The 139578-nt window shown below is 44.7% G+C and overlaps 2 protein-coding genes and 3 long non-coding RNA genes across 17 annotated transcripts; 3 read left to right on the top strand and 2 right to left on the bottom strand.

Annotated features, from left to right (window-relative positions):
* Positions 1-18194: 18194 nt before the first annotated feature.
* On the bottom strand, positions 18195-31771 carry LOC310714419. Of its 5 annotated transcripts, XR_014529732.1 has the most exons (6): positions 31139-31174; positions 30722-30892; positions 25244-25713; positions 23637-23745; positions 21829-22026; positions 18195-18817 (listed from the first exon to the last, which is right to left on the bottom strand). It is a non-coding gene; the product is annotated as an uncharacterized lncRNA (long non-coding RNA). The 5 variants fall into 5 exon arrangements; XR_014529731.1 differs by lacking the exons at positions 18195-18817; positions 25244-25713; positions 30722-30892; positions 31139-31174 and adding an exon at positions 31681-31771 and having other exon boundaries at positions 21421-22026; XR_014529733.1 differs by lacking the exons at positions 18195-18817; positions 25244-25713; positions 30722-30892; positions 31139-31174 and adding an exon at positions 24583-24638 and having other exon boundaries at positions 21421-22026.
* LOC310714385 lies at positions 31301-41566 on the top strand. 9 transcript variants are annotated; one of them, XR_014529665.1, is made up of 7 exons: positions 31301-31315; positions 33551-33607; positions 33695-33968; positions 35264-35428; positions 39939-40001; positions 40684-40870; positions 41427-41566. It is a non-coding gene; the product is annotated as an uncharacterized lncRNA (long non-coding RNA). The 9 variants fall into 9 exon arrangements; XR_014529663.1 differs by lacking the exon at positions 33695-33968 and having other exon boundaries at positions 35279-35428; XR_014529664.1 differs by lacking the exon at positions 33695-33968.
* LOC310714402 lies at positions 41391-42654 on the bottom strand. Its single transcript, XR_014529705.1, has 2 exons — positions 42240-42654; positions 41391-41797 (listed from the first exon to the last, which is right to left on the bottom strand). It is a non-coding gene; the product is annotated as an uncharacterized lncRNA (long non-coding RNA).
* An 892-nt stretch (positions 42655-43546) lies between these two features.
* Positions 43547-48618, top strand: LOC310714365 (dynein axonemal heavy chain 3-like). Its single transcript, XM_083519796.1, has 3 exons — positions 43547-43727; positions 44469-44555; positions 45244-48618. Exons 1-3 carry the CDS (start codon positions 43704-43706, stop codon positions 45523-45525), a joined length of 393 nt encoding a protein of 130 aa, XP_083375922.1. The 5' UTR covers positions 43547-43703; the 3' UTR covers positions 45526-48618.
* A 1105-nt stretch (positions 48619-49723) lies between these two features.
* Positions 49724-130155, top strand: BASP1 (brain abundant membrane attached signal protein 1). The gene is made up of 2 exons (XM_083519707.1): positions 49724-50097; positions 128309-130155. Exon 2 carries the CDS (start codon positions 128318-128320, stop codon positions 129053-129055), a length of 738 nt encoding a protein of 245 aa, XP_083375833.1. The 5' UTR covers positions 49724-50097; positions 128309-128317; the 3' UTR covers positions 129056-130155.
* The last annotated feature ends 9423 nt before the right edge of the window (positions 130156-139578 follow it).

Below are 139578 nucleotides of genomic sequence, written 5' to 3'. Positions count from 1 at the left end.
TCTGACTTTCCGCAATTCACTCAAAAATGGTGCCAAACAGTTGCAAATGCAAACGGTTGAAAACCCCTGAGAGGTTTGGCTGTCAAAACAGAACGTTTTTTATCACAGGACAAGAAATCAGCCCTCGACAACTTAACCGGCAGATTTTTTTTTTTTTTAAATCATTAAGCCCCCGGGTCACAATTTCATAAAAAATATGACTTTCGGCAATTCCCTCAAAAATGGTGCCAAACGGTTGCAAATGCTCCCCTGAGAGGTTTGGCGGTCGAAACAGAAGGCTTTTTATCACAGTACAAGAAATCAGTCCTCGACAACTTAACCAGGCAGATTTTTTTTTAAAAAAAAACATCCCTAAGCCCCGGGGTCACAATTTCAGCAAAAATCTGACGTTCTTTAATTCATTCAAAAACGGTGCCAAACGGTCGCAAATCCTGCCCTGAAAGGTTTGGCGGTAGAAACAGAAGGCTTTTTGTCACAGGACAAGAAATCAGTCCTCGGCAACTTAACCGGTAGAAAAAGTTTTTTTTGAAAAAATGCCTAAGCCCCGGGGACACAATTTCAGCTAAAATCTGACGTTCTCCAATTCATTCAAAAATGGTGCCAAAAGGTTGCAAATGCTCCCCTGAGAGGTTTGGCGGTTGAAACAGAAGGCTTTTTATCACAGGACAAGTAATAAGCCCTCAATGACTTACATGGCGGAGAAAGATTTTTTTGAAAAAATCCCTAAATCCGGGGTCAGAATTTCAGCAAAAATCTGACTTTCGGCAATTCACTCAAAAATGGTGCCAAACGGTTGCAAATGCTCCCCTGTGAGTATTGGCGGTCGAGACAGAAGGCTTTTTATCACAGGACAAGAAATAAGCCCTCGACAACTTAACCTGCAGAAAATTTTTTTTTTGAAAAAATCCCTAACCCCCAAGGTCACAATTTCATCCAAAATCTAACTTTCGGCCATTCACTCAAAAATGGTGCCAACCGGTTGCAAATGCTCCTGTGAAAGATTTGGGCATGGAAACAGAACGCTTTTTATCACAGGAAAAGAGATCAGCCCTCGACAACCTAACCGGCAGAGAAAGATTTTTTTGAAAAAATCCCTAAGCCCTGGGGTCACAATTTCTGCTAAAATCTGATGTTCTCCAATTCATTGAAAAATGGTGCCAACCGGTTGCAAATGTTCCCTGAAATGTTTGGCAAAAAAGTCAAATTTCTTAGCCATTTTGTAAACGAAAGCTCAACCACTACCCCCCCCCCAAGGCTCAGCAACTTCTCTCTCCCGAGTTTTGCAATATGGCAACCCTCATCATGCAGCTGTCTAGCATACATGTATTGTTCGTTTTGACTGTATTGTCAATATCCCACAGCTCTATCAAAGTTCTTCCGCCTGTTTTTGGTTAATGTCTTCTCTCCTGAGAGTGGGGGCTGCTGTGAGTGGGTCTGCAATCAGATCCGTCCACAGAAAGAAACAGGGAAGTCAGTTGCAGACCGAGAGCAGCCTGGATCTCTTATCCCTGGAAGAGTTTGCTGTATGGAGGCACCTGGTTTGAAGTCGGTACCTACAGAACTGTGGGGAGCCGCCTGTTTAGATTTCAAATTCCTTTCCCTATTAAAGGTGGAACTATTTAGACCTGTCACTTTTGAACCGGCTGTCTTTTCCCTTGATATTTTTCCAACAAACATTTCTTTTATGAAAAGTCACTTCTCCTGGAGTATGTACAAAAAGCAGGTCCTCGTGTAGTTCTGCTATGTATATCTAGGCCTGCAGCCAAATTAGGATGATGAAAGGGGTACCCCAAGGCTGCAAGGTGAGGTGAAAATAGTATGTGTATTGTAGAAATGCTTTTTTTAGCATAGTCCGCGGTGGGGGTGGGGCGGAAGAAACCAAAACCTTGGCAAGGGAGCTGTGGCCTTGTTGTATCAAGGAGATGATCTGTCACCCGGGAGAACCAAATATTTTGCCAGAATGTCATATTTGAAAAGGCGAGTGTTAAGAATCCGTTGGTGAAGTTCTCTTCAGGCTGGGACATGTCATGTTTTGAATGCATAGTATCTCTTCCCAATTGGAGGATCTGAACTGAGGTGCCGTGGCTGCAGGGTGGATAAAAATCAATGATTTTTTATTTTTTTTTTTAAAAAACAAATCATTTTTTTAAAAATTTAAATGGGATTTTTAAAATAAAATGCTTCTGGAAGAAAAAATCTTTCTACCGATAGTTTTCTATTTAAGTTACATTATAGTTCAAAGGCTATTCATCAGGAAATAAGGATTTGTTTTAAGTTTTTCATGTGTGCTAAAACTCAGTCTATGGTTTTTGTTTTTTTTGTTTTAAAAACAGTTTAACCACATCAGTTAACAAACATGGATACACATGCTATAATGTTATTGTTTTAGTTAAATAAATTGTTTAAATTGTTATTAAGGAAATGATTGTTTTTCTCCTTCTAATAAAGTACAGCAGAAAGTTGTCCAAATATAAAGTTAACTTTTTAAGCCTCACAATAATTTCATAATTATCTGTCTATGTGTTTATAATAGTATAACCAAATTGTTAATTTTTGACGGAATTGTAAAAGCTACTCTGAAAATTTTTTCTTCCAAAAGTGAAACCTTCATCTGGTTGAAAATATTAAGATTATACCAGCAAGAACAAGTCTTTCTGTGAAAAAAAAAAGATTTAAATCAAGCCTTACTGACTAGTGATTTAAATCGTGATATGGGGGGATACGGTAGCTCTGTTTGGTATTTTGTTGTTGTTTAGTCATTTAGTCGTGTCCGACTCTTCGTGACCCCATGGACCAGAGCACGCCAGGCACTCCTGTCTTCCACTGCCTCCCACAGTTTGGTCAGACTCATGCTGGTAGCTTCAAGAACACTATCCAACCATCTCGTCCTCTGTCTTCCCCTTCTCCTTGTGCCCTCCATCTTTCCCAACATCAGGGTCTTTTCCAGGGAGTCTTCTCTTCTCATGAGGTGGCCAAAGTATTGGAGTCTCAGCTTCAGGATCTGTCCTTCCAGTGAGCACTCAGGGCTGATTTCCTTCAGAATGGATAGATTTGATTTTCTTCAAGTCTATGGGACTCTCAAGAGTCTCCTCCAGCGCCATAATTCAAAAGCACCAATTCTTCGGCAATCAGCCTTCTTTATGGTCCAACTCTCACTTTCATACATCACTACTGGGAAAACCATAGCTTTAACTATACGGACCTTTGTCAGCAAGGTGATGTCTCTGCTTTTTGGTATAAGTTGTTTATTTTAAAGTTATTGTGACTTTTACCTTGGATCAGATTGTTACTATTAATGCTTGGTGTTTTATTATGTTTTTATGTGCTGGAAGCCACTCAGAGTGGCTGGAGCAACCCAGCCACATGGGCAGGGTATGAAATGAATGAATGAATGAATAAATGAATAAATAAATAAATATCATCATCATCTACCCACTTTTTTTTTATAAAATTTTTATTGGTTTTTCAAGATTTTTAAAACAAACAAACATATAAAAAGACATACAAACACGTATAATTTCATAACATTTTTTCATAAACCTCTTTCCCGGGACTCCCCCTTTCTGCATCCCAATGTCCATAATTTTTTAGCAACTTCTAAATATTTTTTTCCAACCTCTTTCATCTTAATCTTTCCTTTAGTCTAATCTTATATCGCTGTAACCCTTTCTTTCTGAAAACCTCGACATTCTAACATTCATCAAGTTTATAGTGGTCCTTAAGGTAGATTTTAAATTTCTTCCATTCTTCTTCCGCCGTCTCTTTTCCCTGATCACGGATTCTGCCAGTCATCTCCGCCAGTGTCATATAGTCCATCACTTTCATCTGCCATTCTTCCAGAGTGGGTAGATCTTGTGTCTTCCAGTACTTTGCGATGAGTATTCTTGCTGCTGTTGTAGCATACATAAAGAAAGTTCTATCCTTCTTTGACACCAATTGGCCGACGATGCCCAAGAGAAAGGCCTCTGGTTTTTTAGGGAAAGTACATTTAAGTACCTTTTTCATTTCATTATAAATCATCTCCCAGAAAGCCTTAATCTTCGGGCATGTCCACCAAAGGTGATAGAAAGTACCTTCGGTCTCTTTACATTTCCAACACTTATTATCAGGCAAATGGTAGATTTTTGCTAGCTTGACTGGGGTCATGTACCACCTGTAAATCATTTTCATAATGTTTTCCTTTAAGGCATTACATGCCGTAAATTTAATACCGGTGTTCCACAACCATTCCCAGTCAGCAAACATAATGTTATGACCAATGTCCTGTGCCCACTTAATCATAGCTGATTTAACTGTTTCATCTTGTGTATTCCATCTCAGCAGCAAGTTATACATTCTTGATAAATTCTTAGTATTGGGTTCTAGCAATTCAGTCTCTAATTTTGATTTTTCCACCTGGAAGCCAATTTTCCTATCCTGTTTGAAAATCTCCATTATTCGGTAATATTGAAACCAGTCTGGTACTTTAGGTTTCAATTTCTCATGACTTTGTAATTTCAGTTTATCTCCCTCCTGTTCCAAAATTTCCCAATACTTCGGCCATCCGACCTCCATATTGAGTTTCTTCACTGCCTTAGCCTCCACAGGAGACACCCATCTAGGGGTTTTATTTTCCAACAGATCTTTGTATCTTATCCAGACATTGAACAGTGCTTTTCTAACAATATGGTTTTTAAAGGCCCTATGCAGCTTGATTTTATCATACCATAAATATGCGTGCCAACCAAATGCATTATTAAAACCTTCCAAATCCAAAATGTCTGTGTTCTCGAGGAGCATCCACTCTTTCAGCCAGCAAAACGCTGCTGCTTCATAGTACAATCTTAAGTCCGGCAGGGCAAATCCCCCTCTTTCCTTGGCATCTGTCAACTTTGTGGGTGATGAGAACATCTAGTTATAATAATCTGAACTTGCAGTCTTCTCTTGACTGCCCTGTGATTGGCTTTGTGTGGGCACATGACAACTTCCTTGCTCTCCTGCCTTATGTGTCTGTCTTGCCCTGTTTTAACTTGCTTCCCCCCTCCTATCTTCCTCGCAGTCCTGTCTGGATGAATTTAACTGGCTCCATGACCTTGTCCCCCATTTGTCTCTGAGCGAGGATCAAAACAAATGCACCCTTAGACTTTATTGACCCCGGATTTATCCATTCAGGCATGCAAACTTCGCTCTCGTCTGGCAGCCAAGCAAGCATGTAACCCAAGCACTAATGGTAATGTGTTTATTTGATGGCACAGCAGATCTCAAGTTATGGCTGTTAGTGTTCTTTTAATTGTGTTTCTTCCTTTGCTTACTATCCTGTTACTGGGCATTGAGAACAAATAATCCAGCCCATTTTGCTGGCTCTGCAAGCTCGCAAAGCATCTTTTTGAACTTAATCCCCATTTCAAAATGAGGACACAACTCGAAACTATTTGAATAACCTTTTCTTTTCCTTTTAGGTCATGTGCTTCCGTAAAATAAATATGTTGTATGATATTAAACAGTCAGAAATAAAGTGTGGAAAGCTTGTAACGAAAAACAAAAACAAAAACACATTCATTACAGTGCTTAATCCTTAGCACTTTTAGAAATAATAAAGCACTTCAAAAGCACATCAAAGTGCAAGTAGATAAATAGGTACCACTCTGGCAAGAAGGTAAACGGTTTTTCCATGCGCTGCTATGGTTTCGCCAGAAGCGGCTTAGTCATGCTGGCCACATGACCTGGAAAAACTGTCTGTGGACAAATGTCAGCTCTCTCGGCCAGTAAAGCGAGATGAGGGCCGCAACCCCAGAGTCGTTCGCGACTGGATTTAACTGTCAGGGGTCCTTTACCTTTACAGTGGTACTTCGGGTTACATACGCTTCAGGTTACATACGCTTCAGGTTACAGACTCCGCTAACCCAGAAACAGTGCTTCAGGTTAAGAACTTTGCTTCAGGATGAGAACAGGAATCGTGCTCTGGCGACGTGGCAGCAGCAGGAGGCCCCATTAGCTAAAGTGGTGCTTCAGGTTAAGACCAGTTTCAGGTTAAGAACGGACCTCTGGAATGAATTAAGTACTTAACCCGAGGTACCACTGTATTTACCTTTCTTAACCTGAAGTTTGGCACCAAGATTTCCTTCCTGCTCAAAACATATCTATAAAGCTGAGCACCCACCCAAAATATTATTTCCTTTGTGACTAGGGTTTGCAGTCTGTTTCATGCGCTGTACATAGCGGTTTGCCGCTGGCGGCGTTCGAGCGGCGTACGGATGGTGGCGAGATACTCCCCTCAAATACAGCTGCGGTGGCGCAATGGCTGCTTGCGCCGCCGTGCCCGGGGGCGGCAAAACAAGCACCCCGTGGGGTGCCTTCTTGTCACCCCCCTCAGACATGGTACCCGGGGGTGAACCGCCCCACCGCCCCTTCCTCTGCCACTGAAGGGTTAATGGTGAGCTCCAGTACCCCCCCCCTTTTAAAAAGAAAAATAGCACTGAATAAGATACATTTCACTCTGATTGGGAAGCCTGTGACCAAGTCAACTCTAGCCCACCAGGTTCTTCCAATCTTCCTGCTGTAAAACCTTTTGTTGTAGTGTTGAGAATGTAGAGAAGTTATTTTTTTTTTTGGAAATGATATATAATGAATTGAAAAAAACGTTTAAAATGATGTTTGTAAAAAACAACACCAGAAGCATTTTTGTTAGGGATTGTAGGACAAGACCTGCCAAGAAAAATAAAGAACTTGTTTATGTATGCTACAACAGCGGCAAGAGTCTTGTTAGCACAAGGACGAAAGAACAGTGGCAAGAAAAATTGATGAGCTATGCGGAATTGGCCAAACTGACATACAAACTGTGTGATAAGGACAATTGTGACTTCAAGGAAGAATGGGAACTTTTTACAAATTACCTAAAAAGACAACAAAATGATCTGGACTCCTTGGCAGGTTTTGAATAAACATCCACAAATTTATTAGTTGAACACATGATAGATAAGGCAAGGATATGTACAATTTTATAACATGCAGAGAATATGTTCAAAGAAACCAGAGAGGGGAGCTGAGGGAAGTCCTGGGTGTGGGGGAGAGGGAGGGATGGGGGGAAAGGGAAAAAATAATGTAATTGATTATTTGGACTGATAATTTGTTATGCTAAAATGGTTTAATATTTTTTTTTAAAAAAAAACTTTTTGTTGTTGCTGTTGATGTGGTTGTTTGATGGGTGCCCTGCTTGTGTCAGTAGGGGTCTAGCTATGATTGCAGGTGATGTGCGAGTCATGATGAGATTATTACCTGTATTGGCCTCACAGGGGAAATGGGATTGGCGCCAAACATAAAGATCAGAGCAGGATCGGGTTATGTGTGACAATCTGTTCTTGCCCGCTTGGGATAAGCGTAATGTCCGTGTTGGAGGCAGGGATCCTCATCTCAGCTATAGCCCTGAAATGACAACAGAATCCTAAAATAACAAAGGCTGGTGTCCTTCAAAGGCTGGCAGACACATCCCCAACTTCAATTTATGACCACATAGACTGCTTTGTTGGGAGAATGGCTGAGGTACATCACTTGCTCTTTTGCTTTCTGGTGAATGGCTACCCTTCAGGACTGGGGCTAAGGTGGATGGCGCTGTAGTCTTAACCACTGAGCCTCTTGGGCTTGTGAAAAGGTTGGCGGTTTGAATCCCCATGATGGAGTGAGCTCCCGTTGTTCTGTCCCAGCTCCTGCTAACCTAGCAGTTCAAAAGCACACCAGTGCAAGTAGATAAATAGGCACTGCTGCGGTGGGAAGACAAACGGCATTTCTGTGAGCTCTGGTTTCTATCATGGTGTGCTGTTGCACCAGAAGTGGTTTAGTCATGCTGGCCACATGACCTGGAAAGCTGTCTGTGGAAAAACAGCAGCTCCCTCACCCTGAAAGCAAGATGAGCGCTGCAACCCCGTAATCTCCTTTGACTGAACTTAAATGACCAGGGGTCCTTTACCTAATAGGATCGTTGGGTTGGCAGTGAATATCACACTCATTCTCTCATTCTGGTATACAACCACTTAATCCTGCCTTTAGAATGTAGTATGTAGGGACCTGTGGCATGTGTGGATATTTATGGTCTCTTCCACAAATGGGTGGTAAGTGGGATATCCCAGGTATTGTAGCACATAAGCCGAACCCCTTGTACATTTGGCTTCAAAGGGTGTGTGGATCTGCTTGTGTTTGCTGCCCAACTCACCCAATTGTAAATGGAAGGATTAATTGTAATCTCTTCCTGTTATGTACTGAAGTTCTCACCCTGGGCCAGCAGGGGGATACTGTAGATAGTTATGCAAATAAGGGATCAAAAGTGACCTTTAGTGATTGGATAGTTTTAGAAAGTTGTTACAGTTACGTTGTACTGGACTCTATATAAGCAGGCTGACTGAACCCTTCAGTTCTGTTCTGTTCTGGCCTCTGAATAAACAAGAGCTGTTTGAAGAATCGCTGTGTCGTCTGATATGTTCACCCACAACTTAATACTTCCCAAACCTCCATCTCTTTCCTTCCTCCTGTGTTTCTTGAGCAGCACAGCTCGGCAACACCAATGCAAAATGCTTCTGAAGCTGCAGAGATACCAGACAGCTTGTGATAAGACATGAACTTCTGCTATTCAGAGTAAAGAATCTGACTGAGCGAATGCAAACCCTATGATGTGCCTGAAGGAGATCTTTTGACCCTAAGCAATACAATTACAGTGGTACCTTGGGTTAAGAACTTAATTTGTTCTGGATGTCTGTTCTTAACCTGAAACTCTTCTTAACCTGAAGCACCACTTTAGCTAATGGGGCCTCCTGCGGTTGCCACGCCGCCGGAGCACGACTTCTGTTCTCATCCTGAAGCAAAGTTCTTAACCCGAGGTAGTATTTCTGGGTTAGAGGAGTCTGTAACCTGAAGCGTATGTAACCCGAGGTACCACTGTAAATGGAAAAGGGACACGGGTGGTGCTGTGGTCTAAACCACAGAGCCTCTTGGGTTTGCTGATCAGAAGGTCGGCATTTTGAATCCCCACGACGGGGTGAGCTCCCGTTGCTCTGTCCCAGCTCCTGCCAACCTAGCAGTTCGATAGCACACCAGTGCAAGTAGATAAATAGGTACCGCTGTGGCAGGAAGGTTAACAGTGTTTCCGTGCGCTCTGGTTTCCGTCACAGTGTTCTGTTGCACCAGAAGCAGTTTAGACCTGCTGGCCACATGACCCAGAAAGCTGTCTGTGGACAAACACTGGCTCCCTCGACCTGAAAGCGAGATGAGTACCACAATGCCATAGTCGCCTTTGCATGAATTAACTGTTCAGAGGTCCTTTACCTTTTACCTTAAAAAGGTAAAGGTACCCCCTGACTGTTAGGTCCAGTCACGGACGACTCTGGGGTTGCGTGCTCATCTCGCTCTATAGGCCAAGGGAGCCGGCATTTGTCTGCAGACAGCTTCTGGGTCATGTTGCCCGCATGACTAAGCCGCTTCTGGCGAACCAGAGCAGCGCATGGAAATGCTGTTTACCTTCCCGCCAGAGCGGTACCTATTTATCTACTTGCACTTTGACGTGCTTTCGAACTGCTGGCAGGAGCTGGGATCGAACAATAGGAGCTTACCCCGTTGTGGGGGATTCAAACTGCCGACCTTCTGATCGGCAAGCCGTAGGCTCAGTGGTTTAGACCACAGCACCACCTGTGTCCCTACCTAGTTATAAATGAGCCTATGTGCATGTGAAAGACCCTCTTCCAATTGCTTCGACTCCTGTCCCCAAAAGTCCTGTATTGATAACCATTCTGCTGTTATAAGACATTTTTAAAAATCAAATGCTCTTCAGCATAATTGGGGGGGAGGTTGTGAATGGAACCCACAAGCAGGCCTGTTGACTTGATCTCTTTCCCTGCTATTGAAATGTGAAATAGCTCCCACAACTGGAGCATTTCTCCAATATGGAAAATGTTAACCAAGTAAACAAACTTGAAAACTTGGCAAAACTGAAGTTTGTGGCAACCTTGTAAATTCCAAGCTGCTTTTTTTGATGTCAGGAGTTTGGAGGGCAAAAAGGAATTTGTTTTTGTTTTAAAACTCATTTAATCAAGTATTAATCAATATTTGGGACAAGTTTTCTTCTTTAACCATTGGGTTGTTGCCTGGCCCGGGTCTATGGGATGTAATGGGCTTTGGATATGCCTTTAAGTAAACACTTCATTTCTGTTTTTGAAAGCCTGGTGTGTGTTAATTTCATTGCATGTTTTCCTGTGGGAGAAGCATTTCAATGCATTGAGTAACTTTAGAGTCCCTGGAATGTGCATACATATTAAGTGGGTATCACTGTTTGCATCCTAGCAGGAAAATGAAGAGATAAAAATCAATTCTAATGAATTCTAATTAACCCAGTGAACTCTCCGTAGGGGTTGAAGTATGAAGAAAGAGCCTCAAGGCAGCTGTAAATAGAGCAATAGGTCACGGAAAGCTCATCTACTGAAATCCAGTGAATTAGTTATATTAGCCCAGCAAAAGGATTCTGATTTTGAAAACAAGATGTTCATTACCACTCTTCTTTAGGAAATAGGGAAATAGATGGCTTCACACACAGAGAAACACAGACTTTTCTATCTTATATCCAGGTTCAACCTTAATTATAGTTGGATCAATATGTAAGAAGCAACTTTGAGATGACCTTGGCAGCCCCATTCTTCAGATAAAGTTTGCACTAAACAAAATCCAACGAAGTCGGACGCTGTGGCGATTTTAATCAGAAAAGCAGTCAGTGGGAGTGCTGGACCCTTTCTCCCCCCAATACTCTCCTGTTCCCATTCTTTCTCCCTAGCCTATTTTCACCTACTAAAGACTCTGAGAGCTGGGGGACAGGGAGGGAGCAAGAAAGAAATTGGGAGGATATTGCAGGAAAAGGAACCAAAGGGGGTTTAGCAAAGCTTTCCGCTTGAAATCTCTCCCAACTGCTACTTCGCAGCAGCAAAGCCACATTTGAAAACAAAGATCTGCTACTCTCACATCTCCTTTTGACACTTCTTAGTTCTTCTTTGACGATCATTAGTAGCCGAGTAAGATTGTCTTCCCTAAACATGGTTTGAACAATGAGTCTGTAAGTGACTGTGGAGGCCAATTCTGGATCCACACATCCTTCCACAGTGGGGACATTGGTCCTGGGTGGGCGTTGATCACGGCGTGGATTTGCCAAACGTGCCTTCCTCTTAGCACGTTTCTCCCTTGCATCCTGAGTTCGAGTGTCTTCAAAGTCCATGACACCTTTGGTAAACGATGTTCTTCTACTGGAGTGCTAGCAGGCCCGTGTTTCCCCGTTGTTGGTGTTTATACTACTTTTTTTTTAGATTTGCCTTGAGACAGTCTTTAAACCTCTTTTGCTGAACACCAGCATTACGATTTCCATTTTTAAGTTCAAAATAGAGTAGTTGCTTTGGATGATGATAATCAGGCATCCGCACAAGCCCAGTCCAACAAAGCTGATGTTGAAGAATCATTGCTTCAACACTGGTGATTTTTGCTTCATCCAGTACACTGATATTAGTTCTCCTGTCTTCCCAAGTGATGTGTAAGATTTTTTCAGAGACACTGTTGATGGAATCTTTCGAGAAGTTGGAGATGGCGTTTGTAAGTGTTCCATGTTTCACAAGCATACAATAAGGTTGGTAGTACAATAGCTTTGTAAACAAGCATTTTGGTTTCCCTGCGAATATCCCAGTCCTCAAACACTCTGCACTTCAATCGGGAGAAAGCCGCACTTGCAGAGCTCAGGCGATGCTGGATGTTGGCATCACTGGTGACTTAATAGTGCAACTGTACATGTTTGCTCAGAAGTAATCCCTCCTCCAATTCTTTGTGCCTTATTTCCGTGTGTGTGTGTGTGTGTGTGTGTGTGTGTGTGTGTGTAACTATACCATTCACTATTCCATTATTATATCCATCAAAAATTATTTACACTATTGAGTTTATCTTAATGCTGCCAACGTTTTCAAGTGTAAACAGTCTCCCCCCAACATATACTGAATAAACATTTTGCAATCTTCTTTAAATGTTGTTCTTGTTCTCTTATTCTATATGTTAGGTCCTCAAGCTGCGCATATTCCATCAGTTTAAGTTGCCATTCTTCTTAGTTGGGACCTCGCTCGCTTTCCATTTTTGGGCTAACGAAACACGGACAAAGTAGTGGCATACATAAATAACCTTTTTTGACACCTGGGAATTTCCATCTGAATTATCTCCAACAAAAAGGACTCTGGTGGGTTTTTTTTTTGGTTTTTTTAAAGTGCTTTAAAACTTTTTTTTCAATTCATTATAAATTATTTCCCAATACTCTTTTACCCTTCTACAAGTACAAATTGTGCCTTATTTCCTAGGAAGTATGCTTAGGATTATAGTTCCAATTTTCAGAAAACTCTGTCCAATGAGGGTAGCTGTTTACAGCAACATAAAGACATTGCGTTCGTTCAACTACATATATGACAAATGGATCCTAACTTGCAGGATTTTTCTAAGTAATAGAATAACGAAACAGGAGGGGTGTGTGAATGCAAGCATAACTTCTGTTTTTATGAGCAGGTAAAGATAAAAGCTGCCCTGAATTCATTACACTCTGTAAAGTCTTTCATCTCTTCAGGTACACTTTTTCTTTTAGCTCCTTTTTAAAAATCGGATTTTTAAAGGTTTGTTTAATCACAAACTGACAGGATTCTGCTCTGTATCAGTGTAAACATAGCAACATGAACTCCAGAACCGATCTAGCAATGTTTTAACAAGGGAAGATAAGGGTATTGCCTGTAACATTCAGTTGCATTCTTCATCAGTTGGATTGAAAAGATTGCTCGGTCTTAAATTATCACTCCCTCACACCTTACTTCCTGCTGAAAGCATGATTTGCTAATCCCGTAACATTCCTGGATTTAGGGTGTGTAAATGCCAGGCTCCTTATAGACTATTTCCACTAGTAGGAATTTGGGCTCTAAAGTTTCTTTGCTCAATTACAAATAGAACACGTCTTCTGCAACAGTTCTGTTTTGATTTGAATCCTGCATAATGCTTGTGAGTTGGTTCCACTGTATCATTTGGGAACTGCAGTGAAGGTTCATTCTTTGAACACCTGTATCCAATTCTATTATATGGGCGGAAAGAGGCACTATTTTTGAACATGAGCTAGATGACAAAAATATGCCAACAATTCACAACCGTGACGCCTCAAGTTCTGAGGAATCGCATGATAAAAAGTAACGACTTACAGTCGTACCTTGGTTCTTAAACGGAATCCGTTCCGGGAGTCTGTTCAACTTCTGAAAATGTTCAAAAACCATGGCGCAGCTTCCGATTGGCTGCAGGAGCTTCCTGCAGCCAATCGGAAGCTGTGGAAGCAGCATCGGATGTTTGGCTTCCAAAAAACGTTCGCAAACCGGAACACTCACTTCCGAGTTTGCGGCGTTCAGGAGCCAAAATGTTCGAGTCACAATGTACGACTGTACTCCTTATGTGACTATCCCAGATTCATTGAACTGTATACCTTCATTTTACTGGGCAAATCTATGCTTCTAGTGAGGTTTTTAGCTATACTTTTCAAGTTTATACATTTCATTAGTTTCAGTGGCGTAGCATTGGTTGTCAGCACCCGGGGCAAGGCAAGTAATTTGCGCCCCCTAACCCGTGGATTTGCGCCCCCTAACCCGAACCCCCAGATGTTGCGCCCGGTGCGGCCGGCCCCCCCTGCACCCCCATGCTACGCCACTGATTAGTTTTACAACCAATTTAACATTTCAAAGTTTGACCTCCTGCCCCCTTTTTCTGCGGTTCCTTAAATTTAATTTTTAATATCTTCTGCATATCCAAATTCATTTAATTTGCTCATTTAATTATCTACTTTAAATATATACTCTTATGAAACTGCAGGTTATTACCACAATCCTCCCATTGTTTTTATCTGTTTGAAATTTATCTGTAAATATTCAATAAACCGTTTCCATTCTTTTATAAAAAGTTCGTTATCGTGATTTCTTATTCTTCTGGTAAGTTCGCCATTTCTGCATCTTCCATAAGTTTTTATATCCGTTCTTTCTTTGCTGGGAAGAGAGCTTTTTTTCAGCCAGAATTGGCCAGAACTGAGTTGTTACCTTTTAGGTGGGTGCCACTGCCATCCTAAGAGAACAAGAGAGGCTTTCCTAGTGAGTTCCAGCACCTCTTTTTCTAGAAAAATAGCACTTGTTGTAAACCAAATTACTTGTCATTGGGCCACGCTGGTCTTTTTCTAAGTTTCCATAGTGGGAACATTTACCGTATTTTTTGCACCATAACACTCACTTTTTTCCTCCTAGAAAGTAAGGGGAAATGTCTGTGCGTGTTATGGAGGGTATGCCTACGGGTGGCATGCCTACGGATTTTCCTCCTCTAAAAACTATGTGCGTGTTATGGTTGGGTGCGTGTTATAGAGCGAAAAATACGGTATATGGCAAAACCGTAACAACCAAAAAACAAACACAACTGCCACCATTCTGGTTTCTCAAATGTGCTGTTTCACAAACACACGAAATTGTACAGGCATCCTGACGAATTGTTCTCTGAGCATTTCCTTTGGGTATACAAGGAATGCTGACTATTCTTGAAGCTGGGAGTTGTACAAAAGATCCTTCGCGGTTGCACCGTCAGCTGAAATGTTTGAACTGAGCAGCTGCTTATCTTGTGAATGGAATTTCCTGTTAGTACACTTTTCGGCCCCGGTCTTCAGAAAAAAAGAACGGCAAATGTCAAGAAGCCTTGCCAATGGATCTTGCCCAAATATCTTCGTGACGAGGGATATTTCACTTTCTTAAAACTGTATATTCTTCTGTCTGAATAGGGGAACCATTTCAGATTGAGGGGTGGGGGCGGGTATAAGAAAAAGATTTCAGATAGAGGGGGAAAACGCCAAACAAGCTTTGGAAGCCTAATCTTGGATATATTCCCAATGAAATTTGCAAAAACCCCAAAATGCTACATTGAAGAGCATTCACAGCTGCTGCTTCTTTATACTTTACATACTATAACTGTAGTAAAGTTATTAACAAATATTATCCATTTTGCTTTAATTTTAGAAAGGATTTCTGTCTTTGGCATGCATAAATCCCCACTCAGCCATGAAGCTCACTGACTTTTGGTCAGTCATTCACTCTCAGCCTAACTTACCTCACTGACTGGCCACAGCTCTCCAAGATTCCAGGGTTTTATCCCAGTAAGATTTTCTCCTGGAGATTTTCTACATGGAAAGCAGATGATCTGCCTCCGAACTACAAACTTTCCACTGAATTTAGAGCAACTAGTTTAAAACACAGCTATGTTTTTCTTTTTCTCAATTTCAATCAAATCTGGTTTAGGGGAAAACACATTAAGATGCAGTATTTCCTAAGAAGCAACAGGATAGATATGGATTGTGGCTAATATTGTGTGCACACTGGTTCTCAAACCAGCAGTATGGGTATTGGATGCAGAGTAAACAGGAGTGTGTAATTCAGCTTAAGATGGGATGAACCATTCTTGGACAGCTTCGTAGTGTCAGCAGACCTTGCAGCTTGTGTGAATCAGATTGGATCAAAGGCTTTATTCATGCAGGAACTATTTACGGGGTGGGTGGAGATGAGAGAAAATAGAAGACATCTTGTCTGTAGAGAAGAACAAACCAAATGGCTACACTTGATCTTAGCCAAAAGGCCGAGAAGCTACAAACATAGATAAACGCTTATTACGCCTTATCCGTGGTCTATACGAAAACACCAGGGTGAGGGTAAGATGCGATCGGTCAGGCCATCTAACTAAAGAAATTCAAATGCACTATGGGGTTAAACAAGGATGTGTCCTCGCGCCAACGCTATTTAATTTCTATATCAACTCTCTAGCAGTAAATATGGAGAAAGAAAATGCCCACCCTCCCAAACTGGCAGGCATTCCCATCCCGGTGCTTCTGTATGCGGACGACGCAGTCCTACTCTCCTTTTCCTGCGTTGGCCTGAGGAAGCTTTTGAGATCACTTGCTGACTATTGTCAAGCGGAACAACTATCAATAAATTACAGCAAATCTAAAATTATGGTGTTTTCAAAAAAAAGAAGGAAACACAAATGGAAAATTAATGGTCAACCTATTGACCAGGTAGCAACTTTCAAATACCTGGGAATAACTTTTCAGGAAAGGGTCTCGTGGCACCAACAGATGAAAAACGCCATTGCCAACGCAGGAAGGGCCAATAAAGCCCTTACAAGATTTTTTCACGGGAAAGGGGGTAAATACGTTCCGGCGGCCTCCCAGGTTTTTGCTGCAAAAATACTCCCACAACTCACTTATGGATCCCAGGTTTGCAGTTTTAAAAATTTTGCGCCTATGGAGGCATTTCAAACAAAATTCTATCGGTGTTTATTGGGGATCCCCCCCTGTGTATCTAATATTGCTGTCCGCTTAGAAGTTGGACAACCACCCGTTAATGCGCGGCTGTGGATTCTAAAGATACACTACTGGTTAAAACTTATTTTTCCCCCGGCCGGTTTGGCTCCTTTAACACTCTTAGACACCTTTCATTCCACCTGGAAAGCTTCCCTGTTTGAAAAGATAAGAAGCTTGGGATTCTCCCCGCAGATCTTGATAGCGGCAGGATATGAGAGAGCCAGAAGTCAAGTGCTCCAACGCATTAGGGACATAGAGCTGCAATGTCATATGGGCAAAATGGATAAACATGCCATAATTAGAGACTTTGGGAGAGGGTTCTCACCCGCAAATTATTTGGCTGATTTACAAATACCTAAGTACAGACACTCCTTTACCCTGGCCAGATTTAACGTTCTGCCCTCTGCCCTGCTGCTAGGCAGATATGAGGGCAAACCATATGAGTCACGTGTTTGCCCATGTGGCTCATCGGAAGTGGAAACAAGTCTGCATGTATTGCTGCACTGTAGTTACTACAAGGATCTACGTTTGACCTTTATTGCCCCAGTTCTACAAAAGCTTAAAAATGAACCAGAACTCCAACGTATGAGAGCCTTGGTAGAAGATAAGGTTCCTGAAATTACGATCAATGTGGCCAAATTTTGTGTAGCCGCTATTAGGCGCAGGAAACAAGAGCTTTCCAATGTCAATATGCAGGCGAAGGCAAATACTTAATTTTATTTATGCTGTCTAATTTTAAATTGCAGTTATGTATCGAAATTGTCCTTTGTTTTTTCCGGTGTTATGCTTCGCTGACTAGCTGTACGAGTTAATCTGGTCTGTGACCGTTTAATAAAATTTGATTTGATTTTGAAACCAAATGGCTCAGCTTTTAAGGGTGGGGTTACAAGAAACATTGATACACAAACAGTGCCCTCTCATGGTTTAAGTAACACATGCCTTAACTACGAACTCAAGAAAAGGAAATGTAGTTTTCTCCAACACATAGGCATGCAGTCTAATCCATATGTTTGTGTTCTGAGCAGAGCATAATCTATTGGCTGCAGACTGGGAAGGTTTGCTCCAGATTGTGGAATGAGCTGAAATCTTTCCCCAGCCTGCTGAGGATGCTATAACCTTCCAAAATGAGAGTCCGCGTGCATGCATATGTATATGTTTACTTATAATACAAAAAATGGTCTTGATCGTATCACTTGCTTTAGACTTCTCCATGGAATCCTTAATGAGTGGCATGCCCAACCTTTACCTTATATAGGCACGAAGTGTAGCTATTATAGGCCCCTTACTTTCTTAGAAATGGACAGCTGGTGATACATATCATGACATTCATTGCAAGACAGAAGTCCCTTTTTTAATATGCCCATTTGCAAAAAACAAACAAACTTCTGTATCTAAAAATATCAGATGAAATCAAATCTCTCTTAGTCAAAGGGGTAAAATTTCAAAGCAAGACAAAAGAATCAAGGAGTGACTGCATTTCAAGAATCCTCCATGTAAGAATTTGTTGTCATCTGTCACTCTGCAACAGTGTCTGTTTCCAGAAGCTGGCATCTCAGCTGCCATGCCACGCCTTGAAAACCACTCCACCCATAGGAATCTGAGTGTTGCATCGGGAGAGCTTCAGATAGCAGTTGCATTACTGCACTGATTGTGCAAATGTCTCCTATGGAGCACTCAAGTTTCCCCCCCCCCCCAGTGGCTGTTATTTATTGGTGCGTTAAAGGAAAGCACTGACATTTCATAATGGCCCTTAATACAGTTTGATTGCATCTTACGCAAGGGTTATGCTTTGGGGGTGGTGCACATACACAACCTGCCCCCTTGGAACTACCCTGCGCAAGCAAACCTTTCTTCCAGAGCAGGCATGCTAAGAGGGCCTTAATCCTTCCCACCAAACAAGCTGAGCGCTTTTAAGCTCTCCTCCTTGCTTTTGGCCAAGTCCTGCTCAGTGTGTGGCTCTGGGGGCGCTCTCGCAAAACCTTGAAGGGGCGGTCTGAGTCCCGTAAGATCTCACAAGAGCACTCCAGAGCCTAGGAAGCGAGCCAGAGAGCTTCAAAGCTCTTTCCACGCCAGGAAAGCCCAGCACAAAGGAGCAGTTGATTTGGGCAATTTCAACAGCTTTCAGACACGCATGGTTGAAATCGGGTCATAGAATGGCATCCAACGTAGGATTTCTAGAATTCCAAAAGGGTCCAATCCACAGCAGCTGTGTCATAGCCACTGGTGCAGGTGGAAGACAATAGCTTGCTCACCAGTCCTCTGTCTCTTGGCTACTCCTAGGTGAGCAGCTGTCGAGGCAGTTGCTGCAACGGAGAGGTCTCACCCTGGACTTCGGCTTATGTATCTCCACTATCTGAGCTGTGCGCAAGCAGGCGCAGACTACATCTGAGTGTAACCTCTTCCTGCTCCTCCCTCTTCAATCCTCTTCTTGACCTGGGAGACAGAAGCAGGGGGCAGGAGGGGGAGGTGTGGAAGTCCTTGACCCAACACAGCCTGCCGTATCCCTCCCTCCTCCACCACCTGTTCTTCACTTTCTGAATGGCCGCCAAGACTGTACAACACCGGTCCTGAAAGACCTACATTGGCTCCCAGTACGTTTCCGAGCACAATTCAAAGTGTTGGCGTTGACCTTTAAAATCCTAAATGACCTTGGCCCGGTATACCTGAAGGAGCGTCTCCACCCCCATCGTTCAGCCCGGACACTGAGGTCCAGCTCTGAGGGCCTTCTGGCGGTTCCCTCACTGCAAGAAGTGAGGTTACAGGGAACCAGGCAGAGGGCCTTCTCGGTAGTGGCACCCACCCTGTTGAACGCCCTCCCGGCATATGTCAAGGAAATAAACACCTATCTGACTTTTAGAAGACATCTGAAGGCAGCGCTGTTTAGAGGAGTTTTTAATGTTTGATTGGCGGTGTATAAATGATGATGATGATGATGATGATGATTTTCTATCCTGCATCATCTCCTGCCTCTGACTGTCATCTCCTGGCTGTTACAGGCTCCCCCAGATCACTGCTCCTTTCTTCTAAGTCAGTCTTGCAACTCTACTTCTGCCCAGCCACCACTGCTCAGTGTCCAAACAGCCCCCAATATCCCTCTGTTGGAGGCAATATTCCACTTGCTGGAATTTTAATTGAGGAGTATACTCATGATCCCCTCGAGGGCTTCCTATAGGCACCCGCTTGGCCACTGGGAGAGCAGGATACAAGAGCAGGTGTGTTTTAGGTCCGATCTTGCCAGGCTCTTTTTATAGACTTAGGTTTAAAAGTGTCAGACTCCAAACAGTATAGAATGTCAGTTGTAATTCCCTTTGCCGCTTAACTACAGGTGAATGATGACTCGGTAATGCTTGGAGACACTAATCGGGAAGCAGCCGAAAAGCCAAGGTATTTTAAAATTCACTGCATGGATATCTGGTCATTTCTTAGATTTGGATTATCTCTATATCGGGGTGCCTGGGCAGTGAAAGATTTCACTTGCAAAAACTGCATTCTGCATTTTTGGAAATGTGTGTCAAGTTGAAAGGGCCAACTGGCAAATCTGGCAGCCGTAGAAGAAAGCTCTTTTGTATTCACAACTAGGAAGAGGAGAAATGAATGCAAGTTATGTTGAAATGGGAATTCTAGCATTGGCTTCGTCCTCATATGAGAAGCACAGTCTGAATCTGCTTCAGTGAGCTGAGTGTTCCACCTTGTGGTCAAGTCATTGAACTAGAAGTGATTCAGGAAAAACTGGCAGAAAAGATCAGTGTGCAATAAATTGAAGCTTATTTTCCTTCCCATGGTTTTCCAGTATCCAGTGAGCCTGGGAGGTTCATAACATGAGCCTGGATTTGAACCCTGCTATACTCAAAGCGAGTCCAAAATTCCATGCATTGGATCAAAGTGGCTCTTTGCAGAAGCCAAGAAAATGATGCAGCACAGTATTTTTCAAAGTATGGGCTAGGGATGACCACTAGGCATTGATGCCACAGGTCTATCTTCTGGTTGCACTGAAGACTTTCAGATAGGCCAGTGCCAGTAACAACTTCCCACATGTTGGCTAGAGCAAGAGAGTGGGTCAGAGCAAGGGTCCATTTGGGTGGTGAAAACACCACGCTTCATGGTAGGCCATAAAACGAGCCCTCGGTGCCCTGACCCACGGGTCACGTTTTTACCAAAAAATCTGACGTCCGATTCACTTGAAAATGGTGCCCAACCCCTGCAAATTGCCTGCTGCAAAGTCGTCCGATTCACTTGAAAAGGGTGCCAACACCTGCAAATTGCCCACTGCAAAGTTTGGCGGTACAAACAGCGCATTCCACAGTAGGTGGAAGGCAATACGGGGGAAAATTGTGCTGTTGCTGTGACTTCATAGCTAGAAAACACTCTTTTTGCCTCTTACGTGACAACTCAGCAGAGTTTGTTTGCACATTGGGAGAAACATATTGATGGTAGAGCCGTTTAAGAATGTAACCATTTTGGAACCAATGGTTCTGCCATCTTGGCCTCACCACCAAGAAGGGTCTATCTCTTGTAAGCTTGTCCTAAGACATGGACGGTCATGTAATATCTCTCATTTATGTCTCGTAGCCAAGGAGTAATTATCACTTTGTTAGCATGGCATCTAGTATAGCCTGCTTCTTTACATTTCCAACACTTACTAGATCCTGTTCTATACATTTTTGCTAATTTAACCAGATACCACCAATGCATCATTTTCATATAATTCTCTTTTAGTAGGGTTGTATGCAACAATTCATAAAATATTGCATGTCAATAAAAAGGTCATAAATGCAACAATGTGAAGAAAATATGTATTTTTTAAAAAAAATAATTATAATATAATGATGAGAGTTCATATTCAACAAAACTGGAAAGTCATAGGAACTCTCTGATAGCCTTAGAGTAACTGAAAGAGAACTGAAACTGACGGAGCCTTCCATCCCTGCCTCTGACTGCAGTTTTTCCACATAGGAATTTGTTTTCACAGAAAATCCATTCCTGGCCTTCCCTACAGTTTGCTTTACTTTTTCTTTACTTTTTCAATGTAATTTGAAAGTGGTGTGTGGGATGGTGAGTTGCTGCTATTGTTACGCAGACTCTATCATGTGCCAGCCCTCCAGTACCTAAGCCAAATCCAACCTACACCTGGAATCAAGAGTTGGCGGGGCCAACCATGGTCCGCACCACAGTGAATAGGAAAAGACCAAGGAGCCACAGAGTGGACATGGTCATCTATTTAAAAAAGAAGAGCAGATGAAGATTGCTCTTAGACAGACTTGATCAGTGAGCTCCACCTGACAAACCACTTATTGGGCATGCATCTTGATTTGCTTGCTTATGCAGAAGTTAGATTATATCTGGACTTTAAGGAGCAAGCTGGATGACAGAGCACTTTAATCCACTTTTACTGCACCATCCTAAATCTCCAGTGTACACTGCAATCCCTCCCACAAAATACTAACAAGGAAGTGGCCGCTTCCACTTGGATCAGGCTTTCTTTCTGGCTTTTCTTTCACACTCTCCATGACCAGCTTGACAGGTCCTGGTGGATCCTGTAGGGATTTGACAAAGGAGGTATTTGCCAGGTTCAGGGTATGGAGAGCCGAAAGGGGAGCGTCCAGGGCTGGCATTGCCTCGGCAAGGTCTCCCTCAAACTCCTCCTGTAATCATATCAAATATACCACATAGTCAGGATGAACAGTCCAGTGAAACAATAACTTTCCAAGAACCACCCTTTCCTTTCTTATTCCAGGTGCTGTCACTGGATGTGCCTTGACTGGAATTGATTGAGGGCCCTCTCAGTGGCAGTTCCCCACCTGTCAAATGCACTCCCTGGTGCAATGGGAACGTGGTCACCCAGTAAGTTTTAGAACTCAGTGGGGATTTGATAACCCTGGTCTCCTCTGGCCTAACACTCTAACTCATTCTCATCTTCTCCCTTTCTTTGCTTGCTTGTGTTGATGGGGAGAGGGAGAGGGGTAGAGGGAGTTACTTTTTGTCTTTGGAAGATAAATGCATCAATATTCTTCCTAGATGACTTACATATGTTTGCCAAGGAGGTATACGGAGCCTAGCCTTCTACAGAATTCCTTAGGCAATGGATTGATCACAGCCACTGGTATGACAAGAAGGACACCTCAAGGCTTGCTATTGTTGATGTTCTGTTCCTTTCAGCAAAGGGGCCTCCGGGAGGTGGAAGGAATGATGCTACCTGCATGATGTCAGATTAAATGCAATAGGACAGCCTTTCTCAACTTTGGGTCCCCAATGTTGTTGGACTACAACTCCCACCATCCCTAACTAGAAGGGCCAGGTCAGGGATGGTGAGAGTTGTAGACCTACAACATCTGGGGACCCAAGGTTGAGAAGGGCTGCAAAAGGGCACCATCCTTCCCTCTAATGTTAGGATTTTAGCTAAGAAAGAGCCATGGAGAAAGAAGAAAATCTAAAGGCAATGGGGGAAATGTACAAACACAAAAGCTGGTGCCATAAGAACTGGATTTGCTCATTACCCAGGGAATACTTATAATTAATTAGGGTGGGGAGGTGGAAAACATGGAGGAAGGAGGGGGTCACCCTGACTGGAAACCTTACCAAGAGCACTCCTATTAGAAGGTGAGGGTGCCCAACATCTTTCCTCCTCTAATTTTGGACTCAGATAGTTGCATGTCAATCAGTCTGAAAGAAATAGGGATCAACCTACAAATGGTAGCTCTGTGAGGGATCTCCTAACAACTTTCAGCACCTTTAACAAACTACAGTTCCCAGGATTCTTTGGGAGAGGAAGCCAGGGCAATTTAAAGTGGCATAATAGTACCTTAAATGTATGGTGTAGACGTGACCTTGCCACCTTCACCAGCAGTTTCAACTGTCTGCCTGGGGTCACCAGAAGGAATGCCAAAGCTGCACTGAGACTTACTCTGCCTTCCTTTGTGTCTCACGGGGCATTTCACAAGGCACCTGGCCATTGTTTCCATCAGTGCCTTTGATGATCAAATTTTAGATTTGAGATTTGAGACCACTATTCTGAGGCCACTATTCTGAGCAAGAGAGCACATGTTGTGGTATTTATATGTGCAGAAGCTGCCCCAGGAGTTTAAACATAACACATAACTTTCTTTGGTACGATAAAACATACAGTGCTTGTTTTCTGGGGGGGGGGGATGTTTAGGGGTACTCTCATTTTGACTCAAGGAAATCACCATTTTATAGTTGAAATTGGGGGAAATAAATACAGTAAATGGACAAAAGTACAAAGAACATGCACTACCTCATGCTAGATTCCAACTCCTACTTCACACATTAAATGCTTGTTCAGTCTGAGACTCAGGAAATGAGGCTGCCATCAGGGGTAGCAACAGAATTGAGGATTCACCGTGCTAGAGAAGAAAATAAAATGTTTAAAATTTTTAGTTTCTTCTGTTTGATTCACAAAATGTTTAGGGGTGTGAGTACCTCTGCGTTCCCCCCAGAAAAAAGTACTGAAAATACACACACACACACACACACACACACACACACACACGAGAAACTGGCAGACTTACGAGATTTTACCTACTTATTCAGAGGCACATAGCTGTATAAAACGCAGAGTAAAACTCGCTCTCTCACTCTCTGCACTTGATAAGAGACCTAACTGAAAAGAACTGCCTGCTATGGTGACATCTTAGGATTCCAGACCACATCATCTCTTTCCATAATGCATTTCCCTCAACCACATCTAGCCACTATCTACCACTGCCACTGCTCTTGCTATAGAATCCTGTACTGTTGTGTGTTTGTTATCTGAAGTGACACTTGATTTAGGATCAGGAGGTTGATAAAAAACCTCCATGGTTAGCAAAATAGGAATCTGTTGTTGGTCCATTTAACTTAGCGCTGTCTGCACTGACTGGTAGAAGCTCTCCAGGGTTTCAGGTGTTGGAGATGCCAGGGACTAAAGTGTAAAGCCACGTGCTCTGCCATTGAATTATGACTGGGGATGGGGGAGAAATAATGAGCAGTATCCAATTAAACCATTGTCTCAGTACAAAGATTTCTGCTTGTGCAATGGAATTCCCCCTAAATATGTTCCTCCAACCCTTTGGAGCAGATTTGGGGAGGGTTTGGGATAGATGCCTGGAGGGAGGACTTGTGCAAAAGGAAATCCTTTGCACTTTCCCAATCTTAACAAGGAAGTTCGCCGGCCAGGCTACGTATGCAAAATGAGCACTCACACTTTTCATTGTGGGTGCCCTTTGCGGGATCATGCATGGTGCTACAGTTCCCAGGGGCTTACTGGCAAACAGGGTCTGGCTTGCCTTTCAGTGTTAATTTTTAGGGGTTTATGCCCAACCTCAGTACAGTGGTGCCTCGCAAGACGAAAAGAATCCGTTCTGTGAGTCTCTTCGTCTAGCGTTTTTTTCGTCTTGCAAAGAAAGCCCATTGATGGATTAGCGGATTAGCGCTATTAGCGGCTTTTAGCGGCTTATCGGTTTAGCGGATAAGCGGCTTAGCGGCTTAGAAAAAGGGGGGAAAGGAAAAAAAACCCGCAGGAACTCGCAAGACATTTTCGTCTTGCAAAGCAAGCCCATAGGAGATTCATTTTGCGAAGCACCTCCAAAACGGAAAACTCTTTCGTCTAGCGAGTTTTCCGTCTTGCGAGGCATTCGTCTTGCGGGGCACCACTGTAATCAAGTTTCTTGCTGGGAGGTGGGGCCTGCCCCATTTTTATAAATAGGGGGTGGAGCCAACAATAGCCAGAGTGGCACAGAGTGGTGATTACTTGGGGCCCCATTTCCTTTTCACGTTTCCTTCTTCCCTATCATACTTCCTGCCATGGAGCCAAGCTGCCTTGACAGCTCTTTGTTATTAATTCCCCCCCTTCCTGTTGCTTACTGCTGGCGAGGCCTGTTAGGCCTTCCATTTTTCGGGGGCCTGTGGCCTAGCAAAGCCTATTGAGGCCTCCCTTTGTTCCCTGCCAGCCGCTGGATTGCAGTGGGGGGATCTGCGGCCTACTGAGGCCTAGTGAAGCCTCCAATTGTTCCCTTGCAGATTCTGGACTGCAGCGAGAGGGCTGCGGCCTAGTGAGGCCTTCCTTTGTGCCCTTGCAGCCCCTGGACTGCAACGGGGGGCCTGCGGCCTACTGAGGCCTAGTATAGCCTCCAATTGTTCCCTGGCAGATGCTGGATTGCAGTGAGAGGGCTGTGGCCTAGTGAAGCCTCCCTTTGTTCCAGGGCAGCCGCTGTTGGGGTGCTATTCCCAGTGCATGGTATTTGCCCAATTTTTTGCTGGGCCCTCTGTGGGACCGGGGGTTGGTCTGGATGACCTCTGGGGTTCCCCTTGCACATTGGATTTGTCTACCTGCCCTTTATGTTGGTTTCTGCTCTCTTCACTGTGCAGCGAAGTGCATGTCATAAGACAATGTTTACATTCCACAGTCAGAGTACTGTTGGGTTTTCCCACGGGAATGGGAGACTGGATGTGACGTACACTGGTTTCCTGTTTTTCACTAGTTCTCTCGGTGTTCTTTGTTCCGAGAAGGACGGTTGCTTCTCTGCTCCCGCAGAGGCAAGATGCATGTTTGTAATCTCTCACCATTGAAATGAAAATAAAGCAAAGTTAAGCATGTGGCACATACTGCTCATCCTTCCGCTGAGTAAAGGACTCTGCAAATACAACATTTTTGGTTCCGGGCCCAGAAAGACGCAATCAAACTGAAGGATGGACGACTCCAGAAGCCGAGTCGGAATGCCGGCAGAGGAACAGAGAAACGGATCGGCGTTATTTGCTCTGCGCTTCGAGTTTGATTGATGAGAAGGTATGTGCTCATGCTCCGGGCAGCCTGCCAGCTTCTAGTTTATGGTTTTATGGCTGGACTTTGAACTTTTAAAGCCATTTTGCCGCGATACAGGCAAAGGCTCTAAGGCACAAGCTCACAGGCTTGGGAGGTTTGAAAACCCGAAAGTACTTTTACAAGTGCTTTTGGAAGCAGCTGTACACAGACGCAGCTTGTTTAAAGCAGCAATGATGGCTAATGCAAAGCTGGCTGATGCTTTTGGGATTCCTAAGCTCAATAAGAAAAACTATACGGACTGGGTACTCTATGCAGAGGCTGTTCTGCAGAAAGAAGGTCTGTTTAATGTTATTACTGACAACCCCCCAGCTCCAATTACAGATGAATGGGCTACTAAGGATTCCAAAGCAAGGGGAACACTTACATTGATAGTATCCCCAGAAGAGCTCTGTCTGTTGCGTGGAAAGACCACAGCCAGAGAAATTTGGGACACTTTAAGAGAAGCTCACTTGAGGACAGAGGCTGGTTCCTCAATGTACTACTATGCCAAGCTGCATGGTATGGCTCTTGCTGAAGGTGGAGATGTGCGTACACATCTGATGGAAATGCAAAATCTAAGACATGAGCTGCAACAGAGAGGACTCAACTTTCCAGAGGCTGTGTATTCCTTCATGATACTACATTCTTTGGGTCCAAGTTGGAAGTCCGTTGCCACTCAGATTGCTGTTCAGCCAACTGCTCAGCTCACAGTAGCATATGTTACTGCCGTGATCCAGAATGAAGCAGATCGCCGGGGTGCTAGCTGCATAGGTAAGGAGGAGTCTTCACAGACGTCATCCCAGAGTGCAGTGGAACCACCAGAGGGCGCCAAAGCTTTGAAGGCAGTGAAATGCTACTCGTGTGGACGTCTAGGCCATATGAAGAGGGAATGCAAATATCCCAGGGCCAAGACAGAGCAGCGCAGTGGAAGCTCATCGCGTGGAAAAGGCCAAAGCAAAGGCAAAGGTCCAGTGTCCAGGACAACGAAGCACAAGGCAGTGGTCTCACGCTTCACTCCAAACGTCACAAAGGTCCAGAAGACGTCTAGATCTTTCTTTGTTGTTGATTCAGCAGCTACCCACCACATGTGCAACGATAAGCGACTGTTCGTGTCTTTTACACCGCAGGAAGGTGCGATTCACCAGGCGGATGACCACACGATCCCCAGTCAAGGCTACGGAACTGTTGTTCTTCACAGTTTGGACTTATCGATACAAGATATGCTTTATGTACCAGATGCCACACACAATCTACTCAGTGTTATGCAGCTGAATGAACGGAACATTGACGTTTCATTCAAGAACAAGAAATGCACCATCACAAAGAAAGACGATTATGTATTGCATGCTGAATGCGTTGATCGTTTGTTTGTTTTGTATTATGATGATGTTGTGCAGAATGAAACTTGTTGCATTGCAGGTACTAACAAAAGTTTGCATGCAGGATGTATTCACGATTTTCACAGGAAATTTGGTCATTTGCATTTTGAGGCAGTATCTAAAATGCCTGCCTTGGTTGAAGGTATGACTATTAAACCCTGCAGGTACCACATGAAGTGCAAGGCATGCACAGCAAACAAGGTGAAAATGGCTGCGAAAGGTAAGGTGTCTAGTAGGCAAGCTACAGAACCATACCAGGTTGTTCATGCTGATTTAGTTGGTCCACTATCACCCTCTTTGGGTGGAAATTGATGCATTTTCCAGGTATATTTATGTGTACAATCTCAAGCAGAAATCAGAGGCTTTTCCAAGGTTCAAGGAATTCTGTGCTTGGTTGGAAAATGTGCATGATAAGAAGATAAAGACTCTTTTCACTGATCGCGGGGGAGAATTCACTTCTCAGCAGTTTGAAGCTTTTCTGACTGAGAAAGGAATTCAACACGATATGTGCAGTCCTCGCTCGCCATGGCAGAATGGACTTTGCGAAAGGGCAAATCAGACATTGCTTCAAGGATTAAAAACCTTGCTGCATGATGCCAATCTTCCAGAGAGTTATTGGGCCGAATCTCTCTCGTGTTTTGTTTACAGTTACAATCGCAGGTTATCTTCAACGAATGGTTGTACCCCCTATGAGAAGATGTTTGGCAAGAAACCGTACATCAAACACATGAAAATTTTTGGTTCTGACATGTGGGTTCACACACCACAAAGCTCCAAGTTAGGCAAGCGTGGATTGCATGGTATCTTTCTAGGTTATCAGAAAGGTTCTTACAGAATAATGATGACTGACTCTAAGACAATTAAGCTCACAAGGTTGAGCACAATGCCAAGTGGGGGGAGAATGTGGGAATTTTCCAATGTTATCCTGATGACAGTGATGAGACTGAGGATAAGCAACAGCAAAAGCAGCCGCAACAACCCACACCCACTGATGAAGGTTTTGATTCTGAGTCTGAAACTGAATCGGATAATTCAGAGGATTTCAAGAGTGCGAAAGCCTCTATGCGACCCTCTGAAAGCTCTGATCAGGAATTGGAAGAACCATTGTTCACCATAGGCCACTTTTCTCCTAAGAAGGAAGAGGAAAGTGTTGAGGACTTAAGGATAATTCGCAGGTCACAAAGAGCCACAAAAGGCAGACCTCCAAAGAGATTTGCTGATGAATTTGCTAAGACAGCAGTAGCAGCTGTTAAAAGCTCCAAGAAGGTATTTGAACCTTCAAGTTTCCAAGAAATCCAGGATTTGGATTCTAAGGAAGCTGAGCCATGGTTAAATGCCATGAAGGCTGAGCTTGATTCCTTAGAAAGAAACAAAACATGGGAGCTAGTTCCAGTAGTTCCAGGAATGAAACTGCTTGGAAGCAAATGGGTCTTCAAAGCGAAGACGGATCGAAATGGCAAGATAGTCAGACACAAAGCCAGATTGGTAGCCAGAGGTTTTGCACAGGTACCAGGTGAAGACTATCACGAGACCTACTCACCCACAGTGAGATATGAGAGCATTAGGCTTATGCTCAAGCTAGCTGCAGAGGAGAATCTACACATTAGTCACCACGATGTGAATACAGCATTTTTGTACGGATCTCTAGCTGAATCACTTTATATGTTTCCACCTGATGGCGTACAGGTAAAACAGGGATTTGTTTATGCTCTAAAGAAGTCCCTTTATGGTCTCAAACAAAGTGCACGGTGTTGGCACACAAAACTCACTGAAGTATTGTTTTCTCTAGGTTTTCAGCAAGGGAAAGCTGATCCATGTGTATTTGTCAAAGAGGAGGGGCAAAAGAAGCTGTATTGTTTGTTTTATGTTGATGATATTTTATTCTTTTGGAAAGATGTCACAATGTACAATAACGCCCTAGCTCAACTGAAAGAGCACTTTGACATGAAAGATCTTGGTGAGGTAAACAACTACCTATCTCTGGAAATAGAGAGAGATCAAAGTGGTAACATTCTAGTACACCAGTCACGGAAAATTGCTGATGTGTTAAGCAAACTGAACCTGATGGATGCTAACCCTGTAGACACACCGATGACAACAGGCTATCAGGTAGATGACACTGAAGAAGCATTTTCTGACACTACACTGTACAGAAGTGTGCTAGGCAAGCTAAACTTCATTGCCAGATGTTCAAAACCTGACATTGCTGTTAGCTGTAATTTGCTAAGCAGACAAGTTAACAATCCTACTGTTAAGGATTGGAAAGCTCTAAAACGCATAGCACACTATTTGAAAGGCACTATGCATTACAGACTGAGATTTAACAATCAGAAGTCTGGTGGTCTTGAGATTTTTGCAGATGCAAGTTTTGGAAGTGACACTACAGACAGGAAAAGTACGTCTGGAGTTTGCTACATGTACAATCAGGGTCTATTTGATTGGTCATGCAAGAAGCAAACAACAATTAGCTTAAGTACTTGTGAAGCTGAACTGAATACACTGTCTTATTCACTTAAGGATTGTGAATGGTTGTTACAATTGTGCAAAGACATGAAAATTCCTGTCAAATGTCCAATCCAGGTTTACCAGGACAACAAAGCATGCTTAGCTTTGCTGAATTTGGAAGGTTGTAAGCAAAGCACGAAGCACTTGCAATTGAAGTTGCAACATGCTAGGGAACATATTCAGAAGGGACTTGTAACGGTGTCCTATATGCCAGGTAATGAAATTCCTGCTGATGTATTGTCCAAGATTGTATCAAGGGATCAACACTGTACCTATGTACAGAAGTTGGGTTTGTACTGATATTGTACGAACACGCTGCCCAGTGATGTTCACAGAAAGGGGGAGGATGTTGGTTTCTGCTCTCTTCACTGTGCAGCGAAGTGCATGTCACAAGACAATGTTTACATTCCACAGTCAGAGTACTGTTGGGTTTTCCCACGGGAATGGGAGACTGGATGTGACGTACACTGGTTTCCTGTTTTTCACTGGTTCTCTCGGTGTTCTTTGTTCCGAGGAGGACAGTTGCTTCTCTGCTCCCGCAGAGGCAAGATGCATGTTTGTAATCTCTCACCATTGAAATGAAAATAAAGCAAAGTTAAGCATGTGGTACATACTGCTCATCCTTCCGCTGAGTAAAGGACTCTGCAAATACAACACTTTATAGCCCTGTGCATTGGCTTGCTAGCATTCATGTCATTTCATTCTCTCTTGTTTCTTGGCCTGCTCTAGTCTTGAAGCCTGGGCCTTGCCCTGTGGCAGACACGTGTAAATTTATGAGAGCCCGCCCTGAGGAGCCTGGCCAGTTCCTTGTTCATGCATCTGGCCACCCTTTAGAAGAAGAAGAAGAAGAAGAGTTTGGATTTGATATCCCGCTTTATCACTACCCTAAGGAGTCTCAAAGTGGCTAACATTCTCCCTTTCCCTTCCTCCCCCACAACAAACACTCTGTGAGGTGAGTGGGGCTGAGAGACTTCAAAGAAGTGTGACCTGCCCAACGTCACCCAGCAGCTGCATGTGGAGGAGCGGAGACGTGAACCCAGTTCCCCAGATGACGAGTCCACCGCTCTTAACCACTACACCACACTGGCTAGTTCACAGGAGTGCTGCGTAAAGAGAGGTCATGTGGTGAAGCACCTCGAAATTGAAGTTGGTAGGCCTGTTCTTTTCAGACCTGATGGCGTGCATCTTTCCAGCCCTGTGAGTGAGCTCTTGTTGTGTGACATCAGGCATGGCCTGATGGAGTGGTTGGAGGTAAGTTGAATGGTTTTCCAGATGTAGGTGGTCTTGGTGGCAAGACTGTGAGTTCGTGGTCTCAGGTGGCGGTTATGGCCTTGGGTGGAATCCTTTAGTCTTTTCTTCCCTACAGTGGTACCTCAGGTTAAGTACTTAATTAGTTCCTGAGCTCCGTACATAACCTGAAACTGTTCTTAACCTGAAGCACCACTTTCGCTAATGGGGCCTCCTGTGCCGCCGTAGCACGATTTCTGTTCTCATCCTGAAGCAAAGTTCTTAAGCTGAAGCACTATTTCTGGGTTAGCGGAGTCTGTAACCTGAAGCGTATGTAACCTGAGGTACCACTGTATATGGTGGGGGCAGGGCATGAAGTGGTGACTCACCCCATTGCAGCGGCGATTCAAGGGTCCCCCTCTTAAAGGGGTTATATATATGGGTGTCACTGACCCTACACTGAAAGGTCATCAGTGAACTACCCTGCGTGCGGGGATTTGGGCTTGGCTGCCTGCTACACATATGTCTCGCAGAGCGCCCCCATATCCCATTTACTCTGATGAGCCCCAGTCCCCCCCCGGCTGGGGTGCTGGGGGGGTACACGCCCAAGACCTAAGCCAAAGTCTTCCTACATTTGGAAGTTTAATAAAGTTGTGGCCTAATTTTATTTCTTCCTTATGATCCCTGGGGGCTGTGGTTGTCGCCGCCTGGTCATGCAGTGCATATGCTACATTGGCTCTGGCCTGGGGGAACGCTCTGTCTCATGAGACCAGGACCCTGCAGGACCTGATTTCTTTCCGCAGGGCCTGTAAGACAGAGTTGTTCCGCCTGGCCTTTGGCTTGGAATCATCTTGATCCCCTCCCCCTCTTCCCCCCCCCTCTCTCCTCCTGTGATGGAACTCCTATTTGGGGACTTCCCTGGTTTTTTTCTGGCCCATGTAGGACCAGTCTGGATAGTTAGCCTTGGTGAACACTTGACGTTTTCATTCCCAAAAAAGTTTTCATTTGAGTTTCTACTGAAATGAGGCTGCAATTTAATGTTGTATTTTAATCTTGTTTTTTAAGTTGTATTTTAATCAATTGTTTTTATACCTGGTTTTAGCCGCCGTGAGCCCGGTCTTGGCCTGGGAGGGCGGGATATAAATAAAATTTATTATTATATTATTATTATTACTTAGGTAATCAGTGCGCAAAATGCATATATTTCTGAAAATAACATGCAGAAATGAATTATATTGGGGAAAATGGCTTGCAAAAATGGATATATTAGGCAAATACATACAAAAGTGTGTATGTTAGGGAAAATTAGCACTCAAACGCTAATGAATTTTTTTTTTTGGCCGGGGGGGGGTATTGCAAACCGGTGTGGAAATCAGCAGAACTGAACATAAAATTGGGAAAATGAGAAACCGAAATTAGTGGATTTGCTCATGCCTAGTGATGTCTGCAACTCTTCACCATGGCAAAATGGGAGAAGAGAACCTAGGGGTGGGGCATGTTGGAAAGAAAGGTCAGGTTTCATTTAACTTTTTTGCTCCTTTTCAAAGGATTGGCAAAATGATGGCTGCGAAAAACCTCCTCCTGACTCCTTCAAAATCTTACTACGTCTTCAACCTGCACAGTTTCTCCCGGGTCATGAAAGGAATGTTGCTCTGCCCACAAACCCATTTGCAGGTGTGAAAGCTACACTTGATTTTATTTCATCAAATAGGGGCACCATCATCACCATAAAATTTAGCTTCTTGGGATTGTGGCTGCGAAGGAAAAGCCTGAGCTGGAATAGAAGAACAAGCTGATTGTAGAAAGTGCAGCAAACAAGAAACGGCTGGAGGAAATTGAAGACGTAATCCTGGAAGTTCTTTCCAAGTCAGAAGGAAATATCTAAGAAGATGAAACAGCTATTAAAATCATCTCTTCCTCCAAAGGGTTGTCTGAAGAAATCTCTGAAAAGCAAGAAATTACCACTATTACTGAAATGGAAATAGATACCACCTGAATTGGGGTACAAGCCAGTGGCCATTCATTTAGCAATAGTCGTCTTCTGCATGTCTGATCTGGCTGACATGGAACCAATGTATCAATATTCCCTGATATGGTTTATTAACTGCTATGTCCAGTCTCTTGCCAATAGCAGGAAAAGTGACGTTTTGGAAGAAAGGATTGACTTAATAATTGAACATTTAACAATCACCAACTACAACAACTGCCGATCCCCGTTTGAGAAGGTCAAGCTTCTTTTCTCCTTCCTTCTGACTATAGGGATCGTGAAAGGGAGAGATGAGATTGATGGTGAGGTCTGGCGTTTCCTACTGACAGGTGAGGTTGCACTCAAGAACCGGGATGCGAATCCTGCCCCAGAGTGGTTGTCTGACAAATCATGGGCTGAAATTGTGCATTCCTCAGGGCTGAAAAACTTGCATGGGCTGTTGCATCATGTGGAGTCCAATGATGTGGAGTGGAAAACGATTTATGGTTCTGCCAAACCTCATGAAGAAGAGTTTCCTGGTGAATGGAATCTAGTCACAGGTCTGGACCGCATGGTCATCCTCCAATGCCTGAGACAAGATAAAACCATCCCAGCCACCCAACTCTTCATCGCAGACAACATGGTGAAGATAAGTATCAAACCCCCGACCTCTGATTTTTGTTCTGTTGCCAGGTGCTGATCCCATGGCATGTTGGTTTCTTAAATACCCAACATGATATCCTTCTTTTATGATACTGCCTTTCCTGTTGAACAAGGCTATAATCTGCATCTTTCACTACCCACACCCTGAGCAGCAGCTCAAACTCTGACCCAGAGGAGGAGTGCACAGCCAGATTTTTTAAAAAAAATGGCAGTGCAAGCAGATGAGGAGGAGGAGTATGGATTTGATATCCCGCTTTATTACTACCCTAAGGAGTCTTAAAGCAGCAAACAATCTCCTTTCCCTTCCTCCCCCACAACAAACACTGTGAGGTGAGTGAGGCTGAGCGACTTCAGAGAAGTGTGACTAGCCTAAGGTCACCCAGCAGTTGCATGTGGAGGAGCGGGGAAGCGAACCCGGTTCACCAGATCACGAGTCCACTGCTCTTAACCACTACACCACACTGGCTCTCAATGAGGTGCTGGACCCAGACCTGGGTTCCCCATTCTAAACTCGAGCCAGAGATTCCATGTCCAGTGGCAGTAATGCTTCTCAATGCCAGTTGCTGGAAACCACATAAGGCAACAGTGCTGCTGTGTTCAAAACTTACGTACTTGCAAGTTGCCCACAGGCATCTGGTTGAGCATTATGAGAGCAGGATTCGTGACTAGATGGGCCATTGGTTCTTATTATGCTCTTATGAGACTCCCAAACTGGGATCCCCAGAGGCAGCATCTCTGGGGTCAGATTCATCTGTAGGTCCAACCTTCCCTTCTGCCCCAGGGCCTGTTTTACAGCACACAAAATGCAGCCAAGGAAACTCAGCAGAGAAAGACCACAGTCCATGGTACCCTTTTCATGGAGAGGTTCACAGGTTCAGTTGCTGGCCATCTCCAAGTAAGGCTAGGAGAGAAATCTGCCTTAAGCCATGGAGAGCTGTTGCCAGTCCGTGTTACCCTAACTGGGCTAGATGAACCCATGTTCTGACTCTGTATAAAGTAGCTTCCTACTGACATTCTTTAATTTATCTGTATGTTGTGTGCAGAAGTCTTTGCAACAGCAGCTTGCCTGAAAGTCCTCAAAAAAGCACTTTAATAATAATAATTTTCTTTGTACCCCACCCATTTGACTGTGTGGCACCATAAGCAGTTTCCAACATATATAAAAACATAATAAAACATTGCCTATTAAAAAGCTTCTCTTTACACGGCTGCCTTCAGATGTCTTCTAAAGGTGACAGTTACTTTAAATGAGAAGATTCGGTTTGGGTTTCTTGAATAGCGTTCCTGGCACTAAAACCCTGCACATTTATTAAAACAATTTGTATTTAAATATTTGACCCTAGGCTTGATGATTTCAGCATGGAAAGCATCCGGACTACTTCACTTGGCCAGGGCCAAGGAACAATTGCAGCAAAGATGATTAATCAGGCTATCGTGGATGGGACTAAGGTTGTGCTGCAGAACTGCCATCTCTCAACCAGCTGGATGTCTGCTTCAGGGAAAAAAGGGTGAAGAGGTCATAGTACCTGAGAGTACTCATGACAAGTTCAGGCAAGAATTCAGTATCTATTAATCAGTCTACATGAATGCTGTACAAATCCTGTTTCCTGGGCTCCAGACATCTTATGCTGATCAGGAAAGGGGTGCAATGAAAGTTCTGGTCCCCTGGGGCTCTGGGGTCACGGAGAAAGTGGCAGCAGGCTTTTTTTTTTTAAAGGCAATATTAGGTAAATATATCTTCCCAGTGTGGTCATGTCAGATAATATCACAGTGAACAACAGGGTCATGCAGGTAAGGTCAGGCTCCTTAGCATGGGCCTCAATTTAGCAGTTTCAAGTTCAGGGCCAAGGTCAAATATACATGTTAGTATATAAAGCCCTTAACAGCTTGTCCCTAGTTTACTTGTGAGATTTCCTTATCCTATATATGCCCATGCAACTGCTTGGCTCTGTGGAACTGGCACTGTTACAAGTGCCACATAATACTTGATCCGCATTTGTAAGAAAATGATATTTTCAGTTGGAACTCCCAAGCAGGTACAGTGGTGCCCCACAAGACGAATGCGGGGAAAACTCGCTAGACGAAAGAGTTTTCCGTTTTGGAGGTGCTTCGCAAAACGAATCTCCTATGGGCTTGCTTCGCAAGACGATAATGTCTTGCGAGTTCCTGCGGGGTTTTTTTCCTTCCCCCCTTTTTCTAAGCCGCTAAGCCGCTTATCAGCTGATCCGATAAGCTTATAAGCCGCTAATAGCACTAATCCGCTAATCCGTCAATGGGCTTGCTTCGCAAGACAAAAAAACCGCTAGACGAAGAGAATCACAGAACGGATTCTTTTCGTCTTGCGAGGCACCACTGTACCTTCATCCTACTCTTTTTGGTGCCTGCTAAAAACATCCATAAATGTAGAATCTTGACATACATTTTAATTTGCTCCCTGCCCATCGTTGATCTTATTTATTTTTCAATGTTTTCAATAGTTGTTTCCTTTTTTTAGATGATTTTATGGTTTTACTCTTTTTGTAAGCTGCTTTGAGCTTTGCTTGCAATCAAGTGGTGTATAGATCATAAGAAATAAATAAAAATAAAAATACACCCAGATTTAGGCAAGCCCTATCAGGACCATGGACAGGTCCTGTGACCTCCAGTGGCTGCAGTTTTCTCTTGATTGTAGTTAATGGGTGGATGTTGTCCCAGCAAAGAGGTTGAGGTTGGCAAACCCTGTCCTGCAATTAGCCCTGCCTTTGCAGAGGAGCTGGCTGTGTTCTTTAAAGGGCTATTGTCCAGTTCCATAAATGCTAACATCTACACGGCTGAAAGATGAAATGCTACAGGGGACTCACCCTAAGGGTTTGAGTCACAAATCCCACCTCAGCCCACTCACAAAGCACCATCACAAACCCCACCTCAGCCCACTCACAAAGGGCCATCACAAACCCCACCTCAGTCCACTCACAAAGCACCATCACAAACCCCACCAAAGCCCTCTCACAAAACGCCCTCTCAAACCCAATAGTACATTGGGATTTGTGACAAAACTCCATCATCCCTAGTAATGCAAGGCCAGCTAACATCTGGCTGCTTATTAAAAGTGTCCCACTGTAGGTTCCAATTCCCCCCTGAGCCCACTGTATGAGGGCTCCGGTCACCTTGTGAGCAGAGTCATATTTAGTCTTCTGTTTTAAACAGATAGTATCTCTGCATGCTCTATAAACACCTTACCATTTCATTCAAATGCGTTGTTTCTATTCCTAGGTGAATCTAACTATGGTAGGAGATTACTCGACAACAAGGACAGGCTTCTCCAGCTCTCTGTTCTTTCCAATTGCATTTTGTAAAGCTGCAGAAGTCCTGGAAAATGATCAGCTTTCCCCAGAGGGGGAATATTTTGTAAAAAGTCCATTCTTTTGGGAGGAGTGGGTTTGTTGTTCAAGGCCTCCCAATCACCTTGACTGCACAACCGGGATTTGCTGGGATGTGGCTGAATCCCACCCAATACTGGTCTGGAAGTCCTCTTTGCTTTGCTCCCAGTTTTCTTTCTTGCGTTGAGCCCAACTCTTTGCTTTGTCATTTCATTCAACTTCGCTTCTGGCTTTCCCCAGTTCCTACCTTGGCTTTCATTTTCAGGTCAGGGTCATGGCTTTGAGCCCCTGCATTGCAGGATGTTGAACTAGATGACCCTCTATTCCATTCTAGCTCTTTGATTCTGTTAACTTCATAATCCGTCCATTCCTGTGTAAGGTCTTCCTTGCCCTCTGCCTTCCCCTCGCTGCCCCAGATATTAATCTTCTGGTGGTTTTTGGCCCCATCTGCACCATACATATAAAGCAATGTCATACCTATTTACACAGTCATGAATTCCCCCTCCAAAATCCTGGGAACTGGAGTTTATTAAGGGTGCTGAGAGGTTAGTTCCTCTTCCTAGGGAACTCTGGAGCTTGCAGCTCTGTGAAGGGAACACAGCTATTAGATTTTGGGCATATATTGATGGATCACAAAGTTTATTTGAGTCTGCTACTTTTATTATTTCCCCCCCCCCCTGTTTTGTTTTATGTTGCTGTTTGATTAGTCAGGACACACACACACACAAAATCACAATCACACTCTTTTGTTTATTTTCTATGGGACAGACAGCCACAGCAGCATTGAAAGCAGTAGGATATGTGAGGCACAACGTCAAAGGGGAAAGCTATTATTATAATCAGCTGGACAGGAAGAAATGACTGGATTGGATATAGAAGAAAGAAGAGGATGAGTCAAATATGAAACATGGACTGCATGTCTGAATAATTGTTCCACCCCTGAGCTTTTGCCGTAACCAGATAGTAATATTGGCTCGGCTAATTAGGCTACACAATACCTCACTGCACCAGCTCACTTGCCTTATGGATATGCTTTGCAGTATTCAAGCTTTTAGTTCCTTTAAGGCCAGAACTCAAAAGATGGAGATTCAAAGGGGGACAACATATGTCTCATGCAGTGAATGGGCTGGACACATTTTAGAGGATGTGTGCAATGACTGACATTCTGGGGAAGAGTAACTCAGGCCTCTTACAATGATGTTTCCACAAATACCACACAAGAAACAATTCGCCTTAACAGAAATCAAAGAACAGGACTCTGCATTTCTGCCTTGTGGAATTCTCTGAAGGGATAAAGGAGCACCTAAGTTGCGCTTTCAAGACATCTGCAAGAAAAAGGTTTCTTACTTGAGCCAGACCCTGTTGACACAAGTGCTACCAAGAGCACAAAACACTTGGAGAAGTGTTCATAAGCTGCTGTTCCCCACATCACCCTATTCAAATGAAACAGCTCAGGCTGACCTGTGTTATTCCTATGGCAGCCCGAGACACCACTGTCCTGATAACCTTAGGTGGGTTATCCCATGCTTTGTCTGGAGTTTGTCTGCCCCATTGTAAGACTCAGCTGCCAGCTCAATTGGCTGCTGTGCGTGGAATGGGATTGAAGATTCACCGTTTTGTTTTTGCTTTTTGCTTCAGGCAGCAAAATGTGTTGGTCTGGCTCTGCATATTGACTGATAGCAAACTGTTCCTATTGGTAATAATGTCACTTTTGCTGCATTTGAAAGCCATTTACCCTTTTCCAACTTTCAGGCAGACGACTTATTCATGGGGCCAGTTCAGCCTTGTTTGGAATTTCTTCGCCATCATTGCAGGGTCATGGCTAAGACATCCCCCATCCATCTCACTCTTTCCATGATGACACTGTATATTGCTTTGCTTGATAAGGATCCTGTGAGCTTCAACTTCCCGCTCTCCCACCTCCACCTTGTTGCACCCTAAGAATGAGGGAGCAACTGCATTAGTTCTCCCAACTCATTTGTGCCCTAGAAAGTTATGGAAATGTCATGGAGGAAGCCCATGTTGAGCTGTGTCCAGCTTAAAGTGCAGAGCACACTGGTATGTGTATGCAAAGGAATGAACTGGGGAAACGTAAAACTGTAGTAAAGCACATGTGCTGCTGTTCTGGAATTTTTTTTCTGAAATTATTCTAGTTCACCCAGAATTCAGGAAGACTGGGATGTAGGAATGCTCTGGCTAAGCAATAGGTGGCAAAATACAATTTCTAATCAGGCAGATCCAATCCTCCCCTTTGCTTTACATCTTGCAGTACTTTCATTTTAACTTGTGGTTTTCTTCATTGCCATAACACCTAGATAAACCCCTTTTGCCATTCTTTAAATAGTGAATCAGTCGCGAGAGGTATTATTTGAAATAAAAATATCATTCTAGGCAAAACATTCATTTTTATCACTGAAATTTTGCCTAGCAATGACAATTTTAACTTTTCCCATCTTGGCATAATAATTCAAGACAGGGGTGCCAGCTTACATCACAATCCAATGTTAAGTTTATATTGGGGTTATCTGGTGCACAGAGGGCATTTCAGCAAATGAGCTGCAAATAGGTAAGTTGTTAGGTGAACAGCCTAGGCGGGAAAGTGTTCTGGGATTTAAAAGCTGTCTAAAAACAATATTCACCTGCTTTTCTTTTTTCATAGATTACAATGTTGATTTTCTGGATAATTCTCTTGGTGTCAATTTCTGGCACCAAACATGCTGAGGTAACAAAAAAATGTGACTAGCATAGGGCTTGCCGATACGAAGATCGGCAGTTTGAATCCCCATGACGGGGTGAGCTCCCGTTGCTTGGTCCCTGCTCCTGCCAACCTAGCAGTTCAAAAGCATGTCTAAGTGCAAGTAGATAAATAGGTACCATTCCGGTGGGAAGGTAAACGGCATTTCTGTATGCTGCTCTGGTTTGCCAGAAGCGGCTTAGTCATGCTGGCCACGTGCCCAGAAGCTGGACGCCGGCTCCCTCAACCAGTAAAGTGAGTTGAGCACCACAACCCCAGAGTCGTCCGCGACTGGACCTAACAGTCAGGGGTCCCTACGGAGGTAAAACATTTGCATTTATTGCTAAAAATGTCTAACCCCCCCTTTCACTGGCAGAGGAAGAGGAGTGCAGAGGGAGCACACCACCCCTGGCAGCATGATCCTGGCAGGGTGCCATTGCAGCTGCCCCCGCGCTGGGCACCCCGCCCCCACAGGCAGCGCTTCCCGCCCCCAGGACGCACGCCCTGCCCCGCCTTCTCTCTGCCCCCCGGTGCCGGAGCATGAAGCTCCACCATTGCCCCTTTTGTGGGTGGGGTCACAAGAGAGTGAGTGTGATGCAGTTAGCGTGTTAGGCCAGGGAAGACCAGGGCTATCAAATCCCTACTGAGAATATATTTGATGTCATTACAGGAGGAGTGTGAGAGCGACCTGGTGGAGGGAATGCCCGCCCTGGAAGGTCCGTTTTAGGCTCTCCATACCCTGAAACTGACAAATACCTCATTTGTCAACTGCATAAACGATCCACCAGGACCTGTCAAGTTGGGCATGGAAAACGTGAAAAAAAAGCCAGAAAGAAAACCTGATTCAACTGGAAGCGGTAATTTATTTTTTTAATCCTCTATTGGGAGGGGTTGTCATGTGTTTCTTTGTTGATACTGAGCATTTTCATCATATCACTTTATATTATATATTCAGACATTCAACCAGTAGACTTTAGTCCATTAGGGCAAGTGGGGAACTGCCCTAAAAAGCTAAGCCTCTGTTAGCCAGCCCCCATCTGCTCCTGTTCCTCCTTAGACCCAGTGTTGCTGTTATGGAACTCAGCAGCAAGGAGGGTGAGGACAAAGCCAGAATTAGTTCACTCTGCCTGTCATTGGCTCTAATTCCCTACTACTGTTGACTCTCCTGTACTCTGCCCTACAAGTCCAATGGGCACCAGCCCCTCCCCCTGCATTCAATGCAGTAAAATGAACCATAGATGCAAGTGTCGTTTTATGACCTTATCCATTTCCTTTGGCTTAAGAATCACCTGGATGCTCCCAAAACTATTACAGGGGAAAGAACAGCAAGGTTGAAAATCTTCCAGATTTTTAAAATGAGATATTTATATTTTGACAACATTTTAATATATATGTATTTATTTGAAATTTCAGGTAGTTCCAAAATGGTTGTAAGGGACCTGAAATTCCTCGACTCCTTGAAGACTTCTGACAAAGAGAATTTCCTCCCAGCTGTAATGAAGAGAAGGAGAGAGAAGTTGTGGACTTTCAGCCAGGTGGACTTTCAGCCATCTTTCATAGAGCCAGCTGTATCAACTGCCTGCAAAGGAATGTGCAAAGGAGTTGGATCCATGGAAGCGTACGACCGGGTAGCAAAGGTGGTGGCCCCAAAACATCAAGAACTCTGGAAAGAGGAAGGGTTGCTCACTCTGCTGATGCAGAAGCTCAATACAGACAGAGACAAACTAAAGAAAGTAATTGACCGCCTCCGGGACCTGAATGATGAACTTGAATCACTTAATAACCTGTCAGGGAACTGCCATCAGAGGCACGGGAGAAGGAGAGGGTCTCTGATTCTGCAGGGGAAGGTCCAAGCGCCAGAGGGAGACTCAGCCGGGAAGAAGGGGAAGAGAATGAGTGTAACACCAGGGATCCAGGAGAGCAACGGGACAGGGAGGTGCAGGGGCTCCAGGACTCTTCGTTGGAAGTTAGCGAGGAGAGCCCAAGCACCCCGCTGCCCACGCCCACCCTGCGCAGGAGACTCCCGCGCAGTGAGAGGCGGAAACGATTGGGCGTCAAACAACTCTTATGTTGGCAACGCTTTAAGAAACGCCCACAGACAGATTCTATGAGTGACTAAGGGCAGCCACGCTAAGATGGGCTGCGCAGTCCGGAGGGTTTAACCAGGCAATCCGATGCTCAAACGGAGCAGGATTACGCACGAGTAACTCCCAACCACTACATAACCGGAAGAAAGAACTTGAAAACAGCATTGAGGAATGCTCTCAGAAGCTGGACAGGGCTGAAAAGATGAGCTTAGGAGGAAAGGAGGATAGGGGCACGGAAGCAGCAAGCTATAAGGTGTCTGACTCCACTTACGTAAGGACTTTGGAGAACGCCATCCAGTTTGGAACCCTAGTCTTGCTTGAAAATATGGGCGAAGAAGAGTTGGGTGCCCTCTCAGAGCCAGTGCTGCTAACGGCAACTTTCAAACAGCAGGGTGGAGAGTACAGGAGACTGAGAGAGAACGTTCTTGAGTACTCAAGCAATTTCAAGTTTTTACTCAATGGATTTCAAGTGGAATACTGCTTGGAGGAGTCTGACCACGTCACCAAGGAGCCCATGTCTCTGGTTATGTTGAAACAGGTAGATTTTATGGAAATTTGTACAGTAGTGCCTCGCAAGACGAAATTAATTCGTTCTAACAAAGTCCAAACAAAGCCAAATTTGGTACAACAAGAGTTTATTAAGTGCTCTTTAAAGTCACACATGCTGTAAAGAACATTTCAAAATTCAAACCCAGATTTTTTTAAAAAAACAGCAGAGTGGCCCAATGGTCACAGAAAATCATAAAAATGCAGGGGGGAAAAACAAGCTTCCAGATTCTTGCAAACCCCTCCCCAACTGTTCCCCCAGCCACCCAGCACACAGAAATTCAAATCCAGAAATTTTTTTAAAAAACAGCAGAATGGCCCAATGGTCACAGAAAATCATAAAAATGCAGAAAAAAAACAAGCTTCCAGATCCTTGCAAACCCCTCCCCAACTGTTCCCCCAGCCACCCAACACACAGAAATTCAAATCCAGAATTTTTTTAAAAAACAGCAGAGTGGCCCAATGGTCACAGAAAATCATAAAAATGCAGGAAAAAAACACACAAGCTTCCAGATTCTTGCAAACCCCTTCCCAACACCAAGTCCTTGAATTCCAAACACCCCAACCCAAAATCCAAAACCCCCCAAAAAAGTTTTAAAAGCTTAACTTACCAAATGGCTGCAAAAGAAGTTTTGGAAAAGCTTCAAAAATCACCAAAGTCTTTAAAAACCTCAAAAAAGGTTACTATGTACACTGCGTTCTATGAGTTGCTCCTCGAAGTCAAGTCGCAACTGTATCAAAGGTGTTAAGAAAAAGGAAACAAACTTGCCAGACGTTTTCGTCTTGCGAAGCAAGCCCATAGGGAAATTCATCTTGCGAAGCAGCTCAAAAACGGAAAACCCTTTCGTCTAGCGAGTTTTCCGTCTTGCGAGGCATTCGTCTTGCGGGGCACCACTGTATCTGTTTTCATTATCTGCTGTATCCATTTCAAGCTCAGTATTATGAACAGAGACTGAGAGAGAACGTTCTTGAGTACTCAAGCAATTTCAAGTTTTTACTCAATGGATTTCTAGTGGAATACTACTTGGAGGAGTCTGACCACGTCACCAAGGAGCCCATGTCTCTGGTTATGTTGAAACAGGTAGATTTTATGGAAATTTGTATCTGTTTTCATTTTCTGCTGTATCCGTAGTTATATCTGCTGTTTATTATTAACTGCTGTATCCACAGTTGCTTTTTAACTAAAGAGCCACAATTAAGAGGGGATGTTCACACATGATGTTGCGGGGAGGGGTTTCAACCCCTTGCCCCCCCCCCCACTTCTGATCCGCCCATAGCTGTCAACTTTTCCCCTTTCTTGCGAAGAATCCTATTCGGAATAAGGGAATTTCCTTCAAAAAAAGGAAAACATTGACAGCTGCCTCCCCAGGGTTGCTATTTACCCCAGAGTTAAAAGTAATATTGGGCTAAAAATGCCCTCCTTTTGTGGTGTCATAAGTGAGTGAGTGTGATGCAGCTGAGTGTTAGGCCAGGGGAGACCGGGGTTCAAATCTAAAACTCACTGAGTGACCCTGTTCCCATTGCACGAGGGAGTGCATTTGACAGGTGGAGAACTGCCACTGAGAGGGACCTCAATCAAAACAGGTAGATTTTAAGGAAATTTGTATATGTTCCCAGCACCCTTAACAAACTACAGTTCCTGATTAGTTAGAAAGCAAAATCACTGGCAGATTCTGGTACCTAGTTGCCCACTAAAATGTTGGTGCATTTTTGTTTCCCCCCCCTGAATTTGAATATGATTATGAAATGTGGTGAACTGAAGAATGGGACAGTAAGGAATTAATATGTAGATTATGCCCTCTCCCTTGGTTGTCCTCCTTAGGTTGCAGTTTCTGATGCCAAGGAGCAGCTAGTGGGTGCAGATGAAAACGAAGCCAATGAAGCGGCCGCTATTGCCCAGGGTATTCAGGTAATTGTGCTGTGCAGCCTGGTGCTCCCTCCCCATTCTCTACTATGCCAACTTACCTGAGAGTAAGCCGCCTTGAACCCAAGAAGACTGAAAAAAGAGGCACACACAGGGCTGCACTGTCAGCACATGATGTGCCCTTCCACAGTTGCTCTTTAACTAAAGAGCCGCAATTAAGAGGGGATGTTCACACATGATGTTGCTTAGAGGGGTTTCAACCCCTTGCCCCCCCCCCCACTTCTGATCCGCCCATAGCTGTCAACTTTTCCCTTTTCTTGCGAAGAATCCTATTCGGAATAAGGGAATATCCCTCAAAAAAAGGGAAATGTTGACAGCTGCCTTCCCAGGGTTGCTATTTACCCCAGAGTTAAAAGTAATATTGGGCTAAAAATGCCCTCCTTTTGTGGGGTCACAAGTGAGTGAGTGTGATGCAGTTGAGTGTTAGGCCAGGGGAGACCGGGGTTCAATTCCACACTGAGTTCTAAAACTCACTGGGTGACCATGTTCCCATTGCAGCAGGGAGTGCATTTGGCAGGTGGGGAACTGCCACCGAGAGGGCCCTCAATCAATTCCAGTCAAGGCACATCCAGTGGCAACAGCTGGAATAAGAAAGGAAAGGGTGGTTCTTGGAAAGTTATTGTTTCACTGGACTGTTCATCCTGACTATGTGGTATATTTGATATGATTACAGGAGGAGTGCGAGGGAGACCTTGCCGAGGCAATGCCAGCCCTGGACTCTCCCCTTCCGGCTCTCCACACCCTGAACCTGGCAAATACCTCCTTTTTCAAACCCATGCCGGATCCGAATGGACCTGTCACGCTGGCCATGGAGAGCGTGAAAGAAGGGGTCAGGGCCGTTGAAGAGCATGACCGTGCCGCAAATGTGGTGGCACCCAAACATGAACAACTGAGAGAAGCTGAAGGGTTGCTCCCTCTGCGAATGAATGAAACTACACATTCTGGGGAAGAATAACTCAGACCTCTTACAATGATGTTTCCACAAATACCACACAAGAAACAGTTCAGCCTTCACAGAGATCAAAGAACAGGACTCTGCATTTCTGCCTTGTAGAATTCTCTGAAGTAATAAAGGAGCACCTAAGTTGTGCTTTCAAGACATCTGCAAGAAAAGGGTTTCTTACTTGGAGCAGACTCTGTTGACACAAGTGCTACCAAGAGCACGAAACACATGCAGAAGTGTTCATAAGCTGCTGTTCCCTGCATCACCCTTTTCAAATGAAACAGCTCAGGCTGACCTGTGTTATTCCTATGGTAGCCCGAGACACCACTGTCCTGATAACCTTAGGTGGGTTATCCTATGCTTTGTCTGGAGTTCTGCTTATGAGGTTAGCTATGGGCCGGTACCATCTCCTGACATGGAACAGTATGCTCTTATTAGCAGGCCTAATTTTGACTCAAATGCAAATCTAGATTAGACCTTCAGCTATAAAACAGGGGAATCTGTGGTCTTCCAGTTGCTGTTAGACTCTTAACTCCTATAATCCCTGACCATGACCTATGCTGTTTGGTCCTGATGGGGGTTGGAGTCCAACAACATCTTTTAAACAACATGGGGGATAGAATTGAGTCCTGCGTAACCCCTCATTGAAGGTTCCAAGGGGATGAAAAGCACTCCCCAAGTAACACCCTCTGGGAGCTACCATCCAAGTAGGACTGGAACCACTGCAAAGTAGTGCCACCCACACTTAGTTCTGAGAGTCACTCCAGAAGGATAACATGGTTGATGGTATCAAAAGCCACTGAGAGGTCGAGAAGAATTGACAGGGATAGGTTTCCCTTGTGTCTCTCTCGACAGAGGTCGTCATACAGGACGACCAAAGCAATTTCTGTGCCAAAACCGGGCCTATACCGATTGAAATGGATCCAGAAAATCAGTTTCTTCCCAAAGCACCTGGATCTGGTCTGCAACCACTTGCTCCAGAACCTTGCTCAGGAAAGGTAAGTGGTATAGGATTGCAGCCATAGACCACACTCCTCAAAGCACTCTGGATAAATGGGGTAGCGTAGTCTACAGTCCAGGAAACATGCCAAAATGCCTCCAGCTTTCCAAGGGGGAAATACTGCTTTTTCAGTGGAAATGTAGTAGCTAAGGCCGCAGAAAAATCTTTTCACAAATATATTTAGAAGGCTAATGCATAAATGTGTTAGCTATTCATGCTTAGGACACTTCTGCATTGATTTTTACAAGGTAGTTAACTGTACATTGGTGTCAAGGAGAAACAAATAAATGACATTTAGCACTGATTTACAATAATTTGAATACTGGAGTTAACGGTTTTATCAATTCATACCAGTCACTTAGTCGTACATAAATATATTACAGGTCTTTTATAGCCTGTGCAGGGACAGCTTAATAGAAAGGCACAAACCACATTCTAGTGGATTTGCATTTCTTAATCCTCATGCAGGCTTTGTCTCTTGTTTCCATAGCAATGAGTAGATCTATATTCCAATCACGCTGTCTGCTGGGCTTGCTGTCTCCATCAGGAAAACGGAGCCAGTTACTTTGTACGTGTGCGTTTTGGGGAATGATGTGGCATGGCCAACTCTAAAATAAAGAGTCGGATTCATTGGATATTTGAATGGGGATATATCAATGGAGCAACTTTGCTTGTGTGCATTTCTTCAGAACGCCGACTCATAATTTCAGAAGAAATTAGATACCACACTAGGTGAACATTGCTTTATTGGCATAGCTCTCGGCAGACGGAATTTGTCTAGCATGCTTACTACAAATGAGAAATTAATAGTTTTTTCTATTGCTCTCTCCAAGAAAACAGAGCTGCATTCTCCAGTGCATTTTTTCTTCTCGATCGTACAAGCTACTTCCGTATGTTCTAATATGGTTGGTGGTGATTTATATGTAAATAATTTTAACAGGCTTGTTGCTTCTGCAGCCATGCAGCTCTGTACACTGAAACAATGAATTCTACATATCATTTTTTCCCCTTTACCAGAAGTCTTGGGAAGGAGGTCCAATAGTCTGTATTTTTGATCACCTGTTAAGCTTTCTACACTAATTCCGTTTACCAAAGCTTAAGTAAATACTGGATGAGCATTCCTGACAAGCTTTATGGTATAGAACAGAAGTCTTTGAATTTGAAAGGACCCATTTACCATTCTGATGTAGCTGTGCTATGCAGTGTTTTGTCTCCTTCCTCAGTGCCTTATATTTTTTATACTGGATCCATGAAAGTTGGATCCAGTATAATATATACTCGATCCATGAAAGTTGCAAACTTTCATCCTACCCCACTGGCAGAAGCCACTGGAGTAATTTCCACTGACTTCAGAAGAAATTATGCTAGGGTGTGTTGGGCACATCACTGATGCTGCAAACCTTACCTGGGACTAAGTCTCATTGAACACAATAGGACTTTCTTCTAGTAAAACATGAATAGGCTGCTAAGCACACTGACTAGGGAGTACACCCCATTGAACTAAATGGAACTTGCTTCTGAGCAAACATGCTGAGCAAACAAAGCACTTTTGAGCCTCTCATATTGTTGCTGTGGATATGTGTGAAAATCAGTGCAGGAGAGAGGGGGAAATGCCATTTAAAATTCAATATACATTCTAGGCAACTTTACATTCACATTACAGATGAAGGAAATGCAAGTGTTTTTGGTGCCATGCATGAAACGATGCTTTGGTGTAATATATATCAGCAATGAAACAGGTGCCTTAGACAAAATTCTTAGTACAAATTACTTTTATCAACGTCAAGTTAATTAAATTCATTTGTATAGAATTCCTGCTCTTCAATTTGCAGGCACAATTTTGTATTGTACTTTTCATAACGAACCAAAAGCAACAATACATTACCATATATGCGTATTTTCTAAAAATATTTTGAAAAAGAAGATTTTGGCTTGTATCTTTATGTTGCAATTGTTTGAAGTTGTTTAGCCAGTGTCATGTGGCAATAGATCTGCTTATTCTAAGCAGTTTTTCAGATTGGCATATACTTTGTGGACAGCTTCACTTTCATTTCTGAATATTCTTCAATAAAATATGCAAAGTTTAATGCCCCATTATTTTAACTTTTTTAAAAAATCATTAAAAGTATGTCCTGCTATACAGCCATTTAAGTAGCAGAGGGCGCTACAGAACTACAAATACAAACCCCACGCCAATTAAAAAAAATATATCTGTTTAGCAGCATGCTAAACGCACGCACTGCTTGCTCTGTGATAGAAAAAAACCACAAAATCGTTGCCTTCACGTTGCTCACTGAAGGAGGGGGCGGTCGCCAGCTTGCAGAATATTTGGAGACAATTTGTAGCTAGTTTAATAAGCGGTTGCTTATATCTCAGACAGTTCATACACATCTTTCGTGCATGGCGAAGTATCCTGCCTTCCCTTACAACACGTCCATACTCCAGTTCCTAAGCATCCTTTTCCCACACTCTTTCGAGAAGAGTTGCCTCCATGCTTTCGAGATTAAAACGAAGCCCTCTCCTTCTCTCCGTTGTCTCACAACCGTCCCATCACCAGAGGAAGGTTTTCCTCGATGTCCCAAGCAGGTGGCACTTTTAAATGCAAGAATTCCGGCCCTCCTGCAACCCAACGCAGCACGCCGCGCACCCCTGCGCGGAAGCCTCCCCGGGGTGGTCCTCTCCTCATCCCTTCGCCATCCGCGTTTGCCATCCCTTGGCCACAAGCTGCCGTTCCTTCGAGGAAGCCCAGAGCGCGCAGAAGAAGCCCATTCTGCTGGCGCGCGTCTCTCCCATTCCCCATCCAGCCGCGCGGTGCCAGAATGCCAACAACGACGACCGCTTGCGCTCCGCCCCGTGCGTAAAAACCACAATAATATTAGTAATATATAAAGAGGCAGGGGAAGCGAAGTAAAAAGCACCTCTGAAGGCTTGCAAGATCTCTTAGGAAAGGAGTCAGAATCCACCAGCAGAGAGATCTGCCCTTGCTGTTCCTCCCCACCGCGGGATCCATCCTTTCACGTGGGGGTTGGAAGCTCGGTGGGCATGTTTACGCGCCTTCCAAAACAAGACTCCGTCTTGAAACGCGCAAAGCGGATATTTAAAACCTTGGCTCGGGACAGCCCCCTAAGGGCGAAAGGAGGCATCTCTTGAAGCTGATGAGCTTTGGGTGAAATAATTGGGGGGGGGGGGTGGAGAAGGGGAAAAAAAGGTAAGGAGGGAGGGGTGGGTGCGCGCGCGCGCGCGCGCGCGCGGAGGGGGTGAGGAGAGAGAGAGGAACCAAACCCGGTGCGCGTGTCTGTGCGCGCGTGCGTGCGTGTGCATGTGTGGCTTTTGAACTGCCCACAGACTGTCACCGAGAGAAGCGGGAGGGAGGGGGAGAAATGCAGCGGCAGCAGTAGCGGCGGCGCCGGCGTTACTCCAAGCAGCCACAGCTCCAGCCACTACACTCCCAGCCAGCGAGCGAGGGAGATCTCCGGCGAGACTCAGCGGGCGCCAGGGCGAGCCGGGACCCCGCTCTCTCTCTCTCTCTTTGTGACCCCAGCCTCGCAGCCGCGCCAAAGGGGACAGAGGAGCAAAGGAACGAGGTAAGCACCATCCGAGAGGCTGGAGACAATTTGGATTTTCTTGTTTCCCCCCTCTGTGTTTTTTACGCGGCAGCCAGCTGGTCGATCCGGTTCTTATTGCTGTTGAAACAAACGCCCCCGCCTCCAAAAATGAAAACCGCTTGTTCTCTCGAAATTTTTAATGTGTGTGTGTGTGTGTGTGTATTGGGAGATTTTCTGATCTCTATATATATATTTAAAAGAGGGAGAAGCAAGATCTAGGTAGCCCACATGCCTGGGCGATGGGTTTCTATGAAAGGGAGAAATTTAAGTCAGTGCCTATGTCTTGAAATCTTTGCATGGAGACGTCCACGGGCATGATGGAGAAAGGGATGGATGTGGGGAATCGGGATGGAGGGTTTGGGGTTGTTTTTCTCTTTAATTTTTTTTAAGCCACTTTTTTGGGAGGGGATGTTACAGATTTCTTTCCCCATCTTTTTAATATATATATATCTATATGTACAGTATAAATAAATAAATAAATAAATAAATAAAGACTGCATAGCATGGATATCTCGAAGAAGGCATATTGGGGAGGGGGCGTACATCCATGTTAAGATCATGCAGGGGAGGGGGAGAGGAAGGAGGGGGGAAGAGCGTAAATGGCATGAGAGCCTCAGCTTGGGCTTGAAAGGATGGTTTTTCGCAGTTATATTACCTGTGGAGCACTTTGGAGAAAACTCCTAAACGATTTGTGCGTGTGTATTTTGGCTAAACGTGTTTCCCCTCCTCCTTCTTTTAAAAAAATCACCCCTTCAATCTTCTCTTAGCAGAGGGCGGGCGAGGTGTAAAGTGGACGCCTGCCAATTTTTTATTTTTTATTTTAAAACCATCCTGGGGTGTTACACTGTGTGATTGCTCTTTCTTAAGCGATCCTGAAGAAAAGAGCTTCTGGTTTTATTATTGGTCACCAGTGTGGGGTGAAAAAGAAAGACAGACGAGGAGGGGGCGGGGTGGGGGGGATATGATAGCAGTGGCCACAAACATTTTAATCTCCCACCCTGCTTAAATGCAAAGCCTGCAAGACCAGAAGCGTTTGTGTGTCTTGGCTTGGGGAATTTTTTTGCTTAATGCAAAGATCCACATCATCTCTATGGAGTTTAGGAATACTGCATGGATCCCCGTGGCTTCGTCCTCTCCGCCATGAATATGCATAGCAAGCCCCCTCCTGGCATCCTCTCCCCACCCCCAAGCGAATGTGGTTTCTTGTAAATCAGAGATCCTGCAGTTTCTCTCCCTTCTCCACCCCTCTGCTGCGTTAGCCACCGAATCATGGCACATGAAAACGAGCGCATCTTAGTGGCTCCCGGAGATGAGGCTCCCGGGTACCACGCTTTCTTTTTTTGGGGATGCCTTTTAAAGTAGCCGTCCCCGAGGCCAGCGCATTCACACGTCGTCTACGACACCGGGTCTGTGTTGGGTGCGAAAACCTCCCAGCTGGGCTCCTCTTTTGGCGATACTGCAGGGAAAATGAATGAAACTCTCTTGTAATTACCTATTCCTTTGTCTTCGCCTCGCGCATGCGTAGCAGAGCAGGGTGGGGAAGACGGACGAGGCAAGTCTCTCTCCATCGTTAGTCAGGCACTTATCAGAATTGGCAGAACAAAGGCAGGCATCTTGAGATAAGGATCTCTCCAGACCTGTAGGACAGCATTGGAGGGAATCCTTTTTTTTTGCCAGCAGATCCATCTTGCATAAGCACCTTGTTAAATGCTCCAGTGGATTTAAAGGGGCAGAGGGAGAGGGAGATTGTAGACTCAGCATCAATTTTACAAACCCATGTGAATGAAATTCTGCTTAATATTAAGCGGTGGTGATCTCTGTTCACTGTTAAGATTGTGCATCAGTCCAGCCATACTATCACAACTCCCTTTTTCCAATGTAGCAGTGAAAAAAATGCTTCTAATCTAGATGAATGGGGGGGGGGAGAGTAAAGAAATGGCCATGCTGGGGTGTAGGCTCTGGAAAATCTTCACTGTCTAGTATCTTGCAAAATGGCCTTCAAAGAACTGTGCTGAGGAATAGGGGCAACCATTTCAATGTGTTTCTCCACACCCTCTCTCTTATCTGCTAGGCTGGCCATCTTTTCTGCAAACATTTTGGGGGTATCAAATGAACTGCACTAATGAGGCTGATCCATTAGAAGAGGACAATTAGGCAACTTCCGTGTACCTAGTTCAATTAAAGTCCGTGTTTAATGATACTGTGAAGAATCTGTCGCTATAGGAAGCACCCCGGCTGACACTGTCTGCCAAATTCCTCCACCTAGAGGGAGACACTCTCCTCCTCTCTGGCATTTTTTCCTATACAGTACTGTTTTCTTCATTTAGTGCTCTTCTTTCCAACCTTCTCTCCATTCATTTCAAGAAATGGGATTTACCAAGATGTACTGTACGGTGGATACAGATGCCCATTCCCCCCCACATCTGCAATTGAAGTGTGGCAAAACCCTCCACAGGCAGCACTTTGGCAGGATAATATGGATGAATTAGTTTAGTAGTGAGCCCACACTCAGATTTTGGTTCCTGGTGGAAACCTTGGCATCATACTCAAATTCTTCCATTTATAAGAGCTGGGGGAAGGATTTGCTTAGACACAGCAGTTTGGGAGGTACAAACATCTACGCACAATGTGGGAATTGAGACGACAAGTTTACCATGCTCCTATGTGTGTTAACATTGTCTTGTTCACATGGGAGGCTGATGCAAATGACCAGGCTCAACCTTGGCTAGTTAGTCTAGAAGGAAACCACAGTGATGGACTGGTTGGATTTGCAGCTTTACCCAGGCACAGATCTAATCAAGAATTTGCCAATACAGAGGAACTGTCACATCTGAATTGCTACTTCTAGGCCCAACTATATATATATATATATATATATATATATATATATATATATGTATGTATGTATTAGAACTGTCATCCGGCCAAACAATCCGGATTTTGAGATATCTTGGAATGCTGATTGGGTAATGTCTGTCCACAGGCCTCAGAGTCAGTCCATCAACAGTTTATTGCCTTGCCCACAGGACATTAAAAAAACACACCAAGTGACAGAATATATCTGAGAACCACAGTCTCGAGAGTGGAGGAAGAGGGGAGGGGACTTTGCTAAAGGCTGGCACAAGATTCCCAGATTTATTAGAGTGCAAACAGTAGCATGGTATATTTTAGCAACAGCTGTAGTAGTATACACATACACACATACACACACACACACACACACACACACACCTCACTGCAGGTTAATCAGTTACCTAAACAAAAAGACATCAGTAAAAATGCACACAGCCCAAATCCTCAAAGCAAAAGGATTTGTGCTTTTGGAATGCCTAGTGTATCGACCCAATAACTGATCAATAGTTGGTCAGACATATAGAATGTGGGTAGGATTATTTCCCTTTGTTTTGCTGAACGGCACAGCTGGTTTGGAGAAGAAAACAGAAAGTGAAGTTTTAAATGGAGAGGAGGAGCATGAATCGAAGGAAAGAAGTCACCACTACCACTTGTTTTTTTTGTCACCTGTTAGTGGCTGCATATTAATGGTGAAAGCTGCTTTCCCCAGTCAAGTAAAACTGCTGACAGGAAGCCAGCAGCTCCCCACATGTTAACTTGTCAAAACAGCTGATTGGGTAACTCAGGAAATTTGTTAGTGAAATAACTGTTAGGGAAGCACATCACACAACACTGCTCTGCAAAAAAACAGATCTGCCAGTCCCCTTGCTGCATGCTGTTTACAAATACTGCCCAAACTTGTGGAATCTTCTGCTTGCAATATTGTTCATAGCCTTTCTTGCTCCCCTCCCCCCATGTATCAAAAGAGAGTAGAAGATGAGAAATATTTCAGTTTTTGTTAAAAGCATAGTTCCAAAACTGCACCATGCCCATGTGTTTTGTGAAATCATGGCCCTCTGCAAAAATGGCAGCGTTAGTAACTGCAACCGGAAGCTACAAATAAAATTTGTATTTTCTAAAGTGTCCTGTATTCATCTGTCTTTCTTGCAATCCCTTGTTGCAGCTGACATTTTGATCTGCTGACCAAGCCATTTGTGTCATCAGTTGCACTTCTAAAAACATCTTTTCCACAGAAAACAGAAGTAGGTTTGTTTTATTAATAAGCAATTGGTGAAACCCACAATGTAAAATGGATTCCTCCTCTCACATCATAAATTCTCTTTACCTCTTTAACAATGTTACTTTTGAGTAAGTGGTTGGTGCTCGCATCCTTAACATAGCAACCAGAAGTATATCTCACTGAAATCAGTGGAACCTGCTTTCACATAATATGTAGGATTGGGTGCAAGTTGACTGATGAAGTTCTATGGTCATTTTTAACAGTTAAGAGCCAGTACTAAACAAGATCTCCTGAGGAACAATTATTGATAAGTGTCATCTGGAGAAGTAACATGGCCCGATCCCATGACTGCTTTGAAGTAAGTCCCTCTGAGTTCAAATGAGCTTACTTCCAAGTAAATGTCAGTAGGTCACACTTCCAAGTAATCTTGGACATAAACCCACATAAATCAACGAGATTTGCTTCCAAGTCAGCTTGCTTGGGTATTGGGCTGCTAATTGCCTTATTCTAGTAGACCCTTAATTCTACAGGTGCGCTTTTGATGTGCAAAATTTCCACTTGTGAGAGCACACTTCCAAGTAAACTTGGACATAAACCCACATAAATCAATGAGATTTGCTTCCAAATCCACTTGCTTGGGTATTGGGCTGCTAATTGCCTTATTCTAGGTAAAGGTAAAGGTACCCCTGCCCGTACGGGCCAGTCGTGTCCGACTCTAGGGTTGTGCGCCCATCTCACTTAAGAGGCCGGGGGCCAGCGCTGTCCGGAGACACTTCCGGGTCACGTGGCCAGCGTGACGAAGCTGCTCTGGCGAGCCAGACCAGCGCAGCGCACGGAAACGCCGTTTACCTTCCCGCTATAAAGCGGTACCTATTTATCTACTTGCACTTAGGGGTGCTTTTGAACTGCTAGGTGGGCAGGAATTGCCTTATTCTAGTAGACCCTTAATTCTACAGATGTGATTTTGATGTGCAAAATTTCACCGAGCGAGAGCATAGGGCTTTCACTTCTTTGTTTTGAAAAGATTCCTAGCCCACATGGTTTCAAAGAAAAGTGTGTCCAAACAATGTCACCTGAAAGATCAGAAACTAAATGTAGGGAAGGGTTAGAACTTCTGGTTCTCCTAAATCTCTGATTTCCTCGTTCCTTTTGCCACCCACACAGCCATGTCTGCACTTCTTGTTGGAATGTTGTGGGTAGCAGGAGAGGATATATTGATTAAATATTATCCTTCCTAACTCACGCTAGTGAGTTTATTCACACAGCAGAGTACATTCCCCTCTTTACACAGCAGGAAGCTAGTTGCAGATTCGTTAGAATCTCTTAAGTTCTACTATTCCTGGTAAGACCCCTTTGATTCCCTCCTAAAAGAATAAAAACACAACAGTCTTCTTTTAAAAGTAATAAGTTTACTCACATTCAGTTCACAGTTGGAGCCCTAAAGGCAGGCTTTAGCTTAGAGTTACAGAAGAGGATTTTAGTTCATCCCATATGGGAATTCATCCCACATGCTGCTGTGTAGTCCAAGAGAAGAAAAGGCATCAAAAAAGGAAAGTGGCTGCATGACTGGACCTTTTGTGGGGTGTGGAAGGGTCACGCCCACCTTACCTGATCACATGAAAAGGAAGGATGCTCCAGACCAGGTGTAACAGGAAGTTCAACTGGCTGGACCGACATTCCCCTGCATGTCCACTCTAGGCAAACAGGAAATGTTGTATTTGACTGCTTTTGTTACATCCCACACTTCTTCCTTGTCCTTTGCCCTCCCATTCCCGAAAGAACATTTGACATTCTGAGACTATGTTCTGTTTTGCAACCAGGATATAGGATGCACATCTCGCAAGTGCATGTAAAGACAGAGAACATTTGCTTAGCATGCAGAAGCCCCCAGCTTCAAGCTCTGGTATCCCCAGGTAGGGCTGGGAAGGATCCCAGTCTGAAACCTCGCCAAACTGAACTAGATGGACCAATGGCCTTTACATAGCAGCTTCCTATGTTAGTGGAAACATCTGTATAATTTACTAGGAAGGCAGGCTTTGGGTTTCTTAGCATGGGGGGAGGATTGCTAGAAATGAATGAGCTTCCAAGGCACCAGCAGGAACAGAAAGAAGAGGAATCTGAGGCCATCGACTAGAGCAGGGCCAGGATTTTTGGCCCAGCTTTTTTCAGCAATTTAGAATGGGAATGAAAAGAAAGCACTCACAAACCAGAGGTGGTGCAGGAGACTTTATCTAGTGTGTGTGTGGTGGTGGTGGTGGTGGGGAAGGGCTTGGTTTGCCTTACATAAATGAGGTGGTGGTTTGTTTGTTTTTAAAAATTGGGGGTGTAAATCACCTGGCTGCCCATCGTCTCTGCAAGGCGTGCCAGGATCTTCTGGTCCTGTTTTCTGCTGGAGGCAGGCCGATATGCCAAGGGGAACTCCTGGTCACCACTAGCAGAGGAACGATGGCAGAATGGGGAGGTTCTTAGGTGCTTCATGCTTGCTCTGGGACTTGTTCAAAAACAGGATTTAATTAAGGAAATCCAGCCGTTCCTTCGCCCATGAAAACTTGGAGGTATTTTCTGTTGTTCCCCAGAAATGAGAGGAAGTATATTCTCCCTTTTCAGGGGTTGCAGTTGAGGGGAGGATAAATGATCCTCCTAAAATGGAGCAGTGAAATTTGTCTTGGTGGTACAAGGAACAGCCCCTGGTAGGAAGCTAGGAAGAGGTTGGAGCAGAGGTCAAGTGTGGATGTGTTGGCTACTGAAAATAAGGAAGCAAGCAGTGGCAAGGAGAGAAGCTGAGGGAAGAGTTGTAAAGAGAAGGCCCGAGAACTTCAGAGTAGACAAAATGGAGAAGGCACACGAAGTCTCTTGCTAGCAGTGCTACAGCCAAGTGTAGACGTTGGGAAGAGGGGGAAAGGATACAGACAGGTGTGGGGAACATTTCACCTTATACATGTTGCTGAGATACAACTCCCATCATCCATGGCTGTTGGCCATGCTTGGTGGGGCCAATGAGAGTTGCAGTTCATCAGCATCTAGAGGACCAAAGGTTGCCAGGTGTGGATGCTGCTGGGGGTGGCTAAATGGAAGGGAGACCCACAGAGTGGCAAGGGTGCAATTCAGAGCCCGAGGTGAGTCTAACCAGTGCCAGAGTTTGCCTGCAGAATCAATAAATGGAGTAGTGTATGGAGTCTTGCAATACTGAGTTGTCTGTAGCTAACATAGAGATAAGCCTGTCTGTAGCTAACATAGAGATCAGCCCTGATTATAGGCTTTAGGTAGTGCTAGTGAATTTTAACTGACCCATGAGATGCTTGTAGCCTGGCATGTATATATGACTATGAGCTAATTTATCTAGTCCTTTACCTAACTAGTGAATTAATAATAATAATATAATAAAAAATATTTATATCCCGCCCTCCCCAGCCAAAGCCGGGCTAGGAGCAGCTAACAATAGTAAAATAATACAGCATTCTAAAATCAATTCAAATCAAATTAATGGCAACCACTGGGCTAGAGTTCTATGAGGATTACCGAAGGAGGGGGTCAGACTGTGCCTTGGCCAAAGGCCTGGTGGAACAGCTCTGTCTTGCAGGCCCTGCGGAAGGATGTCAAGTCCCGCAGGGCCCTAGTCTCTTGTGACAGAGCGTTCCACCAGATTGGAGCCACAGCTAAAAAAGCCATGGCTCTGGTTGAGGCCAGCCTAACCTCTCTGTGGCCCGGGACCTCCATGGTGTTTTTGTTTGAAGACCATAAGGTCCTCTGCGGGACATACCAGGAGAGGCGGTCCCGTAGGTATGAGGGTCCTAGGCCGTATCTGGAAGTGGTGCAGGCAGTTTTCTGTTCTTGGCAAGGAACAATTTCTAGGGCCCACGCTCTGTCTAAATAGCAATAACATGAAATAATAATACAGTGCTGCTGGGCATGTGCAGAGTTCCTTTGTCCTGCCACTGAGTAATAGCGCTAGGTAGCTTACACACACTTACGCAAGGCTTGATGCATTTAGATGTTCCTCCTCCTTATGTTTCATACCTCCCCACCTTGATCTTTAACCAGTAACAGAATGACTAAAGTGGTCCTCTTTCCCCCTAATCCCCATCAGGACAAGAGGCCTACATTACTGCTACCAGTAAATAGGGAAAAGAAGCCTCACCTTGAGGTTGGAGCATATTGCAGGTGCCATGGGGAAAACTGACATCTGGTGTCCTTCCCTTTCTGTATCATTTATAGCATAGACCATCACCATAGTGGAGCCTCACACCACCAGTAGTAGCTGCCAGAGTATGAAGACAGTGGCACTCCATGCAGTAAATGCCTATGTATGCCAAAGCACAAAGACTGGGTGAGGTCACATAATAATAATAATAATAATAATAATAATAATAATAATAATAATAATATTTATGCCCCACCCATCTGTCTGGGTTTCCTCAGCTGCTCTGTGCGACTCCCAACAGAATATTAAAAACAACAATAAAGCACCCAACATTAAACACTTCCCTAAACAGGGCTGCCTTCAGATGTCTTCTAAAAAGTCATATAGTTGTTTATTTCATTGAAATCTGCTGGGAGGACGTCCCACAGGGCGGGTGCCACTACTGAGAAGGCCCTCTGCCTGGTTCCCTGTAACCTCACATCTCGCAGTGAGGGAACCACCAGAAGGCCCTCGGAGCTGGACCTCAGTGTCCAGACTGAACGATGGGGGTGGAGACGCTCCTTCAGGTATACTGGACCGAGGCCATTTAGGGCTTTAAAGGTCAGCACCAACACTTTGAATTGTGCTCGGAAACGTACTGGGAGCCAATGTAGGTCTTTCAGGACTGGTGTTATATGGTCTTGGCAGCCGCTCTCAGTCACCAGTCTAGCTGCCGCCTTCTGGATTAATTAGCATGTCTTCTACCCCTCATTTAAGAGATAGGTGCAGGGACCCCTGACCAGTGTGCATAGCCTCCAACACGTCCCACTGGAAAACCAGGACGGCCATCTTCCAGGGCCGCACTTCCGTGTGAGTCATGTGACCTGCATGAGAAAACGGTCCCCCAAAACTGGATGCCTGGGACAGTTGATGGGTATGGTGTGTTGGGCTGAATATTATGGCTAGAGCCTAGGTGGTTCTGGAACTGTGACTCTGTGTTGACCTGATACTTCATAAATTGGCTTTTCTTAAGTTAGCTTGGTTGCCTGTAATTCTCCTCTGCATGTGGTGAGATGTCCACTCACAGTCCAGAAGAATACTGAGGGAAGCCAGAATTGAGCAGAACAGTAAGGGTAAGATAATGGTGTTGGAGAAGGAGTTGATTTAGATAAATGTTTTTTTAGTGACAGGAAACAGCCTCCTCAGTGGTTCTAGAGAATGGTTCCTCAGACTCCATCCCCATGAATCTCTTTTTTAAATATTTATTTATTTGGTTTTTCAAATTAAAAATTTACAGAGATATATCAAACATAAATCATAAAAACAAGATTCTAAAGAATCTCCTGGATTTCCATCCTCCCCTTTGTGGGTCCTATTATTAATCCTTTCCTCCTGCATCTTTTATGATGATCCAAATCTTTTACATCTCCATTGTATCCAGAATTTACCCTTAACTAATCCTTAATCCTACTAAGGATTTTAACTGTTTACAATGGTCTTTAAGATAAGTTCTATTTTCCCCCCATTCCTTATTAAAATTTTGGTCTTCCTGGTTTCTGATTCTTTCTGTCATTTAACCATTTCGGCATAGTCCAGCCTTTCTCAACCTGTGCGTCCCCAGATGTTGTTGAACTGCAACTCCCATCATCCCTAGCTAGCAAGGCCAGAGCTCAGGGATGATGGGAGTTGTAGTCCAACAACATCTGGGGACCCAGAGGTTGAGAACCGCTGGATAGTCCATCAACTTCATCTGCCATTCTTCTCTGGTAGGAACTTTATCTTCTTTCCATCTCTGGGCCAATAACATTCATGTAGCCATCCGCCTGTAAATCTCACTGGGTGGCTGTGGCAGTAATCATAATGTAGGGTCTACAAAGTGTCTTGAAAACATAGGCATTGTACAAGGATGATGTTAAAAGCAAGTCCCACCTACAGACTTGCAATGCAAAGAGGTTGCTGGTGTTCTTACAGTTATAAGGCAAAAGCAGAAAATACAGTGGTACCTCGGGTTACATACGCTTCAGGTTACAGACTCCACTAACCCAGAAATAGTGCTTCAGGTTAAGAACTTTGCTTCAGGATGAGAACAGAAATCGTGCTCCGGCGGTGCGGCAGCAGCAGGAGGCCCAATTAGCTAAAGTGGTGCTTCAAGTTAAGAACAGTTTCGGGTTAAGAACAGACCTCCGGAATGAATTAAGTACTTAACCTGAGGTACCACTGTATAAAGCACATTGTATACCGTGTTGGAAACTGAGATATGGAAGCTAGGAGCTAAATGGCACCTTAAACCTAGGTTATGGGCACAACAACAGAATGTCTAAGTGTGTTTTTTTAATAACAAGAATACAAAGCTGAACATGAATGAACTGCAGCTAAAATATTATGTTCTTTTTTAACATGGTATAGTCCTTCCCTTGCCCACACCCCTAATATTCTTAAGATGGTCTCTTCTCCAGTCTTCAGAGAGCAGCTGGAAGTGGGGAGGCAGGAAAAGGACCTCTTTTCCTTCCACTCTGCAGTTTTAATCTGAAATCTTAGGCACAGTACTGCGCCCAGAGCTCAGAAACCTCTCACACCAATGGAATTCCATGTCACAAAATGTGCCTAGAACAATGGGAGTTTCAAACACTGATCTCGAACACTCCCAAAGCTGATTTTCCACTCTGGAAAGTGAACATTGGTTACACAGGTATGTTTGCAGTTTATATTTCCACCCATGGTCAATGTAATGTACTATTTGCATGCTGGCAAGCAAGTGTTTCCCAAGCCTCTGACAACCGAGTCACATTTTAGTCTGAATTGAAACTGGAGGCAGTGGCGGACTATGGGCATTCAAATTTCAGCAGTCCCCTGTGCAATGCCAAAATTTGGTACCTAAGTCATTTTTGCGGCGCCCCCCTGCAGCTCCCTCTCGTCTTGGTGCCCAGTGCAGGCAAACTATTCAAATTCCTCTAAAACCACCTTTGTAGAAGGCACACTTCACTCCGAACATTTGCAAAGTTTTACATTAAGAGTCTGCAAGCTGAAGGCTTATCTTCCCTTAGCAAACCTGCTCTTTAAAAGCTCAATTGGAACAAACGTCAATCTATGCAAAACCTGAACTGACATTTGCTCCGATTCAGCTTGAGAGAGTGGGTTTTCGTGGGGGAAATTTCGGGGCAAAAGAAAAAGAAAAATAACGCTTGGGTGCAGAGTGTTAAAGTGATGACCTTTGTCTGGAAAGAGTGGGCCAAAAAGTAAGCGTGGAAAAGCCCTGAGCCACTGTTTTCGACTGGACCAGGGCAGAGATACAGTGAGCAGTTTCTTCTGAAGTCAGGGCCTTCTGCCCAGTCTCTGTCTTGGTGTGATAAAACGATCCAGTCACAACCAATGAAAAGATGTGGCTGAATTACCTTGCACCAGCAGAACCAATGGGAAAGTGGCCAGGCCAGTGAAAACAGCGAATGATGCGCTGAGGCAGCCGTAGGCGGGTACTTGGGGCTGAAAGAAGCCATTAATTTATTTATTTTGTGTGGCATGCCAGCAGTTCTCTTGTGGCACACAAATGTAGGAATTGCTGCAGTAGGATTAATTGTTCCTAGCTGCTTTCCATATTCAATTTGCTGCTGTGTGTGTCATTAACTGCCCAGCACCTGGAAGTAATGCAAAGCCACTGTTAATGGTGCAAAAAGAAACACTTAACGGAAAACCATGCGCTAATACAAATCTTTAAACATCCTATGCAGTCAAATCGACAATAGATTTGCACCCTCTTTAAATACCAGGTTCCACCTGACGATGATGAACAATACAAATTGTTTTTTCATAGAGACATCACATATGCTTCGTGTTTTCCTTTTCTCTCTGGTTCTGGCTCCATCTTGTGAATAAAAAAAGAAAAGTGCCCAAACAGGAAAAACGCTAGAGAAGATGTCTTCCTGCCAGACAACAATCCCTTCTAAAAGATGAATGTTTTGGATTAAGTTGTTGAGCTGAGTCAGGAAACAGAAAATTTGGGAAGTGGGGTAAGGGGGAAAGAAACGGCTGGCCTTCTTCTTATCAGTCAACACTAATTGCAGTCAGGCACCAATGAATGAAGTCAAGGAACAAATTCCTAAAAGCATCGGAGATTTGAAAATAGAAACCATATGCAACGTGTAATGGAGGCTTAATGCATTAAGAAGTGGTTTCAAGATACCGTATGAAAAAATGCCTGTGGAGAATGGAAAGCACTCGTACGGTGGATCTCTCCCCTGCAGCGTTGCAGTATCACATGTGCCACAATTTTCTTGCTCTCTGGATACCGATAGCATCTTGACATCTTATTTAAAGAGAGAGGTGATTGTTTCACTACAATTTGCACCTGTCAAATGAATGAAACTAAGAAGAAAATAGAAACTTCCTATTTCCACAGTGCCTTTTGCCTTCCAGTTTTTCTGCTTTTTTCAAATACGAAACTTTTCCATTCTTTGCCCAACATCTCACAGGCTGACACAAGGAATGCTTATCCCTCACCCCCCCCCCAAACATGTGTGAACAAAAGAAAATGTAAACGTTTGTACTTACGTGCTGTGAATGGTCACAGCCCGGACACATTTAAAGGCATTTTATTTATCCTGTTGAGATAGATGAAATTAAATCTTTCCCACTGAAATCAGTGTAGCTGGAAATTTCTTACTTTTGGCTTGATTGTGTGCAGTTCTTAAAAAGATGGAAGCCATGTGGATTAAAACTGCAGATGGGAGCTCAAATGATGGAAAGGTCCCCCTACACACACACACACAATGACAGGAAGGGAAGGGAAGAATTGAACCCTTCTCTTTGACATCTAGTTTTCTATATAGAGGGAACTCTATTGTATGGAAGGAAAAAAACCCCATAGAAGTCTGAGGTGGTACAGCCCAGAGACAAGCGTACTGTCTCAGTGATAACATGCCTACAGCTTCTAATTTCTAGAAGATTTCCGTTGCCCAGTCCTGGAAGCTACAAAGCACTGTACCAGAAAAGATGAAGACCCTCTACATCCTCCTTCAAATGCAATGGATTATATGGGATTCCTGGTTCTTGGGCACTTGTGCCACTGTGGTGGTGCTGATAGAGATCACCCACTGTAGCTGAATGCCAATTTTGGGTCTAGCAGTATTTGGAAGGCCGAAAAGTATTCATCAGCCAAAAAAGATACCCACCTAAGCATCACAAGATGATGGTGTCCTTTCACGAGAACATGCATGGCACCGTCCAATAGGACAGCTCATCCTCAGATGCTTTCCCTACAAAGAGCTGTGTGAAACAGGGCTGTGTTCCTGCAGCAACTCTCTTTGATATATTCTTCTCCCTGTTGCTCTCATATGGCTTCAACTTGACTGAAGACAGTGCGTACATCCATTCAAGGAGTGGGGGGGGGGGTCTGTTCAACTTAGCATGTCTCCACAGCAAGACAAGTGTGATGGTCCTTATCTGAGAGATGCAGTTTGCAGATGATAATAATCATAATCATAATTTATTATTTATACCCCACCCATCTGGCTGGGTTTCCCCAGCCACTCTGGGCGGCTTCCAACAGAATATTAAAAACACGATAAAACATCAAACATTAAAAACTTCCCTAAATAGGGCTGCGTTCAGATGTCTTCTCAAAGTCAGATAGTTGTTTATTTCCTTGACATCTGATGGAAGGGCGTTCCACAGGGCGGGCGCCACAACCGAGAAGGCCCTCTGCCTGGTTCCCTGTAACCTCACATCTCGCAGTGAGGGAACCGCCAGAAGGCCCTCGGAGCTGGACCTCAGTGTCTGAGCTGAACAATGGGGATGGAGTCACTCCTTCAGTTATACTGGGCCGAGGCCATTTAGAGCTTCAAAGGTCAGCACCAACACTTTGAATTGTGCTCGGAAATGTACTGGGAGTCAATGTAGGTCTTTCAGGACCGGTGTTATGTGGTCTCGGTGGCCACTCCCCATCACCAGTCTGGCTGCCGCATTCTAGCTGTAGTTTCCAGGTCACCTTTATAGGTAGTCGCATGTAGAGCGCATTGCAGTAGTCCAAGCAGGAGATAACAAGAGCATGCACTGCTCAGTCTTGACAGCACACTCAGAGGAAGCTCTACAGAGTCTCATCGGTTGTTTCTCCAAGTCTGCAGGGAGTTCGGTGTTACCATCAGCCTGACGAAGATCAACGTCTTGGGTCAGGACATCACCAGCACTGCACACATCAGGATTGGTGACCACACACTTGAGGTGGTAGACAATTTTGTCTCCCTGGGTTCCACCATAACCAGCAGCCTCTCCCTCGATGCTGATCCAGAAGAAGGCAGCTATGGCAATGGCTCACCTCTCCAAAGGAGTATGGGAGAACGTGATGCTAATGTCCAATATCATGTTGAAGGTCTACTAGGCATGTGTGTTTAGCACACTGCTTTATGGAGGTGAGCCTTGGGCAGCTTGCAACCACCAGGAGCGATGCCTCAGTGCCTTCCATCAGGAAGATTTTGGGCATCACATGGCAGGACAGAGTCTCAAACAGAAGTTTGTCCTCCCAGTCCCACATTCTCAGCGCATTTGCACTTCTGTCCCATCAATGTCTATGCTCACTTGGTCATGTCCGCAGAATGGAAGATGGCAGGATCCCCAAAGTCTTGCTCCATGGGCAGTTTGCTTCAGGCATGTTGGCAGACCAACTCCACATTACAAAGATTTCAGCAAATGTGACACAAAGGCTGGCAGCATCAATCCAACCCTGTGGCAATCCCTTGCAGACGACCACAGTGCCTGGAGACAGATGGCCAGGTCCTGTATCCACAGCAGTGACCAGAGGAGGAAAGACCGCCGGGAGGAGCGCAGAGAGAAGAAACGCCATGGTGCATCTGTCTGCAGCAGTACAACCGGACACCTTCACCTGCCCCAGCTGCAACAGAACATGTCTCTCCCGTATCAGTCTCTACAACCGCAGCAGGCACTGCAACCTTCCAACAGTTTGACTTCACTCCCAAAGGCACAAATGGATGCCCACAACAAGCACTTGGAAGGAAGCTGTATTATGGAGGGTGTTTCTTCTCTGTGCAAAGACAGATAACACATTCTTAAATAGATCTAATAGAAATATTGCATGGACCCCATGGCTTGCTCTCTGCCAATTAATATTCTTGGGCAAGCCCTCCCTCATGCCCCACTCCCAAGCAAATGTAGCTCATTGTAAATCTTGGATCCTGCAGTTTAGCTTCATTCTCCACCCCTTGCTTATATTCGCAGAATTGCTACAGATCTCTCTCCCTGTGTGCGTGCATGCTAAAATCTCTGCCTTTGTCTCTAGTTACATATAGCACATGGACAGCAGGGGAAATTAGGCTCTGCTGGTTAAATTGGGCGTTGAGAGGGGAGAGACAAGGATTTAGGAGGCGTTTGCTGTTCCTAACTGCGAGGTATGCAGTGCTGGCTTTTGGTGACTGTATTGCAAAGGGGTTCTCATTTAGCAATCACAGAACGCTTATGGTGCAGTAAAAATCAGGCACCCACAGAAGAATCTGCTTGACTTCATGGAATATACTGGACTGTATAGAGCTGTGATCAAAAAATGGGAAGATGCCGGAATAGGAGAGCTACTGTGTAGTGGCTAGAATGCTGGGAAATAAAACTTGCAATGCAAGCCCCAGTGCAACCATTTATTTAAAAAGCCCAAGGAACAAGATTTTACTTCCTCTCTAAGAAGCATATTCCTTTGCATGACTCATTAATTAATTGACTGTTGGTTATACTGAGGCATGAAGAAAAGAAGAAAGTAATATAGCTTCTGTTCCTTCTATCCTGGTCTTCTGAGAACTCGGCAACAAAAGTTTTGGATCTGGAAGCATGTATGGAGTTAAATGTACTTTATGTGTTGGTGGGGGAATCTACATTTTACACTCCTGTATAGAGAAAAGAAGGCGTATGCAAATTAAAATCATTTGCATGCATGCGCTTAATTAGTTGCAAGGTGGTATTTTGAGTGCAAAAGTCAAGTTGTCACCTAATTTAGATTTGGGGGAAATGCCCTGATACACTCAAATTCAAAGAGGGAAGGAAGGAGAAGCAGCAATGGCAAAGCAGAGACTTGGTGTCTTTTTTTTACATATGATGTGTTTGCAGATCTGGGTTTCCAACCACTGTGCACTCAGCAGGGGCTCAGGGCTAGTCCTAGCTCTGTGCTGAAAACATTTATCTGGCACATGGGTTTACAAACGAACGGTTTTTCCTGTTGACATTTTTATGCGTATCTGTACATTTTTGACATGCCATGTGTGTTCTACCTCCTGGGAGAAATTCATATCGGATCTAGACAGCCTGCCCAGAGCTCCTTGTGCCTTTGAACCATTTCTTCACAGCGACCATGTGTTTTTCCGTGTCCTCTTCAAAAAGCCACAATGCCTTGAGAAAGAAAACAGCAAGGTTTCTCCACAGAATGTTGTAGCAGATGCCAGATTCCCTGCTGCCCAGTTGGCCAAACTACACACATCCTGACTGTGTGTGTGCCACGGCACTAGTTGTTTTCCCATGCTATTACACAAGGCTCAACAACGACACCAGAGTGTATAAATATACGGAAATCATGAGGAGGCTTCCTGCTGTGTCCCTTCAGGTGACTGATGACAGGAGAGGATTTGGCAATGTGCCCTTCTCCTGACAAGCTGCTGGTCCTTCTCCTGCCAAGTCTAGAAGGTGGTTTGATGCTCCACTTGTGCATGGTGGTAGAGGTTAAGCTTTTGTGGTGAAACTCTTATAAGGCCTCTTCAGGCAAGGAATCCATTTTTAAAAGGAACAACATGTGGTGTCAATGTCCTGGTGTGTCCCACGGAGGACCTTACGGTCTTCAAATAAAAACATCTTGGAGGTCCCTGGCCACAGGGAGGTTAGGCTGGCCTCAACCAGAGCCAGGGCTTTCTCGGCCGTGGCCCCAATCTGGTGGAACGCTCTGTCACAAGAGACTAGGGCCCTGCGGGACTTGACATCTTCCCGCAAGGCCTGCAAGACAGAGCTGTTCCACCAGGCAGTGGCGTAGCGTGGGTTGTCAGCACCCGGGGCAAGGCAAGTAATTTGCGCCCCCTAACCCATGGATTTGCGCCCCCTAACCCTAACCCCCAGATGTTGCGCCCGGTGCGGCCGGCCCCCCCTGCACCCCCCACGCTACGCCACTGCCACCAGGCCTTTGGCCAAGGCACAGTCTGACCCCCTCCTTCAGTAATCCTCATAGAACTCTAGCCCAATGGTTGCCATTAATTTGATTCAGAATTGATTTTAGAATGAACTGATTTTAGAAAGTATTTCAATTAATTGATTGTGATTTATGTAAACTGTGTTACTTTTACTGTTGTTAGCCGCTCTGAGCCTGGCTTCAGCTGGGGAGGGCGGGATATTATTATTATTATTATTATTATTATTAATAATAATAATAATAATAATAATAATAATAATTAACATGATAAGCGAAAGGTGTAGATGCTTCTGTATTACATTCCAGGTAAGTGAAACACACCCAGAGCACAAAAGATGCATTTAGGTTGTCCCTTAAACTGGGTGCTGAGGCTGAGGGACATCGGCTCATTGGAGGCCATCTTGTGAGTCTATGGCTGCTGTGAGATTTTTTAAAAAATTCTTTATTTGGTTTTTCAAATTAAAAATTTACAGAGATATATCAAACATAAATCATACAAACAAGATTCCAAGGAGTCTCCTGGACTTCCACCTTCCCCTTTGTGGGTCCTTTCCTCTTATATCTTTTTATGGTAATCCCAATCCCATTGCCTCTTCCATTATGGTCAGAATCAACCTTAAGCTACAAGTGATATTCCAATCCTCCTAAAGTGCTGTGAAATTTTTAACTGGGGTCTTCCTGAGTGACACCACACACCAGATCAGGAAAACATGGACCAATAAATTGGTTTAAACCACTCAAGTCTGTGTGTATGCCCACAGTGGATCTCAGGTTTCTCTGAAACTTGTGGTGATTGGGGAAGTACCATTTTAAGAGAAGGGACAGCAACATGCAGCACAAAAACCCCCCACCGGGCACCACATACTGGTGTGGATAGAAAACACTTGAGATAGATTGTGGAGGCATAAAATTGAAAGCGACCAAGGTTCACAAATGCACATGGAATCAGCAACATATTGATGAATGCCCAGCTGTGCAGATGGCCTTCCTCTATAATCTATTTCCTCTTCTTTTCTCTTGCCCTTCCCCCCAGTGGATGTCTTGCTGTCATCCTAAATCTAGCATTGTGACCGGGGAGTTCTGCCTTTTACCTGACATTTTATCTCCTTCCTCCCCATAGCACATAGCATGTACTCCTCTTTTCACTGCAACCTCTTGAAGACATCTGCCAAATTCTGCTGCTGCTGCTTTTTCAACTTCTCCAAAGATCTGCCCCGTCTTTCTTCTGCTTTTGCTAAACTTCCTGCTTGTGTCTTGGCGATCTTTTGTCTTGATGGATGTGCGTCTCCTCTGGCTTGTCCTCTCTCCTTTCATCTATCTCCTTCATTTACAGTGGTACCTCGGGTTAAGTACTTAATTCGTTCCGGAGGTCCGTCCTTAACCTGAAACTGTTCTAAACCTGAAGCACCACTTTAGCTAATGGGGCCTGCTGCTGCCGCCACGCCTCTGCAGCACGATTTCTGTTCTCATCCTGAAGCAAAGTTCTTAACCCGAGGTACTATTTCTGGGTTAGCGGAGTCTGTAACCTGAAGCGTATGTAACCTGAAGCGCATGTAACCCGAGGTACCACTGTACTTCTTAATGCTTCTGCACTACTTGCCTTCTGTTTGAAGCTCAGCATCCTTTCACTAAACAAGATATCTGAATTACATACTTAAAACTTTTTTTAATGGTCATTCCCCACCCAAAGCAATCCTGGGAAGTGCAGTTCTCAAGAGATGAGTTGCTATATTTTCCCAAGAGTCTTTGGAGCAAGCCATGAAACTAGAATATAAATGATTCGTGTTGTGGTGTAGTTTTCCTCTGACACTCTATTCTCTTACTTTGCAGCTACATTTCTCAGCTCCCTTTATTACAGTTCTTGTGCCCTGCCACACCTCATTAGAGGCCATCTGAGCCTCTTGGGCTTGCCGATCAGAAGGTCAGTAGTTCTAATTCCCGTGATGCGTGAACTCCCATTGCTCTGCCCCAGCTCCTGCCAACCTAGCAGTTCGAAAGCACACCAGTGCAAGTAGATAAATAGGTACTGCTGTGGTGGGAAGGTAAACGGCGTTTCCACACGCTCTGGTTTCCGTCACGGTGTCCCATTGTGCCAGAAGTGGTTTAGTCATGCTGGCCACATGACCCGGAAAGCTGTCTGTGGACAAACGCCAGCTCCCTTGGCCTGAAAGCGAGATGAGCACTGCAACCCCATAGTCACCTTTGACTGGACTTAACCATGCCGGGATCCTTTACTTTTTTAAAAAACCTTTTTTTGTAATACAAGTTTTCTGTCATCTATCCAGCTACTTTTATCTAATGGAACTTTATCCGTCTCTCAAGTGTCTCACAAGTCTGAGTTCCTCATCAGACTCTTTACTTCTGCAAAGTTAAACATAAAGCCACATTTTCTGTCAGCTAACTCTCCCCAATTCCTGCTCCAAACCCATCTTCACAGGAACTTGTTGTCCGTGTTACTGTGGTTTGTTGTTGAGAATGTGAGCTCAGAGGATCCATACAGTGTTCAGACAGTGTGGTTAGGGTGTTGTGTTAGGATCTGTGAGATCAGAGTTCAAATAGTCACTCAGTCATGAAGCTCCCTTGGTGATCCTGAGATGGTCACAGTCCCTCAGCCTTGCCTACAGTCTGACGAAGCTGTTGCGAGGATAAAATGGAGAGAGGGGTAGGCATTCCTCCTTCCTTGGAGGAAAGATGGGATATCCATGGAATAATAAAAAGCTTTGGGTGTAGTGTGTGGATTGCAGCTGAATCCACACTTATTGTGCCCTGGTAAGTGCATGACAATTCTTGGGATGGTGAGACCATGATGGGAAATGAATATGTCAGTATATTTGCATCAAATCCCTCTAGGCTCTCTTCTTTCTTTGCACAGCAGAGTAAACGTTTGTTTTGTATGGATGAGGGGACAGGGTGGGGCAAAGCCAGCTGGCTCTGCTCTTGTGGCAGCACCCAAGTCAGAAATTTGCATCCAGAGTCCTAGGACTCATTTTGGGGTTTAGGTCCTTGAACAGAATAGCAAGCCTTTTATGAAACCTGAGGGGAGTTTCGTATATGGTGCAGCAGAATTTGGTCAGAAAGAATAAAAATGACAAATCCACAGGCCTGAGATGCACACAAATGAGTTCTTTGGATTCCAGCCAGGGATTTGTTTACTGCAGGTGTCTATAGGACGGGAATATTTATAAAATAGGTGGGCCACTTGCAGATGTAGGATTCTCTGCTTCCAGCCTTTTGCAGAAAGGTGGTCAGTCAGTTCAAGCTAGGAATCCAAAATGTGCTAACAATCAGTGCACATGAGTTAACCAATCACATTCACCATACTCCGGTGCACCAGAGAAACAGAGATGCTACAGACTTATGCCTGTGATATGCCTCTGGGCTTTAAATATAGAAGGCACTAGGGTCAATCCCAGTTGAAAGGATATTTGGCAGTGGGGCTGGTAAAGAACCTTTCAGCCAATCAGAGGCGACAGGACAGGGCTTAACCAACCAATAGTGTAACTTATTATAAGGCAGCTCCTTATACCAGTATTTCTGTATAAGAAAGGGGAGGGTTTGGATCATAACTGCAGATGGAGCAAGAGATTACATTCACAGAATGAAGCCTTCCCTCTGCAGTTCCTTGTTCATACATCTCCCACCAACCACAAGTCTCTTCCTGGGAGCTGGGGGATCCTTAAAAGTGGTGGATGATACCTTGTAAGGAGATGGAGACTTGGTGGAAATCACATCCCACCGTTGTGTGAACAGAGGAGTTCCTTAAGATCCTGAAAGACCCACATTGGCTCCCAGTACATTTCCAAGCACAATTCAGAGTGTTGCTGCTGGCCTTTAAAGCCCTAAATGGCCTCAGCCTAGTATACCTGAAGGAGCGTCTCCACCCCCATCGTTCAACCCGGACACTGAGGTCCAGCTCCTAGGGCCTTCTGGCGGTTCCCTCACTGTGAGAAGTGAGGTTACAGGGAACCAGGCAGAGGGCCTTCTTGGTGGTGGCGCCCGCCCTGTGGAATGCCCTCCCATCAAATGTCAAGGAAATAAACAACTATCTGGCTTTGAGAAACAGGTGGATAGCCGTGTTGGTCTGCCGTAGTCGAAACAAAATAAAAAAATTCCTTCCAGTAGCAGCTTAGAGACCAACTAAGTTTGTTATTGGTATGAACTTTCGTGTGCATGCACACTTCTTCAGATACACTAGGAATCACAAGACAGAGAAACCAGTAGGAGAACACTTCAGTCTCCCAGGACATTCTATACAAGATCTCAAAGTAGCTGTCTTATTACAAAAGAATTTCAGAAATAGACTGGAAAGAGAAGTTGCTGAATTGCAACTTGTTACCAAACTTAAAACCATGGAGAGACCTGGTCTGAATAGAGACATTGGATTCTTATCTCATTATACATGGTAAAGCTATTTTTAGCCATCTCACCCCTTGCTTTTTCCTGTAAGACCAATGGCAGTCTTGACAGTCGCCAACAGGTTTACCACACCTATCAGCCAATCACCCATTCCCACCACCCTTCTGAGTAATACCCCTCCCCACCCTCTCACTATATATAAGGGTCTGGGGACTTCTGTTTCAGTGTATCTGAAGAAGTGCGCATGCACACGAAAGCTCATACCAAGAACAAACTTTGTTGGTCTGTAAGGTGCTACTGGAAGGATTTTTTTTATTTTGTTTTGACTTTGAGAAGACATCTGAAGGCATCCCTGTTTAGGGAAGTTTTTAATGTTTGATGTCTAACGTGTTTTTAATATTCTGTTGGGAGCTGCCCAGAGTGGCTGGGGAAACCCAGCCAGATGGGTAGGGTGTGAATAAGAATAAGAATAAGAATAAAAATCCAGGTTAATGAGGTTAATTATGTGTGGACAAGAGAGAGACGGGCACAGAGATAGAGAAAGAAAGAAAGAAAGAAAGAAAGAAAGAAAGAAAGAAAGAAAGAAAGAAAATATGTTTGTTTTGAAGTATTCCGTGTAAGATTCCTTTTCACAGTACATTCTTAAGAAAACCATATTAGGGTTGCTAAGAACGTTTGTTTTATTGTTCTTGTAAATGAAAAGGATATAAACATGGTGACAGCTCTCAGCGCCCTCCCAGACCGCACCAATCCTTTGTTTTGGAAGACAGAGGGAGAAAGTGTCTCAAAGGAATGGATGTGCGCTAATTCAGCAGGACTTAACTGATCCTCCCCAAGAACATAAATAATTTCTTCACTTTCTCTCCGATTCTTGCGCACGTAGAGAATTATAACTTGCAAGGGCCTCATGGGTCATTTAGCACAAGTCATCGGCACAGAAGCAGGAAATACTGTGCTCAAAACATCCCTCTCAGATCAGCTTACATAAGAGAAAAATGGCTTCCATGATCAGACCATAGACAGAGAGCAGGAAGGAATTTCTGTTGAATTCCAGTAAGCAAGCACCCCAAACATCAACTATTGCTCCTTAGAGAAGAGTATTTTTACCTGTCCGTATATCCTGTCTCACATGGGAGTTGATAAATAGAACACACATCCACAGAGGTAATATAGACCAGAGTGTAGACAGAGAGAAGACAGGTAAGGGTTTCTTTTTGATCCCTTTTCACTCTTTTTCCTTAAGTCTGCAAGGATTTTGAATATATTCTATCCCCTCTCCAAAGATTTGTTGAATGAGGCCGTATTTAGCCTAATTACAAATCATAAGATTTATTTGTTTGTTTCTAACCTGCTCTTCACCACCTGGCCCCCGGTGGAACCACAACATTAGAGCAGCAAGACATCAATAAAAATAGATACAGATATAGATATAATAATGAAAACATCCTACGACATCTTCAAAATGCATAAAGGTAAAGGGACCCTTGACCATTAGGTCCAGTTGTGACTCGCTTTATTGGCCAAGGGAGCCGGCGTACAGCTTCTGGGTCATGTGGCCAGCATGACTAAGCCACTTCTGGCGAACCAGAGCAGCACACGGAAACACCATTTACCTTCCCGCTGGAGTGGTACCTATTTATCTACTTGCACTTTGACATGCTTTCGAACTGCTAGGTTGGCAGGAGCAGGGACCGAGCAACGGGAGCTCATCCTGTTGTGGGGATTCGAATCGCCGACCTTCTGATTGGCAAGTCCTAGGTTCTGTGGTTTAACCCACAGCACCACCCGCGTCCTTCAAAATGCATAAATGCAGGCAAAAAACAAAAACAGCTGCAAACGAAGTGGCTCATTATCATTTTCACGACCTGGGGAATGAGGTGTAGGTTCACTAACTAACAAAAAATCGTCAATGGCTTTCCAAGGCGGGGTGCAGAATCTTTTCTGGTTAGTGGTCAGACACTCATCTCCCCACACCTGGAGGGCCGCCTATCAATCACCTGGCATCACAGTGACTTCAGGTGATGCTGTGCTTTGAAGCCCCGACCACTAGGACTTCAAAGCTCAGCAGAGTGTTTGCGAAAGGGCTTTCAAACAGCTTGCACAGCTTTTTGAGCCTCCCAGCAGGGAACAGGTGCATGCAGCCAAACTGAGCAGGATTAAACCCACAGCTCATCAGCTGATGAGTGGAGGGTTCAGTTCTGCTGGCTGCAAGGCTCTTCTTCTCAGTAGGAAAGGCACTGGCAAAGCGGACCACAGCAGAGTTGAACCCTGCCCTCCCAACCATTGAGTATGCTTTTCGGGTTGACAAATCTTTTTCGTTTGCCACTCCCCACTGCCTTGCTCTCCCTTCATTCTATCTGTCAAAAAGCAGTGTTCCATACACAGAGTCCTTCTTACATCTCAGGTAAGTGTGCCCAACAGCTCTTTTCACCTCGATTAGTTGCCGCATCAAGACAAAACTGCAAATGGAAGGCTGACAATTGCAGCAGAAACCCACAACAAAACATTCAAGCCATGGGCCATAATCTATTTTACAAAGGTGATGATCTTGCTTCATACCTCTGTCCAATTCTTTTCAAAGACGTTTGCTGTTCAGATGGGAATGAGACTTAACATTTTCGCCAACTTGGTATCTTGCCATTGCATTCCTAAACCATACTCTTAACGCAGGGGTAGGCAACCTAAGGCCCGGGGGCCAGATGCGGCCCAATCGCTTTCTCAATCCAGCCCGTGGACGAGAATGTGTCCTTTTATTTAAAATGCATCTCTGGGTTATTTGTGGGGCATAGGAATTCGTTCATATTCCCCCCCCCAAAAAAAAATACTTTGATGTATCACAGTATTTTAATATACTTTGGAAGCCGCTCAGAGTGGCTGGGGAAGCCCAGCCAGATGGGCGGGGTATAAATAAATAAATTATTATTATTATTATTATTATTATTATTATTATTATTATTATTATTATTATTAATATAGTCCGGCCCACCACATGGTCTGAGGGACGGTGGAGCGGCCTATGGCTGAAAAAGGTTGCTGACCCCTGCTCTAACATTTAAAACACCCCCCATTGACCATGATTATTTAAAGCTACTGTTGCCACAAACACAGGGAAATGCTAGAACATTCAGTAGTTTTGACATGTGCTTGTCATGGCCCGTGACCAATGCAATATAGATTTAAAAGATAAAACATTTTGATGCATGCCTGTACTTAAGTCTCAGAACATCTTGCTTGCATTGGGCAATGCCCTCACAATGGTTTGATCAGTTTCATAGGCACTGAATGTACCCTGTTCAGGAAGAAGGCATGAGCATGGGGAAGACTTCTTCTTAGCATGCAACAGCACACACCTGCCCAATGTCATCAAAGGAGGTGGGGTACTGTGGGGTTTAACGTGCTGCGACATGGCTGGCAAATTTTAGCTTGGGCAGCTTTGTGCCAAAGGCCAGGCAGCTTGTCGCATACATGGACAGGAACAGGAAGGTAGTTGCTTAAGGTCAAGTCTCCTTGCCTTTTAACTTCTGTACAGTGGTGCCTCGCAAGACGAAAAGAATCCGTTCTGTGATTCTCTTCGTCTAGCGGTTTTTTCGTCTTGCGAAGCAAGCCCATTGACGGATTAGCGGATTAGCGCTATTAGCGGCTTTTAGTGGCTTATCGGAACCCCCCCCCCCGCAGGAACTCGCAAGACATTTTCGTCTTGCGAAGCAAGCCCATAGGAGATTCGTTTTGCGAAGCACCTCCAAAACGGAAAACTCTTTCGTCTAGCGAGTTTTCCGTCTTGCGAGGCATTCGTCTTGTGGGGCACCACTGTACTCTGCAGTTCAATGGAGGAACAACCAACTCCAAGGCGGAAGGGAATGCACTGTGGGGTGCATAAGTGTCAGGGACTGGGCAGAGGAGAAATGGTGGAGACTTCCGTATTTTTCGCTCTGTAAGACGCACCAGACCACAAGACGGACATAGTTTTTGGAGGAGGAAAACAAGAAAAAAAATATTCTGAATCTCAGAAACCACAACAGCAAGAGGGATCGCTGCACAGTGAAAGCAGCAATCCCTCTTGCTGTTCTGGCTTCTGGGATAGCTGTGCAGCCTGCATTCGCTCCATAAGACGCACACACATTTCCCCTTGCTTTTTAGGAGGGAAAAAGTGAGTCTTACAGAGCAAAAAATATGGTACTTCCCCAGCCTGACCCTTCCAGAGAAGACAGCTCAGAGGCAGATGAGGGGGAAAGCTGGGAAATAACCTCTTTTTGAGGTGTTGACGGGAGTTTGTTCTTTTCCCCCCAGGCCATACACCCTTGCTCAAAAGAGCCTGGCTCTGTCCTCAAATAAGATGCAGAGGCATAAGGGGGGGGGGGGAGAGAAATGCCATTTGGATCACCTGGGTCTAGCCTGAGACAGACAGGGTTGGCTGTTGTACTTCTGGGCCAGTTCGCACAGTTCTGGCATGGGAGCATTGTGTTCGTTTTTATCCAGGGTAAATTGGCCATGTTATTGCTGTATCATAAGCGTAGATCAGCAGCAAACTCCCATGGAGTTTTTCCTACAATACTGGGAATGCTAGCAATCACTGCAAAATGGAGAGCGTGCAGACAGCTGCTTTGCCTAAGGCAAATGGAGGAATGCAAGCACAACAAGTTGGAAATATATCCCTACAGGTCGCAATGGCTGTGTCAATTGACCCTCCATCTGATGATATGTAGTCCTTTGCCTTCCTGGGAGGCTAAGGTGGAAGAACGTTGAGAATGTCCTCATGTTTTTCACACCAAGAAGCCAGCTTTAACCCTGACCTACAGCATGAGAAGGGACACGGGTGGCGCTGTGGTCTGAACCACAGAGCCTAGGGCTTGCCGATCAGAAGGTCGGTGGTTCGAATCCCCATGATGGGGTGAGCTCCCGTGTTTGGTCCCAGCTCCTGCCAACCTAGCAGTTCGAAAGCCCATCAAAGTGCAAGTAGATAAATAGGTACCATTCCGGCGGGAAGCTAAACGGTGTTACTGTGCACTGCTCTGGTTCACCAGAAGTGGCTTAGTCATGCTGGCTACATGACCCAGAAGCGGACAAACACCAGCTCCCTCGGCCTATAGAGTGAGATGACCGTGCAACCTCAGAGTCATCCGCGACTGGACCTTACGGTCAGGGGTCCTTTTACCTTTTACAGCTTCTGTTTTGTTCCCTGCCATATATGCCTGTCTTTCTCTCCTCATTGTATAACCTGAGAGAGAAAACCTCACACAAGTCACTGGTATGTTCCATTGTGTCCCACTTTGGGGTCTCCAACTCCCTCCAATGAAGACCAATGGATTAAAGGATATTAAGAAAAATCATAGAGAGACTTAACCCCAAATCTCTATCCCACCAAGATCATAAGATGATTTCAGAAGCTACATTCAGTATTGTTGGCCACGGATGGAGATGTGCTCTGGTGCACTCAAATGTGCTCTGGGAATTCTATTCATAGAACCTTGAATAAAAGACTCCAGCAAGTCTCCAGAAAATGTGAGGCACAGTAGCTTTTCACAGGCATTTGAATAATTACCAGGTCACTGGGAGTTCAGCTGTCATGTACTTCTCCAGACGAGTTGGTCTCTCTGACAAACTGATTTCTAAACAAATTATTGATAGTGATGGCAACTGAACTGCAGGGCTTCTTGTGTGGAGGCTCTGAACCTGGCCAAGACAATGTGCTGCATTGACAGAGTCCATTAAGGCGCACTGTCCTCTTAGTCATATCCCTGAGGCTGTGCTGAGTCGAAGGCCATTCTCTGGGGTTGGTGGGGATGGTCTGAAAGTGCCGTGCGACGTTAACACTTGTCTTCTGCCTTCTTTTCTGATGGTATTGTTACCTAGGTATCACAGCCAAACAAAAACACCTAGTTCCCGTTGGCTGACAAAGGCTATGAATGACACACCATACATTTCCCACATTTGTCAGCAGTGTCCTGGCAGAAATCGGACAAACGTCCAGGACAATCTGGACATATGGCAGCCCATGTCGGCAGTGCTGATTTTGCCAATTTCCCCTTAAAATAGCTCTTTGGGCAAAGCTCAACAATTTGGCTCCCCAAATAGCTTTTCTTTCTGGATTTTCACTCTTTGAAATATGACAACCCTATTGTATTTTATTTTTTATTTTTTTAGGGGCACGGGTGGTGCTATGGTCTAAACCACAGATCCTAGGGCTTGCCGATCGGAAGGTCGGTGGTTTGAATCCCCGTGACAGAGTGCACTCCCCTTGTTCGGTCCTAGCTCCTGCCAACGTAGCAGTTCGAAAGCACGCCAGTGCAAGTAGATAAATAGGTCCCGCTCCGGCGGGCAGGTAAACGGCGTTTCCACGCGCTCTGGTTTCCGTCATGGTGTTCCATTGCACCAGAAGCAGTTTAGTCATGCTGGTCACTTGACCCAGAAAGCTGTCTGTGGACAAACGCCAGCTCCTTTGGCCTGAAAGTGAGATGAGTGCCGCAACCCCATAGTTGCCTTTGACTGGACTTAACCATTCAGGGTTCCTTTACCTTTACCTTTTTTACCTTTATAGCCCTCCTAACTCCTTCCCAGGGATGTGGGTGGCACTGTGGTTTAAACCACAGAGCCTAGGACTTGCCGATCAGAAGGTCAGTGGTTTGAATCCTCATGACGGGGTGAGCGCCCGTTGCTTGGTCCCTGCTCCTGCCAACCTAGCAGTTCGAAAGCACGTCAAAGTGCAAGTAGATAAATTCCCTCTGGCGGGAAGGTAAATGGCATTTCCGTACGCTGCTCTGGTTCACCAGAAGCGGCTTAATCATGCTGGCCACATGACCCGGAAGCTGTACGCCGGCTCCCTCGGCCAATAAAGCGAGATGAGCGTTGCAACCCCAGAGTCAGCCACGACTGGACCTAATGGTCAGGGGACCCTTTACCTTTACTCTAACTCCTTCCCAAAGCTGGGTAAGCATTAACTAGGCTTTGGGAGGGTGAGGGAGCACTCTAGAACTCTGTCCGAGCCCTCGTGCCTCCTTCCTGAAAGAAGCACTTACTACTCCTGAAAAAAGCACTTGGCTCCTGTGCCCTGTGCAGGAGAATCAGTCACGCTGCCCTAAATCTGCCTCTGCAGCCATGGTGCTCTCCGGAGCTGCCTGTATCTCCAGACATAACTGAGATATTGGGACGATGAAGGGGAGATGCTTTCGTCTGGCAGATGGAGCAATTGGTAGAGTGCGACATTTAAACATGAAACTACTTTCTCCAGAAACAAATATCGGGACCAAGCAGATTTCAAGCCATCTTATAAAAAAAATTGGAGGCCTCAATAGTTTAGAAGCTAAGAATGCTGTACAACAGGGCACAGACATAACTGTCAGATAGCTTGCTAAAGGGAGGAATGGCCTTCAGGGCATACTGATTTGCATCCAAGGCCTTGTTAGGACTCCTGAACCCGGCAAACTGTGCAGTCATCTGCTTGCAACAGAAGGCTGTTGTGTCTTCTCTGGAATCAGTTTCGCTGTTAAATTGGTTTGTACAAAGGGGGACTGCCTGCCCTTGAAATATGGATTAAGTGCCACTCCATGCAAGTTGTCTAATCTAAATAGAGCTAGGTCATTTAAAATTGCATCCAAGTTTGGGTTTAGAGTTTGCAGCTGCAAAGCCTATGTTAGTGACTTTCAATCCCCAGTAGTTCCAAGTGTCCCTTATTTATATAGTGCCTTTTAAGTGTTCGGTGGACTTCATTTATGTTGGCAATCCCATAGCACAGTGGTTTTCAACCAGTGTGCTGTGGCATCCTGGGGTGCCTTGAATGATGGTCAGGGGTGCCGTGGGCAACACTGACCTCTGTCCCTCTTTTCTTCCCTCTCTCCTCTGATGCCCTCTCATGTCTCTGCCTCACAAAGGCTTGCACAGCTGCTGGTTGCAGCAGCTACAAGCTTCCCAGGTGAATGGTGTCTATGGGGCTGGCCAGGTGGTGCTTCCCACACCCTTGTGGGGGGCAACTCAAGAGACCAGGGGCAGCAGCTGTGGGTGCCCAGAGGAGTCCCAAGGAGAGAGGAGAGGAGGCTGAGGGACCACTCCACAAGCAAGTGGGTTTGGAAAAGGGTGAGAGGCCGCCATCTCTGCAGGCAAGGGGTGACATAACTGGGCCCCTGAGCCCCACAGGGCTGCCACAGAAAGAATGTACAGTGGTGCCTCGGGTTAAGTACTTAATTTGTTCCAGAGGTCCGTTCTTAACCTGAAACTGTTCTTAACCTGAAGCACCACTTCAGCTAATGGGGCTTTCTGCTGCTGCCGCACCGCCAGAGCATGATTTCTGTTCTCATCCTGAAGCAAAGTTCTTAACCTGAAGCACTATTTCTGGGTTAGCAGAGTCTGTAACCTAAAGTGTATGTAACCTGAAGTGTATGTAACCTGAGATACCACTGTAGTTGGTCAAGGGAGCTGGGACCCAAAAAGATTGAAAACTTCTAACTTAGCAAATAAATGGAATTAGAACTGCGAAGCTTTGGCAGGATCTGGTACAAGCTCTGGGTTGCTACCAGAGTATGGACAGTTGTGGTCAGGCTATCGTGATTTAGGCTGTCCCTGGAATTGGGGTACCATCTTAAGTTGGTGAAAAGTACTTTGTGTCATGGATGCTATACGGGTCTCAAAAGACAAGGCCAGAGCTGGATATAATTGGAAATTTCTTTTGTGAGCAAGCAGTATATAATTGTTATTAATAACCAATGTCCTAAATAAACAGGCACCACTTCTAGGTGGTGAATCTGATTTTTGGGGGGCACTTCAACCTCCTCCAAAGCAGGTTGCACCAGTAATGCCTCCATCTTGCCTGGACTGAGCTTCCATTTGTTGGCTCTCAGCCAGTCTGGTACTGATTTCAGACATCGATTCAGCACTTCCACAGCTTTGCCCGCATCTGAATAAAAGGAGATAAGCACATGCTTAACTCCCCATTGAAATCAATCAGACTTAATTGGCTTAACATTGACTGAATAATTCTCACTGAATAGAGGGGCACAAGGGGCAAGGGCAGTTTAGCACACATCCTCTTTTCTAAGAAAGATTCCAATAAACCATTCCACTCCTTTTTGATATGTCATAGACAACATTCTATTTTACTCCTCTCTGTGTTGTTGAACATGGTATTTTTTTTGTTTTGTTTGGAGTACAATGGAGCCAAAGCATGATCAATACCTGTGAGAGGTGATAGATATCCGTGTGATAAATCACTAAGCAGAGACACATTTATCACCTATATTTGGTTGCGTCAGCTTCTTCTTGTCCAGTAAATCTTGCCCCATTTAGATGTGCTTCAACCAACCATAGCCACCAGAGTTAGCCCAGAGAAATATGCCTTCATTTTTAGTAAAACATCTCAAGTGCCTCAAAAAGAATTTTCAGACACACAACTTTCAGTTGACCAGTACAGATAGATCCCACCTGCTTCTAAGACACACTAGAGTGAGAACTTTGGATACCTGTCCCTATTACTGATATGTCTAGATGTTATCGAAAACCCATTAAGCATGGGTGAGATATGCGCCACCACAGTTGCAGATTTTGGAGTACCATTAAAGGGCAGCAAACTGGAAATAGCTTCTTATAGGTTTGTCTTCACAGCAGGGGTGGGGAATGGGATCCATGTGGCAGACCAGATCCTTTCCCCCCCATCAGCACTCTGGTCAGTGACCGAAATGAACCGATTGTCAGGCTTCAGGGAATTGGCTTCCTTCCCCAATGGCAGTAGATAAGAAGATCAAAGAAAGGAATGTCTTACCAGTTAGAAACTTTAATAACCAGAGTGAGAGACCAAAGAACACATCTCCTAGAAATGGCGGCGCTCCCAATTAATGGTCACTCCCTCCCCCGTCCCTATTAATCTACGTCACTCCTATGTCTTGTAATCTGAATTTGTATCATCTGTGTCTCTGTTCCGACACTTTCTGAGCTCTTCTTGACCTTGGGCTGAGTGGAGGAATCCTGTCCAGGGACTGTGAATCTGTTAACTCTCTCTCCTGGTGTTTCTTCTGCTAGCTGTTCCCCATCCAGTACTTCCCAGCTTTTGCCTTCTGAACTATGTCCCTCTGCAAACCACTGTTCCAAATCTATACTGTCCTCCTGGTCCTGGGAAGATTCAGGATCCAGATCCAGAGTAGGGGGAGGGGGAGGTTCCACCATTCCTTCTCAGTGCAGCCCTCCTCAACACAGTCCCTGTCATTGATTCAAATTCCCCCCATCAGGAGCGATACATATCTATTCAGTGCAATTGCACACACAGATACTATGCAAGGTATGTGTTGAGGGTCTGGGATGCTTTCTAAAGATATTGTGTCCATCAGCTGTCACTCCCCTGGTGCTTCCTCCTCCTCCTCCTCCTCCTCCTCTCCCAGTCTAGCTGCTGCATTCTGGTTTAGTTATAGTTTCCAGGTCATCTTCAAAGGTAGCCCCACGTAGAGCACCTTGCAGTAGTCCAAGTGGGAGATAACCAAAGCATGCACCACTCTGGCAAGACAGTCTGTGGGCAGCTATCATGCAGTTAGGTTTGTTGACATCATCCTAACCTCACTGAAGGAAAAAGGATATACAGTGCTACCTCGGGTTACATACGCTTCAGGTTACATACACTTCAGGTTACAGACTCCACTAACCCAGAAATAGTACCTCGGGTTAAGAACTTTGCTTCAGGATGAGAACAGAAATTGTGCGGAGGCGGCACGGCGGCAGTGGGTGGCCCCATTAGCTAAAGTGGTGCTTCAGGTTTCAGGTTAAGAACCTCCAGAACGAATTAAGTACTTAACCCGAAGTACCACTGTACATATAGAATTATGAATAATTGGCATTGACCCCTTACAAAAATGATTCATAATTCTATATGTATATCCTTTTTCCTCTTCCTTTCCTATATATATATATATATATATATATATATATATATATATATATATACACACACACACACACACACACACACACACCCTTGTATATATACATTTTAGATCTATACTCAAGGGACACGTGGCTTAATATTTAAGAGAGAATTAAGCACCCCACACTTCCTGGTGACCCAGGTATAGACCTTTCATGGCAAGCAGCCAATTCACCTATTGGACAGAGCAGACTCCCTCTCCTCCCCTTAACATAGATATTGGCAGAGACTGGCAGGTTTCATTACAGAACAGTAGCACCTGTGTGATTTCCGTAGTAAATTGTAAGCCAATTGCAGGACAATTGCAAATTAACTGCACTACAATGGCTGTCAAAGCACTTTACAAACTTGCCTGCCTTGCAGAAACAGCCATCACATTAGAGACGGGAGGCTTTCTCTGCCAAGCCATGGCTTTGCAAGACTGCACATTCATTAGAGTCCATTTTGGATGCTTTGCTGGCTCAGATTTTAATAGCACATGCTCACCTATTTTTCAGGTGCTTTTGAACTGCTTGACACTTTCATCATGCCCAATTAGGATATATCCTCTCTGTTTGATCGGGTGACAATGTAATGACCATTTCATGGTGAATGTTTTCTTTTCTGCTTTTGAGAGACTGACAGAAGCTAAAGGGAGGCAGGATAAATCTTGCCCCCAGGTAAGGTAAGCATGTAATCATATTTGCTGCAGTTGGAGAGCTCTCGAAAGCAGGAATTGGCTCAGCACCTGACAGTAAGCACTGGTGGCTGCTGTAAAGGGTTTGATTTCAATATCAAATGAATGCATATGCAGAAACAGGAGGAGAAAGGATGCTGGCAAACAGAATAGGAAGAAATGCTGTAGATTCTTTCAATTTTTGAATATCTATTTTTTTAAAAAATAAATATTTATTTGGTTTTTCAGATTAAAAATTTACAGCCACATGTCCAACATACAACATAAAAACCAGATTCTTGGACTTAACTCCTCCCCTTTGTGGGTCCTATTGTTAATCATTTCCTCCTGCATCTTTTATAATAATCCAAATCTTTAATTTTGGTCTCCCCAATTTCTGATTCTTCCGGTCGTTTTAGCCATTTCGGCATAGTCCTTCAACTTGATCTGCCCTTCTTCTCTGGTAGGGATTTTATCTTCTTTCCTTCTCTGGGCCATTTCTGAATATCTAGGAAAGGGTGATGAAGGGCACAACATACTTGAAACGATTCTGCACACGCCCTTTTTGATATGAATTGGAGCTACCTTTGAGGTGACCCAGAAACTACAACTAATCCAGAATGCGGCAGCTAGACTGGTGACTGGGAGTGGCCACCAGGACCTGAAAGACCTATATTGGCTCCCAGTATGTTTCTGAGCACAATTCAAAGTGGTGGTGCTGACCTTTAAAGCCTCCCCCCCTCCTCCTCCTTCTTCCTCTTCCTCCTCTTCTTCTTCTTATTATTATGTTCTCAGAAAGGCTCTTCCATCTTAGAAAAGTCCCATACATGAGGTGGGACAGAGCACATGAAAAAGCCAATCCTTTGATGGTTCTAGTACCTCCAGCCCCATGGAGCTGGTTAAAAGGTAAAGGTAAAGGGACCCCTGACTATTAGGTCCAGTCATGGCCGACTCTGGGGTTGCGGCACTCATCTCGCTTTATTGGCCAAGGGAGCCGGCGTCCAGTTTCCGGGTCATGTGGCCAGCATGACTAAGCCGCTTCTGGCGAACCAGAGCAGCGCACGGAAACGTGGAGCTGGTTATATCCACCTTATTGACGGAAGGACAGTTCTGGATCTAGCCTACTATAGGAAGCAAGAGTGCATACTTAACAAACCTTTTAATTTCTTAGGACATTGCCATTCTTTGGTTTGTTTTCTGCCTAGCCCTGGTGTAGTAAGACGTACTGAATATATACCTAACTGTGGAGCTTTTCTGCCATTTTTAAAAACTGTTATGAATCAACACAGTTGATCTCTTAGTAAATCAAGAGGAAAGAGACGGGAACAGTGTCATATGAGTCTTCCAGTTTGTTCCATGTTCTCATGACAGGCTCATGTGAAGGGCAAAGAATGATTGCCTCAGCAAAAGGCAGGTTGGGCAGCTGCAAATATTGCGATGGGTGGATGGACAGAAAGCTAATACTGTCTTTTCTGTAATGCATAACCTGGACTGGGAAGAACAAGATGTCTCCCTTGGCAAATATCTGCACTTCCTTAGGGAGGCTCCCTTCCCACCAATGTCAGCTATGGCAAATGGTTAGCAGATCTTGGCTGGAAAAATCAAATTTTCATAGTAAGTCTGGGTCAAGGGATTCAGTAACAAATCAGTTAACTCCTATTAAGATTCGTATTGTAAAGGATGTGTGGAAAAAATCTAGGCACACCCAAGACTATCGATTTCTATATACAGTGGTACCTTGGTTCCCAAATGGCTTGGCTCCCGAACAAATCGGCTCCTGAACGCTACAAAGTGAATGTTCTGGTTTGCGAAAGTTTTTTGGAAGCCAAACGTCCGACATGGCTTCCACAGTTTCTGATTGAGTACAGGAAGCTCCTGCAGCCAATCGGAAGCCGCTCCTTGGTTTTGAACCATTTCGAGAGTCGAACAGACTCCTGGAACGGATTAAGTTGAAGAAACAAGGTACCACTGTATGGGGATTAGTTTTTTCTGGAGATGGTTTCTTAACTCTTCCTGCATATTCCCAAATCTTTGACCTCTGTAAGAAAGGCCTGGTAGTTGAACCCAGTCTACATTTTTAATAATTTTGATTACAGTACAGTCATACCTCGGGTTGAACGTGCTTCAGGATGAGCGCGCTCGAGTTGTGCTCTGTGGCAACCCAGAAGTAACGGAGCGCGTTACTTCCGGGTTTCGACGCTTGCACATGCGCAGACGCTCAAAATGACGTCATGCGCAGAAGCGCCGAAAAGCAACAGACGTATGCGCAGACGTGCTGTCACTGGTTACGTTTGCTTCTATATGTGAATGGGGCTCCAGAACGGATCCCGTTCGCATCTAGAGGTACCACTGTATATATAATTTAAATGGCAGCAACACACCTATTCTTATCTGCTCTCCGGAAGAAATGTATTCATGTGAGAAGTCAGTGGAGAAGCAAGACTGTTTAAAACCAAGCTACAGTATATACAAACGTTTGAAGCACATGGCTGGCCAAACTTAATAGTGATCACAGTTGCTTTGCAAGGCTGAACTTGGTGCAGGAGGGAAATTGCTCACCTGCGTTCTAAGTTGTTTGAATAGGCTGAACGTTTGGCATGGCAAACACCTCTGTCTGGCCCAGTTTTCCATGCAGGTGGACTGTTCAAATGATAGCTCCCTAGTTTCAGAGCAGTCTTTTCTGTGGATATTATACAACTGGCTTAACCTGTCTTACTTCTGTCCCTGAAGTAGACGTGGCATTTATTTAACCTTCAGGCCCACCGTTGCCTACATATTGGCAATTTGCAGTATGTTTTTAGAGCAGTCATTTTTACTGACTTCAAGCCTGATACGTGGAATAACATGACTTGGCACTGTTTCAGTTTGCTTTTCGTCTTCAGGTGCTAGAAATGATAGCCGCACTGAATATTCTCCAGTTTCAATTTTTACTAGCAGTTTCGGTGGGTTGGAATTTGTTTGCTTCCCGATACTTAAGATTGTACAGATATTTCCTTTTTTAAAAACTTGTTTGTTATTATTTTGTCTTCTGGCTGTTTATCTTTTCCTAGAATAGTCACATAGGTGATCTCACCCAAGCAATGATCATGTGGTGGATGGGCTGACTTAAACCATGTAAGACTATATGATGACACAATTGGGAAGAAATTAATAAGGGAATCTTTTTTCCAGAAAGTGATGAAAAACTAGCCACTTTTCTCTTAACATCATTCTCATCAGTGCTGTGTCATGGCCTCTCTTAGTGGGTTGTTTTAAATATTTTAAATATTTATAGTCTTAATTTTATATGTACTGTATCGAAATGGCTTTGTTTAGTCGTTTAGTCGTGTCCGACTCTTCGTGACCCCATGGACCAGAGCACGCCAGGCACTCCTGTCCTCCACTGCCTCCCGCAGTTTGATCAAACTCATGCTGGTAGCTTCAAGAACACCATCCAACCATCTCATTCTCTGTCATCCCCTTCTCCTTGTGCCCTCCATCTTTCCCAACATCAGGGTCTTTTCCAGGGAGTCTTCTCTTCTCATGAGGTGGCCAAAGTATTGGAGCCTCAGCTTCACGATCTGTCCTTCCAGTGAGCGCTCAGGGCTGATTTCCTTCAGAATGGATAGGTTTGATCTTCTTGCAGTCCATGGGACTCTCAAGAGTCTCCTCCAGCACCATAATTCAAAAGCATCAATTCTTCGGTGATCAGCCTTCTTTATGGTCCAGCTCTCACTTCCATACATCACTACTGGGAAAACCATGGCTTTTACTATACGGACCTTTGTTGGCAAGGTGATGTCTCTGCTTTTTAAGATGTTGTCTAGGTTTGCCATTGCCTTTCTCCCAAGGAGCAGGCGTCTTTTAATTTCGTGGCTGCTGTCACCATCTGCAGCGATCATGGAGCCCAAGAAAGTAAAATCTCTCACTGCCTCCATTTCTTCCCCTTCTATTTGCCAGGAGGTGATGGGCCCAGTGGCCATGATCTTCGTTTTTTTGATGTTGAGCTTCAGACCATATTTTGCGCTCTCCTCTTTCACCCTCATTGGCTTTAGACAATCCTAAAATGAAGGTGTATAGATTCTGAAAATATGGAGGCAAAATGGTGATGGAGAGGTCAAGCTTGCTATAGATTCAAACCTAAGTTTGCTGGGTTGATTTCTGTAGGACAACCTCCCCCTGTTTGATGCGCTCTAGTTGTTTGGGACTATAGCTCTAGGGCATACTGATTTTTTCAACTTTCATATTACAAAAATGAGGGGTGTTAAAAAGTTGCAGCATGACTTGGGAATTCAAAATGTATTTTGGTTAAATGAATATACATTAGTTTTTCTTGTGTGCAAAACTGCATAGAAATCATTAAAAATGGTTGCCAAGCACTTGCAGTTATATTATATATAATTACAATCATAATTATTTACTATTTAGCCCTGCCTGACATTTTCAGAAGGTAAAATTAAAATTCTTTGGTTTTCTGAAAGAAGTTTAAGTGCTTCTTCATCAAGTGTAGACATACCAAGCTAAATGTTGTCCAATCATAAAAATAATAGTGATTTCCTCACACACACAAACAATATATTTTTAAGACCCCTCGCTAAAGAAATTAGCAAAAATTAAGTTTCACCCTCTAAAACAGGGGTCAGCAAACATTTTCAGCAGGGGGGCGGCCCACTGTCCCTCAGACCTTGGGGGGGGCAGACTATATTTTGGAGGGGGAAAATGAACAAATTCCTATGCCCCACCAATAACCCAGAGATGTATTTTAAATGAAAGGACATATTCTACTCATGTAAAAACACGCTGATTCCCGGACCATCCGAGGGCCGGATTTAGAAGGGGATTGGGACGCATCCAGCCTGCGGGCCTTAGTTTGCCTACCCAGACTCTAAAATGACATACCCTATGTATAGCTCCCATCAGCCCCAAGCCATCCCTGGTCAAAAACCAGATATAATGGAAATTGTAGCTCAAACTTTATGGAGGATACCAGGTTAAGAAGGATGCAGTGCTATTTTTCTGGAAAAAAGAGGTGCTGGAATTCACCTTGTTCTCTTATAATGACAATGGTGTCCACTTGAGAGGTGCCAGAACTAAGTTGTGGTGAATTCTAGCTGCAAAAAAGCATAGGGACTATCAGAGGGTGATTAGAGAGAAGTATTTACTGAGTGCTAATTTACTCTAGGGGGACGCGGGTGGCGCTGTGGGTTAAACCACAGAGCCTAGGACTTGCCAATCAGAAAGCCAGCGTTTCAAAACCCCGCGACGGGGTGAGCTCCAATTGTTCGGTCCCAGCGCCTGCCAACCTAGCAGTTCGAAAGCACGTCAAAGTGCAAGTAGATAAATAGGTACTGCTCTGGTGGGAAGGTAAACAGCGTTTCAGTGCGCTGCTCTGGTTCGCCAGAAGCGGCTTAGTCATGCTGGCCACATGACCCGGAAGCTGTACGCCGGCTCCCTTGGCCAATAAAGCGAGATGAGCGCTGTAACCCCAGAGTCGGTCACGACCGGACCTAGTGGTCAGGGGTCCCTTTACCTTTACCTTAATTTACTCTAGTGTGCATATGGCCCTTGGGAAACTGTTGTGTATTATCATTCCAGGCATCAAGAATAATTTCAGCGAACTTGCACACCTGACCAGAAATGCAGGTATGTAAGGAAACAGTGGAGTTAAAACTTTCATTCCTAGTGGGTGGGAATGCTCTGCTTGGAAAGAATGGGTGGCTGGAACTCTAAGCAGGAACACTCCTGTAAAGAGTGAGGAGATACACCAGTAATATTTTAAGTCCCACTTCTTCGGTTTCACAGCACAATCCTTTGCATGTTGATTAAGAAGTTAGTTTTAGGTTGTGTTTTATGGGACTTACAGAAGTGGTCAGTCTGTTTGCAAGATAAACTGCATTGGGCATCCATCATCTTGTTCAATTTCATTATTCTTTTAGGCAATGAAAGCATCAGTATTTTGAGCAGTCAGCTTTTGTGGTTCAAAGTGATTGAAACTTGGAAGAGTAGGGGAATGTGGCTGCACAGAATCCAGCTGTGATTGTTGAGTAAGCTTCTGGTGAGAACTAGACATCTCTTCATCTGCTTACAGTACTTATTTAAGATGCTTAGCTTAGTCCTTGAGAAATTATCATCCAATTCATCACAGAGGCCAAGGCATTAACTTACAAAGAAAATGGAGACACTGCAGTTAATGGCTTTTATCCTTGGTCACTACAACAGACATCACAGCTGTAATAATAATAGGTAAAAGGGATGCAGGTGGCACTGTCGTCTAAACAACTGAGCCTCTTGGGCTTGCCAATCAGAAGGTTGGCGGTTTGAATCCCTGCAATGGGGTGAGCTCCCATTGCTCTGTCCTAGCTCTTGCCAACCTAGCAGTTCGAAAGCACACCAGTGCGAGTAGATAAATAGGTACTGCTGTGGCGGGAAGGTAAACAGCATTTCTGTGCGCTCTGGTTTCCATCATGTGTTCCATTCCACCTGAAGCTGTTTAGTTATGCTGGCCACATGACCTGGAAAGCTGTCTGTGGACAAACGCCTGCTCCCTTGGCCTGAAAGCGAGATGAGCGCCCCAACCCCATAGTTGCCTTTGACTGGACTTAACTGTCCAGGGGTCCTTTATCTTTTACAACAACAACAACAACTACAACAACAGTCTACTATACCAGGTGTTGGCAAAGTTTTTGTGGCTTGGGCTAGTTCATGGTCCCGCAGACGCTGTGGTTGGCTGGAGTGTGCGTGCACGCATGCATGTGCAAACGCTATTTCCATTGTGGAGGAAGTGAGCACAGCTTCCCATTGGCTGCAGGAACTTCCTGTAGCCAATGGGAAGCCAGCCAGCGTCACGGAAGGCAGTCCCCGCTCTGCTCCGTGCCGGTTTAGTGCGGCGCACGGGATTCAACCTAGCGGATGGCGGGGGTCCATGGGCTGGTTAAACGATCCCCATGGGCTGCTTGTGGCGCATGGGCCTTAGGTTGCTGACCCCTGGTCTATACCACCCTTCATCCGAAGATCATAGGGTGATTTACAGTATAAAAACAATAATATATACCACAATCAAAAAGAAAACACCACACACAGAGTTGTAGTAATTCTGTTACGATGAATCATTGAACCCTAAATCTAAACAATAATGGCTCCAAAACTGGAAGTACTTTTTTCCTTTTTCTTGAACTCTGAGCAGTGCTTCAGTCTGCTCAGCAGCTATTGTGGGAAGCAGGTATAGAGGAACCACACACGACCCTCAGGTGGCACACCTGTTAACCAGAAGGTTGATGGTTCAAGCCCACCCAGGGATGGCTGTGGACAGGATTCCTGCACTGCAGGTGGATCCCTTCCAACTCTACGATTTTATGTGCAAAATCTCTCGCATACAGTTGTGCCAGGGACGAGCTTAGTGACCTGGGCTCCTTAATGTGCACACCAGCACTAAACTCAAGCAACTTTCCTATGAGAAAACTGCTGGGGACTACTTTGGTTGAAAATATTCTGGCAGCTAGCCCAAATTTCTGGCTTTTACACACAACTAATCTGACAACCCAGCAGTTTGAAAGCACGTCAAAGTGCAAGTAGATAAATAGGTACTGCTCCGACGGGAAGGTAAATGGCGTTTCCGTGCGCTGCTCTGGTTCACCAGAAGCGGCTTAGTCATGCTGGCCACCTGACCCGGAAGCTGTACGCCGGCTCCCTCGGCCAATAAAGCGAGATGAGTGTCGCAACCCCAGAGTCGGCCATGACTGGACCTAATGGTCAGGGGTCCCTTTACCTAATCTGACAACTTGGACCAGGGGTTAAAAAATATTATGGAGATGCCCTCCCTTCTTTGTTGATTAGCACCTCTAATGATCAGATACTTACCAGCCACCTGCCTGTAACTGATATGATAATCCCATGAAGTGCCGTATTTTTCGCTCTATAACACGCACCCGACCATAACACGCATGTAGTTTTTAGAGGAGGAAAATCCGTAGGCATGCCACCCGTAGGCATTCCCTCCATAACACGCACAGACATTTCCCCTTACTTTTTAGGAGGAAAAAAGTGAGTGTTATGGTGCAAAAAATACGGTAATTCCTTTGTGTGAAGGCAGCTGATTCAAGCCTTGAAATGATAACCCAGCTCAGGGATGTCCCAAAAGGTAGGTTTGGAGTAGAATATGTCCATTATTTTGGTGTTATGTGAAATATTGATGGAAGGGACCTAATGTCCTTCAATGTCAATGGACAGATTTTTAAGAAGCTTTGAACCAGGATCCAATTGCCGTTACTGCAATTGATGTAGGAAAACTTTTTTTATCAGCAAGCATAGAATTGATGAATGACCAGAAAATATAATCTGCCATGCATCTCAGCCTTTAACAAACTTGCTAGAGAGTGTTTTGGTCGGAGGGAGTCTTAATAAAAACTAGTTCAGCAGGAATCATGAAGTTAAGTTTTTCACAGTTTAGAGATGAGAGTTGGCACTTGTTAATATGTTGGTGGCTTGAGCCACTGTTGAAGGCACAGGAGCACAGGCAGTAAGAAAATATGGCAACCTTAAACAAATTATATTAATTTTCTATGCAAAGTCACCAAGACTTTAATGACAAAGATACGAGAAGCTATGTTCAGCTTTCTTGGAAGACAACACCACAAATCTCAATAAAACATGCATCCAACATGGGTTAAATGCAAACGATGTTTATCAAAAAGTCATTGAAAGACAACTTAATTTCTGATTTCAATGGGAAAAGGTTTCTCAGTGACCCTTGAAAGCCAGCCAATGAAATCTTCCAGTGCATGCCTCAATAAACAACAAATGATTTAATGAGGTACTCTAACAAGGGCTGATGTGTCTACCCAATTAGAGGAGTAGAAAGACATTTCCCTGTATAAAACTCATCCTCCCTATAAAATTCATTTCGGTCGCTCAACTTTCCTTAAACTGTGTTGAAGCATTGTCTGAAGAATGTTGCACACGCTAACAATCTTTGTGCTTGTGTGTGGTGGCGGGGAGCTGATTTTCCATATGGAAAAAGAATGGCAGTTACCTGGTCTGACCAGTCAGCAGAATTAACAGTGATTTATTTGTACAAAATGTCACAGCGGAATGAAGTCAGATAACATACATAACTCAAGAGTAATAGGCTTTTCTATGCCTAGAATCATAGCTGCAACCATGATTCGCACCATGATCTAATCTTGTACATATACATACATATATACCGTACTTTTTGCACCACAACACTCACTTTTTTCCTCCTAAAAAGTAAGGGGAAATGTCTGTGCGTGTTATGGAGGGAATGCCTATGGGTGGCATGCCTACGGATTTCCCTCCTCTAAAAACTACATGCGTGTTATGGTCAGGTGCGTGTTATAGAGCGAAAAATACAGTACATAAACATACATGTATACATACATAAATACATATACATATATATATATATATATATATATATATATATATATTCTCTAAATTACATTTCAAAATATTCATTTAAACAACCTTAAATCAATGACTTCCCTTCTTCTCTTTCCGTGGTTCAATTTGCATACCATACATCCCTGCATGTTTTACATGAACTAAACCAGGGGTCAGCAAACTTTTTCAGCAGGGGGCCGGTCCACTGTACCTCAGACCTTGTGGGGGGGCTGGACTATATTTTGAAAAAATAATAATGAATGAATTCCTATGCCCCACAAATAACCCAGAGATGCATTTTAAATAAAAGCGCACATTCTACTCATGTAAAAACACCAGGCAGGTCCCACAAATAACCCAGAGATGCATTTTTAAATAAAAGGACACATTCTACTCATGCAAAAACACGCTGATTCCTGGACTGTCTGTGGGCCAGATTTAGAAGGCGATTGGGCAGCATGCGGCCCCGGGCCTTAGTTTGCCTACCCATGAAGTAAACCATTCGGTAATCCAATGTTACATCCATCAAATCTTATTTACACTGTTCAATTTATCTTAATGCTGCCAACATTTTTAAACAAACACAATTTTCACCCATATACTCAGTAAACATTTCCCAGTCTTCTTTGAACGTATGTTCTTCTTGTTCTTTTATTCTCTGTGTTAAATCTGCAAGCTGTGTGTATTCCTTAGTTTAAGTTGCCATTCTTCCTTGGTTGGGACCTCGCTCGTTTTCCATTTTGGGGCTGACAAAACACGGGATGCCGTAGTAGGATACATAGTCTTTTTTAACACCTGGGAATCTCCCTCTGAATTATCCCCAACATAAAGGACTCTGGGTTTTTTGGGAAAGGTACTTTTAAACATCCCCCCCACCCCAGTTCATTATATACCATTTCCCAATACTCTCTTACCCTTTTACAAGTCCACCACATATAAAAAGGTGAAGGGACCCCTGACCATTAGGTCCAGTCGTGACCGACTCTGGGGTTTTACATGAACTGCTAGGTTGGCAGGAGCAGGGACTGAGCAACGGGAGCTCACGCCGTTGCTGGGATTCAAACTGCCAACCTTCTGATCGGCAAGTCCTAGGCTCTGTGGTTTAGCCCACAGCATATATAACTGATCTCAAATAGAATTTTCTTGCCTGACCTGCCAAGCTGCCATTGATCACAGTGGTTCTTTTACAGAAGAATTTACTGGTGGTTTGTTTGACAGTAGGGAAAGACTTTGGTCTTTCGAGTTCCATGCAAGGCCAAAATTTGGTGCTCCCTCACCTCTCAACTTCCGTCTTAGTTGTGGCGCCCCCTAGGCTCAACGCCCATTGTGGCTAAAAGTTCTAGCAACAGTGATTTAAAGTTTCTTCCCTCAAGGAAGCTCTCCCAATTTGCATCAACTGAGTTCCTCAATTCAGAAATTAACTCTAGACTACACTGTTCACACAGTCCTTATGACACTCTTTGTTTGTGAGGCACTTGGTTCATATGGGTTGTGGGTCAATGACCTGCTCTGCAGATTCGGTAGCAAGCAACCCAGAACTCCAAACAGTGGAGATCTGTTTTATGTCGCTGCCTAGTGTGTTTCTAAATCTATCAGCTACGGCCTGGATACTGTTATGTCTGGCAAGCATATCTGTGTGCCAGAACCTTGAGTTGTGTATATTTATATTGGGGGGGGGGGGAATCAATGTGTTTTAAAATATTAACTAACCTTTTTTTGTTTTGCATGGGGGAAATCATTGGTGTAAAAATTCGGAATACAATACCGTGAAATGATAGCAAAATGACAATAATAAACTCACAAGGCAAACTAGTAGCTTCAAAATGGGAAGAACTTTACTGTGACCCACAGAGGTGAACAGTGATCATCATTGGAAGGATTGATGAGATGTTTGGTCTTGGACATATCTGGCGCTTTGAGATGGTCACAAAGTATGGAAACAGCAGAGGAAGTTGCAGATTGGGGGCAAGAGGAAGGGAGAATATTCTGCTATGGAGAGCTACAACTGAGCATATGGGTGGAACCAGTGCATTTTTTCTAGAAAAGGGTGCCAGAACTCACCATGAACAACCCCCTTGTTCTCTTATTATGGTGCCCACCTGAGAAGTGCTGGAATGGAGTTCCAGTGAGTTCTGGCTGGAAAAAAAGTTCTGTGTGGAACTGAAAGCCATGGGATGTGCTAAGACTACTTGGGTACAATGTACATTGTAAAGGGCCAAGAATAGAGCCCCGAGAAACTCCCAACAGGGAGAAGGAAAACAAAGTAAAAGCTCTCTCCACTCCAACCATGGAAACACTGAAGGAGCAATTAGTTATGAACACTGCCCAAATTGTCCCTAGCCTTTCTTTCTGATGTCACCACCATTTTTCAATCAATAGTGATGGAATCCTACTGCATAGGCCAGCTTGCTTGGGATGTGTGGCACTGTTATGTACTGAGTTGAATCCTAGAGCAATAGGATCCAGAATGCAGCAGTCTGATTGGTCCGCAGGAGCCACCCAATCAGGCTCCTGGATGAAGTGAATCAGTGACCTGATTGGCCTGCAGGAGCAGCCTGGCTTCTGGAGGAGGTGAATCCGCAACCTGATTGGTCTACAGGAGCAGCCCGGAATTAGCCAATCACGCGGGGCCCATTGTGTAAATAATGTATATATAGCTAGATGTTTTGGGGAAAGTTGCATTCATTGCTACTACGAGCTGAATAAAGAGCATGAAATTCACCCTCGATTCTGAGTATGTTTCAGGCACCTTCCCTGATGTTTAAGCACATGACATTGGTCCCCCTGCTACCAGCTCAGAGTGGGGCGGGAATGTTGTGGAAAAGTGAGGAAGGAAAGTGTTGTCGCCACCCTTAGAGTCCTACTTCACGTTTTGCCCGGGCAATGAAATTGTGCGTTATCGCCATTCTTCTCTTCCTCCTTGCATCCGACTCCTCTGTGCTCCTGGAGAGATCCGGAGGAGTGCTCCTTTTCTAAGTTTAGATAACCCCTGGCATGTTCTGCAACAATGCCACCACCTTTTAAACCCCACAAGACAACAAGGCAGAAGCTTCCAGCAGCGTGGCCTACATTAGCCAGGCTGGTTGCTGGGCCAACGGCCGGACCATTGTAACCATGGACCATTAATCACTCTTCATGGGGCAGCTCCAGTGTGGTCCAAGCATCTCAGGTGTCCCAGGCAGGATGCACTTTGCTGAAGGGTGGTGGTGTGTGTTGGTGACTGTTGCATGGCCAATTCTAGCTTGTCAAATTGCTACATACGGGATATCAGGAATCTCTTCTAAAACGTGTGGCTTTCTGTTTCTTTTCCTGCTGCTTAGCCATTTTGCCAGTTTTCAGAAGGATTGGGCAGATGTATGTGAGCATTTGGTTGATAGGGGCAACACTCATCGAGTGGTCTAGGACCACATTTAGTGGCAGCTGGAGAACATATGGAGCAATGGCTCAGGAGCGCAATACCTCAAGGACAACCTCTTTCCATATGAACCTACCCAGACCCTGAGATCATCTTCTGAGGCCCTACTTTGTGTGCCCCCTCCTCAAGAGGTCCGGAGGGTGGCAACACGAGAACAGGGCCTTCTCTGCAGTGGCTCCCTGTCTGTGGAATGCTCTCCCCAGGGAAGTTCACCTTGCGCCTTCATTATACACCTTTAGGTGCCAGGCAAAACATTCCTTTTTAACCAGGCCTTTGGTTGATGTCCATCACATCTATTGCGCTTTTAAAATGTGGCTCTTTTGGGGGTAGTGTTATTGGGTTTTTGTTCTTATTTTGATTTTATGGATTATGATTTTATTCTGTGAACCGCCCTGAGACCTCTGGGTATAGGGCGGCATACAAAATCAATCAATCAATCAATCAATCAATGTGTGAGTGAGACTGAGTTTTCAAGGTACTGAATACCCTGGTACCCTTGTTGGGTGTTCCGAGTTGTGGAGCTAGCCTTGCCTCTTACAGATTTTCCCATTCACCCTCAGTTGGCATTTTATAATTTGCAGGAGCTTGTCATTAGGGTTGCCAATGTTTAGCTTTCAAACGTCGAGGCATCTGGGTGAGGCTAGTGGGAAGAGCGAGACACAGCTAATGACAACAATTTCCTATTTGCTCTTGTGGCTCGTGTTGGCAGATAAGATGAGCTGAGCACATGGATTCTAGTGCACAGTTGAGTCTAGTTCAAGGATGCGGGTGGTGCTATGGTCTGAACCACTGAGCCTCTTGGGCTTGCCGATCAGAAGGTTGGCTGTTCAATCCACGCGACGGGGTGAGCTCCTGTTGCTCTGTCCCAGCTCCTGCCAACCTAGCAGTTCGAAAGCACGCCAGTGCAAGTAGATAAATAGGTATCGCTGCGGTGGGAAGGTAAACGGTGTTTCCATGTGTTCTGGTTTCCATCACAGTGTCCCATTGCGCCAGAAACAGTTTAGTCATGCTGGCCACATGACTTGGAAAGCTGTCTGTGGACAAACACTGGCTCCCTAAGCCTGAAAGTGAGATAAGCACCGTAACCCCAAAGTCGCCTTTGACTGGACTTAACCGTCTGGGGTCCTTTACCTTTTTACCTAGTGCACAGTAAAGGTTCTGCACATGGAAATGGGTGTGAGAGCAATCTTCACAGCTGCTGCTGCTAAGTCACCATGATGTTCTCCCAAAATCAACCCTTGGCTTAATGCAGCCTCAGTGAGGGGGTGGGGGAGAGAGACATTTGAAATAATGAGCTGTGGCTGAGCCTGGCTACCGTGTGCACGTGTATGTATGTGGGCAGTCAAGTGGTTTATAAAATGTCCTTTTATGGAAAACACTTTCCCTTTTATTTCCTCTTTCTCTACGGAGTGTAAACTCCAGCTGCCAGTTTACTTTGCAACTTTTCGATCATCTTAAACATGCATAGCCGAAATGCTTAATTTTAGTTCACCGACATCCTGCCTTGTTGAATCGGTGCAGATAGGCTGTGGGGGAAATGTTGTTTTAACACGCAAGTGCTTTAATGCCCATGAACGAAAAGAATAAAAATGTAGGAAGACTTGATATCCTGAGGAGCAAAACCAGTAACGTGGCGTTATTTATTTTGGGTTTTCTGCTTTGTATTCTTATTCCAAAAACATTAGCCTGGAATCATGTTTTGTTTCTATCAGTTTGTAATGGAAACTTGCACTGGCAAGATTGTAACTTAGATTTAAATATAGACTTTTCTTTTAACTGTTGATCCCACATTAAAACCACTCATTCACCCCCTGGCCATAAAGAGTGCAGGCCCAGTGTGATGTAGAGTTTTCCAAACTTGGGTCTCCAACTGTTTTTGGACTGGAATTCCTATCATCCCTGTCCACTGGTCCTGCTAGCTAGGAAAGGTGAGGGTTGTAGTCCAACAACAGCGGGAGACCAAAGTTCAGGGGAAAACTGCACTATGCTATTTATTGAACAAAATGTATGCACTGCTTCATTGTAAGAAAACCTCTTAAGTGGTTGCAGTGGCATAGTGTGGGTGGGCCCTGAGGGTAAAAGTCTTAGAGGCGCATTATTATTATTATTATTATTATTATTATTATTATTATTATTATTATTATTATTTAAAAGTAATATAAAATAGCGTGCCCTCTCCATCACACAGAAAATCTCTCAGTGTTCATTGGCAGACTGAGGAATGGAATTTGGGCAATGGCTGCTTGCTAGGGCACCCTCTGCACGGGCTTTCGAAAAATACCTGCTTCCTGAACTGAAAAAAAAATAAATGTTTAAAATAACTTATTTTAGAAGCCAGAGGCTTTTCTATTAGGAATTGTAGGTGCTGAAATTCCAAGGGAGCAGAAAATGAAGTTGTTGGACTATGCTGAAATGGCAAAACGGACTGGAAAGCTCAGAAACCAGGAAGAACAAAACTTTAATAAGGAATGGGGAAAATTTATAAGTTACCTTAAAGCAGTTGAAAACACTAGCAGGACTGTAATATTACTTGTAATGTAATGAGAACTTTGGATATAATGGAGTTTGAAAAAAGTTGCAGTAGAAAAGGTTTAACAACAGAACCCATGGAGGGGAAGGTGGGAATTCCAGAGTTTCGGAGGAATCTTCCAGCTGTGGATATGTTATGGTAGGATTATAATTTTGATTACCGTATTTTTTGCACCATAACACTCACTTTTTTCCTCCTAGAAAGTAAGGGGAAATGTCTGTGCGTGTTATGGAGGAAATGCCTACGGGTGGCATGCCTATGGATTTTCCTCCTCTAAAAACTACGTGCGTGTTATGGTCGGGTGCGTGTTATAGAGCGAAAAATACGGTATTTTAGAATGATACCTGCTCCCGACCAATCTCCCATCTGCCATGCTTGACGCTCATAATGCACTGCATCAGCAACTCTGGTAGGTCACTGAATTATTGCCCCTTCGTTCCAGCCTGTCAGTGGGCAGTAGCAAGGATGTTTGCTTTGCCCTGGGTGATGGCAACCCACGCTATGCCACTGGGTGGCTGAGGTGGCCACAGACCTTGCCTGCAGCACCACCAGTTTGCAAAGCAGTGGTGGCTCAGGCAATCACTTCAATGCCTCACCACAAATTAAAGTTCTCTTCCTCACAATGATGCATTGGGGTGTGTGGATGACCCTAGCAGTCACCTTGTGGGCCTGACGGTCTAGCTGCCACACTGACTGGCAGTGGCTCTCCAGGATCCTTTTACAGACCTGCTATCCAATATCGTTTTACGGGAGATTCCTGGGATTGAATCTGGTACCATGTCAGGCTTCGGGGAATCTGTTTCCTTTCCCCATGGCAGTAGATAAGAGATCAAATGAAAGGAACGCCTTCCCAGTTATAATCTTTAATAATCACAGCAAGAGAATAAAGAACACGTCCCCTAGAAATGGCGGTGCTCCCAATTAAGGGATACTCCTCCCTCCATCCCTATTCATCTACATCACTCCTACGTCTTGTAAACAGGAGCTGAATCTATTGTGGTGATTTACTTCACAATGCTGTTGTTAGGAGGAGCTGGAAAAAGAATGAGAATCCCTGTTGCAGCAGTGCTAAATAAAAGACAAAGGCCACACTTAATGTTTAAAGCAGTATCATACCACTTTAAGCAGCCTTGCCTCTAGCATGCAGTCAATCCCAACAGAAAGGAAATGACATTCCAGACCAAAAGAAGATTCTGTCAAAAGATTCTGCCCTCTGCCCCAAAGCACAGGACAAACAACTTATTTCAAGCTTAGGGAAAACTCTTTAACAGGGTGGTACTGGATCTTCTGTTCTAAAGCACTGCTCCTGCAAAGGATTCTCAGACTGTGACTTAGCTTATTCTAGTTAAAAATGTGTCAAGAAAAGCCAATTTGCCAGCTCTCTCTTTTTGATCTCCTTTTCTTCCCTCCCAAATCTTCCTGGGATTCTTTGAGAGTTCCTTCACCTCAGGCTACAATAGCTTAATGTGGGCTATAACTTAATGCTTTGGCACCTGAATGCTTGGAATGTGGGCGATGCTATATTCTATTCTTAAACATCTACCATTGCCAGTTTAGGGACAGCTCCCCAGGGTGCTGGTTTTTTGGAATACATTCCAGTCATTCCAGTCTTCTGGCAGTGGTATTTGTTCAGAGAATGAAGACCATTTTTTTTTGCCTTCAACCTACAAGTTCCAAACCAAGGTGAAAGGCCAGCGTTCAAGAAATGCTTCCTGTTCGCCAAAGATATTTATAGCATTTATTTAGCATACTTCTGTCCCACTTTGTTGTTCCTTGAGGCTCTCAAGTTGGTTTCCAAATATTTGCACAATATAATTGCATTCAAGAAAATTTGTACACATAATCAGAAATAGCAGGATGCAGTTTTCCTCCCCCCCTCCTCCATCATTCTTGGTATTCCCACTTTGAGGGTCTCTAAGGCAATTGGGGCTAAGCCACTAGACCTCATGTGAGTCCCATGATGAGTCCCAAGTCAGGCATATATATATTGGAAAATGTTTATTGAATATATGGAGGGTAAATTATGTACACCTGAAAACAGTGGCAGCATTAAGATAAATTCAACAGTATAAATAAGTTTTGATGGATGTAATAATGGAATACTGAATATGCAGGGATTTAGGATCTGCAAAATGAACCATGGAAAGAGAAGAAGGGAAGTCACTGATATTTTAAGGATGTTTAAATGAGTATTTTAAATTGCAAAACAGAAAATTATATACAGTGGTACCTCTGGTTAAGTACTTAATTCGTTCTGGAGGTCCGTTCTTAACCTGAAACTGTTCTTAACCTGAAGCACCACTTTAGCTAATGGGGCCTCCTACTGCCGCCACACTGCCGGAGCACGATTTCTGTTCTCGTCCTGAAGCAAAGTTCTTAACCCGAGGTACTATTTCTAGGTTAGTGGAGTGTGTAACCTGAAGCATCTGTAATCTGAATCATATGTAACCCGAGGTACCACTGTATCTACTTTAAATATATATACTCTTATGAAACTGCGGGTTCTTTCAATAATCCTGCTTTTGGTATGACTCCTGTGCCTTTAACAGCTGACTGTTCAAAAGCACGCAGTGCAAGTAGATAAATAGGTACTGTTCCAGCGGGGAGGTAAATGGCGTTTCTGTGTGCTGCTCTGGTTGCCAGAAGTGGTTTGTCATGCAGGCCACATGACCCGGAAGCTGTACTCCGGCTCCCTCGGCCAGTAAAGCGAGATGAGCGCTGCAACCCCAGAGTCGGTCACGACTGGACCTAATGGTCAGGGGTCCCTTTATTTTTTAACAGGTAAACATATCACAAAGAAATGTTTCTTGACATGGACAAAAGGGATCAGAATTGTGTTTTCTTCCTGAAGGTCTGCATGGTAATTAAAGGCCCAGGAATTCAGCGAGACAAAAGGACTAACATTGCCCCACCCTAGATTAACTAGGTGGCCTTGTGCAATCCAATATTTCTAAACCTCAGCTCCAAATCTTCAAAATGGGAATATTAAGGACCTGCCTAGTTGATCTACTAGAAGGATGATTGAGAAAAAGTTAATGTGTGGGCAATCTATCCAGAAGATGTTTGTATTTCGAGGAGATAGTTCTCTAACATGGTTACCCTTCCTGGCCCCTGTTCCTTCCCCCTCCCTTTCTCTTGTTAAATTGGTTGATGGCTGCGAACAGCCTTTAATGTTCTAATCTGTTGGAAGGAAGCGATAGTACTGGGTACCTTCTTTGATGTTGGACATTGTTTGGAGAAAGTGAGGCATTGGGAGAGGGTGGCTAATGAATAATCTGCCGTCAGTCAGGCAAGCCACAGGCTAAGCCACAGGCTAGCTATATGGCGATCTCTATAAATCGGATGGTGTTGGGCATAGTTTTTTAGAAGCTCGTGCCCAGACTCATCGATCACAGGGCTGTGCAAACTGAGGCTACCTGGTGGAGTCCCGTCGCCACTTCTTGAGGGCTTCCAAGTGGCAGACCAAAGTGCATGCTTGGTAATGTATAAACAGTGGTACCTCAGGTTAAGTACTAAATTCGTTCCGGAGGTCCTTACTTAACCTGAAACTGTTCTTAACCTGAAGCACCAGTTTAGCTAAAGGGGCCTCCTGCTGCTGCCACACCGCAAGAGCACGATTTCTGTTCTCATCCTGAAGCAAAGTTATTAACCTGAAGCACTATTTCTGGGCTAGCAGAGCCTGTAACCTGAAGGGTATGTAACCTGAAGCTTATGTAACCCGAGGTACCACTGTACTGCTTGCTGTTTAGAGTAAAATCTTTAATCTTCCCACTCTGTTTCTATTGCCTCTGAATCTCATTTTGAAAGAGCCGCCTTGCATTTGGCAGGGCAGTTAGTAAGTGAAACGTGCCGTTGGTGGGATCAGCGGATTGTGAAAAGCTCCTCGGTTGCATGCCTTCTGAACTTCAGTCTTGTACTTGTTGAAGTCAGCAGCAGAACTGAACTTTTCCCTCAGCAAAGTCAGCCCCAAACTGACGGCTTCACCCTTCAAGCCCAAGTCTGTGCCTGGTTTCTAAATTTAAAGTTAATCCTCTTTCAACAGAAGTCTTATTAAAAACAACAGGAGTGCATAAACCTTCTAATCTTTCAAGGCCACTATGGGGTGCTTTAAAAAATAAATAAATTCCATAGAAGAACTGTACTGATGCCAGTGCAAGATTTATTTTTTCCTGACCGAAATGGCAGTAAACACATTGAAGTAAGCCCACCAAAATCAGATAAGGAAGTGAGAAGGGAAGCACTAAGATTGGAATGGCATTTTTGTGGTTTCTGACCATGACAGATTGGGGCACAGTGTTGGCCTAGCTCAAATTAGTCAGAGCACAGGGAGTCCAGTTGGTCCATTTCTTTCTTTCCCACCCTTCCTTTGTGAACTAGATTGAAAGGAAAAAGGTAGAAATTCTTCTGTTAACTAGTATATTTGCCAGAGGAAAGTGCCTTGGTGATTTCTGAAGATTGCTTTTGTGAATGGGGGGAAAAGAAAAAGAGCAAAATGAAGGAACCATAGCTTAATTGCAGCGCATAAGCTTTGTTGCATACAGACAGACCTGGGTTTGCCACCCCTACCCCAAATATCCCCAGTGAGAAGGGTGCTCAAAACAATCCCCCCGTTATTTATGAGAAGAGATTGCTGTAATTAAACACATAGTCAATCAAATAAATTTTAGGAAAAAACAAAGCCACTTGAAAAGCGGACTTCCCTCATTTTAGAGGCTTTTTCAGATGGTTCCTTCTCAACCCAGCAAGAAGAGGTCAAGTTTTGGGTTTGTGTTAACCTTTGCCCTGCCAGTCCAATTTTCAAAAGGTTTCAGACCTACAATTACTCAAACAATGCATTTCAACAAACCCCCCCCCCCCGTACCCCCAGGCAGTCCCGTGAAAAGCCTCATTGCACCATAAATTCACCTATATTTCTCTTTTTGTGCTAGGCATATCTTATGTGCGAGTGGGAAAACCAGTTTTGCCACTGTTAGTACAATGCTGTTTCTGGCTTCCCGACAAATAGATGTGTGTGATACACATGTTTGCAAACATACCTTGCAAACAAGACTCCTTGTTTGATTAACACAGAACTCTCGCACCTTGCAATTTTCTCCCTCTGCTTCCTTCATTAGGACACAGCAATGAGCTTGTAATTCTAATGTTTACTCCATGCACTTTCTCTGAGCACTTTTTCTAATGTGATTGGGTGACTCCTAAGCATTCGTTGCACGTGATTTCCGCATTTTGCTACATCCTGTCGATCCAGCGTAATCCTAGTCTAGTGAACTGGGCATATCTCAGGCCTGAAGGTGTTCAGCAGACTCAATTTTTAGCTCAGGTTATTTATATATATTTGCTATGTTTATATGACACCTTTATCTTCCAAGGAGCTCAAGGTGGTTAATACGGTTCTCCTCTACCCCATTTCATCCCCACTGAAACCCTGTGAGGTAGGTTAGGCTAAGAGATGGTGACTGGCACAAGGTCACACAGTGGGGATTCAAACCCTGTTCTCCTAGGACCTGATCCAACATATTAACCCAGGGGTCAGCAAGGTTAACCTTGCTGGGCCCGTGGAGATCGCTCCATGGGCTGGATCGCGTCTGCACAGATGTGATTTCCGGCATCTGCATCCACACAGATGTGATTTCCGGTGCTGCGGAAGCGAGTCCCCGCTCTGTGCTGTGCCGGTTTAGTACAGGGCGGGGGGACTCGCCAAGCGGGTGGCTAGGTTCGGGGGCGGCTCGTGGGCCATTTAAACGACCCCCATGGGCCACTTGGGGCTGCAGGTTGATGACCCCTGCTTTAACCATTACACCGCACTGGTGTAATTCGGGTTGCTGATCTGAATATATGTATGGTGGGTCCTTCAAATTATCTAGTTTCATATGGACTCCATTTTGAACTTAACTGAAAAAGAGAATCATTTTATGACAATGACTGCCTGAATTGATCCTGGTTATGTGTAGCATTGTGGTTAACCACACCGCATATGGAATTTGAATTGAGCTTCTCAAATCTCTATAGATGTGTTCATGAGAATGGAAAGTGTCCCTTCCACACACAGAGTCCATGGAATTTGTTCTTCCGGCACATCAGGTTACATTGTGGTGATATCTTAACACACCGAAAGAACCGGAACCAATGAAAGACGGAAAATAACAAATCCCCTCTAGTTAGTATTCACATTTTTGCATATTTGTGATTCATGAGCTGCTGATAAATGCCAGTTGAAAGCTAAGCAGAAAGAAAAAGAAGACCAAATGAGGTTCAAGTGACCTGAAAACAGAAATCTATTTTGTGCTGAATTCTAGAGCGACTGAGCTGTGTCTGATAAATTAACTTCCCAGTCTGAAAGCTATGCGTTTAATTTTATGGCTGAGCTTTTTTCGCTGTTGAAAAAGAATCACATAGGAGAGGAATAATGTCCAATTTCTATTCACATGAATGGGAATGGATACCCAGGTTCCTTTAGGTCGCTCTGACATTCTATCCAGGGAGTGTATAATAATTCTCTTGAGTTACACCATTGCAACAAACATAAGGAGGAAATGCATGTGAGTTTTTCTTGGAAGTGTGTGCCTGATTTGACCATCGCCTGATACTTGTTCTTTCCCATTGGTTTTATGTCACCACGTGACCATTAAACTTAATACGGCAATCTCCTGCCATAGCTGCGTGTCACCTCTCCAGCTGGGAGAGGGTCGCGGGAGGCTGCTTTAGCCCCGCGCGCGCTCTCCCGGCTGGGGAGGTGACGCGCTGCTATAGAGGCTCCTGCCATAGCTGCGTGTCACCTCTCCAGCTGGGAGAGGGTCGCGGGAGGCTGCTTTAGCCCCGCGCGCGCTCTCCCGGCTGGGGAGGTGACGTGCTGCTATAGAGGCTCCTGCCATAGCTGCGTGTCACCTCTCCAGCTGGGAGAGGGTCGCGGGAGGCTGCTTTAGCCCCGCGCGCGCTCTCCCGGCTGGGGAGGTGACGCGCTGCTATAGAGGCTCCTGCCATAGCTGCGTGTCACCTCTCCAGCTGGGAGAGCGCTCGCGGGAGGCTGCTTTAGCCCCGTGCGCGCTCTCCCAGCTGGGGAGGTGACACGCAGCTTTAGAGGCTCCTGCCATAGCCATGCGTCACCTCTCCAGCCGGGAGAGCGCTCGCGGGGCTAAAGCAACCCCCGCGACCCTCTCCTGGCTGGAGAGGTGATGCGTGGCTATGGCAGGAGCCTCTCCGCTGCGCCTTTCCGCTGCTCCCTGACCTGCTCTTTGGGGCTGGTGGTGGGCTTCCCCCCCCAGCCCCAAAGAGCAGGTCGAAAGGAACCTGAAGCCTGGAGAGCGAGAGGGGTCAGTGCACACCGACCCCTCTCGCTCTCCAGGCTTCCAAGGTAGCCGCCTGAACGCACCTTAAACGACACCTTGTTTTAGAGCAGGAAAACAAGAGGGGGAAAGTTCTTCCCCTCTCTGTGCAGCGCCTCCTGCCGCTTCACTGAAGGGGCGCTGGGCAGAGAGGGGGAGATTTTTTCCCCCTTGTTCTCCCCCCTCTAAAACAAAGTGCGTCCTATTGTCCGGTGCGTCCAATGGTGCGAAAAATACGGTAATACTGATCTTGCACCTTCAAAAACTAAACTTCAGCTTTCCAAGTCAGGGCATTCCTTCCCTTCTCCCTGATTTAGATATACCCTATGGCTAGCATAACTGTTAACCACAATCCTTTGTTGATTTATGCATCGCTTTCCTGCAGCTCATTTGCACACACATGCGCACATGCACAGACAACCATACTGAGAGCTAGTGTGGTGTACTGGTTAAGAGCTGTAGTCTCGTAATCTGGGGAACCGGGTTCGCGTCTCCGCTCCTCCACATGCAGCTGCTGGGTGACCTTGGGCTAGTCACGCTTCTCTGAAGTCTCTCAGCCCTACTCACCTCACAGAGTGTTTGTTGTGGGGGAGGAAGGGAAAGGAGAATGTTAGCCGCTTTGAGACTCCTTAAAGGGAATGAAAGGCATGATATCAAATCCAAACTCTTCTTCTTCTTCTCCTCTGCTTTTGTAAGTACAGTGGTGCCCCACAAGACGAATGCCTCGCAAGACGGAAAACCCGCTAGACGAAAGGGTTTTCCGTTTTTGAGCTGCTTCGCAAGACGATTTCCCCTATGGGCTTGCTTTGCAAGACGAAAACGTCTTGCGAGTGTTCCGATTTTTCCCCGCTCCCCCCTTTTTCTAAGCCGCTAATAGCCTTTTAGCCGCTAATCCGCTAAGCCTTTAATAGCCGCTAAGCCTTTAATAGCCGCTAAACCGCTAATAGCGCTAATCCGCTAATAGGGTTGCTTCGCAAGATGAAAAAACCGCTAGACGAAAAGACTCGCGGAACGGATTAATTTCGTCTTGTGAGGCACCACTGTAGTCTTTTTGCACTGGGTAGTGGCCTGCATAGCATTAGGCAAGGATACTTGCTGGCGTTCTGGCAGCAGCCTTTGTTGAATGGCTTCTCCCACTGCCTCGGTACAATGTGTTCTTGACACTTCCGTGAGTGCATTCTTTTCACATGCACCACATAAACCACTTACTGACAGGAGCAGTTCATTGCCCAAACGAGCTGGTCAAAAGACGATTCTGAGATGTAGAAACTCGAGAGGTGGTGAAAAGGCACACAGCATCATATGAGCTTCAGAAATGGGTTGTGAAACCGGCCTTGTTTAGACTGGAAGGGAAAGGGAAGTACTCTGCTTCAGCCTGGTGCTATGTGGTTGCCAGCACGTCATGTACATGACTGGGTTGTTGCTGTCACCCACAGACCACCTGTCCCACTGATTATTGCAACCATCGTAGAAGATATTATATAATTTAACGGTCTTCTTTTGACACACAAGTCATCTTCTCCTGCCCAGGTGTGTTTTTAAGCCGCTTAATAAGCTTGATATTCAATACCTCATGCCCGAAATGTTTTAAGCCCATGGATGACTATGAACCTTAATCTAATGTGTGGGAAAGCAGAACAGAATAGAGGAATTTGATCTTCTGTGTCGCTGCCTTCAGTGCAAGCAGGGGACTCTGGCTTGGTTCTTTTGCCCTGTGAGGAACTTGCTCTTTTCTTTTGTGGGTTTAAGCAGTAGGCAATGGTTTCAACCACAATCCAGAAGGGGGGAAAGGGGGGATAAGTTGTCATCGGAGAACATGCACGACTGAAAATGAAATGCAACAGAAATCTGGAAGCGTTGCGAGCTTCCTGTGTACACAAAAACTCAGCATGAATGGACAATACCCAGGTTCACAATGGAGACCTAAAGTGTCTGAAATCCTACCAACAGGGCATGGGGTAAAAAAGTTGACAAATAGCTTATTTCCACCCTAGCACATTTCCACAAAGAGGATATTGTAGGCTTCTATTATAGACAGTGCTATCATCGCACCAGGTGCAGTGGCTGTTCAATAATCTGGCAATGCAGGCAGAGACTGGAAATGGACAGAAAGGACTTTTATTAAACACAGTTTTCACTCTCTCTGTTCCTACTAAACAAAGGGTGGGAAGCTTCTGGCCCACAAGAGAGGCGGTGGATAGGGCCCGAGGCAAAAGTGGGCAGTGCAATGAATGCAAATTTTACCTTTGTATAGCAGGCCAGTTTCTGCACACCCTCAAACATCCCTCTCTATAATCCACCCAGACAAGATAGAGTCATTATCAACGTTCCAGGGCACATTCCAGCAAGCAAAATGGGGGAGGGAACATGGCTTGGGGCCAGATAGAACAGCCCAGAGGGCCATTTTATGACCATGAAATTTCCCACAGAATAAAGGGACAAGCCTGTTCCAAAAGTAAGCAGCAAACGAGTATGCGGGGCAAATTCTGCTCTGCTCCTCCCCAGGTTCTTTGCTCATTATATTCAGTTTCTTTTAGAAGCCCAAAGAGGCTTAGGTGGGGCTTCTGAGCAGTCTCCAGTAGACTAGGCTGAGGTTCAATTCACATGTAACATACCAGCCAGCAGCTGATGGGAGTTGTGGTACAAAACACCTGGAAGGCTGCTAAATCTGCTGTACACACTAACCTTGGAGTAAGTCCTCTCCAACGCAATAGAATTTATGTCTGAGCAGACATGCATAGGACTGTGCTGTTATTTGCATTTAGATGCAATGGGTGTTATACTGAGATGTTCACCATGTGTGTACTGTCCCTTTGGAGTTGCAATACAGGAAAGAACTGAGCTGGGGTCCAAAATAAATACACGAGATTTATGTGCTTAACTCTTGTTTGTAAGTCCTGTGATTCCGCGAAGCTTAATTACTTTTACATTACTCTGAATTGTAGCCTTTGAGACGTTATGGTCTTAAAGGGAAATATTTTGGTTTCTGTGTGGCTGGTATAAGTCGGTGCCTCCAATTTCAAACATGTACTTTGGTGTAGCTAGTCACAACACCATCTCTGCAAGGCTGGTGATAACACCATGTTGTGTAAATGAAAGCCTTTTGCAGCTTTGCTGGTCTCAAAGAGCAACACAGAGTGATAGCTCTTAACTAGATGAAAGTTTCCAACACCTTGTTCAAATAGTGTGCTGCCTAGCTGAAAGGGCATTGCATAACCAGACCTCTTCAGCAAGGCCAGACAGTTTGTAATACTGCCAGAATAGTTACTATTTAAAAACCCCAGCTCTGTTGGTTTAAAAAACACTTAGTTTTCCGAATATCGCAGACCCTCCCAGTTATTCCAGCTTTACAGAAGCTGTCCCGATTTCTGATTTGATCCTAGAATGTCCCACTTTTCCTTATGATGCCTCTATTTTCATTGGAGAAATGTTGGAAGGAAAGGTAGGATGTCCCTATTTTCATCGGAGAAATGTTGGAGGGTATGGAGGTACCTGAGCCAGCTGAAGGCAGCTCTGTATAGGGAATTTTTTTAAAAAAAAGTTTAATGTTTCATTGTGTTTTTTTATATGTTGGAAGCCGCCCAGAGTGGCAACCCTGTCAGATGGGTGAAGTATAAAATTCTTCTTATTCTTATTGAATAAGATGTCCCTATTTTCCTTAGAGAATTGTTGGAGAGCATGATATAGGTATGGCTATTTGGCATCTTTTCGTGTGTTTGTGAAGATTTTTACTCAGAAATGAAAAGGTCACTTCTCTCACCACCAATGAAAACTAATAAGTGAATAGGAAGAGAACCTAGGCACATGATGTTGGCACAAAAACCTTGCACATCACTATGTAAAAAAAATGAAAGTTTAACTATCCTAATCTTCTCTCTCTCTCTTCTCTCTCTCTCTCTCTCTCTCTCTCTCTTCTTTCCCAACCTTTATCTATAACATTAGTGTCTCACATTGGAGATAGCTGATCTGTAGAAAAGATTCTATGAACAGAAAACTGAGACACTCTACAGTATGTACTTTTGTAATTCAAGATATTTAATAAAAATACAAATTTTAAAAAGCATGATTTTAGCTGCCAGGTTTGACTCATTTGCACTGGCATGGCTGTTGGTGCAACTTGCTTTCTTAAGAAAATAATAACATAAAATGAGATCCAACAGCCAGTTGGATGCTTGTGGGAAGGTCACAAGTAAGGCATGAAGCTCCCACTGATGTTCCCCGCAGCCTATGATTCTCTAGGTAGCATATAACCAACCTGAACTTAGCCACCAACGCTTTTGTCCTCCATAACTTTTTCTATGAAAACTTAAGAACAGGCGCAGCAAATCTCAGACTGTGCCTGGACCAGCAACTTATCATGCCACCTGCTGCTCAATAGTCAAGTGTAGGTACATGGGTGGCGCTGTGCTCTAAACCACTGAGCCTCTTGGGCTTGCCGATCAGAAGGTCGGCGGTTCAAATCCCCGTGATGGAGTGAGCTCCCATTGTTCTGCCCCAGCTCCTGCCAACCTTGCAGTTCTAAAGCACGCCAGTGCAAGTAGATAAATAGGTACCACTGTGGCGGGAAGGTAAATGACATTTCCGTGTGCTCTGCTTTCCGTCACGGTGTTCCGTTGCGCCAGAAGCGGTTTAGTCATGCTGGCCACACGACTTGGAAAGATGTCTGTGGACAAATGCCAACTCCCTTGGCCTGAAAGCGAAATGAGCGCCACAACCCCATAGTCGCCTTTGACTGGACTTAACCATCCAGGGGTCTTTTACCTTTTACCTTTTTAAACAATAGTCAGGCGAGAAGCAACAATGCTCCACATCCCATAATTCCATCTCTGTGTGAGCTCTGCTTCCTTACTTCCTATCACAAAAAAAGAATCTATCTACATGCAGAATATGGGTGGTTTTAGGAGTCATTCTCTCTTGCCAGGGAACCCTGGACCCTGAAGTACTTCAAAGGACCGTGCAGTTCTAAGGAGGAATGGATGAGTATGGGATACATGCAAAGATTATTTCAGGGCGAAGGAAAAGCTGAAATGAAATGTGATCCGAGGGTAAGAGTGGACCCGGTTTTCAGATGAAGCCATTAGTCTGTTGCTCAGGCAATCATTAGTCACAGTGGCTTATCTTCCAGCACATCTGAAAATTTATCTTCCCTTGGTGGTTCATTCGCTGAGGAATGTCCAGACCACTCTGCTGAGTTTGGAAAGCGAGTTTGCGCCAAGCCCACTATTCCTTCATCAAAGTGGCCCATCAGTCTGAGAGAGTAATTTGTGAATGCAATGACTCTGATTTCAGGACCGTACAGCTCTTTTATCATTGGGTTTGCCCTGGGGGCGCTTTGATCTCAAGGTGCCAGTATCCCTTCTCACATTATGTGAGCTACAAGATAAACATCAGTCGGAGACAGATGATAAGCCTAGCTTTGACAATAGGCAGGTAGCCAGGTGGTGGGTGATTCACTCTGAGCTTCTTTAAGTGTAAAGCTATGCTGATTTTTCTCCTCAACCCTTGACTCTTGGGATCCATTACTCTGTTCTAACACTCTTATCTGGGCGCTGTTATAACAAGTATAAACATGCTCTTCTAATCAGAGCTTATCTGACCCTGGTGTTTGTCATACTGGAACAGCCAGGCAATAAACAATCCCACCATAAAATATCTCTGACACTGACCAGTATTCCATAGTCCACTGCAAGATGGGCGCAAAAAGTATTATTATTATTAAAATATGTTTTATTTGATTTTACAAATATTAAATTATAACAATACAACCATGCTCAACTGTTAAAATATTCTTCCGAATCTCTTGACTTCCCACCTTCCCCTCCGTGGGTCCTGTTATTACACCTTTCCTACTGCATCTTTTTCAATATTCCATGTTTTATATAACTCCATAGTACTTGCTACATTACAAATGCTGTTGCAATCCTGCTAAATGTTTTCATCTGCTTACAGTGATCTCAAAGATAGACTCTAAGTTTCCCCCATTCTTTGTTGAAATTTTGGTCTTCTTGATTCCTGATCCTTCCAATCGTTTTTTAGCCATTAGGGGCAAAAAGTATTGGAAGGAATTGCTGGGCTTGCATGATTTGGAGCATTTTTGGGGTGTTTGCTGCATTTCTGAGACACTTGCCCAATCAACAGTGGAATGGAATTTAGAGAATACACTTCTGCAGTCCTAGGTTTAGTGAAATTCTCTCCCCTTTTTTAAGATCTGCTGTTAGCAGGGAAGGAGGAGGTCCCAATTAACAGCCCACAGTTAACCCTGATCTTTTTGGGACAGAGGTATCAGTGCTTCAAGCCAGCACAGGAAGGTTATGAGGCAGTAAAGGCATCTCCTCTTCCTCTGTTCTGACACCCTGATTGGTTCCAGTCCCAGCTTTCCAATTGGATGGAGAAGCCCAGTCTACACTTCTGGGTGATGGCACCACCAATTCTGGATTCTTCTTCTTCTTTGCCGCTCCCTCATAGCTGAGTAAGATTGACTTCCACAAACACGGTTTTAATAGTGAGTCCGTAAGTGACTCTGGAGGCCAATTCTGGATCGACATGTCCTTCCACAGTAAGCACACACTCTTACTGATCCTCCTGCATGCTTTCCTTGAACTCCAATAAGAGTGTGTGTGTGTGTGTGTGTGTGTGTGTGTGTGTGTGTGTAAAAACTAGCCTGCTGTGCAAAGGTAAAATGTGCATTAATGTATCCACTCACTTTTGCCTTTAGCCCATAGCTGTCAACGTTTCCCTTTTTTTAAGGGAAATTCCCTTATTCCGAATAGGATTCCTCGCAAGAAAGGGAAAAGTTGACAGCTATGCTTTAGCCCCATCCACTTCTAGTATGTGCCCCCTTCCCAAAAGATTGCTGAGAATATTTATGTCTGTCTGTCTGTCTGTCTGTCTGTGCTCAAGGCAGTTACAACATAAAATCACAATATTGAAAAACAAAATACAAAATAAAAATAAGAACCAAAACAATCCAAGGGAACGGGAATTCGACCCCTGTGCTAAAAAACGGAGGCTTCCCATCCCAAATACAGATCCTGAGCTTTGTGTGTTCCTCATCATGAAGATAACCAAAGTGAACGAGTGTGGGAGGGGCCATCAGCCATCCAATCAGCAGAGCAGAGATACAGTTAAGTGGTCCCATTGGCTGAGCAGCATCGGGTCAGTTCTGACAGCACGGAAGGCAAATGGGGTCGCCAACATCTTTGTTCATGCAGAGGTGGCATGACCATCACCATGCTGAGTAATGTCATGGCTATCACATGACATGCACGCCACGCACTCTGGGAAGGCACGTAAGCCCTGCTGCAACAAAAATGTCGCAACTCTGCAGTGCAACAGCCAGCAGCTAATGCTGCTGTTGAAAATCTTGGTTGTGGTCTCTATGGCATGTAGCGAAGGGTACATCCAGGGCTGACTCTCACCCATGAGGCAAGGTGAGGTGACTGCCTCAGGTGGCAGGATCCACCGGGGCAGCAAATCTTGATGTCAATCTTTCCTCCACCCTTGTTCCTGTTGTTGATCTTCCCTCACCTCTTCTTCCCTGGCAGGGAGGGGAGAGCCATTTTGGGGTTCACCTCAGGTGCCAAATGTTTCGGGCCAGCCCTGGATACATCCTTGCCTCTGTGCATCATCATCATCATCATCATCATTTATATACCGGCCTATACCCGGATGTCACACAGAGTTGCTGTAGTGTAATGGTTAGAATGCTGGACTAGGACAGAAGAGAACAGCGTTGCTGTCCCTACTCAGCCCTGAAGTTCTCTGGGTGACATTTTCTCTGCCTAGACACCGGTGGCGCTGTGGTCTAAACCACTGAGCCTCTTGGGCTTGCCGATCAGAAGGTCAGCGGTTCAAATCCCCACAATGGGGTGAGCTCCCATTGCTCGGTCCCAGCTCCTGTCCACCTAGCTGTTCAAAAGCACGCCAAAAAGTGCAAGCAGATAAATAGGTACCACTGTGGTGGGAAGGTAAACAACACTTCCGTGTGCTGCTCTGGTGTCGGTGTTCCGTTGCGCCAGAAGCGGTTTAGTCAGGCTAGCTGCATGACCCAGAAAGCTGTCTGCAGACAAACGCTGGCTCCCTCAGTCTGAAAGAGAGATGAGCGCCACAACCCCATAGTCACCTTTGACTGGACTTAACCGTTCAGGGGTCCTTCACCTTTTACCTATGAGGCTGGTATGAGAATGGGAACGTCCATATATGCCGCCCTAAACTCCTTGCAGGAAGAGACTGGAGATAAAAAATGTAACAAATGAAGGAATGAAGACTGAATTGCCTGGTTGCTTGTGAAAAGACAATAGCAAGTTTGGGAAGGTAATAAGTAATGGGGCACAACTGCAACAGATAGTTACTAACCTGCCATTCCTTTCCTCCTGCCCCTTTTTGTTCTAACCAAATTGTCAACGGTGTGCTCTTAGTTTTCCATATAAGAAGGTGAAGGTGGCCCTATGCTGTGTGTTCATATGTGTGTGTGTGTTTTTCTATTTATCTATCACTCTGGAATTCATTGATCAGTACAGAGACCCCCAGTAGAATGGACTAAAAAAAAAAAGGGGGGGGTGTTGGTTTTTTTTAAGACTGTGGGAAGAAATGCATGGAAACTACCAACCTTGCTTAAAGCCGCAGAAAGAATCTGTTGTTTTGAAACCGAGATGGGAACTCAGCTTCAAACAAAACTAAATCTTGCATGGCCTGTTTACAGCAACGTGGCTTTGAACTGGTGAGAATCTAGTAATTCAGACTGTGAAGTTGAAACTTTTTTGAGTTTCAAAGTAAACTCTCCTCTCAGAACAAGCATGGGGTGGCCTTAAGAAGAGACCCACATGAGGAAAAGAGACGGGCCAATGTAGCTGAAACATTACTGTTTACAGTAGAGCTTCAGCACCCTATTTCCTACCTCGTGTTATGTTGTGCTAGCTTGGGATGCTTTAAGCTGGTTTGAACTTCCTCCTGCTCCACCACTCCTATTCAAATGTTCCCTGTAAACAAGCGCCTTTTAAATAGTATTTACTTCTGCGGGCATATAAACATTCTTAAAGCACAGCTGGATATCCATTTTCAGAATTTGGACTTGAAATTCCAAGCAAAGCAGTGATAGGGATTGCTGGGGGATTGTTGATGCCTCGTTTCCAAACACTGGACATGAGCCAGCCAAAGTAAATCCATTTAAAAGTCCCTTTTGATACCAGTGGAACATCAGTTTTAAACACGTGATTAGCTTTTCCAGCGAAATGGATGGGGACTTAACTTTGGCTCATCTTTGTCCTGTTGAACCAGTATTATTTCCCCATTCCTCTATTTATAGCTCCCGGTTAGTACCAATATTTTCATATTTTCCATGTAATGTCAAGCTTCACTCACGCACCAGATCTCTCTCTATTTGGTGGGAAAGGTCTCGAGCGCACAAGGGGAGAATGACCATAGCCTGAGTTCAAAGTTGAAACAAACATTGAGTTTGTAGACTTTTCGCTCTAGCCTGGGGTGATGAATGTCAGCCAGACTATAGAATCTTGGGAACTACAGTGGTACCTCGGATTACATACGCTTCAGGTTACAGACTCCACTAACCCAGAAATAGAACCTCGGGTTAAGAGCTTTGCTTCAGGATGAGAAAAGAAATCCCATGGTGGGGGCGTGGCAACAGCGGGAGGCCCCATTAGCTAAAGTGGTGCTTCAGGTTAAGAAAAGTTTCAGGTTAAGAATGGACCTCTGGAATGAATTAAGTACGTAACCAGAGGTACCACTGTACAAGGGAAGGAGAGTGCTCCTTCAAAAACCAGCCCAGCACCTCACTTCACATCCTGTGCAGCTACAAGCCACAGGGCATGATGACAGAGTGCTCCCTAGGATGTCTTCTCCCAGTTTGCCCCAATTTCTGGGAACATCAGCACTGGTGCAGGGAGCAACTTCTGAGTAGGTTGTTTCCACATGGGCTGGTGCACTGGGAATGGGCTGCACTCTGGGAAAGAGTGTTCATTCATTCCTTTCTACAATCCTATATATGTACAGTATGTATAATTTGGGCTGCTTACCACTGTATCCTATCTGTTGTTGCTTTCTATATTTGTTGTTTTTGTTCTGATCTGAGCCCATTTTGGAAAAAAACAAATACTGTTATAACCTGTTGTGAATATTTTAATAGATGCCATCATTTGAAGTTGACTTAATATCCTGGCTTGTTTTGAAATGCTTAGCTAGGTGTGGGGAACCCGCAACTCTCAAGATTTTGTTGGACTGCAACTCCCATCATCCCTAGCCAATTTGGCCAGCTGTCAGGAATATCAGAAGCTGGCAGCAGTTTCCAGTTTGATAGCTGTTCTGTTGTTATGCTTGGATAGCTGATCACCACTGTATGGCTTGACTGGGGCTAATTCTCTCTGCTTTGTTCTATTGTTTGTTTGTTTTTTAGTAAATTTATTTATTTGGTTTTTCAGATTAAAATTTTATAGTCACATGTCCAACACACAACATAAAAACAAGATTCTCTTGGACTTCCCTCCTCCCCTTTGTGGGTCCTATTGCTAATCATTTCCTCCTGCATCTTTTATAATAATCCAAATCTTTTCTCTCTCCACTGTATCCAAAATTCACCATTAAATTACAAGTGATATTCCAATCCTAGTAACAATTTTAACTGTTTGCAATGGTCTTTAATAAAAGTTATAAATTACCCCCCATTCCTTATTAAAATTTTGGTCCTCCTGATTTCTGATTCTTCCAGTCATTTTTGCCATTTCAGCATAGTCCATCAACTTGATCTGCCATTCTTCTCTGGCAGGGACTTTATCTTCTTTCCATCTCTGGGTTAATAACATCCATGCAGCTGCCGCTTTGTCCTAATGTTAGTCCACCAAATTCATCTGTTGCAATATTATGACCTTACTGTTCTGGGCGATTTTGCATCCCATCGTTTCCCAGTCTTTCAGGGTTAATGTTGCTTTTTATGCATGGCACCTGGGAGGTGGCAGTTAACGATGTTCTAATAAGCCTGACATAAGGAGTGTGCATTTGAGGACTTTGTGGTTTGGATCTAGACTTAGCCTTCCATGGATGGAATGACTCCTTCCATCCATAGATTGCTTTTGGGGAAGGGGGCCTTGGCAAAAGTTGCTTCTTCTCTCTGCTGGAGAACATGTCCTCTAGGAGGAGTTCCACTCTAGGGATGCTCCAGCAGGAGAGAGTGAAGACAGACTCCAACTCTGTATCTTCTGCTGTCTCATAGAAGAGCTGTGTATAGTCTGACCCTAAACCAGAAATGGATGCCATGGTGATGCCATTTTTGCAATCTTCAAAATATGCAAATGAAGCAAAATCTGCGTTTGTATCTGTCAGTTTATCTATAAGCCCAATATGGCTGACCATTGGTACAATTCCTGGAGAAGGGCAATGGGCTTAAACATCTAGTATAGCTCTGTTCCCATTTCTGAGATTTCCCAAGACATTGCCTAGACATTTCCAAGGGTACTTTCATAGGCTTAAGAGCTAGAAACTCAACTCTGTAAGAGAGATGAGGGGAATGAGAGGGGAAGAGGTTCTAAGGATGTGGGATTCAACACCCAGTTCCAATTTATGTTCTTTCAGGGTGACGCACTGAGTTCTGCCTAATTGCTTTATTTTGGTAAGCAGCACGATGGATTGATGGGTGGCGTGACTCCTAGTCTTATGAACTCTTTAGGGTTAAAATGTGTTTTCCCAGTAGTGTAATTATCTGATTAGGACTCTTCATGGAACTGAGAAGCTTGCAGTTACCCCACTGCACTTTTTGACCCTTTATACTGCTATAGGGAATTATATGTCATTTTCTCCCATTGCTATCCTGCTGCGGCAAAAAAAATAATATCCATCTTACTTGGGAAATGTGGCCCCACAAATGGCAACATCCCTTGGTGCAAACTTTATTAGATGCATCATCTGGATCATAAAATGCAACATATGTTTCCAGATGGTTATGGGAAACAAACCCTTATCTCATTAGGAAATCACTGGGGACATCCTGCAATTGTAAACTTTCTGTGTTAAAGGCCCAGACCGTTCTGTGAAATGTCTTATTGCTTGGAGTAGTTTTCTGCAAAGCACAGCGATTCTGCTTCAGCCCAGAGAACCATTTATGTCAAATTCCTCCAGGATAACGTTAGGATGAAGTACAGAGGCCAGCTTTGCAGTTTCAGCAATGAATTTTATCACACTAATGCACGGGGGAGGGGGGTGTTTCTTCCTATTAGAATACAAATGCAAAGAAATTAGCATAGGCTGAATTCAGAGGTAAAGACAAGCAGTGGTTTGCCATGAGGACAAGTCTAAGGTTCATGTGCTTCTTTTGCCCGCCTCAAATGCATGTAAGGCAAAGAGATTAGAAGCTTCCACTTTCTACGTTTGCTCTTGCATCCAAACGTAGCAAACTATGGTTTGCTCAAATCACAGTTTTGACTTAGAATCCTACTTTGTGGGCAAACTGTGGTTTGCCCACTAACTAAGCAGAAGCTTCTAATCTCTCCTCTTCCCATGTAGAAGAAGGGGTAAAAGGAAGAAGGGACATTAAGACCTAAAGCTTACGCCTACCTGTCTCCTGAACAACAAACCATGGTTTATTGTTACGTTTGAATTCCGTCAGGGTAAGTTTCCAGAAACACTGCTGCTCTACACAGAACAAGGCACAATAGAACTGGCTGAATCGGATGTGGTCTACATCGCTTACCAGCCCTGCTCTGAGCCTTGCCTGAGTGCTTTGGGCTGGCTTGGAGTGTGTGTTTGAATTGGAATAATGCCTCTTCTTTACCTACAGTAGATGGAGGATTGAGGATTGTCTTATATGAACACAATCTTAACAGTGAGCCTGTAAGTGACTGTGGAGGCCAATTCTGGATCCACACGTCCTTCCACAGTAGGGACATAGGTTTCTGGGCGGGAGTTGATCACGGTGAGGGTTTCACGTTTCTCCCTTTTGTCCTGAGTTTGAGCGTCTTCAAAGCCTATGACACCTTTGGTAAAGGCTGTTCTCCAATTGGAGCGCTTGCAGGCTAGTGTTTCCCAGTTGTCGGTGTTTATACGATTATTTTTTTGAGATTTGCCCTGAGAGAGTCTTTAAACCTCTTTTGTTGACCACCAACATTACACTTTCCATTTTTAAGTTCGGAATAGAGTAGTTGCTTTGGAAGATGATAATCAGGCATCCAAACAACATGACCAGTCCAACGAAGTTGATGTTGAAGAATCATTGCTTTGACACTGGCGATCTTTGCTTCTTCCAGTACACTGGCATTAGTTTGCCTGTCTTCCCAAGTGATGTGTAAAAATTTTTGGAGACACCGTTGATGGAATCTTTCAAGGAGTTGGAGATGGTGTTTATAAGTGGTCCACGTTTCACAAGTAGGCATACTGTACTTGGATGGAGGATTGAGTGATATGAGTAGAAGTATATAAACCTCTTGACTTTTGGATGGCTGGAATTTGGTCTGTTGTACAAAGGTCAGCATCACACCCATTGCTGCAACCAGTTTTGCCTCTGGCCACTTCCACAGACAGACATCTGACTCCTGAAGGGTTTCCCATGAGGGAATGTGGCTTTTGAGCTGAAAAAGTTGCCTCACCTCTCTTCTATAGGGAGTGATGGACTGCAGAGGAGCAATATTGTGCATCTTAGTTTCCCTCAGCACACTAGAAGTACCACAAACAGTGGGGACACATCTACAGAAGTGCGACCAAGGTTGGGCAGAGTAGCTGCGGAAAAATCTATGGTCCCCACTTAGATAAATCAAGCTGTGTAATCAAGCTCTTTACTCCTGAGAAAAGGAGGACCGATTGTCAGACCCACAGGCAAACCTTGTGATTTAAGGTCAGAAGAGAATACTGCAGCATCAGGAACAGAAAGGGTGCAAAGGTAGCATTCCAGAGAATTTTCAGAGATATAGATAAGATTCTTCCCACGTTGAGGGGAGGGGAAGACTCACTACTAGAAGGGAAGCTGATACTCCAAAATGATGATGTTTTCCTGAAGAACTGGAGCCATAAGCGAGGAAGAACAGAAACTGAGAGAACTGAGACGTCTTCAGGGCAAGCGTAGAAGCAACTGATTATTTTGGAAAGCAGATGAAAATGGTGAACAGGGTGAAACGGAGAGGGAGGCTGGAGTAATGCTTAGTGAAACAGTGGAAGAGGATATGGAGCAATGTGGTCTGACAAGACCGCTATGGAAGAGAGGAGAAGAAGAAAAAAGGAAGTCAAGGAGTCAAGGTTTCTTGCCAAGGGGAAGAAACTTTCATAATTTTCCAGTTTCAGACACAGTGGCTGCTGACAAGAGGTTCAGATGACACTTCTTGTTTCTCCTGTAGTGGCATTTCCTCCCTTCCCTATCAGACTTTTGTTCGGTTATATTTGGCCACTTGACTACTTATGAGAACTGCAGCTTCTTGTCACTTGAGCTGACAAGTGCCAAGAAATCCCCCGCTTTGCACCATGACGCTGGTGGGTCAGCTGCCCCATCTGAAGGCTTCATCACATATTGAAGCTGCTAAGTGAGACTTGTGAGGTGACTTGTAAGTGCCAAGGAGAGGCTGCCGCTTCCTCTACAGTACAGCCTTCCTTTCTCACACTCTGAACAACTTGTCAGAAATATTGCCCAGATAGGCACACCACTCAGAGAACCTCCTTCATATGTGGGCTTTGCCTGCTCCTTGGGGGACCAGAGTGGATTTCTGCCCTCCCATTCTGACAACCCCTTCAACTGCCTGTCTGATCTGTTGGCCAGATGTAGACAAATATCAGACCCCGCCCCTCAAGTGTCCCTGTTTTATAGGGGACGGTCTCAATTCAGAAGACGTCCCATTCCGGGATCCGATTTGATCCCGGAATGTCCCATTTTTCCTTAGGATGTCTCTGTTTTCATCAGAGAAATGTTGGGGGTTATGGCAGCATGTCCCTATTTTCATCGGAGAAATGTTGGTGGGTATGCAATAGGATGTCCCTATTTTCATCAGAGAAGCGTTGGAGGGTATGAAATATGGTAGTTGACTTTCGCTTTCCATGACCTTCTGCATTTGATGCTGTCCTGGCTGTTCCCTTGCCATTGTCTAGGCCTCTGGCCCTAAATCCTAGACAGGACCATTTATATCCCATGCTCCTGATATATAAGTGCCCCAATCCTCAATATTTGTTCTGATGTCTTTCCAGGGGTCCCTGTGCTTAATGAGCTGTATGGTGCAAGCTCTATGGGAGAACAGCTCTGGGTCTTTGGAATAATCTCCTCTCTGGGGTGAATTTTGCCACAACATCTCTTTGAATTTGTTGGCAGGTGAAGAGGCACGACTTTGTCCAGGTCTTTGGGAAGGGGTGCACTTCATGAAGCAATGAGAATGTCTTTTCTGCCACTGCTTTGCGGTTTAACTGCATTGTGGTTTTCCAATAAAGAACGCTAGTGCTGCAATATTCTGCCTTAGCTTCTCATTGTTAAATGTGTTTTAATATGTATGTGCTTTCCAAACTCAGACCTTCGGGTGAAGGGTGCATTTTAAACATTCTTAATAAATAAGGTAAAAGGTGAAGGACCCCTGGATGGTAAAGTCCAGTCGAATTTGACTTTGCAGTGATCCTCTCCAATTTCAGGCCGAGGGAACCAGAATTTATCCATAGACAGGTTTTCAGGGTCATGTGGCCAGCATGACTCAACCGCTTCTAGTGCAAGGGGACACAGTGACGAGTGCCAGAGTGCAAAGAAATGCTGTTTACCTTCCCACAACAGTGGTACCTATTTATCTACTTGCACTGGTATGCTTTCGAACTGCTAAGTTGGCAGGAGCTGGAACAGAGCAGCAGGAGCTCACTCCTTCACAGGGATTCAAACTTCTGACCCTGTGATTGGCAGGCCAAAGATTCTTGGTGGTTTTGACCACAGCGCCGCCTGCGTCACCCCCAAATAAATAAACATTGTACTGGCACAGGGGTTAGTATACCCCCCTTCCCTTAAATCCTAAACACTGGGCAATTATTAGGAATGCACCGTAAGGCTGCACCCTTTTGTCTTCTCACGCCACCCTGCCAGTGTCCCCCAGAAATATGTTCCGCTGGGGCCATCACCCTGGCAGTTCCCCACCCCATGCTACGCCCCTGGCGTTAAATATCCATGAATTCTGATTAGTGCTAGAGATGCCATTTATGTTTACAAAGGCTAAGCAGCCATTTCTTCTTTGTGCCTGAGATGATAGATAGATAGATAGATAGATAGATAGATAGATAGATAGATAGATAGGGGACACGTATGGCACTGTGGGTTAAACCACAGAGCCTAGGACTTGCTGATCAGAAGGTCGGCGGTTCAAATCCCCGCAACAGGGTGAGCTCCTGTTGCTCAGTCCTGCTCCTGCCAACCTAGCAGTTTGAAAGCACATCAAAGTGCAAGTAGATAAATAGGTGCCGCTCTGGCAGGAAGGTAAACGGCATTTCCGTGCGCTGCTCTGGTTCACCAGAAGCGGCTTAGTCATGCTGGCCACATGACCCAGAAGCTGTACGCTGGCTCCCTCGGCCAATAAAGTGAGATGAGCGCCGCAACCCCAGAGTCAGTCACAACTGGACCTAATGGTCAAGGGTCCCTTTACCTTTACTATATATATATATATATATATATATATATATATATATATATATATATATATATATTTGCACCCAGCATCACCAGAGTACATGAGAAGCCTTGTGGCACAATTCATGAAAAGGATCTCTTGTTTTTTTTTAATGCCTAACAAATCAGGCACAACAAATCAACACTTTGACCACATCATTTTCACCTATGAAAATTCTCCCTAGTTTCTATTGGCCCCATGGGGCAACAGATACAGGTTGCCATAAGATGGAGGCTATTGCATCACACCTAGCAGCCCTTTTTATTTTTCCTTAAACAACCAACCTGAAGAAGAGCTCTAAGAACTTAAAAGCTTGCTCATTATTTTGTGATGCTTTATTTCATTATAATGAAAGCATCGCTCTACTGTTGCATTACAATCATCTGTTGAGCTTTTGTTTGGGGATCATAACATTTAACTTAAGAAATCTCTCTCATTTACTTTCACTACTTCAGGGAACACCTTGAATATTTTGTGTCTCTAGAAGCCTGTATGGAAAACCTAGTTTTGCAAGAAACACAGGGGAAGGAACACTGGGCTGGTGGAACAGCTTGGAATAATAATAGAATAATAGAATTGTAGAGTTGGAAGGGACCCTGAGGGACATCTATTCCAACCCCCTGCAATGCAGAAATCTCAACATATGGTACCCTATCCCATTTGAAATAGTAATAATATTTCTACCTCACCCATCTGACTGGGTTGCCCCATCCACCCTGGATGGCTGTCAACATACATAAAAACGTAATAAATCATCAATTATTTTTTTTAAAAAAATCCTTCCCTATACATGGCTGCCTTCAGATGTCTTCTAAGGGTTGTTTAGTCACTTATCTCCTTGGCTTGGGGGTCGCATAACTCCACACCTTCCAACATTTCTCCGATGAAAATAGGGACGTGCTAAGGAAAAGCGGGACATTCTGAGATCAGATCAGAAACCGAGACAGCTTCTGTAAATCTGAGACTATCCCTGGAAAATAGGGACTTGGAGGGTCTGTGTATATACCGTACACACCAACCGCTTGTTGGAATGGAGTCTGATGTTGGGTTCTTTGCAGAGAAAAGCTAAATATGTGCTTAAGCTCCCCTATGTGTAGGCTAGGCTGCTTGTGGAAAGTCCCATTTTCCCTGGTTCCCCTCTGTTCTTCCTTGTGAGCCCCAAGTGTGCACAACATGGAACCAGAGAAATAGAAACACATGCTGTATACCCTATCATCTGACTTTATGGTTTCCCTGTGAGGGGTGTGCTGTGATTGATGGTTGAATTGTGCTATACCCTATGCTCAGTCGTGGTGACGTGATTTGGGGTGTGAGACAGTCAGTGACGGGACTATTTTGAACCCTCCTCTTGTAGAAGGGACGCAGGTGGCACTGTGGGTTAAACCACAGAGCCTAGGACTTGCCGATCAGAAGGTCGGTGGTTCGAATCCCTGCCACGGGGTGAGCTCCCGTTGCTCGGTCCCTGTTCCTGCCAACCTAGCACTTTGAAAGCACGTCAAAGTGCAAGTAGATAAATAGGTACCGCTCCAGCGGGAAGGTAAACGGTGTTTCCATGCACTGCTCTGGTTCACCAGAAGCGGCTTAGTCATGTTGGCCACATGACCTGGAAGCTGTACGCCGGCTCCCTCGGCCAATAAAGCGAGATGAGCACTGCAACACCAGAGTCGGCCACGACTGGACCTAATGGTCAGGGGTCCCTTTACCTTTACCTTGTTGAAATGAATGCATGCTTCCTATTCACTCCTATGGGCAAGAATCAAGTGCTGCACTTTGCTGAGGTCATATCTCATGATACTAGCCAACCTCCCAACCTCCACTGGCCATGAGCCTATGGGGGAAGCAATATGTCGTGTGAGTGTGGAGCAGATATTGTGCTCCCTCCTCATGAAATCATCATCATCATCTACTTGGCCTTCTTCTCCCCACCCCCATCCTGATGGCAGGCATTTTGCTGGCCGTGTCAAAAGCAAAAGACTTTGAAAAAAAGTGGAAGAGGCACATCAAACAAAAGCACACTTGTTTTATCCAAGCATTGCTGGGCAAACGAATAGAGGCTTAATTGGGGATTGGCTATCTGCAAGCAAATAAAGCTCTCGCTATTGTTTAAAATCTTTGTTCCTGCTGATTTGCAAAACTGCTCTGAAGTGCAATGTGACTAGATGGGCATGAAAACTCCCATTTTCTATATATAATAAGTGCACTGTGACCTACATGGGCAAGTTGTGAGAATTGGGGTGGCTGCATTGTTACTAAACTCCAGTAACTGCGCTCCTGACCCAAGTGTGGTGGGTGCCCTTTCTTGTGGGCATGTGGGAAGCCCTTTTTGGAAGCTCTCCCCCTAACTTCATAACTTCAGAGGAGCCAAATTACCACTTATTATGAACTATTTCACAGTGAGCACCAGTGCATCAAATTCTCTCCTATTCAATCAAGGGCTACAGATTATTGTACCCGCAGTGAGGGCTGTGAATCCAAGACGTCTTCTTGGGCTCAGAAATCTCACTGCAGGTGAGGGCGACAAGCTCCTCACCTTGTGTCATAGGAGGCCCAGCGAAGAATAACCATGTATAAACCAGCCTTGCACATGTCAGACACATGTCCCAGGCTCATAAACATATATGGCTTATGTAGCCATGGATGAATGATGCTTGCGTGAATCTAGAAATCATGATTTACAAACCTCAGATGTTCAAATGCGGACATGGACTTGTCAAACCAGACTCTTCTAAATGAAAGGGTTGACTATGTTTTCTAGAAATATCAGGTTTAGAATTATGGAATGCCTACTTTATAGGATGGAGACTATTTGAGATAGTGATACCACTGAGAGATCCTGTGTCTGGTTTACAAAGCAATTTCCCCCCACATCCCTATCAAATGTTAAATAATGGTGGGTAAAAATGTTACCCACCATTTCATTTGTAAGGAAAATATGTAAGTGTTTAAAAATAACAATACAGCGGAACCTTGGTTTTCGAGCGTCTTGGAAGCTGAACAATTCAGAACCCGAACGCCAAAAACCCAGAAGTAATTGCTTCCATTTTTGAATGTGCCTCGGAAGTCAAATGACTTCTGAGGCACGTTTTTCACCTCCCCCCCCCCCAATTGACTTTGCAGCCAGCCCATTGATCCTCGGTTTTCGAACATTTTGGAAGCTGAACTGTCTTCCAGAACAGATTACATTCGAAAACCGAGATTCCACTGTAATAAAATGTTCTGAGAGGCAGAGATATTCTGCTACATCTCGCTTCAGATACTATATGCAATGCCTTGGCTTGTATGTGTAGCTTTTAATGCAGAGCCTGTCTCCCAGCCACAACTGTGAGTGATAGAAAAAGGAAGAAGAGGCGTGCCTTCTATTGCAGATTCCCATTTTTCTTGCTTTCTAATCTAGCCACCTATGCCAAGGTATTACTGTTCAAAGTCTTATTAGAGACAGAATTGGGACTTTGGGTGGTTCTGATCTATGGTATGAAGAGTTACATGAAGGAGCAGAAGGCTATACAGTGGTACCTCGGGTTAAGAACTTAATTCGTTCTGGAGGTCCGTTCTTAACTTGAAACTGTTCTTAACCTGAGGTACCACTTTAGCTAATGGAGCCTACCGCTGCCGCCCAATTTCTGTTCTCATCCTGAAGCAAAGTTCTTAACCCGAGGTACTATTTCTGGGTTAGCGGAGTCTGTAACCTGAAGCGTCTGTAACCTGAGGTACCACTGTATTAATCAAACCTTTGTCTTCTAAGGCGTTCTGGATTCCGGTTTCTGCCAAAATTTGCCTGGAGTGAAATTTGCAACAGGTTTTGCTCAGGTTGAATATCTGTAGGAATTCTGAGGGCAGGTAAAGAGAAGGTAGATAATGAAATTAGTCCCAGGGAACAGTCTGAAGGCACGTGAGGCCACCGTATTGCAAGTCTGGGTGTGGTCAGTGCCTGGTGAGTGACAACCCACCTGCTAACTTGGGTTCCATAATGGAAGGAAGGTGGGATATAAATGTTAGGAATTTATTGAGGGTGGGGAGGTTGGATATATTTATGCAAGTTTCATCTGCTTAATGATGTTTGCACATATGGTCAGGGGCTGTAGCTCAGAAGCTTTGCATGCAGAAGGTTTTGGGTGCAATCCTTGGTATGTCACAGCTAGTTAGGGATGTTGGGAACTGTAGTCCAAAAACAACTGGAGACCCAAGTTTGGGAAGCACTTAGCTAGATGAACCAGTGGCTTTCTTCGTATGCTCCATTGTATACATTTATACCTGTCAAGCTCCTGCCAACCTAACAGACTGAAAGCATGTCAAAATGCAAGTAGATAAATAGGTACCACTCTGGCAGGAAGGTAAATGGTGTTTCTGTGCGCTGCTCTGGTTCGCCAGAAGCAGCTTAGTCATGCTGGCCACATGACCCTGAGCTGTACGCCGGCTCCCTCGGCCAATAAAGCGAGATGAGCGCCGCAACCCCAGAGTCAGCCACAACTGGACCTAATGGTCAGAGGTCCCTTTACCTTTTATACATGTCAAGGCTTCAGGAAATCCTATCCCTCTCACGGTGCGATGCCAAGAAGTAGATAAACAATGAGTTCTTACCAGTAGTTTATTCAATACTCACCAAGAGATACGAGGAAATGCGGTCTCTCGTAGATAATGGCATTGCTCCAAGTAAAGTCCTCAGTCTCTCCTATTCTATGTCATCCCTGCACTGGTTGATTCTCAGGACATGCTTGCTCCTAGGAGAAGCGGGATCAGGAATGCTTTCTAGAGATACTGAGTCTGTTAGGTGTTTCTCCCCGGTGCTGTTTCTCCCTCCCAATATTTCCCAGCTTCTCCCCTCTGCAGCCTCTGAACTATGGCCTTCTGCAAACCACTGTTCTAAATCTATAATGTCCTCCTCTCCTTGGGAAGGGGTGGGTGGTCCCCACCGTTCCTCCCCAGTCCAGCCATGACAATACCCAAGGAGGGGTATTGTCCTCTTACTGCTCTTTCTGGGAACTGGGGAGGGAACATTGGTTTCCTACTAGTGTTACAATGTGGTGGCCTGGATTGCACGTGAAATATTAATTCTAACAAGTTCCTTATTTACTGTGAGTGTACGTGTACAGTGGTACCTCGGGTTAAGAGCTTAATTCATTCTGGAGGTCCGTTCTTAACCTGAAACTGTTCTTAACCTGAGGTACCACTTTAGCTAATGGGGCCTCCCGCCACGCCACTGCCACACAATTTCTGTTCTCATCCTGAAGTAAAGTTCTTAACCCGAGGTACTATTTCTGGGTTAGTGGAGTCTGTAACCTGAAGCATTTGTAACCCGAGGTACCACTGTACTATAGATTTAAAATGGTGTAACTATTGTTTCCTATCTCCTGAGGAATCCAGGGAACTATAGCATTGTCATGTGGGGTGCAGGATGGGACTCCAAGAGAGAATGATCAGCTGTCCTCAAACTACAACCTTATTTAAGGAAAGCCATGAAAAGTCAGACCAGTAGAAAACAAACATAAATTTGGAATGTAGGTACCAGTTATGCCCGTGGTCTGCGGTGATGTAAATTGCTCATCATTCCTTTCTCCGCAACGAATTCCAATGCTGGTGTGAGAAAAAAGCCAGTTCATGAGTGTTTTGTGTTTTGACCCTGGCTCAAAACAAGATGGCCTTCTTTCTGGGTAACCCTCTTTCTCTTTCCTTGTCCCCAGGGCTCCAACATGGGAGGCAAACTGAGCAAGAAGAAGAAGGGCTACAATGTGAACGACGAAAAGGCCAAAGACAAGGACAAGAAGGCTGAGGGGGCGGCCGTGGAGGAAGGCGAGGCTCTGAAGGAGAATGAGCAGAGCCAGGCCACCACAACGGAGACGGCAGAAGTGAAGGAGAACAACCAGGAGGATAAGCAGGGAGACAAGGAGGCCAAGAAGGCGGAAGAGAAAGAAGGGGAGAAAGAGACGGCTGCCCCGAGCCAGGAAGAGCCCAAGAAACCTGAGCTGGAGAAGCCTGAGGCTGCCGTCGATGCCAAGGCTGAGCCTCCGAAGAACAACGAGCAGCAGGCGCCCAAGGCGGAGGAGCCCAGCCCTGCCGCTCCTCCTCCAGCCAGCAGCGACGCGCCGAAACCTTCTGAGCCCAGCAGCGATGCAAAAGCTTCCCAGCCTTCAGAAGCCACAGCTACTAGTAAAGTAGATGACAAGGGCAAGGAGGAAGGGGAAGTCAAAAAGACTGAGGCTCCTGCAGTACCCACAGCCCCCCAAGAAACTAAAAGTGAAGTGGCCCCAGCTTCAGACTCAAAACCTAGCAGCAGCGAGGCTGCGCCTTCTTCCAAGGAGACCCCGGCAACAACAGAAGCACCTAGTTCTACTCCTAAGGCCTCGGAGCCTGCGGCCCCGCCAGAGGAAGCAAAACCATCTGAAGCCCCGGCAACTAATTCGGATCAAACCATAGCAGTGAAAGATTAAATTTGGACAGCCTATTGGGAAACGAAACGGCGGCAGCAGCAGCAGCAGCAACGACGACAAATTAACCACTTTAAACAACCTGTGTATTTTTATTATTACCTCTCTCTCTCTTTCTCTCTCTCTCTCTTTCTTTTTCCCCCCAGCTCTACTAACTCATTTCAGATCTGAAATAACAATATGTATTGCCCAGGAAAAATAAAAAAGGAAAAAAACAAAGTTTTAAAGAAAAGATTGTCCCATCAAGTTGAAAGGGAGGGGGGTGGGGTGCTGGTTCTGGCAGAGGACGGGCTGGGGTGGGGATCCAAATAGTATTTTTGTGGGGGAAATATCTAATATACTTTCTGCCAACTTTGCAAAGTCCTGTATTTCAATCAGTAGTTCAAATAAGGCAACCCAGATGTCCGAAAATGCAGTACCTCTTTCTTTTTTTTTGTACGTGAACCGCTTCGTAAACGCACTCCACCAATCTTTGGATCTTTTCCTTTCTTCTTTTTCTCTAATGGGGGGGTTTGGGAGTGATGATGTAATTGAAGATTCTGCCCAGTTGGGCTCAGTGCCACACCAATCAGATCTTTATGAAAGCAGTATTTCCTGTGGTTTGTATTTTTTTTTTTTTAATTTACAGCCTTTATCATTTTGTATTTTTTTATGCAGTGGATGAATGGCAGCTTTCAGACGAAACTCACACAGCTGTCCACATTTTTTTCTCAATGCCAATCCTCTTGATTCTTCTTCCTCTCCAAATATTTTTGGGAGTTAAAAAAACAAAACAAAAAAACAAAAAAACAAAAAAAAAAAACGCATTCTCATCCTACTTAGCCTACCTAGATTTCTCATGACGAGTTTAATGCATGTCCGTGGTTGGGTGCACCTGTAGTTCTGTTTATTGGTCAGTGAAAATGAAAAATAATAATAATTCTGCGTTCATTGCAGTTCCAGTTTCTCTTCCATTCTGTGTCACAGACACCAATACACCACTCATTGGGGAAAAAAACAAAACAAAAACAAACGAAAAAGCAAAATGTACAATGGATGCATTGAAATTATATGTAATTGTATAAATGGTGCAACAGTAATAAAAGTTAAATAATTTAAAAACATTTAAGGTGTTAGTGGTTGCAAATTTATTCAGATTAACTCTCCTTGCTTGAACGTAGTGAAAAATATTTGGAGCTGTCCATGGTAGTTTAAATGTGAGCCCCACTCTTTTCAAAGATGGCTCCCTCTGCCATCATCCCTTATATTTGACTGTACTGGCTGGGGTTAATTGGAGTCCACAGAGCCTAGCAGAGGGAAAAGTGGAGAGATTTGGATCTCTCCGTTTTCAAACCAAGGGCTACAGTAAATTCAGAGTCGCAAGCTGAGGTCAGTTTTGCGAAAGGCTGTGCTGGTGGATGTGGAGACAAGTTGGTGGTAGGATCAGTGGGGCCAAAGAAGCAGGGAAAGAAATGTAGCCATGAAACAAAGCAAGAGCAGATAGAACAAGGAGTTCTCTGCGAGTCACATATTCTAGGTGCTTTGTCAAATGGACATAATCCACTAACAGGAAAGTGAAATGTCTATAGTGACAGAAATAAGCAATAACCAATCACAGGACAGAGACGAAAGCAAGGCAAAGACACAGTATAGCTACTTGGGGGGCAATTAGGCCTCTAGTTTCCCATGGAGGGGCAATGGCTCAAGTAGCAGACCCTCCAAATGTCCGTTTTCCAGAGACAGTCCTGGTTTCTGAATTTATCTTGGAATGTCCCGCTTTTCCTTAGGACATCCCTATTTTCACCAGAGAAATGTTGGTATGGTAGGACGTCCCTATGTTCATCAGGGAAATGTTGGAGGGTATGGAGTTATGTGACCTCCCCAAGCCAAGGAGGTAAATAACTATACAACCTTTAGAAGATATCTGAAGGGAGAAGCATTTCCCCGATAGCCAGAACCCAGGCTGTGTAGGGCTTTAAGGGTCTAAACTAGCACTTACTACTAGACTCGGATAACCAGTGCAGGCATATCAGAACTGGTGAGGTGTGTTCATTCCAGCACACCCTTGAAGAATCAGGTGACAGCATTCTATACCGGTGGAAAGTTCTGAACTCTTTCCAAAGGCAGTCCTATAAAGGATGCATTCCAGTCGTGCTGTCTAGAGGTTACTAGAGCATGTCGGATTGTAGCCAGGTCATTGTTTTCCAGCAAAAGTTGTAGCTGGCAAATCAGCTGAAGTTAATAAATGGCCACAGCTTCCATTGGAGACTCTAAATCTGGCTGTAATGCTAAGTCCAAGAGTGCCTCCAAACCATGAGCCTGTTCCACAGGGGAGAGTGCAATCCCGATCAAATGGCCACTTCTCCAGCTAGCCAGTTCAGCGAGTCACCTACTATATTGCTCAGACATAACCCGGATTGAACTTCAGTTTATCCACCTTTGTGGAGCCCAGTACTGATTCCATATACCCTTCAGGAAAGCAGTTGCCACATCAACATACAGTGGTACCTTGGTTTGCGAACAGTCTGGTTTGCATACATTTGGGGTTATGAACGCGTCAAACCCAGAAGTGCGTGTCTCGGTTTGTTAACTTTTTTTGGATTATGACCCTGGGGGGGGGGGGGGAGGATTACGAACAATTTTTTTGGTTTACGAACAATTTTTTTGGAGGCCCCATTGGCAAAAGTGTGCCTTGGTTTACGAATGGCTCTCCGGAACGGATTGTGGTTGTAAACCAAGGTACCACTGTACTGGTGACACCCAGGGCCTTTTTTCAACAAGAACTCTCCAGATCTCAGTTCTGACCCCTCTCAGGTGAGCACCTTTTTCTTCCCAGAGTAGCTGTATGCACGAAGCTAACTTGGAAGTTTACTATGGTGCAAAATGATCGAGCATGGCACTCATTCCTCAGCAACTCTTTTGAAAAAGCACCTGGGGAAGAATCCATGCCTTTCAAGGAAGCATACAATGAAATAAACAAACGGTATGTTTGTTTTAACGAACAGAAATCAATTGTTAGTGTTTTGTTTAAAGCTGTTGCCATGGGGTGTTTCACCAACCAGCCTCAACATAGCTCTTCAGCAATCTCCTGGAGAATGTCACAGGCCTGTAGGTGTTCCTTTAGGATAAATAGGAAGTTTTCTGGTACCCACTCGCTTTATGCTTTTGTTCCAGTTAGACATGAAGTGCCATAACATGGCCTTTAGCAGCTCCTTTTGTTTGAGCCTCAACTGTCCCTGAAGACTACAGATCCTCTTATTCAGTTTGGTTTTGAAGACCTGTCCAGCTGCTTGTTTGGGTGGAAACTCACTTTGGGAAGGGAGTGTCTGGTGACTCCTACCCATAGGTGCCAGGAACGCAGGTGGCGCTGTGGGTTAAACCTCAGAGCCTAGGGTTTGCCGATAGAAGGCCGGCAGTTCGCATCCCCGCGATGGAGTGAGTTCCCATTGCTCGGTCCCAGCTCCTGCCCACCTAGCAGTTAGAAAGCACGTCAAAGTGTAAGTAGATAAATAGGTACCACTCCGGTGGGAAGGTAAATGGCATTTCTGTGCGCTGCTCTGGTTCACCAGAAGTGGCTTAGTCATGCTGGCCACATGACCTGGAAGCTGCACGCCGGCTCCCTCGGCCAATAAAGCAAGATGAGCACCGCAACCCCAGAGTCGGCCACGACTGGACCTAATGGTCCAGTCCTTTACCTTTACCTTTTACCCATAGGTGCCAGCTCTGTAGGGCTAAGGTGTCTTCCGCCTTCCCAAAGTCTGTTGGGATAGAGCCTAGTCTGCTCAACCTTGAAGGGGCAGGAGAGGCAGAGCCCTTCCTCGCCCACCTGCCCCTCCCTCCTCCCTCTCTCTTACTTTTTTCCCTGCTGTCTTCCACCACCTTGGGAGATGCCGTGCAACCTGGCAAGATGTTGCCCTGGTCTTTTCAGCATCTGCAGCAGTCACACAACATTGTGCCAAGTGTGGCAGCACACACTGCACACATTATGAGCCTCCCCAATGTTGGGCGCAACTTGGTGCCTCTGCTCTTACCCCTCAGAAGAAACGACTCAATCCCTGTTGCCATAGGACAGGAATCAGCAGCATCTTTGCCACCCAGAGCCACGTGTGGCATTGGGCAGGTGCTAGGTGGGTACATGGCAGCGGGCATGGGCAGCTGTGGCTGTTGCTGGTGGTAGGCGGGGCCACTTTTGACATATATGCACACATTCTGTGTGTTCACTCTCACACAATTTCAAAGGGGGGGGAGGTGCAAGGGGGTGTCCTACAGAGTGCCTTCCTCTCAAGGTGTTGCTTGTCAGTGGTTCACATTCTAGTTCCTGTGCTACAACTCAGTGTTGGGCATCCCTGCCTGGAGTCAGAACCATGGCTGTAATCCATACTTTTCCAGGTAAGGCTGGGTCCTAGAAGGCTATATCTGAAGATACAACTCCTACATCTTTCCTGGTTATACTGTTCTAGATACTTCTAGGTGGAACTGAGAAACCGTCATTTCCCGTGGTACAGATGTCCACGATTTGTGTCCTGTTCCATAGCAGCATCTTGGAAAAGCTGAACTTAATCCACAGATCTACAACCAATGCTACTGTAAAATAGATGCAGATATTTAGTTTGGGGGTGTCTGTTGCTGCATTTTGGTCACCTATTGGTACTTGCCCTAGTTGAAGAAAATAATATGAGTCCCCATGCACAGAGATGCTGTTGAACTTTTATAAAACACATTAAAAAAATCCAACTAATGTGAAAGGATGAGAGATACCAGGCTGCCAAGCCATAGTGGATCTTGAACCAGCAACCCTATAAGTCAGCGACTGGCTCGGTGCTCCATGTAGCATTAAGATTGCTGGTTGGAACAGGAAATTGCCACTGGGTGCTATAAATCTTCCAGATTTGATATGCTCCCTCATTCTGAGCAATTTATCAGTGAGGAAGGCCTTGAGGGGGTTTATTGATCTGTACCTACTTGAATTCCTTACCAGCACTTGGGCCTTCTGAAGACAATGAGATGTTGAGATTTGCCATTGCATCTTGTTTGCAGATAACCTGAATGGTTTGAACAAAGCAGATCACAAGACTACATCTGCTTCGGCTAACTAAACCATGCTTGCTAAATAGATAAAACTAGATCCTAAGTGGAAGGTCTTTTTGTATGAACAATGCTTGCATTAGCTAAAAAGGCAGGGCCCACTCATTGAGGAGGAGCCCTGTATAGAAGAGGGTAAGGAATACAGACTTTGGCCTTCTTTGTAGCTGGAGAAAGCCTTTTAAAAATCATTTGCAGAGATACATACACCAGAAATGCATAGACTGAGCACATAGCCTCTGAAATAACCAAAACAATAGTACAATAGCAACAATACATTTTTAAAAATAATAATAATTTTTTTTACTAATTGGTATCGGTGTGCACCACCACCAAAATTTAGTCAGAACCCTAGTTCAGTGCTTCAGAAAACTGCCTACTTTAGTTAGAAGTGCCTTGTGAGCTGTCTGATTCAGCTCAAGGTCCATCTGTATAAATCTGCTTCATAATCCCTGCCCCCCCCACTTAACTATTGGGGGTTTTTTTAGGCAGCAACTTTTTTGACAAAAGTGGATGAAATTTGCAGGCACCCCAGTCTTTCCGCGGTGAATAAAGGCTACTACATTATAGACACTGGGACGCGGGTGGTGCTGTGGCTTAAACCACAGAGCCTAGGACTTGCCGATCAGAAGGTCGGCGGTTCAAATCCCCGCGACGGGGTGAGCTCCCGTTGCTCGGCCCTGCTCCTGCCAACCTAGCAGTTCGAAAGCACGCCAAAAAGTGCATGTAGATAAATAGGTACCGCTCTGGCGGGAAGGTAAACGCCGTTTCTGTGCGCTGCTCTGGTTTGCCAGAAGTGGCTTAGTCATGCTGGCCACATGACCCGGAAGCTGTACGCTGGCTCCCTCGGCCAATAAAGCGAGATGAGCGCCGCAACCCCAGAGTCGGTCACGACTGGACCTAATGGTCAGGGGTTCCTTTACCTTTTACATTATAGACAAATGTGTTTAGAGGTTTTTGTGCTGGGCACCTTTGAAGTTTGATTTTTATTTTTTTTCTCTTTTGGGGTAGAGTTTGATGAACTTTGCAGACAAGGTCGCCCCTTCTGAGGGTGTACAAATCCTGTCAAATTTCAAAAGACAGCTGCATTGGTTTTCCCCACAGCGACAGCCATTCCAGTTTTAAGCTGGGTGAAAAAGGAACCACTTTCCTCTGCCCCCTTAGTGTTTTCTGGGCTGTTGGTCTCAAAACGGCAGATGTGAGATAGGTGCTCCTAGGTAAGAAAACTCCAAATTGGAGACAACAAAGCTCCACAGACTGCTTCAGATCTCCATGTTCCCTCTTTTGCTGCCTCATATAAATCCTGATTAGCAACACAACAAGGCAAAAATCCATTTGAGGCACCACACTTCATCTCAGAGTTCAGGATTTGTCTGAAACTGATGCACACCTATTATGTGGGAGGATAGGCGATGGTGAGAAGAAAGAGGGAGATAGACTTGCACATGATGTAATGAGGACCATCTAATTGGTGTCCCAGTGACCCTAGGAAAGCCCCTGTTTCCAATGAACTGCAGTAATTGTGCTAGCTGGGACAGGGCAAGAACATGTTTTTGAAATTAAAAACTCTAACTCAGGTATGGGTACTGGCTGAATGCAGGGATGGTCATTGGATAATAGAAGTTGGTTGCTGTGGACACCAGGCTCCTCCAAGATGACGTGCCTGATGGGGAAATTACACAATGACACATAAAATGGAAAGAGGGATAAGTTTCTCCTTTGGTGCCAGAGATATCTTAGAAATGAAGGAGGGATGGGACGCTTGTTTATATGTCCAATGTTGAGCCTGGACCCTAAAGTCCACCTCCAAAGGGCCCTCACTGCGAGAAGTGAAGCTACAGGGAACCAGGCAGAGGGCCTTCTTAGTGGTAGCCCATGGAACGCCTTCCCATCATATGTCAAGGAGATAAAGAACTACACAACTTTTAGAAAACATCTGAAGGCAGCCCTGTATTGGGAAGTTTTTAATGTTTGATGCTTTATTATCTTTTCATATGTGCTGGAAGCTGCCCAGAGTGGCTGGGGAAACCTAGCCAGATGAGTGGGGTATAATAATAATAATAATAATAATAATAATAATAATAATAATAATAATTGCCATGCTCCCACCCCCAAAAACACATACACACACAATTCTTCAAAAGTGGGAAGATGTCCAGGAAAACTAGGAAGAAAGGACTTTGAAGGATGAAGCACTAAAAGTATCCACTAAGAATGAAAAGAGATTGTGTGACCTATCAAACCTTGGACTAATTCCCTTTGTATTCTGCTACAGCTCCTTGATGTTGAGCCAACACAGCTTCTTTTAGTTTTTTTTTTTTTAATGCATGCTTCATAGGAAGTTAGCCATTTAAAAAGTGCTAAATGGATCGGCCTAGACATGACTGCCTCCAAGACACAGGGAAAACTCAGGGAAGGGAACATCACAACTAGCTTTCTTGCACTTCTTTGACAGTGTATGCCATTCATGCATGGCAAGCTGCCCTCTACAGATGAATCTGGCCACCATGACCTTGTAATGTGGATGCTTATGGGAGCCTCAAAATGGAGACACTCCCTCTGAAGCAATCCTATCAAAGACCATGTCTGGTCTACATAGAAATCTTGTTTGCTTTCCATTCCGACTGGCACTCCAGTGTTAATCCACTTGCATGTGTACCAGTCATTGAATACTAGTTTTGGATTTGTTTAATCTTTGGACCAAAACAGTGTGGGCACTTATAAATTTACAATTATGCAGATGTGATTTCTAGCTCTTCTAAACAATTCTTAGCATTCATGTAGAGCTTTAGACGGTTCAAGATGCATCCCATCCCATCAGTAATAGTTTCTTATTACACGTAGGGGGAACAACTGAGATGATGAGATAGCAGCTTACCTAATGCCACCTATGTGAGTTCATGGCACAGGTAACACTTGAACCCATGACTTCCTGATTTGCTGGTCAGTTGATTAGCCATTATAAGCCTTCTCAAAAAGGCTAAAATGACCCCAGACAAAGTTAGGACAACTTACCTTAGTTTCAACCCTTGTCATCTTCCAAGAACTATCAGCTATGTTAGCAATGGCGCTTCCATACTCAGAGGCAATATACCTCCTATTACCAGATTGATACTTTTGAATTATGGTGCTGGAGGAGACTCTTAAGAGTCCCATGGACTGCAAGAAGAACAAACCTATCCATTCTTAAGGAAATCAGCCGGGAGTGCTCACTGGAAGGACAGATCCTGAAGCTGAGGCTCCAATACTTTGTCCACCTCATGAGAAGAGAAGGCTCCCTGGAAAAGACCCTGATGTTGGGAAAGATGGAGGGCACAAGGAGAAGGGGACAACAGAGGACGAGATGGACAGTGTTCTCGAAGCTACGAACATGAGTTTGACCAAACTGCAGGAGACAGTGGAAGACAGGAGTGCCTGGAATGCTCTGGTCCATGGGGTCACAAAGAGTCGGGCACGACTAAACAACTAAACAACAATTATGTTTTTACCCCATTGCAGTAAGCAACCTGCAGTGACGTAGCATGGGTTGCCAGGGCCTAGGGCAAGGCAGGATGGGTGGGTGGGAGGGAAATGGATGGAGTATGCATGTGCATTCAACTGCCTAACAACGTCCATGTCACCCAGGAGATTGTAGCCGTAGAGATAAGAAATGAAAAGTCATTCTGTTGTCTTAAGAGGTTGCTTCCTGGTTCATATGGAGAAACAATTTTCAATAGAAACCAGCAATGGAATTGTGGCAGCACCAGGTGTTCAAATTTTGCACCCCTGACAATTTTGCGTCTGGGGCAACAATTGGCACTACGAAAGGCACAGACATCTTCCACTACAGAATGGTTTTCACAATAATAGGTGGGGAGACAGGAGTGCAAAACAGATGGATTTATGGCAAAGCCACAAAATAATCTCCAAAGTAATGAAGATCAAACAAATGAAACAATTATGTTAAGCGATGGGACATATACAGCTAAGCAAAATAATCAACTAGCTGCTCAAAATATAGCAAAGAAGGTTTTGAACCACACTTGTATTTTTCAAAATGTTTTGGAACCTGAAGGCTCCTGAGAAGCTTATAGGGGATTTCTCACCTGAAGAAAGAGTAACAAGGGACAAATGTCCCCGAAATAGCTTGTTGATCTTCAGAAACGCACATCAGCAATTGAACATATCAACAGCTTTCTCTAGAAGGCATTTTCTGTAATGTGCAGTGATTGTGGGGTCCGATGGGCTTGGATCAGACCGTTTGCTCCATGTGCACCAAAAATGCTCTTAAATATGCAGCGGTTCCTTGGCAGGCTAGACAATGTGCAAAGGTTGCCCTAAAAGGGTTAAAGGTAAAGGGACCCCTGACAGTAAGTCCAATCGCGAACTACTTTGGGGTTGCGGCGCTCACCTCTCTTTGTGGGCCGAGGGAGCTGGCATTTGTCTGCAGACAGTTTTTCCAGATCATGTGGCCAGCATGACTAAGCCACTTCTGGCGCAATGGAACACCGACACCAGAGCAGCGCATGGAAATGCCATTTACCTTCCTGCTGGAGCGGTACCTATTTATCTACTTGCTCTTTGATGTGCTTTCAAACTGCTAGGTGGACAGGAGCTGGGACTGAGCAAGGGGAGCTCACCCCGTCGCGGGGATTTGAACCGCCGACCTTTTGATCGGCAAGCCCAAGGCTCAGTGGTTTAGACCACAGCGCCACCCGCATCCCTTGCCCTGAAAAGGTTGGACACCCCCAAAGTGAGTGGATTAGGCTTTGCTTGCCTGCCTTTCTAATGTGGTTGAGCTTTGCAGCTGCTGGGGAGCAAATCCAGAGAGGTTTTGCTCTCTACCCAACTCAGATGTGACCACAGTGCACATGGCAGAGGTTAAAGACTCTTATGCTGATGCAGAAAAACACGAGGTTAAAAGAGCAGTGCTTTTATTTTCTGATAACCCTGGATTCCAAAACAGCATACAACAAACGGACAAGTCCCTGAACAGATTTCAAAAGATATCACATGTCTGTGAGCTAAACACATTGTTGTTTTAAGCCCTGCTGCTCTGTCAGATTATCCAACTTTGTCAGCTGCACCTCATTTTCCCTCTCTTTCTTTCTGCAATAAAAGAAAGTATTACCAAGCTAGCATTTTCTTGTTTGGAAAAGCTGAACTGTAGTAGCTCTCACTTGCTAATATATAAAAGAGCAGTTTAAGCGCTCATTAGACCCAAATAACCTTTCGGGCATGGCTTTGTAGTATTGAATGCTGTTACAGTGGTACCTCGGGTTAAGTACTTAATTCGTTCCGGAGGTCCGTTCTTAACCTGAAACTGTTCTTAACCTGAAGCACCACTTTAGCTAATGGGGCCTCCTGTTGCTGCCGCACCGCCGGAGCCCCATTTCTGTTCTTATCCTGAAGCAAAGTTCTTAACCTGAAGCACTATTTTGGGTTAGCGGAGTCTGTAACCTGAAGCATATGTAACCTGAAGCATA

This window comes from Podarcis liolepis (genome assembly GCF_965112155.1).
Source record: "Podarcis liolepis genome assembly, chromosome: 8".
In the NCBI taxonomy this organism is placed as follows: domain Eukaryota; kingdom Metazoa; phylum Chordata; class Lepidosauria; order Squamata; family Lacertidae; genus Podarcis; species Podarcis liolepis.
The sequence above is the reverse complement of the archived record's forward strand: the minus strand, read 5'-3'. Positions and strand labels throughout refer to the sequence as shown.

Excerpts from the sequence above, each read along its gene's own strand:
- LOC310714365 (XM_083519796.1), top strand. The coding sequence starts at position 43,704 with ATGTCTCTGGTTATGTTGAAACAG. Across the intron at positions 43,728-44,468 it reads CTCTGGTTATGTTGAAACAG|GTTGCAGTTTCTGATGCCAA; the intron begins GTAGATTTTATG and ends TGTCCTCCTTAG. Across the intron at positions 44,556-45,243 it reads CTATTGCCCAGGGTATTCAG|GAGGAGTGCGAGGGAGACCT; the intron begins GTAATTGTGCTG and ends ATATGATTACAG.
- BASP1 (XM_083519707.1), top strand. The coding sequence starts at position 128,318 with ATGGGAGGCAAACTGAGCAAGAAGAAGAAGGGCTACAATGTGAACGAC.